Raw genomic sequence first — 119,826 nt, forward strand, 5'->3', positions numbered from 1 at the left:
GGTTTGCTCCCCACTAGAGGCCATGGGTGGGAGGAACTCAAAGACAGTGACTCCGCTTCAGTGTATGCTAGACAACTTTGACAAGTTTGTAGCTGCATCGAGTCAGGGAGATCCAGGAGATTTTAAGGACTACAGATTAAGGAATCTGTGCACAGGAGAATGGCCCACCTTTCCTTTTGGGTGGCCTGCAGAGGGGTCATGGGACCTAAAGAAGATTAGGCAGGTAGAAAAAAATTTGTGCTAACCATCATCTGGATCAATATACTTATATTGATGCCTGGGACAACGTGGTGACCCAAAATCCTGATTGGGTCCGGAAGTGTAAAAGGTGCAGTGTATGATGATAAGGAAGAAAGAAAGGAAAGTCAAGGTTAAGGTCCTTGCCCAGGAAGAAGAGCCGGCGGAAGAACATAGTTACCGGGGGCAGCGATATGCAATTCCCAATGCGCCCCCGCTAACAGTGGCTATGGGCACTAAAAGAGAGAATGTACTGAGAAGGTGTCAGGAGAAGAAGGAGGCGAAGGACGAGGTCAAGACAGAGGCAGAGAAAGAGATAGAGGATGTGGAAGAGGCAGTGGAGGCTACACCCCGTACCAGAAGAGGGAAGCAGTAGTGGCTGCAATAGCAGAAGAAGAATGGGAGGATGCGGAGGAAGAGGAATGAACCGACCAGGCTCTCGTTTTGCTGGACCCCGGGGAGCCGATGGTCACTATAGAAGTAGGGGACCAGCAAGTTGACTTTTTAGTGGACACTGGGGCAGAACGATCAGTGGTGAACAAACTTATTGGTCCTACCAGCGCAGAAGTCACCAAAGTGGTGGGGCTGTCAGGAAAAATTCAGAAATGCCCTTTTCTACAGGAACAAACATGTAACCTGACAGGCCATAATGTGAGTCATAAATTACTATATCACCCTGATTGCCCAGTGTCATTATTAGGAAGAGACATTTTGTCAAAATTAAGAGCACAAATCCAATTTTTAGACAATGGCCAAATGGAATTGACAATACCCATGAAAGAAAAATGGAGGATCGGGCTCCCAGACTTGGAAAAACCGTTCGACTTGTTCGTGTCTGAAAAGGAAGGAGTGGCTATAGGGGTGCTTACCCAGACATTAGGATCATGGCAGAGACCAGTGGCTTATCTGTCAAAACAGTTAGACACGGTAGCACAGGGAATGCCGCCCTGTCTTCGTGCAGTGACAGCAGCAGTAGATTTGATAAAAGAAGCAAGTAAATTGACCATAGGACAGCCACTGGCCGTCAAGGTACCACACCATGTAAAGGCGCTGTTAGACACCAAGGGACCGCGCTGGCTCACAAATGAGAGACTGACAAAATATGAGGGGGTGTTGTGTGATAACCCGATGGTGACCCTAGAAACTTGTGCCACCTTAAATCCGGCCACCTTGTTGCCTGCCCCAGGAGAGGAAACAGTCCACCAGTGCATTCAGGTGATGGAACAGGTATATTCCAGCCGACCTGACTTAAAGGACGTACCAATGTCCAAGGCAGACATGACCCTGTTCACAGATGGCAGTAGCTTCATGGAGAACGGTGAGAGGCGTGCAGGATATGCGGTGGTACAGGGGGGGGGGGAGATTCTGGAAGCAGAGTCGCTCCCTCCGGGAACCTCCGCTCAACGGGCTGAATTGATAGCCCTCACCAGAGCACTGCAATTGGCAAAGGGAAAACGGGTCAATGTCTACACGGACTCAAAGTACGCCTTTACTACGCTCCATGCCCATGGAGCTTTGTACAAGGAGCGGGGACTCCTTACGTCGGCTGGAAAGGGCGTTAAAAATGCAGCTGAGATTGTGGCCCTCCTGGAGGCGGTCTGGGACCCGGACAAAGTGGCTGTAATGCATTGCAAAGGACACCAAAGGGGAGAAGACCCGGTGACACAGGGTAATAGACTAGCTGATTTGGCCGCAAGAGAGGCAGCTAAGCACCCCCACAATAAGCAGCACCTGTTGGCTGTGACGGTAATAGGAGATCCCCCATTAGAAAAGTTTACATACACAAAAGAAGAGGAGAATTGGGCTTTGGGGAAAAAAAAGAGAATGGAAGGGAGAGGTCATTGTGATGCCAGATAACCGCGTTTATGTCCCTAAGGATATGGCGTGGCACATAGTCCGACATATGCACTCCAACACACACCTGGGTAAGACAGCCTTAGCTAAGCTGCTAGAACGGCAAATGTACATTGATGGACTCCATAGCCTGACAGCAGCATCAGCACACAGATGCTGGACATGCGCCAAGAATAATCCTCGAGAAGGACCCTTAAAGCCACCAGGAATTCAACACATAGGCAACGTCCCATTCGAGGCAATTTTGACTGATTTTACTGAGATGCCCCCACAAAAGGGCTACAAATATTTGCTTGTTTTTGTGGACACCTACACCGGGTGGGTAGAGGCATACCCAACCCGAACTGAAAAGGCAGTAGAAGTTTCAAGAGCACTTTTGAAGGACATAATCCCTAGATTTGGAATACCATTAGAAATAGGGTCTGACAACGGTCCAGCTTATGTACACAAGGTGATTCAAGGACTGTGTCAAATATTGGGCACAAAATGGAAATTGCATTGCACTTATAGGCCCCAGTCCTCAGCTAAAGTTGAGAGAATGAATCGGACTCTAAAGACTGCTATGTCAAAAATCTGTCAAGAGACAGGGCTGGGTTGGACTGTAATACTGCCCATGGTACTATTGAGAATAAGGTGTACCCCTCACAAAAGAACAGGTCTGACCCCCTATGAGAGACTATATGGCAGACCACCATTAAATTTGAGGTCGATACTGGACAAAGGGGGAGACCAACATGTGATTGGAGATAAACAAACCATTCAACAAGTGCAAGCCCTGGCTGGACAGATAAAACAAATTGCACAATATACTTCAGAGTTAAATCCACCCTATCCTACCACACCTTTGCATTGTTTCTCGCCAGGTGACGAGGTGCTTGTGAAAGAGTGGAAGATTGACCCACTAGGACCTAAGTGGAGAGGGCCCTATACTGTGCTGATATCAACCCCTACTGCCATTAAAGTGAAGGAAGTTAAACCTTGGATACATTACACCCGTGCCAAGCTGGCACCCCCCATGTGGGAGATAAAAAAGGCAGATCAGAGTGACCTGAGACTCAGGATCGTCCGGCAACTCCCTGAGGGGTCAACAAGGCCATGAAGCTGACCTCTTCGGGAACAACAGACCGTCGCAGGTCAAATATGACGCAGTGTGGCCCAACGAAAGCCCTATCTTGGAGGTGGTGGATAGAGATTATAATGGGGAGGAGGGAAAGATGCCCTAGAAAACCAATAGGAGTTCGAACGGTTTTTGGATATATGATGCTTATAAACATGATCACTATGATACAGGGAAATTGGCTAAAAGAGCATGCTAGATTCATGTTTGATCAGCATGGAAAAGACATAGCACCCCTAGGACCTGAGTGCTCAGACGAAGTGATTATAGACTCACAACTGTCCGAAACTGGAGGCTCAAGGATAGGAGGAGGATTAATAACAGGGCTCCTAACCCTCGGGTCCTATCCTGGAATAATGGCCCAAGAAAACAGAAAGAGTATCATGGGACTCACATGTAGATTAGAGAAAAGCATAAATGCCACAGGAAAAATAGTTAGACAATTACAATCAGAAATTGAAGAACTAAGCCAAATGGCAATGCAACACAAGCTAGCCCTAGATTATTTGTTGGCAACAAAAGGAGGATTCTGTTCTATAATAAAGGGCCAGTGCGTGGTCCAGTTTCATAATCTGAACCAAACAATTGAAGATGATTTGGAAAAATTGCAGGAGTTAATAAATCATAACGTAAAGGAAGATGGATGGCAACCTTTCTCATGGTTGACGTCTCTGCTTCCTTCAGCATCATGGCTTAGAGAAATAATACTTGTGATTATGCTATGCAGTTTTGTCTTTTTGTTGCTAATGTGCTGTTTTCCAATTTTGCTTCAAGTTTGCCAGAGATATATGCATCAGGCAGCTTCAGTAGAAAAGATAGCTCTCATTAAAGGGCATAATTGGAGAGATCCGTAATATCTAACCCTTGCTGATTTGCTCTCGCTTTTGTAAACCGCTTCGCAAAACAAAACATGTGGGAATAAGGCAGAAAGGTATGCAGAAAGGTACAGCTATAGAAAAGACAAAAAGCACTAAAGCTGCCGGGGTTTACATGTAGAAAAGAGAACGGATGGACTTCACCATATATGGGAGACAAAGACAGGCTCAAGATGAGTTTTTTGTGAAAGGGTGAAAAATCGGTCATGAGACTTGCCAACTTTGCAGAAAGGAAGTAGCCAAGGCTAAAGTTAAAACTTGCCAAGATCAGCAGATGTTTTCAGCTGTATTTTGCATGTCAGCATCTTGAGATGTTTCCAAGAAGGGGCTTGCTTATTGCGAAGCGAAACTTAAAAATATATGAGCTAATTGCTTAATATAACTATGATATTGACAGCTTTCTTAACCAATGATTTAATCTTCGGGGCGGCTCTTAAAGCCGAACCCCTTTTGATGTATAAAAGGAACACTACCTTTGATGCTGGTGGGCTTTCCCCAGAGACGCCATTGTTGTGTCGGAGAGCCACTAGCAGCTGCTAAATAAACTTTGATATTCTTGCTGAACCCAGTTGGCTGTCTTTCCTGACTCATCTGCGTCCGCAATTGAACTGAAACGGAGCATTTTGGCTGAGCCTTTGAGCAATTGCTCGGGGGAAAGAAAAAGCCTGCTTCACCCTCCCTTTTGTTTTTCCTTCCTTCCCTCTTTCCTCCCTTCTTCTCCCTCTCTCCCTTCCACTCCCTTTCTCCTTCCTTCCATCCATCCATCCATCTCTTCCTCCCTTTCTTCTCTTTTTCCTTCCTCCTTTTCTCCTGTGGGAGGTTTAGCTGGGAGAAGAGAAGGTAGAGAAGGAACATGAGAACCATGTTTCAAGATTTGAAAGGATGTCCCATTGAGGAGGAGGGGAGGAGGAGGAGGGAGGAAACTAACTTTCTGCTGCTCTAGAGACCAGGGCACAAGGGAGTAATGGTTTCGAATGGCAGGGAAAGAGATTTGACTGAAAAGGTTAGGAGAAACTTCCTGAGAATAAAAGCTGTTGGCCACCATCTCATCCTGATGAAGGCCAGCTCTTTTGAGATCCAAACATTTCCCGTCTTTCCTTCACTTTCTGCCTCCGAAAGAGAAGAGGAAGGGGAGGAAAGGGCCGGGAGGGGGCTTGGAGAGAACCCCCTCCTTCCCGGCCCACCCACCCCGCTTTGGCCTGCCATGTGGCACCCAAGAAACTTTGCCTCAGAGTGTGGCTGCCTCAGAGTGTGATGGAGGCTTTTCAGCAGAGGCTGTCTATTAGGAGTGCTTTGATTGTATCTTCTGGCATGGCTGGGGGTTGGACTAGATGGCCCTTGGGGGTTTCTTCCAGCTCTAGGATTCTATATCAGGAGTAGGCAATATGGGGTCTACTGGATACACTTTTTCTCTCCCATCCACCATCTCATCCTGATGAAGGCCAGCTCTTTTGAGATCTAAACATTTCCCGTCTTTCCTTCACTTTCTGCCTCCGAAAGAGAAGAGGAAGGGGAGGAAAGGGCCGGGAGGGGGCTTGGGGAGAACCCCCTCCTTCCCGGCCCACCCACCCCGCTTTGGCCTGCCATGTGGCACCCAAGAAACTTTGCCCATGCCTGATATACGCATATATGATCGTCTCTCAAACAATGATAAGAGAATCCATACAGGAGAAAAAACATTTATGTGCCTAGAAAAATGCTCTTATTGGATTGCAATATCCAGAATCCCTTAGCCTAGTGATTTGGAGAAAGCACATCTCAGACAGATTGATTCATCAAAGTCAAGTTTCACAAATTTAAGAAAGGTTTTGATCATAAAAACTCAATGATTTCAGTAAATATTCAATGGAGAAGTGTGTGGCCTTTTCCAGCTGAAACTATACATCCCTAGAAGGCTCATGAGATGATGCAGGAAAACATTCTCAAAAGACAGGCAATTTGGACACTAAAGGAGCCAAAACTATTAGGGAAAAAAAATCATGAATGAATGAATGAATGAGGGGAAGTCATCATTGTAAATAATTCAGCCTCTGAGCCACAATGCGGATGCAATAATTCCCAGTCTCGCATCCTACCCTCTCTGTGTTATCAGGATTGTTGTATCATCTGTTTGTTTTGTTTTTTCCCGTACCTGGCACAAGAAATTACAGATTATGTTAGGGGAAAAGTTGCCATCATAAAATGACTTGGAAAAAACACAAATGTCTGCCTTTTTTCTGTTTTGTGTGACGGAAAAAGTGTGGGATGGTTACAGTGTGATCTCTGTGGCGTAATGTTAAATAAACCACGTGTAGTTCACGTTTGAGCAGCCCACACTTGCCTTGCCAGGGAAAGAAAATATGACACACAGGTTAACAGTAAAGAACAAGTAGTTTACTCTCCTTATTTCAGAACAACATATGTACAATATGATCATTTGCATCAGCTCACTAAATGTCCTTTTATAAGAGATTTGAAATGGTTCTTTCTGTCTATGCCACAGCTTTCAACCCATCTTTCAATCTCTTTTCCTGTCCTCCTCCAATATTCCGTTTTCCATTCTTGAGTTCAGAGTAGAGCAACTGCTTTGGGAGACAGTGGTCGGGCATCCAAACAACGTGGCCGGTCCAGGGGAGTTGATGGCGGAGGACGATCACTTCAATGCTGGCGGTCTTTGCTTCTTCCAGTATGCTGACATTTGTCCGCCTGTCTTCCCAAGAGATTTGCAATATTTTTCGGAGGCAACGCTGATGGAATTGTTCCAAGAGTTGCATGTGATGTCTGTAATAGTCCACATTTCGCAGGCATACGTTTCCATATTTGAGCAGGGATCCATACCCTCATCTCCTAGCATCCTCTGAGCAAATCTTGGCAAGAAAACCTCTTGATATGTTCACTTTAAGTTGTTAGAAGTCAGAAACAGCTTGAATATACACAAAAAATTGATTGAGGAAATCCCCAGCTTGGAGTTTCTTCTCGCAGGCTGTATAATCATCTGGGATGCAGAATTTCCCATCCAGGTAAAGGAACAGGAAATCTCAGAAGCACAAAATATAGCTCCAGCAGACAAGAGCCCTTTGTTTCACCCTGGTCATTCCACAGATATATAAACCCTTTTTCCTAGTTCCATCAGACCTCACTACCTCTGAGGATGCTTGCCAAAGATGCAGGCGAAACGTCAGGAGAGAATGCCTCTAGACCATGGCCATATAGCCCGAAAAAACCTACAACTGATGCGGAGCATCTTTCCCCCCCAAGTATTTGTAGTTCGCCAAGGGCCAGACAATGGATAACTGGGTTCCTGTTTCCTCTCTGTAAATTCTCTGGCTTGTGTACTGGACCCTGGCCCCTGATCAGGGAAATGTAGTTTCCCAAAGGACACTGCTTCACAGATTGCAACGCAGAAGCCCCCCCCCCCTTTGAACTCTCTTGCTTGCCCTCTCCTATTGACTTTCTGCTCCACATCCCGGACTGTTTTCAGCCACACTTTTGGACACAGACCAGGCTAGCTTGGAGGGACAAGCAGCCTCAGCCTCACCAAGGAGACTATGATTCCAACAAGAATGAAATACTTTTAATCTCAAATATTATTGTCTTTAATAAACTTTGCTGGGTTGGGGATGGGGATTCATTTATGGAATGTATGAAGGATATGAAGCATGATGAAATATATATAATGGAAATCTATCATATGAAATGTACCCTTGGCCTTTTCCCTACCTTTTTCCCCCTGAACTTTGCCCCAGAAAAAGGAATGTGACCTGAGTTACTGTTGAGGGAATCCAATTTCCTCAGAAAAATCCATTCATATTAACATTTGCATGGGCCGGGGTTGATCCTATCTCGGGGCTCATTTTCAGAGTTCAGACAATGGGCTCAGAGATAAGTCAACCAAAACCAGGAAAAAAGGATTGATTAACTCAACCTTTGGTATTTGTGCAGCTCCTTTGTTTACAGGGGTCCCCTGTTTACAGAGTTTTGAGATCCAAATACCATCATCAGCCCCTTTTCATATTTCCTCCAGATCTCATCAACAAATCAGGAAGCCCTTTGTCCCCCCTGTCTGCCACCCCTTGACAGACACAAAGGCTCGGAAATCAGCTGGCAGGATGCCTCCCAGGCATTCCGCCCCCTCTGAGCTGTCTAGCCATGTCCCGCCTCCTGGCTGCTGATTGGACCATCTTTGGAGGCGCTAGGGAGGCTCCGATTGGCCCCCTGGAGGCAGCAGCGCCCGCTGGTTGGTTGAGAGGCGGAACATGCAGCCAAGCCTCCTCCCAGCTGTTCCAGGGCCAGCCAATCAGGGCAAAGCCAGCTGAAGGAGGGCGGGCGGGGGTTTCAAACTGTTTTTCCTTTGTTCTGACAATATAAAAATGCCTGTAACTTCTGTGAATGTATGCTTATGGTGGAATTATCCCTGTAACGCATCCTTTTCAGCTGAATCGCAGAAATAAACGCTTCGGTCTCTGATACCTCTTCAAGCCTCTGGTGAGATTAATTCTTAGTATTTTTGCATCTTTGGATTGGCGTTCGCTGGCAGCTCACCAAGGTCAAAGACCCCCTTGGCGGTCTTCTGGGGCCTCCCTCGCTGGGAAAGCCCCCCAAAAAGAGCTCGATATCACAACAACCCACAAAATATATTATTAACAGTATTTTGTTGGTCATAGGAGTTCTGTGTGCCAAGTTTGGTTCAGTATCGTTGGTGGAGTTCGGAATACTCTTTGATTGTAGGTGAACTATAAATCCAAGTAATTACAATGCCCAAATGTCAAGATCTATTTTTCCCAAACTCCACCAGTGTTCACATTTGGGGATATTGAGTATCCTCGCCAAGTTTGGTCCAGATCCATCATTGTTTGAGTCAACAGTGCTCTCTGGATACAGGTGAACTACAACTCCCAAACTCAAGGTCAATCTCATCAAACTCTTCCAGTATTTTGTTCATCATGGGAATTCTGTGTGCCAAGTTTGGTTCAGTTCCATCGTTGGAGGAGTTCAGAATGCTCTTTCATTGTAGGTGAACTATATATCCCAGCAACAACTTTCAAATGACAAAATCAGTGTCCCCCCCCCCCCCCCAACCAGTATTCAAGTTTGGGCGCATCAGGTATTTGTGCCCAATTTGGTCCAGTGAATTAAAATACATCCTACATATCAGATACTGCATGATGATTCATGTTGTTCATTCGTTCAGTCGTCTCCGACTCTTCGTGACCTCATGGACCAGCCCACGCCAGAGCTCCCTGTCGGCCGTCACCACCCCCAGCTCCTTCAAGGTCAGTCCAGTCCCTTCAAGGATGCCATCCATCCATCTTGCCCTTGGTCGGCCCCTCTTCCTTTTGCCTTCCACTTTCCCCAGCATCATTGTCTAATTGTTATGACGATTCATAACAGTAGCAAAATCACAGTTATGAAGTAGCAACAAAAATAATTTCATAGTTAGGGGTCATCACAACATGTGGAACTGTATTAAGGGATTGCAGCAATGGGAAGGTTGACAACCACTCTTCTAAACCAATTCTGGCTAGCTGTTTCCTTCCAGGTCTATTGGATCCTTGCAAAGTTGTGGAAGGGTTAAAGCAACAAAGCTTTGGCTCCTAGAAAAGCCTCCAAGGCTCTCAGACAGCTTCCTGCCCCACCTCCTTTTTTCTCTCTTCCTAAGAGCCAAAATTGGATGGTTTGTTGTTTTTTTTGGTCCACATGCAGCTCTGGTGAGTTCAAGGAGTATTTCCCCTTTTTCCTTTCTTTTTGGAAATTGATATAGCTTTTCTGTGAGGCTGAGGAATAGCCAAAAGGAGGCAGATCCCAAAAGGCAAGCTGTGTTCCTAAACTGATTGCTATTCAATCCTTTTTGCCAGGCGTAAAGTCAGCAGAATGGGTGCATCTGCATTGTGGAATTAATGCAGTTTGACATCACTTGAGCTGTCAGGGCTCAATGCTTTGGAATCTTGGGATTTGTAGATTGGGAGAGAAGGGTAAAGACCTTGCAAAACTACAACTCCTAGGAATTTGTGACAGTTAAAGTGGTGTCAAACCCCATTTATTCTGCACCCTAAGATTTTGCCCTATGCTATTATTTGTGCTGTGCACATGGATACATTTGCATACCAAAATCATGGAGGTCCAGGTTCCATGAGATAGCATAGCACAACAAAATGGTGCGGCTTATATAAAATGGCAATAATAATAACAACAACAAAAAGAAATGCATGTTTATTTTTGTGGGGTCTGTTATTGTCTTTCTTCTGCTCTGTTTTCTGTGCTTATTATTTATTTATTTATTATTTGAACTTATATGCCGCCACTCCCCTGGGGCTCAGAGCGGCTTACAAGAACAGGCTAAAATCGAACACAATTTAAAAACAATTTAAAACAATTTAAAAACAATCAGAAATCAAAGGCCCGTCGAAACAGATATGTCTTACATGCCCTGTGGAAAGCTGATAAATCCCGCAAGGCATGGACTTCAGGTGGCAGAGTATTCCAGAGTGATGGTGCCACTGCTGTGTAGGCTCTGCGTCTGGTTGCTGTTAGACGCAAGTTCATGACACTGGGAATTTCCAATAGATCTTGGTCCTCAGAATGGAGGGATCTCTGGGGTTGGTAGGGGGTGAGGCGGTCCCTCAGATACATCGGCCCCAGACCATGCAAGGCCTTAAAGGTGAGTACCATCCCTTTGAAAGTGGTCCGGTGCTCAATTGGTAACCAATGCAGCTGTAGTAAGATTGGGGTTATGTGGCATCTCATCGGAATTCCCGCAAGAAGCCAAGCAGCTGCATTTTGTACCAACTTGAGCTTCTGGATCACCGACAGAGGAAGGCCAATGTAGAGGGTGTTACAGTGGTCCAGTCTTGAGATGACCGTAGCCTGGATCACCGTAGCTAGGTCGTCCCTGGACAGGGAGGGGGCCAGCCGTCTAGCCTGCCGCAGGTGAATAAAAGCGGTTCTGCTAACGGCAGAGATCTGGGCCTCCATCGTCAGCATTTATGGCACTCAGAAACAAGAGATGTGCTGGAAGGTCTCAAGGTTGTCTTTACCCTTATAGTAAACATTGTTGGAGAATGCTACCTCACCTCTGAGGATGCTTGCCATAGATGCAGGCGAAACATCAGGAGAAATGCCTCTAGAACATGGCCATATAGCCCGAAAAAACCCACAAGAACTGAGTGATTCCAGCCATGAAAGCCTTTGACAATACATTGTTGGAGAATGCTAGGAATCAGTGAGTATGTGTGTGTCAATTGTAAAATAAGATGCATGAAGCTGATTGTTCGGGCAACGCACAATCGGGTGTTGGCTAAGCCTGGAACTTTTGGATACTGTTGCATTTTTGTTCAGGCTTGAGCTACGCAGGTGCAGAGAGATGAAGAGAGAAGCAGAGACAGAGTGATTTGCTTCTTGGCTGCTGAAAAGAAGGTCTCTCACATGGACAAAAAATACCATTTTAAATATCTCCGAAAGGACATTTAATATTTATTTATCGTGTCAGGAGCAGACCAAACAGTTGCATTGCATTTTTTAACAAACAAACAAACAAACAGACAAAATACAAAGTTTGCAAGCTTGGTAGTTGATTAAATGTCCTTTGACTAGTATCTGGCTACTTGGAGTGCCTCTGGTGTTGCCGCAAGAAGGTCCTCCATTGTGCATGTGGCAGGGCTCAGGTTGCATTGCAGCAGATGGTCAGTGGTGTGCTCTTCTCCACACTCGCATGTCATGGATTCCACTTTGTGGCCCCATTTCTGAAGGTTGGCTCTCGTGGTGCCAGAGCGCAGTTTGTTCAGTGCCTTCCAAGTTGCCCAGTCCTCTGTGTGCCCAGGGGGGAGTCTCTCATTTGGTATCAGCCATTGATTGGGGTTCTGGGTTTGAGCCTGCCACTTTTGGACTCTCGCTTGCTGAGGTGTTCCAGCGAGTGTCTCTGTAGATCTTAGAAAACTATTTCTTGATGGCTGATACCCAAACAGGGGATGAGCTGGAGATGTCACTGCCTTGGTCCTTTCACTATTGGCTGCTACTTCCTGGCGGATGTCAGGTGGTGCAATACCGGCTGGACAGTGTAGTTTCTCCAGTGGTGTAGGGCACAGACACCCCGTGATAATGCGGCATGTCTCATTAAGAGCCACATCCACTGTTTTAGCGTGTTGAGATGTGTTCCACACTGGGCATGCATACTCAGCAGCAGAGTAGCATAGCACAAGGACAGATGTCTTCACTGTGTCTGATTGTGATCCCCAGGTTGTGCCAGTCAGCTTTCGTATGATATTGTTTCTAGCGCTCAGTTTTTGCTTGATATTCAGGCAGTGCTTCTTGTAGGTCAGAGCATGGCCCAGAGTGACTCCCAGGACATTTAGTGAGTTGATGCAACTGATCATATTGTACATACGTTGTTCTGAACTAAGAAGAGCAAATTACTTGTTCTTTACTGTTTGCCTGTGTGGCATATTTTCTTTCTTTGGCAAGGCTGTGTGTGGGCTGATCAAATGTGAACTACACGTGGTTTATTTTATATTACGTCACAAACGTGTCCCTGTGTTCACTGCAAAGCCCTTTGTGTTCACAACCTTCCTAATGCCACAAACCCTTAATACAGTTCCTCATGTTGTGGTGACCCCCAACCATAAAATTAATTTTGTTGCTACTCCATAACTGTAATTTTGCTACTGCTATGAATCATCATGTAAGTATCTGATATGCAGGATGTATTTTCATTCACTGGACCAAATGTGGCACAAATACCTGGTGGGGTTGCGCGGGGGGGGGGGGGGGGGATTCATTTTGTCATTTGGGAGTAGTTGCTGGGATTTATAGTTCACCTACAATCAAAGAGCATTCTGAACCCCACCAACGATGGAACTAAACCAAACTTGGCACACAGATCTCCCATGATCAACAGAAAATACTGGAAGGGTTTGGTGGGCATTGACCTTGAGGTTTGGATTTGTAGTTCACCTACATCCAGAGAGCACTGAGGACTCAAACAAACTTGGCACGAATCCTCAATATGCCCAAATATGAACATTGGTGGGAGATTGGGGAAAATAAACCTTGACATTTTGGAGTTCTAGTTCCTGGGATTTATAATTCACCCACAATCAAAGAGCATTCTGAACTTCACCACTGATACAGTTGGGCCAAATTGCCCACACAGAGTTCCCATGACCAACAGAAAATACTATTTTTTCTGATGGTCTTTGGTGGCTCCTCTGACACCCCCTCGTGACCCCTTCCCCCAGGATCCTGACCCCCAGATTGAGAAATACTGGTATAGATTGATGTGCCTGAACTTCTCACATTTTTGGACACTTTCAGGACAAAGTAAAGATCCAGAAACGAGAAGCTGTTGCTTAGGACAAAAGCAGCACAACAAACCCTACCTACCAGCCTCATCATGGCGAAAGTAGCAAGAAAGGTCACCTCCGATATCCAGACTGATTTGGCTGAAGGCCTTCCACCATACCAAACCCCCAGAAGGATTAAACCGGACCCCGACAGACGACCGACGAAAGAATGGGAAGCCCAGTGGCAGGAGTTCTTACAGACCTTGAATCTCCCATACTCCTTATGGAGAACCCCACAGTTGAAAGACCCCGCACCGTGGGACGACACCAAAGCTTTCCTGGCCTCCTTCCAGCAAGTGGCCGAAGCCTGTCGTTGGCCAAGGGAGGACTGGGTGGCTCGGCTCCTTCCGGCGCTCAGCGGCGAAGCCAAGCAGGCGTTTAGTGGCCTAGAAGCCAAAGACCAGGAGGATTTTGGGAAAGTGACAGCTGCCATCTTGCGCAGGGAGGCCACCAAAATAGAGGCACAACGCCAGCACTTCAGGCAGTTCCGCTACCAAGAGGTGGAAGACCCGAGGAGGGTTTACGACCGGCTGCAGGAGCTCTGCCGCCAGTGGCTGAAGCCGGACCAACGCTCCAAGGAGCAGATCTTGGAGCTGCTGATCCTGGAGCAATTCCTGGCCATCCTGCCGCCAGAGATCCAGAGCTGGATTCGGGAATGTGGTCCGGAGAGTGGCATTCAGACCGCTGCCTTGGCCGAGGATTTCCTAATGAGCCAGCAAGAGGTGGAGACGTGGAAATGTCAGGTGAGTTTTTGAAAACAGAGGGGTTTGATACCTTGTTCTGTCATCAAGTTGACATCTTCTTACATTGGCCCAATTAATGGTAGACCTCCAAGCCTTCCTATCTTCAACAGCCATGCTCAGGGGCCGTGGTGGCACATGGGTTAAACCCTTGTGCTGCTGAACTGCTGACCTGAAGGTTAGCAGTTCAAATCTGAGGGATGGGGTGAGCTCCCGCAGTTAGCCCTAGCTCCTGCCAACCTAGCAGTTTGAAAACATGCAAATGTGAGTAGATAATAGGTACCGCTTCGGCGGGAAAAGGCTCTCCAAGCAGTCATGCTGACCACATGACCAGGATGTGACAACTCAGGCTCCTCAGCTTGGAACTGGAGAAGAGCACCTCCCACAAGAGCCGGAAATGAAAGGAGAAGCCTTTGCCTTTGCCTGTGTATGTGTATCTCATTGTATTGTAACAAGGTATTGAATGTTTGCTTGCATCTATTTATATACCGAAATCTGCTCTGAGTCCCTTTGGGGAGAAGGGCGGAATATAAATAAAGGGTAATATTATATTATTATTATTTTCAGTGCAGCCCAGGCTTCCTTGACTGAGTCTGGAAGTCCAAACAATTACCATTCCTCTATTGGTCTGGTCTGATTTATATTATTTCCTAAATTATATGGGATTTTTATTGCCGTAGGCTTTCACAGCTGGAATTATTGGGGTGTGGTGTGGTTTTCGGGCTGTATGGCTGTGTTCTAGCAGCATTCTCTCCTGACGTTTCGCCAGCCATAAATGCAGGTGAAAAGTCAGGATAAAATGCTGCTAGAACATAGAACACACCATGCAGCCCAGAAACTACACAACATTCCTACATTGGATTTGTTACTGCTCTTTCAGGTGCCTGTGGGATCAAATGCTGTGACGGTGAATCCACTCAATCCTGGGAAGAAACCACTGTATATGGAGGCCAAAGAGGGGAGTGATGTGGTTGCTGAATCCCAAGGTAATGGGTTTGGGATTGTGTCCAAAGATTAACTGAAGTGAAGAGTAAAGGAACTGTTAGGAATTGTGGGAGTTGAAGTCCAAAACACCTGGAGGGCCAAAGTTTGCCTTTGTCTAATCCAGGTGTTCCAGTGTGACTTCTTGCAGTTGACCATAGCATTCATGGAGTTGATTAATGCTTCTCTGTAGGAATTTCTAGGTTCGCCAGCACAACTCCCCAATCAACCTATAGCAGAAGTTGGCCATATATGAGGATTGAGTGAAAAGTAATGCCTCCACCTTCGTAACTCCTCAACAGATGGCAGTACTGATATGCGGCAGGTTCTGGCTTGTTCAGTAGACTCTCCTCTACAGTTCTATTTTGGTGGGAAGCCTTAGCATTGAACGATTGTGTTGTTAAGGTGCGAAGTATGGAATTCTGTGCAGAAGGGCAGTCAATACGACTCAAGCAACGTTCAGTCATTGAATTCTTGACAGCAGAAGGTGTCACCCCAAAGGAGATTCATCAGAGAATGCAAGCTGTTTATGGTGACTGTGTTGATGTGAGTACTGTGTGTCATTGGGCAAGTAAGTTTAAAGATGTTGAGATAGGCACATCTGAGTTGCGTGACAAACAAAGAGTTGGATGTCCTGTGACAGCAACCACCGAGTTTCACAAGCAAAAGGTTGATAGATTGATTTAGGACGATCGTCGTATCACTCAGAGAGAAATTTCAAGCATAATCAGCATTTCACAAGAATGTGTAGGTCACGTTATTGCTTTGCTTGGCTATTGGAAGATTTGTGCACGATGGGAACACAGCAGAACTTCAGAGACTGGATCTCACCACCATATGGCATCCTCCATACAGTCCAGATTTAGCATCGTCTGACTTCCATCTCTTCCCAATAATGAAAGAAGTTCTGCAGGGACATCATTATGCTTCCGATGAAGACGTTGAGAGAACTGTGAATTGCTGGAGGCGGAAACAGAGTGTCGACTTCTTCCGTGACGGCTTCAGAAAACTTGTTCATCGTTGGCAGAAATGTATCCAATTGTCTGGTGATTATGCAGAAAAGTGAATAGTGGTAGTTAAAGAGCACATTCTAAGGATTATTTCTGTGTTTGATTTATTAAAATATTCCCATCCAAACCCAAGTAATGAAGGTGGAGGCATTACTTTTCATTCAACCCTCTTATATCCTTAGCTAGTTCTGGAATAATACCTTACTCCAGATTTATAGTACTATTTATTTATTTATTTATTTATCGTGTCAGGGGCAGACTAAACAGTTGCATTGCATTTTTTAACAAACAAACAGACAGACAGACAGACAGACAGACAAAACACAAAGTTTGCAAGCTTGGTAGTTGATTTCTTTGACCAGTATCTGGCCACTTGCAGTGCCTCTGGTGTTGCTGCAAGGAGGTCCTACATTGTGCATGTAGCACCATCAGACTTTCACCTGACTTTCATCAGTGCTCCACACTTGCATGTTGCAAGTCAGTGCTCCACTTTGTGGCCCCATTTCTGAAGGTTGGCTCTGCATCTCATGGTGCCAGAGCGCAGTCTGTTCAGCACCTTCCAAGTCGCCCAGTTTTCTGTTTGCCCAGGGGGGAGTCTCTCATTTGGTATCAGCCATTGATTGAGGTTCTGGGTTTGAGCCTGCCATTTTTGGACTCTCGCTTGCTGAGGTATTCCAGCGAGTGTCTCTGTAGATCTTAGAAAACTATTTCTTGATTTAAGTTGTTGATGTGCTGGCTAATATCCAAACAGGGGATGAGCACTATGATTCCATTTCAACACAAAGCTCTTACCTAGTAATTCCCGTTCAAGCAGTGGCATCTTCATCCAGTTGATAAAACCCAGCAAGCCACAGTCGCAATACCAGGAATTATCCTTCATTCTCAAAACGCGAAGAGTGGTAGTTAAAGAGCACATTCTAAGGATTATTTCTGCATTTGATTTATTAAAATATTGCCACCCAAATCCAAGTAACGAAGGTGGAGCCGTTACTTTTCATTCAACCCTCGTAATTGTGTTAGAGGATCTAGCGATTCCTAGAGAGAACGTGTTCATGAAATCTGTGAGTGCTCAAAATTTAAAACTGCGATTGTGGAGGGCCAACTCAATTGGTAACCAACTTATCTACCCTTCCTTCTACAGATGTTGATGTAGCTGTTCCTAGTCCTTCAGCACCATTGTTGCCTTCCGAGCGACAGGATTTGCCAAATCCAGAGCCAACAGAGGTAAGCAGATTTCTTGGGTTTTTCTTCAATAGATATGACTAGCGTTGCCACACCTCATGGCACCGCTCTAGCCCTCTAGTTTTCACAGGCATTTTCCACGTGGAAGATGAAGGCACAAGTCTCTCGTTTTAGTGAGTGCTGGAGGGGTTTGGGGGGAACTGACCTTGCTTTCTGGGAATTGTAGTTCACCCACAACCAGAGAAACTAACCTCCACTGATGATGGACCTGGACCAAACTTGGCACCATCTCCTCCTTGTGCTGCAATGCTCAGAACTGGATGCAGGTTTCCAAGCAAGGTCTGACCCAGCGGTTTCTTATAGGGATCTGTGGACTTGGAGCTGGCTGTGCATTTCACTGAGGGTGAGTGGGCTTTGGTGCATCCACACCAGAGAACTCTTTACAAGGAGGTCCTGCAAGATAACTACAGGGATGGAGCGCCTCTGGGTAAGTAAACTATCCTGCATGTTCACCTTGCCTTTTGTTGTTGTTGTTTTAATTTACTGGATTTGGGTGGGTTGCAAACAGGGATGAAGTTACAGTTCGTACGATGCTTAGTCTCAATTCATTTTATATATATATATATATATATATATATATATATATATATATATAAAATGAATTGAGAGCAAAGAAAGAAGAATTAGATAAGCTAGAAATAGATGAGTTTCTAAAGAATTTGATATATTTGAAAAGGGAGTTTTTCAAATAGAGTAATAAAAATTCAAAAATGTTAGCCAGAGCCCCACAAAAGAAGAAAACGAAAAATGAGATAAATGCAGTGATAGATAAATCACATTTGTAGATCAATGAAAGACGAATTAAAGATATTTGAAGTATTTTATAAAGAACTTTATCAGGCTGGAAAATGCTCAAAGGATAAAATAAATACGTGGAAGCAAATTGGACAGTAAAAATAGAAGAAACAGACAAAGAGTTTATTTGTTTATTTATTTATTTATTTATTTCAGATATTTGTACCCCACCCTTCTCAACCTCCCGGGGGAGAGGGGGGGAGGACTCAGGGCGGATAGAAGCACCCATTAAGAAAGAGGAAATAGAGCAAGTAGTTAGGAAATTAAAAAATGGGAAAGCACCTGGACCTGATGGGCTGGGCCCAGAAGATTACAAAACATTTGAGGCAAGGAAATGCTGGAAGTAAAGGGGGATGTTGGATAAGAGCGTCGGATAAGACGGAATGTCGGATAATCGAGGGTCGTATAAGCAAGACTCTACTGTATTTAAACATGGCTACCATGTCCCTCTCAGCCATCTAACTTTTTCAACTTTGTTTCTCAATTTTCATAATTTATATATTTTTCTTGCCCTATCCCTCCCTCCTCCCCTACTTGATCTTGCTTCCTTCCCTGTTCCCTCAGAAAATCCAGCAACAACAGAGGTGAAACAGGAGAGCCTTCAAAGCAGCAGTCTGGAGATGGCTGCAGAACATGAGATATACCACGAGGAGGCATCTCTGAAGCCTGTGGTTCACAAAAGAGATGGAGGTTGGGATCTGTTTCAGGGGAGGAAGCCAGGAAGGAGATGGTATGGGTCTGCATCAACAGCAGAACAGATCTGGGGCTTTAGCAAAATCCTATCCCACAAGAGAGAGAGGCAGCATCCTTGCCCCGAATGTGGGAAAAGATTCCACTACCGATCCCAGCTTCTGAAACACCAGCTCATCCACACGGGCGTCAAACCCTACAAGTGTGCCATCTGTGGGAGAAGCTTCCAGAGGAAAGACAACCTTCACACGCACCAGAAAATTCACACAGGTGAGAGGCCGCACACTTGCTCCGAGTGTGGGAAAAGTTTCTATGATAAAGGCAAGCTGCAGAGGCATCTGAGAATCCATGCCAGGTGTGAGAAGGAATTTGCCAAGAAAGGGGACCTCCTCGCACACCAGACAACTCACACAGGCGAGCAGCTGTACAAGTGCTCTGAGTGTGGGAGGCGGTTCTGTGACCGGCTCCGACTGAGTCAGCATCAGAGGGTCCACATGGGCGAGAGACCATTCGAATGCTCCTGGTGCCGGAAGCGATTCGGTCGGAAAGGGAACCTCACCATCCACCAGAAAGTCCACACCGGGGAGAAGCCGTTCGTGTGCTCCGAGTGCGGCAAGAGCTTTGGCGAAAAGGCCAAGCTGATCCGACATGAGAGGATCCACACGGGAGAAAAGCCATTCGCGTGTTTGATGTGTGGGAAAAGTTTTAATCAGCGTGAAACCTTGATGAGGCACCTGCGAGTCCATACGGGAGAGAAACCTTACAACTGTCTGGAGTGCGGGGAACATTTTGCTCAAAAAGAGACACTGCTTAGACATCAGAGAATCCACAAGGGAGAAAACAACAATTGTGTTCCATAAAGGGGGAATAGGGGTGCATCTGCACCAAGTAGGGGCAAACCCAGGCCTGGGGGCCAGATGCAGCCCCTTGGGCGCTTTTCTCAGGCCCTCCTCTCTTTCACCATCCTATTCTTCCTTCCATCTCTCTTTCCTTCCCTCTTTCTCCTTCCACCCTTTCTTCCTGTCCTCTCTCCCTCTTTCTCTTCCCTACCTTCCATCCCTTTGTCTGTCTTTCTCTCTTTCCTCCCTCCATTTCCTCTTTCTCCCTCCTTCCATTCCCTTCCATTCCCTTCCACCCTTTTGTCCTTCCTTCCCTTCTTCCTTCCCTCCCTCCCTCCCTCCCTCCCGCCTTCCTTCCTTCCTTCCTTCCTTCCTTCCTTCCTTCCTTCCCTCCTTCCTTCCTTCCTTTCGTCCTTCCCTCCCTTTTGTTTTTTTTGCTTACCTCCCTTCCTTCCCTTCCTCTTTCTCCTTCCATCCTTCTCTTCCACCATTTCGTCCTTTTTCCTCCCTCTCATCCTCTTTCTCCTTCCTTCCCTTTTGTCTTTCCTTCCTTCTCTTTCCTTTATCCTTCCCTTCCTTCATCCCTTTCTCCTGCCCTTCCTTCCTTCCTCCTATACAGCCTTCTCTTCCTCCCTCCCTCCTGTCTCTTCTCCTTTCCTTCTCCCCTTCCACACTTTCATCCCTCCTTCCCTCACTACTTCTTTCTCCGTCCATCCTTCCCTTCCACCATTTCGTCCTTTCTTCCCTCTCGCCCACTTTCTCCTTCCTTCCTTCCTTCCTTCCTTCCTTCCTTCCTTCCTTCCTTCCCTTTTGTCTTTCCTTCCTTCTCCTTCCTTTAGCCTTCCCTCCATCCCGTCCATCCTTCTCTTCCTCCCTCCCTTCCTTCTCTTTTTCCTTCCTCATTCCCTTCCACCCTTTCATCTCTCTTTCCTTCCCTTATGTCTTTCCTTCGTTTCCTCCCTCCTCCCCCCCCTTCTTTCTCCTTCCATCCTTCCCTTCCTCCCTTCTGTCCTTCCCTTTCTTCCTTCCATCACTGGGCAGCCAGTCCTCCTAGCAAGGAGTACTAGCATGTGGCTCCCATGTTAGAAAGTTTGCCCATGCCTGATCTACACTCTAGAGTTAATGCAGTTTGACATCTCAATGGAATCTTGGGATTTGTAGTTTGGTGGGTCACCAACACTCTTTGGTAGAGAAAGCTAAAGTCTTGTATAACTAACTCCCATGATCCCATAGCTTTAAACAAAGGTGGTTAAAGTGGTGTCAAACTGCATTAATTTACTGTGTAGAGGTTTGGATAAAATGCGGTGTGGATCAAGTGTAGTTTGATGGCCATATGTAGCTCTTGGGACCCCCAAACCCCCCAGATATTTTTGAACCAATTTTCAGGTGATTTTTTCCCCCATCACTGCCTGGAAAAGACAAAAAAAGAAATTATAATTCAAGAAACTTGTTTGTTTGCCAGTTTTTTCCTGAATCAACCATCGCATAGACAAAAGATGCCTTCATATTTTGTCTGGTGTCATTGAACAGTCAATGCAATGAACCCACAGTTGTACAAATTCTCAAAAAATGCCCGTTATTTTTTAAATGGGTGTGCAGAATGAAGGCAAGAAACTTTTAAAAAGTCAAATATGCCTTGCAAAGAAAGTGCTTGAAAATGGTTGGAATTTTCTCAAACTTTTCGATGGGTAAAAGAGAGCTGACTTTGCAACAACTTTGGGGGAAAGTTTTGTTTGGTTTCAAAACCAAATGGTGCACTTGGAAGAGATTTAACGAGAAAGAGAAGGACAATGGCTTCAGATGACAATACCGAACTCTTACACTTTCGGTGATACTCACTTGTGTTTCGTAACTCTTCAGGTTGTATTGTTTTGTGGACAGTTGGCCCAGTTTGCCTCTCTTTGTCAATTGGCTGTCGTTGGTTTGTTTGTATTACAGCTACTCTAATTCTAATGCAAATGTGCAAGACTTCTGTACTCCAACGTGGTGAATGAAGAGTTTCAAATGGAATAGAAAGCTTTGCTAGATCTGTGTGTACGTTTACATTTTCAAATGCATATCCTATTTTTGCTAAGATGCTTATCACTACATTTCGCAAATGGACTATCAAGTTCAAAGTACAATACAGTAGAGTCTTGCTTATCCAACATAAACGGGCCGGCAGAATGTCAGATAAACGAAAATGTTAGATAATACAGAGTCTCCTACTGTTACCCGCTCGACGCAGTGCTAGACATCTAGTATACTAACAATAGAGACTTTCCTCCGCTTGCTTTTCCCTGCTTCTCGTCCCTGGCCTCGGCTCAAGCCAGAGAAGCCAGTTTTAAACCAGAGAAGGAAGGAATTTCCAAGCCTTGGCTCAAGCCAGAGAAACCAGTTTTAAAACCAGTTTTAAACCAGAGAAGGAAGGAATTTCCTCCACTTGCTTTTCCCTACTTCTGGTCCCTGGCCTCAGCTCAAGCCAGAGAAGTCAGTTTTAAAGCCAGAGAAGGAATTTCCTGACCTCGGCTCAAGCCAGAGAAGCCAGTTTTAAACCAGAGAAGGAAGGAATGTCCTCCACTTGCTTTTCCCTGCTTCTGGCCTCGGCTCAAGCCAGAGAAGCCAGTTTTAAACCAGAGAAGGAAGGAATTTCCAGGCCTTGGCTCAAGCCAGAGAAGCCAGTTTTAAAGCCAGTTTTAAACCAGAGAAGGAAGGAATTTCCTCCGCTTGCTTTTCCCTACTTCTGGTCCCTGGCCTCAGCTCAAGCCAGAGAAGTCAGTTTTAAACCAGAGAAGGAAGGAATTTCCTGACCTCGGCTCAAGCCAGAGAAGCCAGTTTTAAACCAGAGAAGGAAGGAATGTCCTCCACTTGCTTTTCCCTGCTTCTGGTCCCTGGCCTCGGCTCAAGCCAGAGAAGCCAGTTTTAAACCAGAGAAGGAAGGAATTTCCTGACTTCGGCTCAAGCCAGAGAAGCCAGTTTTAAACCAGAGAAGGAAGGAATTTCCTCCACTTGCTTTTCCCTGCTTCTGGTCCCTGGCCTCGGCTCAAGCCAGAGAAGCCAGTTTTAAACCAGGGAAGGAAGGAATTTCCTGCCTCAGCTCAAGCCAGAGAAGCCAGTTTCAAAGCCAGAGAAGCCAGTTTTAAACCAGAGAAAGAAGGAATTTCCTCCGCTTGCTTTTCCCTGCTTCTGGAGTAAAACAACTACTTTCAAAGTAAAGATCACCCAATGAAACAGGAAATCACACTTTCAAACCATTAACAAAAGGCTTCAGTAGTATCTGAAGTTTTGAAAAGTTTTGACATATTTTCTGTGAAAATCGGAATTGACTTTAGAATTGAACCACCAGCACCCCCTACATCCAAAACGAGTTTTGAACCATCTTTTTGATCAACCAAGCCTAAAAGGGAGGCGTCGGGTAACAGCATCAGCTAAGATGGAAGGTTGGATAAGCTTGGATAAGCAAGACTGTCTGTGGAGAATACACCCCAAAACTTATGATAGTAGAAACGGGGAAATGGATAATTGGGAACCCATATTGAAATGAATAAATTCTGCTGGAAGTTACCATAATCATTTTGGAGGACCTAGAACATTTCTAGAGGGAACCATTTTGTCTGATGCAAATTAGTGAAACCATGGAACAAGAGCACAACAACAGAGAGGAAACAAACAAGGACATCTAATCACCTCTCAACAAAAGTTTGCTCTAGACACTGTCAGGCCATTATATGCTAATCAAGGTGGTCAGTTGAAACATTCACACTTAGCTCCAGCAGACAAGAGTCCTTTGTCTCACCCTGGTCATTCCACAGATATATAAACCCTTTTTCCTAGTTCCAACAGACCTCACTACCTCTGAGGATGCTTGCCATAGATGCAGGCGAAACGTCAGGAGAGAATGCCTCTAGACCATGGCCATATAGCCCAAAAAAACCTACAACAACCCATGGAACAAGAGTTGCATTGTGCAAGGATCGTGGCTGAATTGTCTGGACGAAGCAACCTTAACAATCTGGATGCTTTGTGGTTTAGTTTCCTAGCTGTGTAAATGGGGTGAGGCAGAACTGGGTGCTGCATTGCCTATGTATGACATCCCTTATGTAGTCCTCCTTCCCTTCCTCAGCATTGCTTATTACAATTTACATATGTGTACATTAGGAAGAACATTAGGAAGAGTTGCAAGCTGGGTAGATATGGGGAATGCCATGGATGTAGCATATCTGGATTTCAGGAAGGCCTTCCTTCAACAAGGTCCTCCATGACCTTCTGGCAAACGAACTAGGGAAATGTGGACTAGGCAAAACTATGGTTCGGTGGATCTGTAATTGGTTATGCAAACGAATGCAGAAGGTGATTCTTCCCAATGCTTCCTCTTCATCCTGGAAAGAAGTGACAAGTGGAGTGCCATAAACAGGGCCCGGTCTTGTTAAACATCTTTATTAATGACTTAGATGAAGGGTTAGAAGGCAGGATCATCAAGTTTGCAGACAACACCCAATTGGGAGGGAGAGCTAATACTCCAGAAGACAGGAGCAGAATTCGAAACGATCACAGATTAGAGAGATGATTGGCCAAAACTAACAAAATGAAGTTCAGCAGTGACAAATGCAAGATACTCCACTTAGACAGAAAAAAAAATGAAATGCAAAAATATAGAATGGGGGATGATCCCTGGCTCGATAGCACTAGGTGTGAAAAAGATCTTGGGTTCCTTGTGGACAGGAAGGTGAACATGAGCCAAAAATATCATGTGGCAGCTAAAAAAGGCAATGGGATTTTGTCCTGCATCAATAGGAGTCTAGTGTCTAGATCCAGGGAAGTCATGCTCCCCATGCTCTATTCTGTCTTGTTGAGACCACACCTGGAATCACACTGTGTCCAATTCTGGGCACTGCAGTTGAAGGGAGATGTTGACAAGCTGTGTCCAGAGGAGGGTGACTGACATAATCAAGGGTCTGGAGAACAAGCCCTATGAGGAGCGGCTTAAAGAGCTGGGCATGTTTAGCCTTCAGAAACGAAGGTTGAGAGGAGACAGGATGAGGGCCATGGATAAAGATATGAGGAGAAGTCATAGGGAGAGAAAGGAGCAGAGTTGTTTTCTGTTGCCCTGGAGACTAGGATGCGGTGTAATGGCTTCAAACTACAGGAAAGAAGATTCCACCTGAACATGAGGAAGAACTTCCTGACTGTGAGAGCTGTTAGGCAGTGGAACTCTCTGCCCTGGAGTGTGGTGGAGGTTCTTTCTTTGGAGGCTTTTAAGCAGAGGCTGGATGGTCATCTGTCGGGGATGCTTTGGATGCAGTTTTCCTGTTTATTGGCTGGGGATTGGAGGCCCACAAGGTCTCTTCCAAATCAATGATTCTATTATTCCTAGACCATAAAAGCTGTTCAACAGTGGAACGCTCTGCCTCGGAGGTTCCTTCTTTAGAAGCTTTTAAGCAGAGGCTGGATGGCCATCTGTCAGGGATGCTTTGCTTGTGCTTTTCTTGCATGGATGGCCCCTGGGAGTCTCTTCTTTGACTATATGATTATGTTTCTGTTGTAGTTCAGCCATACAGATCCAAAGGTAATACAGCCCAAAATAGCCAAAAATCATAAGTATAGCATAGTCCACAAGCAAAAAGGTATACTTAGTAAAACTTGAGCAGGAATATAAAAACAAGAACATAGAAAACTTCCAGGATACTTAAATCCAAAACTAATTCTTGACTTGAAACAAGAACCAGAGACCTAGGCCTAGTTTCTCACTTGAATGCCATGTTGCCTGAACTAACTCTTAGGTAAACAACCTGCTAACAGGCATCCATGAAATAATGCCGTTTCCCACAAATTCTCTCTCCAATTTTCCCACGCAATTGGTCTGGAAACGTATAGGAAAAGATGAAGGCTGAATTCCAGATGGAGAGACTCATTTGGGAAAGCCATGCCCCTGAGTCTGGAGATCTCTCGTTCATAGAGTTGCCGTAAATCAAAGCCGACTTGATGGCGGTCAACAACAACAAAGTGCCGTTCCCATTTCACGTAGGGTCAGAAACATTCTGGGAAATCAAAAGATACCCGATGCGACTGCGGTTTTGAGTTGACACACATTTGACAGTTGTCTATCCAATCCTTTGTTGTGTGTTGGCAAGAGGAGGAAGTAAACAAAACGGAAACTAGATGGGAAGCAATGAGGAAAGGATGGAGAAAGATGAGAGAGTTAGTTATGGGGCTAAATTGGCAAGACTGCAGGAACAGGGATACATGGGAAGGAAATAGGCCCCTTCTACTTCCATATAAAATCCAGATTATCTACTTTGAACTGGATTATATGGCAGTGTAGACTTATTATTATTATTATTATTATTATTATTATTATTAATTTTATCTTGCTTTTCTCCCATGGGTGGGATTCAAAGCTGCATATAACCCAGTACAAAGAAAATAACGTGGATTGGGTTGTTGTAGGCTTTTTTGGGCTATATGGCCATGTTCTAGAGGCATTCTCTCCTGACGTTTCGCCTGCATCTATGGCAAGCATCCTCTGACCTACAAAACCCAGTTATTCCGGCCACGAAAGCCTTCGACAATATAATAATGTGGATTATCTGCTCCTGGATTATATGGCAGTGCAGAAGGGGTCAGAGTTGGGCCTGTTTTGTGGTAGTAAAGAGTACCTCTGAGCATGTGCTGAATGCCATACTGAGTAGGAGATGCAAAATAACATGCCTGTTAATCATGACTAATGTGTGGACTTTCAAAGACATGTTCGGGGTGCATCACTGTAGAATTAACACACTTTGACACCACTTTAACCTCCCTGGCTTAATGCTATGGAACCTTGGGAGTTGTAGTTTTGCAAGGTCCTTCAGCTTTACCTTACAAAGTGCTGGTGCCTTGCCAAACTACAGCTCCCAGTATTCGCATAGCATTGCGGCACAGCAGTTAATGTGGGGCCTAAACTGCATTACTTCCATTGTGGAGTGCACTCTTTTATTTTCAACCTGGAGGAATTTATTACCATGGGAGTGCATCTATTCCACACTGTATGATTAATGCAATTTAGCCCCACATTTACTGCTGTGCTGCAATGCTATGGGAATACTGGGAATTGTAGTTTGGTGAGACACCAGCACTTTGTAAGGTAAGGCTGAAGGGCCTTGCAAAACTACAACTCCCAAGGTTCCATAGCATTGAGACATGGAGGTTAAAGTGGTGTCAAAGTGCCTTAATTCTACAGTGATGCACTCTGAACATGCCTGTGGGATTTGTAGTTTGGCATGGCACCAGCGCATTCTGTCAGGTAAGGCTGAAGGACCTTGTAAGACCACAACTCCCAAGGTTCCATAGCATTGAGCTACGGAGGTTAAAGTGCTCTCAATATGTGTTAATTCTACAGTGATGCCTGCGGGACTTGTAGTTTGGCATGGCACCAGCACATTCTGTCAGATAAGGCTGAATGACCTTGTAAAACGACAACTCCCAAGGTTCCATAGCATTGAGCCATGGAGGTTAAAGCAGTGTCAAAGTGAGTTAATGCTACAGTGATGCACCTGAATATGCCTGTGGGATTTGTAGTTCCATAGCATTGAGCCATGGAGGTTAAAGTGGTCTCAAGGTGTGTTAATTCTACAGTGATGCCTGCGGGACTTGTAGTTTGGCACCAGCACATTCTGTCATAGAATCATAGAATCAAAGATTTGGAAGAGACCTCATGGGCCATCCGGTCCAACCCCATTCTGCCAAGAAGCAGGAATATTGCATTCAAATTACCCCTGACAGATGGCCATCCAGCCTCTGTTTAAAAGCTTCCAAAGAAGGAGCCTCCACCACACTCCGGGGCAGAGAGTTCCACTGCTGAACGGCTCTCACAGTCAGGAAGTTCTTCCTTATGTTCAGATGGAATCTCCTCTCTTGTAGTTGTCAGGTAAGACTGAAGGACCTTGTAAAACTACAACTCCCAAGGTTCCATAGCATTGAGCATGGAGGTTAACTGCTCTGCCCCAATGCTATGGAATACTGGGATTTGTAGTTAGGTGAGATTTGTAGTTAGGTGAGACACCCCCCCCCCCCCCAATCACTCTTTGGCAGAGAGGGCTTGTTAAACTACACCTCCCAGGACCGGTGGCTCAGCCTCCTTTGCTCCAAAGCGGTGCCTCTACTGCAGGAATGCTGAAGGACCTTGTAAAACTACAACTCCCAAGGTTCCATAGCATTGGGCATGGAGGTTAACTGCTCTGCCCCAATGCTATGGAATACTGGGATTTGTAGTTAGGTGAGATTTGTAGTTAGTTGAGACCCCCCCCCCCCCCCATCACTCTTTGGCAGAGAGAGCTTGTCAAACTACAGCTCCCAGGATCAGTGGTTCAGCCTCCTTTGCTCCAAAGCGGTGCCTCTACTGCAGGAATGCTGAAGGACCTTGTAAAACTACAACTCCCAAGGTTCCATAGCATTGGGCATGGAGGTTAACTGCTTTGCCCCAATGCTATGGAATACTGGGATTTGTAGTTAGGTGAGATTTGTAGTTAGGTGAGACCCCCCCATCACTCTTTGGCAGAGAGGGCTTATCAAACTACACATCCCAGGACCGGTGGCTCAGCCTCCTTTGCTCCAAAGCGGTGCCTCTGCTGCAGGAATGCTGGCTCAGTCTCCGCGCAAAGGCTCCTGGGAAATGTAGTCCCCGAGCCTCGCTTGGAACGCCCGCACCAAGCGCCTGGCCTGCTTTGGAAAACTACAACCCCCAGAGTTCCTTGTCGGGGGAGCTTGGAGTGGTCTTAAGTTTGCAAATACAGAAAAGCATTCCTGATTCAGAACCCCAGGACTGGGAAGGCAGCCTTGGATCAGAGATACATACATAAGATAATATGTATCTTATTTACTCCATAGAGGATTTGCTGCCTGGGAAGCCCAGAAGGGGAGGGGAGGAGGAGAAGGGGGATGGTACTTTGCACATGCTCAGAGGCCTTCCCGAATAAAACGTTGACGCCCCGGAAAGCTTGTGTTTCCCTTTCCGTCCTGGCTTGGGTTTGGGGGGGAAGGGGGCTTCTCCTCCTCGCCATTCTGGGAGGAGATTGCAGAAAGGGAGGCGCTCTGCACATGCTCAGAGGCACTGCAGCCTTGAGGATCCCTTCCTAGCAGCCAAATCCCCTGCTAGGTTCTTGGAGAGAGAAAGAGAGGCCGATCTTCATCATTTCTGTACTCTGCACATGCTCAGAGGCATATTATTAGAACAAAACCATTTTGCCTATTGGGGATCTTATCTGGTTGCTTTACCTTCTCCTCTTCTTCCAAACAGGTAGGTTTTTCCAAGTGAGGGATGAGGGAGTTGGGTGTTGGCACTCTGTACATGCTCAGAGGCACCCCCCCCCCCCAAAATTTGGGCATTTGAAGGCCTTGTTATTCTTAATTCCATTTCCAAGCAGGTTGAAGGTTGAAGGGTGGGTGATTGCACTCTGCACATGCTCAGAGGCACTCTTGGCTCCCCCAAAATATGGGAACTCTCCCAAGTCCCATTGGACTCCCAATTTGAGCCCTCCTTGGTGGAAAAGGGTGGGTGATTGCACTCTGCACATGCTCAGGGGCACTCTTTGCTTCCCCAAAATATGGGAACTCTCCAAGTCCCATTGGACTCCCAATTTGAGCCCCCCTTGGTGGAAAAGGGTGGGTGATTGCACTCTGCACATGCTCAGAGGCACTCTTGGCTTACCCCAAAATATAGGGATTCCCAAGTCCCCAAAATGTGGGAACTCTCAAGTCCCATTGAACTCCCAATTTGAGCCCTCCTTGGTGGAAAAGCGTGGGTGATTGCACTCTGCACATGCTCAGAGGCACTCTTGGCTCCCCCAAAATATAGGGATTCCCCCAAGTCCCATTGAACTCCCAATTTCAGCCCGCCTTGGTGGAAAAGGGTGGGTGATTCCACTCTGCACATGCTCAGAGGCACTCTTGGCTCCCCCAAAATATGGGAACTCTGGGGAGTTCAATGGGAAAGTCCCATTGAACTCCCAATTTGAGCCCTCCTTGAGTCTCCTCTATTTTTGTCTTCTTGTTGTTTCCCTTCTCCTTTTCCAAGCCTTGCTTCTTAAGGAAAGGCCGAACGAGTATTGGCACTCTGCACATGCTCAGAGGCACTCTTGGCTTCCCCAAAATATGGGAACTCTCCCAAGTCCCATTGAATCCTAATTTGAGCCCTCCTCTATTTTTGCCTCTTTGGGTCTTTTCTTCTTAATTTCCTTCTCCTTTTCCAAGCCTTGCTTCTTGAGGAAGGATGAACGGGTATTGGCACTCTGCACATGCTCAGAGGCACTCTTTACTTCCCCCCTCCCAAACCCAGCAGGAATTTGTGTCCATCTCTGAGGTTGAAATTCTTTAGCCCCGATTTAATTCAAATTTCAGGTCAGCCTTGATGAAGGGGTGGGTGGGTTGGTGGGTGGGTGATGGCACTCCACACATGCTCAGAGTCACTCTTGACTCCCCCCCCCCCAAACAGCAGGAAATCATGTCCATCTCTGAGGCTGAAACTCTTTAGCCCCAGTTTAATTCAAATTTCAGGTCAACCTTGATGAAGGGTTGGGTGAGTGGGTGGGTGAGTGGGTGGGTGGGTGATGGCACTCTGCACATGCTCAGAGTCACTCTTGACCTACCCCCCAAATGACAGGAAATTGTGTCCATCTCTGAGCCTGAAACTCTTTAGCCCCAATTTAATTCAAATTTCAGGTCAGCCTCGATGAAGGGGTGGGTGGGTTGGTGGGTGGGTGATGGCACTCTGCAGATGCTCAGAGTCACTCTTGACTCCCCCCCCCCCCCAAACAGCAGGAAATCATGTCCATCTCTGAGGCTGAAACTCTTTAGCCCCAATTTAATTCAAATTTCAGGTCAGCCTTGATGAAGGGGTGGGTGGGTTGGTGGGTGGGTGATGGCATTCCGCACATGCTCAGAGTCCCTCTTGACTTACCCCCCCCCCCCCCCAAACAGCAGGAAACCGTGTCCATCTCTGAGCTTGAAACTCTTTAGCCCCAATTCAAATTTCAGGTCAGCTTTGATGAAGGGGTGGGTGAGTGGGTGGCACTCTGTACATGCTCTGAGGCACTCTTTTCTTCTGAAAACAGGGAAATCAGGTCCATCTCTGAGTCTAAAGCTCTTTAAGGACCCTTCCAGACCGGCCCTATATCCCAGGAGCTGATCCAGGTTTTCTGTTTATCCCAGATTATCTGGAAGTGCGGACTCATATAATCCAGATTAAAGCAGAAAACCTGGGATCAGCTCCTGGGATATCGGGCTTGTCTGGAAGGGCCCTAACTCACATCTAACTCAAATTTCAGGTCGGACTTGAACAAGGGGTCGGTGGATGAGCAATGGCACTCTGCACATGCTTAGAGGCACCCCCTCCAAAACAGTGGAAAATCCCAATTCTGAATTGAAATACTTAACTCAAATTCATTCCGTTCTTGTTTGGTATCCTGTTCCTTCTCTATTTTTGCCTCTTTGGGATCTTTTCTGATTGCTTTCCTTCCCCCTTTCCAAGCAGATGCGGCTTGCTTGCTTCTTGGGAAAGGAATGGTAGGTGTTGGCACTCTGCACATTCTCAGAGGCAGTCTTTTCTTCCAGCAACGGGGAAATTGGGCCCAACTCTTTGTTTGACGCTTTTTATTTCCAAAAATGTAACTCAGTTTTCAGCTCATTCTTGGAAAAAAAAAAGGTCATGGCACTCTTCACATGCACAGAGGCACAAATAAAGGAAGTCCGGCCCAAAACTGAGCTGAGGCTCTTTGATCCAAGTGCCGGTCTTTCCTTTGTGTCCTCTTCCTTCCCCTTTTTGTCTTTTCCTCTCCTTTTTCAAGCAGGTAGGTCTTGATGTCAGCCATGCTGGGTGGGCGATGGCACTCTACACATGTTCAGAGGTACTCTTTGCATCCCAAAAAGAGGAGTTCAGGGGCAACATGGAAATATTCCTATTTCTTTTTTTGCAAAATAAAAAATCATAATTTTGCCCATTTATACAAGGTGTCCCATTTTATTATGCCATTATATGTAATGGGACTTGAGCATCCACAGATTTTGGTATCCACAGGGACCCGGGAACCAAACCCCAGTGGATCCCAAGCTCCCACTATAGCGAACAGTTTTTCAAAACTGAAAGGAGCCTTTTACTTATTTTAGCCAATTTTAGAAACTGTTTCTATCTCTACTTCCTTCCCAACAGGATCACCATATTTTCTAGGGAAGCTTCACAGATTGACGATGGATGGTGGAATGGAAAAGGTTGCAGAAGACCGAAAGCAGGTAGGTTGAGAGGGGAAGAGAATGGATTTGTTGAGAACGAAAGAAAAAATATTATATTTTGGAAGCCAGAATGGTATATAATGCCGCTTAAGCGGCTGAGGGAGAAAAGGAAAGGGCCTGAGGCTGTTAGGAATTGTGGGAGTTGAAGTCCAAAACATCTGGAGGGCTCAAGTTGGCCCAGGCCTGTTTTAGACACTTCATTGGCTTCTGTTGCTATACGTTTACTGACCAGACATGCGAGGCAAAGCATGGCTTCTCTTGTAAGTTGCTTATGAAATGTGTTTCCAAATGCAAGACAACCCACCCCCTTAAGCATTACTTATTTTCCTTCCCATTCCTGGTTTCCTGGTAAAGGAGTACTTGGTGGATCTTCAAATGGAAAGGGATGAAGTGGAAGATTACAAAGATGAGTCAAGTGAGCAGAGACCAAAAAAAGATAGCCAAGAACAATCACCAAGCAATTTGTTACTGGTAGGAATTACATTCTCATTTTCAAACACTTTGACCCTATTGCACTAAATTAGGGCCCCATCTCCATTGAGTATGGAGCCCCCGGGTGATGCAGTGGGTTAATCCGCTGAGCTGCTGACCTTGTTGACCAAAAGGTCTCAGGTTCAAATCCAGGGAGCGGCGTGAGCATGCGCTCTCGGCCCCAGCTTCTGCAAAACTAGCAGTTCAAAAACATGCAAATGTGAGTAGATCAATAGGTACTGTTCTAACAGGAAGGTAACGGTGGTCCATGCAGTCATGCTGGCCACATGACCTTGGAGGTGTCTATGGACAACGCTGCCTCTTTGGCTTAGAAATGGAGATGAGCACCAACCCCCAGAGTCGGACACAACTGGGCTTAATGTCAGTGGAAAACCTTTACCTTTACCTCCGCTGAGCGAATAATACAGTTTGAAACCACATTATATGATCACTGTAGTCCCATATAACGTAGTTCAAGCTACAGTATATGGCACTTTTCTGGGGCCTTGCGCCCCCAACTGCCACAAATGTGGATATTTGTTTACAGTCCTGTAAACTTGATGCAGTCCTGCTCACTTTGGCTTGTGGTCTAAAATAATGGTTTATTTAAGCATTTTTTTTCTTTTCTTTTCACTATTTCATGTTGATCGAAAAGAAAAACCAACATGCAACTATTATAAAGTGAGCATACACAATATAAAGCAGGAATGGGAAAACCTAGGCCTGTGGGCCGGATACGGCCCCTTGGGCTCTTCTGAGGCCCTCCTCTCTCTCACCATCCTATTCTTCCTTCCTTCTCGCTTTCCTTCCTCCTTCCCTCCCTTCCCTCCCTCTTTCTCCCTCTCTTCAACCCTCCCTTCCACCTTTTCGTCCTTCCTCCCCTCTTTCCTCCCTCCTCCCTTCTTTCTCCTTCCTTCCTCCCTCCCTCCCTCTTTCCTCCCTCCCTTCTTCCTCTTTCTCCTTCCTTCCTTCCTTCCTTCCCTCCTCCCTCTCTCCCTCCCTCCCCTCTCTTTTTCCTCCCTCCCTCCCTCCCTCCCTTCCTCCCTCCCTCCCTTCCTCCCTCCCTTCCTCCCTCCCTCCCTTTTGTCTTTCCTTCCTTCCCTCTTTCCTCCCTCTTTCTCTCCCTTCCTTCCTTCCTTCCTTCCTTCCTTCCTTCCTTCCTTCCTTCCTTCCCTCCCTCCTTTTTGTCTTTCCTTCCTTCCCTCTTTCCTGCTCCCTTCTCTCTCTTTCTCTCCCCTCCCCCTCTTCCTTCCTTCCTTTCTTCCTTCTTTCCTTCTCTACCTCCCTCCTTCCCTCTTTCTCCTTCCTTCCTTCCCTGCCTCCCTCCCCCTTTCCTTCCTCCCTTCTTCCTCTTTCTCCTTCCTCCCCCCCTCTTCCCCTCTTTCTCCTTCCTTCCTTCCTTCCTTCCCTCCCTCCTTCCCTCTTTCCTCCTCCCTTCTCACTCTTTCTCCTTCCTTCCCTCCTTCCTTCCCTTCCTTCCTTCCTTCCTTCCTTCCCTCCTTTTTTCCTTCTCTCCCTCCCTCTCTCTTTCCTCCCTCCCTCTCTCTTTCCTCCCACCCTTCTTCCTCTTTCTCTTTCCTTCCTTCCCTCCTTCCCTTCTTCCTCTTTCTCCTTCCTTCCTTCCTTCCTTCCTTCCTTCCTTCCCTCCTTCCTTCCTTTTTTCCTTCTCTCCCTCCCTCCCTTCTTCCTCTTTCTCCTTCCTTCCTTCCTTCCTTCCTTCTCTCCTTCCCTCTTTCCTCCTCCTCTCTCCCTCTTTCTACTCTCTTCCATCCTTCCTCCCTCTTTCCTCCTCCCCTCTCCCTCTTTCTCCTCCCTCCCTCCCTTCTTTCCTTCTCTTTTTCCTTCCTCCTTTCCTCTTGGGAGATGTTTGGCTGGGAAAAGGGAAGGTCAAGAGCCATGTTTCAAGATTTAAAAGGAGGGAGGGGGGAAACTGACTTTCTGCTGATCTGAAAACCAGGGCACACGGGAGCAATGATTTCATGTGGCAGGGAAAAAGATGTGTCTGAAAAGATTCTTGAGAATAAGAGCTATTGGAGAGTGGCATTGGTTGGCTCGGAGTGTGGCGAAGTCTCCTCTGGAGGCTTTTCTGCAGAGGCTGTCTGTCGAGAGTGCTTTGATTGTGCCTTCCTGCATGGCAGGGGTCTGGACTGGGTGGCCCTTGGGGGTTCTCTTCCAGCTCTAGGGTTCTAGATCAAGAGTAGGCAATACAGGGTCTCAGGGATGCACTTTTTCTCTCCCATCCACCATCTCATCCTGACCAAGACCAACCCTTTGAGATCCAAACGTTTCCCATCTTTCCTTCCATGACAACACAAAGAACATATAAACAAAACAAAAAAAAACACACTGATGTACAGACATACGCACTTAACATTTGTACTAAAACAAGACTAACGGCCATAAAGACGAATTTACAGACCTCTCGCTCTGTCTCCTTGTTTCTTTAGTTCTGACCAGTCCGTGCTCTTTAAGAAATATACTCACATTTCTACATTTAATGACATACTGCTAGCTCATAAATCCCACAAATAATAAAACTACCATTTCCCACTGGCGCCAGACAGCGATCTCATCTCAGAAGCCAAGCAGGGTCGAGTCTGGTAGAAAATAGAAAACCAGGTCTTGTTCGGAAGAAGGCAAGAGCGAATCACTTCTGAATATGCTTTGAGAAAGCCTTGTCTGTGAAATCCATAGGGTTACCATAAGTTGATAGGTACATTGAAGGCACATACTAATTGTTTACCACGTAGTGGCTAAAATAAAGAGCTTTTTTGGCACTGTGTTTAAAACAGAAACCCACAATGGTACAGTGGGTGAAACCGCTGAGCTGCTGAACTTGCTGACCGAAAGGTCACCAGTTCAAATCCAGGGAGCAGGGTGAGCTTCCACTGTTAGCTCCAGCTTCTGCCAACCTAGCTGTTCGTAAACATGCAAATGTGAATATTTATTTATTATTTATTTATTTACGGCATTTATATGCCACCCTTCTCACCCCAAAGGGGACTCAGAGCAGCTTACAAGATATATACATATATATATACACACACACACACAAACACACAGACATACATACATACAATATATGATTACCAAGATCTGTGGATGCTCAAGTCCCACACACTGTCTGGAGACTGTTATTTATTTATTTATTTTTAGGACATTTATATGCCACTTTTCTCACCCTGAAGGGGACTTAGAGCGGCTTACAAGATATACACACACATACATACATGCATACATACAATATATGAATACCAAAATCTGTGGATGCTCAAGTCCCACACACTGTCTGGAGACAGCTTCTGCCAACCTAGCAGTTTGAAAACATACAAATGTGAATATTATTTATTTATTTATTTATTTATTTAGGACATTTATATCCCACCCTTCTCACCCCAAAGGGGCTCAGAGCGGCTTACAAGATATATATATATATATATATATATATATATATAAAAGGAGCCCCCGGTGGCGCAGTGGGTAAAAGCACTGAGCTGCTGAGCTTGTTGATCGAAAAGTCGCAGGTTCGATTCCGGGGAGCGGCGTGAGCTTCCGCTGTCAGCCCTAGCTTCTGCCAACCTAGCAGTTCGAAAACATGCAAATGTGAGTAGATCAATAGGTACCGCTCCGGCGGGAAGGTAACGGCGCTCCATGCAGTCATGCCGGCCACATGACCTTGGAGGTGTCTATGGACAACGCTGGCTCTTTGGCTTAGAAATGGAGATGAGCACCACACCCCAGAGTCAGACATGACTGGACTTAATGTCAGGGGACTACCTTTACCTACCTTTACCTATATATATTATACACACACACATACAATATAATATATTATTAGCATAGTGCAATATCAGTATTAAATATTACTATATTGTACTATACCGTTATATTAGAATAATATTAGTAATATTACATGTAATATAAATATATGATTATAATATATTATTATTAGTATAATATTTAATTACATTATATTATAAATATTACATGTATATATATTATATTATATTATATTATATTATATTATATTATATTATGTTATATTATATTATATTATTAGCATAGCACAGGAGACAAGATGGAATTGTTCCCTGGCCCCCCTCTCTTCACTCTGGCCCAGAGTGACAGTTGTTGCTGGGGGGAGGGGTCCCCAACTAGATCAATAGATATCGCTCCGGTGGGAAGGTAACAGTGGTCCATGCAGTCATGCTGGCCACATGACCTTGGAGGTGTCTAGGGAAAACTACATGAAACGCTGTTTACCTTCCTGCCGAGGCAGTACCTATTGATCTACTCACATGTGCTTGTTTATGAACTGCTAGGTTGGCCGGAGCTGGGGCTAGCAGTGGGAGATCACCCCATCCCATGGATTCGAACCGCTGACCTTCTGGTCAGCAAGTTCAGCAGCTCAACGGCTTAACCCGCTGTGCCACTGCAGGGACTCAACAAGATATTGAGTCTCCTCATCTGCTTTGTTCATTGAGACCTTTGGAACACAGGAACCTCTGTGGTGCTCAGATTTGGAACAAAATCCAGATGCTGGTTTTTTTTCCCTTTCCTTTCCTCCTTCCTTCCCGAGGATGCAAAGGAGAACCGGATGGATGCCCTGGAAACCGAAGAAGATGGGGAGGAGGAGAGTAGCAGCGAAGAGTTAATCATCGAAGATGCCGAAGAAGAGGAATGTCCAAACAGTGATAAGGTACAGATGAAGTTTTGACAGTTTATAGGGAAGAAATTTCTTCTTCTTCCTTTTGGATTCCAGATTCAAAGGATTTCATGGCCGGAATCACTGGGTTGTTGTAGGTTTTTTTGGGCTATATGGCCATGTTCTAGAAGCATTTTCTCCTGACGTTTCGCCTGCATCTATGGCAAGCATCCTCTGAGGATGCTTGCCATAGATGCAGGCGAAACATCAGGAGAAAATGCCTCTAGAACATGGCCATATAGCCCGAAAAACCTACAACAACTCAAACTATGGCCTGTTGGTTTGTGTATCATACATTTCCCATCTTAAGCCATAAACCAAGATTAATAATAATAATAACAACATAATAATAACACTTTGTGTATATTAAACCCTTCTCCCCGGGAGGACTCCAAGCAGATTACAGTGTAAACAGATACAAGCAAACATTCAGTGCCTCATTGCAATACATTTTTGTGTATGTCAGGAGCGACTTGAGAAACTGCAAGTCACTTCTGGTGTGAGAGAATTGGCCGTCTGCAAGGATGTTGCCCAGGGGACGGTTGGAATTTTTTTTATGTTTTATCACCCTTGCGGGAGGCTTCTTTCATGTCCTCGCATGAGAAGCTGGAGCTGTCAGAGGGAGCTCATCTGCACTCTCCCCGGATTCGGCTGATAGAGGGAGCTCGAACCTGCAACCTGTCAGTCTTCAGTCCTGCCAGCACAAGGGTTTAACCCACTGCGCCACCAGGGACTCCTGCTACAATACAATGAAACACACAAGCACAAACAAAGGCAAAGGCTTCTCCTTTCATTTCCGACTTTGGAGGCAGTGCTCACCTCTGGCTCAGGGGGAGGTGCTGTTCTCCATTTCCAAGCCAAGGAGCGTGTGTTGTCACCTTCTGGTTGTGTGACTGGCAAACTTTGCTTGGAGCATCTTATGCCTTTCCCACCAAAGCAGTCCCTATTTATCTATTCACATTTCCATGTTTTCAAGCTGCTAGGTTGGCAGGAGCTAAGCCTAACAATGGGAGCTCACCCTGTCCCACAGATTCGAACTGCCAACCTTCAGGTCAGCAGTTCAATAGCACAAGGATTTAACCCATAACACCACTGCGGCCCTTGAGATAAGCAGTGACCTCCTTGATCAAATGTGTACTTAATATGGCATCGGCGGTATCTGGGAGGGCTTTTGCACAACTGAGACTTGTGCGCCAACTACGATCGTACCTCGCAAAGGCGGATCTGGCCGGAGTGGTCCATGCCTTGGTCACCTCCAGATTGGATTACTGCAATGCGCTCTACGTCGGGCTGCCCTTGAAGACGGCTCGGAAGCTCCAACTGGTCCAACGATCAGCAGCCAGGATGATAACTGGGGCCCCTTACAGAGAGAGGTCAACCCTCCTGTTTAAGGAACTCCACTGGCTGCCGTTTATATTCCGAGCCCAATTTAAGGTGCAGGTGCTTACCTACAAAGCCCTGAACGGTTTGGGACCACCCTACCTGCGTGACCGCATTTCCATCTACGAACCCACGCGTTCACTTCGGTCATCTGGAGAGGCCCTGCTCGTGATCCCACTGGCGTCGCAAGCACGCTTGGTGGGGACGCGGGACAGGGCCTTTTCCGTGGTGGCCCCCCAGCTCTGGAACACCCTCCCCAAAGACCTTAGACAGGCCCCTTCATTGGCTGTGTTCAGAAAGAACTTAAAAACCTGGCTTTTCCGATGCGCCTTCCCAGATTAGGAAATCCCCACTACCAAGTCCCATAAGCACTTTACCAGAACCAATGATTGTTGCACACCGCACATCGCACTTGCCCTGGAAGCCCTTTATACACCTCCTGTCACATCAGCACTTTTAATTCTTGTACCCACCTTTTGGCCCGGCCCAGTTTTATTGTGTTTTAGTGTATTGTGCCTGTTGTTTACTTTGCTTTATTTTGTTTTTAACTGTTTGATTTGCTTGATTGTATTGTTATGTTGTGTTGTTGAGGCCTCGGCCTGTGTAAGCCGCATCGAATCCTTTGGGAGATGCTAGCGGGGTACAAATAAAGTTTAATAATAATAATAATAATAATAATAATAATAATAAAATGTAAGTTTTAGATGTGTTTGTTAATGTCAGTTGATGGGAGGCTTGTGCTAGGGGAGGAGCCAACTGCCTCTGCAAAAAGGAATGTCAGTTTTAAAAGGATCAGTTGGTGGCTGAATGAACCAGAGGATAGTTGATCCTCATTATGTGGTTAGACATAACTCTGGAAAAAGGCCTTCCTTGACTCCACAGTCTTGAGCAATTACAGGCCAATCTCCAACCTCCCTTTTTTGGCCAAGGTGCTGGAGCGGTTGGTCGCCTCTCAGCTCCAGGGATTTCTAGATGACATTGATAGACCAGTCATAGTCTGGCTCTAGGCCTGGTCATGTTGGTCCCCTTGGTGATGACTTCCATAGGGAACTGGATAGGCGGAGTGTGACCTTGTTGGTTCTCTTGGACATCTCAGTGGCTTTGGTATACTTCTGGGACAACTCTCCGAGATGGGTCTTGGGGGCATGGCTCTGTCGTGGCTCCGGTCCTTCCTGGAGGGTCGCTCCCAGATGGTGAAGCTGGGAGAGGCCTGCTCAGTCCCCTGGCCTTTGACCTGTGGGGTCCCGCAAGGTTCCATTCTGTCCTCCATACTTTTTAACATCTACATGAAAGCGCTGGGAGAGGTCATCTGAAGTTTTGGAGTTGGGTACCATCTCTTACGGGCGCTTTAAATTCATCCTCGCTAAGTGGTACTTATTTATCTACTCACATTGCTGTTTTTGAAACTGTTAGGTAGGCAGAAGCTGGGCTAAAGGCCAGGAGCTCACCTTGATTTGAGCTTCAAAGTATCAACCTTTTGGTTGACAAGATTTAATTCCTGACTGTGAGAGCTGTTCAGCAGTGGAACTCTCTGCCCCGGAGTGTGGTGGAGGCTCCTTCTTTGGAAGCTTTTAAACAGAGGCTGGATGGCCATCTGTCAGGGGCGATAGTGCAATATTCCTGCTTCTTGGCAGGGGGTTGGACTGGATGGCCCATGAGGTCTCTTCCAACTCTTTGATTCTATGATTCTATGGTGATTAACCTTTGGGGTACTGACATACATACATACTTTAACTTTGACAGACCTTCCTTGAGTTACAAACATTTGACTTACAAATAACTCATAGTTATGAATGGAGGCGAGACAACAGAGTGAGAAATCCACCCCTCGGAAGGGAAATTCACTCTTCAAAGAGTTATTATCATGGGGGAAAGGGTCCCCACTGAAGCTTTGTCTCCAATCCTTGTTTCCACAACAAACCACGTTTTTCAAAATACAATTATCACAAGAACAAAAAGGGAGGTGAAATCTTTCAAACGGGCACAGACAGCAAAGGAAATTCCATGGTTTGTGTGTGTGTGGATAGATAGATAGATAGATAGATAGATAGATAGATAGATAGATAGATAGACAGACAGACAGACACGGATATGGATACAAATACAAATATAAATATAAATATAGATGGGAGCCCCTGGTGGCGCAGTGGGTTAAACCTCTGAGCTGTTGAGCTTGTTGACCAAAAGGTCGCAGGTTCGAATCCGGGGAGCGGGATGAGCTTCCTCTGTCAGCCCCAGCTTCTGCCAACCTAGCAGTTCAAAAACATGCAAATGTGAGTAGATTAATAGGTACTGCTCCGGCGGGAAGATAATGGCGCTCCATGCAGTCATGCCAGCCACATGACCTTGGAGGTGTCTATGGACAATGCCGGCTCTTTGGCTTAGAAATGGAGATGAGCACCACACCACAGAGACGGACACGATTGGTCTTAATGTCAGGGGGCAACCTTAACCTTTTACCTATAGGTATAGATATATGGCTAAAATTACACTTAAAAATGTATGTGTTCCGATTTACATACAAATTCAACTTGAGAACAAACCTACATCTTGTCCATATCTTGGGGACTGCCTGTATATAGGTTTTTTAAAATAAAATGAAGGGAAGAGTGAGAAGTAAACATTTATTTTCCCTTGAAGGCGTCAATTGATACAGAAGTGACAGGAGACCAGGGAAGGATGGCAGACGAAGAGGAGGGAGAAAACAGTGGAGAGGAGATCGTGGTATGTTTCCAAGCTGCGTTTGGTCTGGACCTCCTGCCAACTCAAAATAGCCAAGCAGCAGTGATGTGGCAATTTCACATCAGTCCATGCATCATGTCCAATACTTGAAAAGATGTATACCTGTCTCATTTTATATCTATTGCTTAATATTTTTAAAGAGTCAATGTAAATGTAAATGTAAATGTTTGGTGAGCATTGACCTTGAGTTTTGGAGTTGTAGTTCACTTACACCCAGAGAGCACTGTGGACTCAAACAATGTTGGATCTGGACCAAACTTGGCAAGAATACTCGATATTATTTACTATTTATTTAATTAACAGCTTTTATATTCCGCCCTTCTCATCCGGACTCAGGGCGGATCACAGTGTACACATATATGGCAAACATTCAATGCCAATTTTGACATACAAACATATACAGACATAGACAGAGGCCATTTAACTTTTTCTGGCCGCCCGGGGAGCTGTCGCTTTTATCGCCCATCTGCGACGCTGATGAAGCACTTCCGCATTCCCCGCATGCTTCCCCGCTGGAATGCTTTGCTGGAGTCTTCTTTATGGCCTCATAAATCAGTTAATTTAGCCTCCACACACTTTAAGGTGGTACCTAATTTTCCTACTTGACAGATGCAACTGTCTTTTGAGTTGCAAAGGTCGACAACAGGCTACACACAATTGGTTGGAAACCCACTCCAATCTGGGCTGGCTTCGAACTCATGACCTTTTGGTCAGAGTGATCTTAATGCAGCTGACACTCAGACAGCTGCGCCACAATGTGAACCCTGGTGGAAAATAAACCTTGACATTTGGGAGTGTGGCTGGGATTTATAGTTCACCTACAATATAAAGAGCATTCTGAATGCTACCGATGATAGAATTGGGCCATACTTCCCACACAGAACCCCCTGCCTTGAAGGGAATTGCTGGCGGGAGCCTCCCTCCAGCCTCACATGCTCTCCCTCGCTCACACATGTACACCACGCTGCCATGCGCCGAGCACACCTACTCTCCCCGCTGCTTGTGATCCCTGAAACAGGCCTTCCCTTTGTTGAGAAGCCAGTCAATCACAGTGGAGAAGGGCTTTTGGTAGAAGGAAGAGAAGGGCAGGCGGAGAGATCTTCAGCCTTCTCTGCCAAAGGGATTCCTAAGACCATCAGAAATACATGTTTTCTGATGGTCTTTGGTGACCCCTCTGAAACCCCCTGGCCATCCTGCCAGTGCTCCCAACCCCCAGGTAAAGAAACACTGATGTATTGAAACATCTTGTGGCAATGAATCCCGTTGATCCAATTCTGTGAAATTCTAGGCAATATTATACTTTCTACCTGTTCCTTCCCATGCTGCTTTGCCTTCTGGTTTTATTAGACTTTAGTTTTCTAAAAAGAACCAACAAGATTTTTCTCCTGTGCACCTCACATTTTATGTCCTTCCCTCCCTTCTCTTTCCTATAGGAAGCTGGAAGCATTGAGAGCAGGTAAGACGTAGCCTGGTTCCATGGACCCTTTATTGCATATCTGTGCAGTTGATCTTCCTTCAGCATCATGAGGTTTTTCTTCCTTCACTCCCCTAGAGTAGTGGTAGGTGTTTTTTCTTAAAACATTTCCCTCCAGGGTTGTTGTAAGTTTTTTCGGGCTATATAGCCATGTTCTAGAGGCATTCTCTCCTGACGTTTCGCCTGCATCTATGGCAAGCATCCTCAGAGGTAGTGAGGTCTGTTGGAACTAGGAAAATGGGTTTATATATCTGTGGAAAGACCAGGGTGGGACAAGTAATAATAATAATAATAATAACACTTTATTTGCACCGAGTCTCCCCAAGGGACTCGGTGCGGCTTACATGAGGCCGAGCCTGAAACACAACAATACAAGCAATAATAACAACAATACAAGCAATTAAAAAAACATAGACCATAAAATATACAACAACAACACAACAACAACACAAGAACTCTTGTCTGCTGGAGCTAGGTGTGAATGTTTCAACTTACCCCCTTGTTTTTTTAATACTGATAGCCAGATTTTGTTCATTTTCATGATTTCCTCCTTTCTGTTGCAATTGTCCACCTGCTTGTGGATTTCAGTGGCTTCTCTGTGTAGTCTGACATGGTGGTTGTTTGTGTGGTCCAGCATTTCTGTGTTCTCAAATAATATGCTGTGTCCAGGTTGGTTCATCAGGTGCTCTGCTATGGCTGACTTCTCTGGGCACACCCAACACAGAAATGCTGGACCACTCTAACAACCACCATGTCAGGCTACACAGAGAAGCCACTGAAATCCACAAACATATGGACAATTTCAACAGAAAGGAGGAAACCATGAAAATGAACAAAATCTGGCTACTAGTATTTAAAAATACTCTTAAAATTTAAACAGTAAAATAGCAGAGGGAAAACAATCAGGGACATCTAATCACCTCTCAACAAAAGATTGCCCCAGGCACTGCCAGGCCATCAAATGCTAATCAAGGTGGTCAGTTAGAATCATAGAATCAAAAAGTTGGAAGAGACCTCATGGGCCATCCAGTCCAACCCCCTGCCAAGAAGCAGGGATATTGCACTCAAATCACCCCTGACAGATGGCCATCCAGCCTCTGTTTAAAAGCTTCCAAAGAAGGAGCCTCCATCACACTCCGGGACAGCGAGTTCCATTGCTGAACGGCTCTCACAGTCAGGAAGTTCTTCCTCATGTTCAGATGGAATCTCCTCTCTTGTAGTTGTAGTTGAAACATTCACACCTAGCTCCAGCAGACAAGAGTTCTTTGTCCCACCCTGGTCTTTCCACAGATATATAAACCCATTTTCCTAGTTCCAACAGACCTCACTACCTCTGAGGATGCTTGCCATAGATGCAGGCGAAACATCAGGGGAGAATGCCTCTAGAACATGGCCATATAGCCCGAAAAAACCTACAACAACCCAGTAATTTCGGCCATGAAAGCCTTCGACAATACATTTCCCTCCAGCTTCACTTGTAAGGGGAAAGAAGGTGGACAATGAAGCAGCAATGCCACAGGCAACCATTTGTTTGTTTTAGCATCTTCCTAGGAATATGATCCAAGGAGCTGCTCCATCAGAAGGAGGGATCAGGCCTATGGTCACCCCAGTTTGGCCCATGGAGTTCCCTAGATAGCTTTCTCTTCCAAATACGACTGCTGCCCGACTAAACGACAACTCCCATGATTTCATCCAATTGAGCCAGAGCATAAAATTATATTGAATTGCATTGTAGATGCACCCTTAGTCAGTGAATCTTCCCAGTGTTTTAGTCTGAACCTTAAAAGACCGACCCAAATGTGGCCTCACTTCTTTCTTTCTTCGTTTCCCTCCCCAGGGAAGAGGAAGAATCTCCATCTCAGAGATTAGAGGAAATAAGGCAACGCTATGGAGATTTTTGCCAGAACAGCAATGCTTTCCAGGAGATGATGCTGAGACTCAAAGGTGATTCCCTTTCCGCCAGATGGGGTGGATAGAGCTGTTATATTCGCACATTATGCTAAACCGTGTTAACCGTGTTACAGTTGGAAGAGACCCCAAGGGCCATCCAGTCCAACCCCTTTCTTCCATGCAGAATCAATCAAAGCACCCCTGACAAATGGCCATTCAGTCTCTGCTTAAAAACTTCCAGAGGAGGAGACTCAAACACTTGACTTGCACCTGAACTTAGGGTTGTAGTCAAAGGGGCGGGGGGGAGTTAGGGTTCAACCCCCACCCCCAATTTTTCAGGTTAAAAAACACTGGTTTATTCATGAATTTTAACTAGTTAACCAAATCCCCATGCTAAGTCTATGAGAAGCAAAAATTGAATGAATCCTTCCAGAACTGCAAGCAATTTATTCACACTGTCATTATTGGCAGCAATAGCCAATATTTATTTATTTACTATATTTCTATACCATCCCTCTCAGCCCGCAGGCGACTCAGGGCAGTTTACAGTTGGTACCAAGACCATAAAAAACAATATCAATACAATAAAACCATCAAATAATAAAACCATAACAATATCAGTAAAAACATAAATATTAGAGCAGTGGTTCTCAACCTTCCTAATGCCACGGCCCCTTAATATAGTTCCTCATGTTGTGATGACCCTAACCATAACCCTAACATTATGAATCGCCATGTAAATAACGATTTGCAGGATGTATTTTCATCCACTGGAGCAAATCTGGCACAAATACCCGGTATGCCCAAATTTGAATACTGGTGGGGTTGGCGGGGGGATTGATTTTGTCATTTGGGAGTTGTAGTTGCTGGGATTTACAGTTAATCTGCAAAGAAAGAGCATTCTGAACCCCACCAACAATGGAATTGAACCAAAGTTGGCACACAGAACTCCCATGCTCTCTGGATGTAGGCAAACTACAACTCACAAACTCAAGGTCAATGCCCACCAAACCCTTCCAGTATTTTCTGTTGGGCACACAGAACTCCCATGACCAACAGAAAATACTGGAAGGGTTTGGTGGGCATTGACCTTGAGTTTGTGAGTTGTAGTTCGCCTACATCCAGAGAGCACAGTGGACTCAAACAATGATGGATCTGGACCAAACTTGGCATGGATACTCAATATGCCCAAATGTGTACACTGATGGGGTTTGGAGAAAATAGACTTTGACATTTGGGAGTTGTACTTGCTGGGATTTATAGTTCACCTACAATCAAGGAGTATTCTAAACCCCAACAATGAATTGGGCCAAACTTCCCACACAGAATCCCCATGACCAACAGAAAATACTGTGTTTTCTGATGGTCTTTGGAGACCCCTCTGACACCCCTTCGCGACCCCCCCCAGGGGTCCCGACCCCCAGGTTGAGAAACACTGCATTAGAGTCTCCTATTAAGAACATTGTCCAATCACATAATCCGACCATTCCATTTTCCTATGTCTGTTACATTGTGTTTGGGAATGCCTGCTCAAAGAGCCAAGTCTTGACTCTCTTTTGAAACATTAGCAGGGAGGGGCCCGATCTAATATCCTTAGGGAGGGCGTTCCATAGCCGAGGGGCCAACATTGAGAAGCCCGTGTCTCTCATCCCCGTGTGACGAAGGTGAGACCAAGAGCAGGGCCTCCCCAGACGATCTTAAAGTCCTGGAGGGTTCATAAGGGGAGATGCAAGAAGAGCTACTGATACAGTGAAAGCAGCCAAGTTGGCCCACCCATAACTGGGTGGGTCCTTGTCAAATGTCCCCACCCTGTCAATTGATGGGGACAATGGACAGGGGTGGAGCTGCAGGCTCTTTAAGGCTGTTCCATCCCCTGCTGTACTCTTTGCTTCAACGTGAGGTAGGAGGCAGGTTCCTAATGGGAAATTAGGCCTTTTCTTCCTTGCTCCCTCCTCTTTTCCAGGTAGTAGGGTTCCCATTGCTATGCCTTTGCTCCAGGGAGACACCCTACAATTTGGGAAGTTTCTGCCCTAGGCATTTATTGGCAGATATTTTCTAAAAGAGCATAAGGGCTGGGCTGTAGGTTTGGGTGGCTGCACTAAGCAGAGTTCCCTCCCGGGTTGCCTCAAGGAAGGCACATCCTGTCGCAGAGGAGGTTTGCCCTCCCTCTCCACTTTAGAATAAACTCTGAATAAGTTGTTGAGTTGAGTATAAGCCGAAGGAGGCTTTTTCAGCCTTAAAAAGGGGCTGAAAAACTTTGCTTATACTTGGGTATATACAGTATGTATTTTATCTGTGTTGTGCCCTGTCTCAAGTCATAAGGAAAGAAAGATAATAAAGAAAAATTAGTTGTAGTTGTAATAATAATAATCTATATAAATAAAAATGCAACGTTCGTTTGTGGGATTAACAGAACTCAAAAACCACTGGATGATTTGACACCAAATTTGGACACAAGACACCTAACAACCCAATGTATGTCCTTTACTCAAAAAAATGATTTTGTTATTTGGGAGTTGTAGTTGCTGGGATTTATAGTTCACCTACAATCAAAGAGCATTCTGAACCCCACCAACGATGGAATTGAACCCAACTTGGCACACAGTTCTCCCATGACCAACAGAAAATATGGGAAGGGTTTGGTGGGCAGTGTCCTTTGGTTTTGGAGTTATAGTTCACTTACATCCAGAGAGAATTGTGGACTCAAACAATGATGGATCTGGACCAAACTCTACACAAATACTCAATATGCCCAAATGTGAACACTGGTGGAGTTTTGGGGAAAAAAGAGAACATGGCCATATATAATCTGGAAAACCTACAACAAGCCAGAATCTTGACATTTGGGAGCTGTAGTTGCTGGGATTTATAGTTCACCTACAATCACAGAGCATTCTGAACCCCACCAACGATAGAATTGGGCCAAACCTCCCACACAGAACCCCCATGTGGGCCACAGCAATGCGTGCTAGTAGTAGTAGTAGTAGTAGTAGTAATAATAATAATAATAATAATAATAATAATCTTTATTTATATCCCGCCACCATCTCCCCAAAGGGACCCAGGGAGGCTAACATGAGGCCAAGCCCAAAGATACAATGCAGCAAAATAAAATAAAGAATGCAGACAACAAAAAATTACATCAGAATAAAATACGTACAGTAGCAAAATAAAATAAGCAAAGCAAATTAACACAATATAAAATCAAATAGAATGTGCAGGCCAAATGGACAAGGTAAAATGAATGGATGAAATAGCAATAGAAATATGTAATTAAGGGATGCCCAAAAAGGATAAACACTGGGGTAGGCTTTCAGTTTAGGACGGGGGAAAGTGCATCATAGGGGCAACACTATAGACGGAGCAAACAGAAATGGGATAAATGGTCACTCTCCATTAGGCATGTCTTGGAGGTCCATTTGACACCCCCCCCCCCCCAGTTGATCTGAGTGATGTCCACACCTTGCCTAGTTTGACTCTTGACTGTCACCAGCCGTGATTTTGATTTTTTAAAATTATTTTTGACTTTTGCAGCTGGCTGGCTAGGCCAGAACGAGGGCTCGTCTTTGCTGGCAGGTTCGGAGCGACTGCAGCTGAACAGGATGATGTGGGGTGGAGACGAAGTCAACTTCTGCCCCGATGAAGGCCAAGCCGGGGCATCTGTGGGCGGCTCACTGGAGAGCCGAGGTTCGATCTCCATTCCATTTGGTGGAGGCTTCTTCGACTTCAGTGAATTTGCGGTCCAGCAGAGCTTCCTCCAGGGGAAGGGTCCGGATCTCTCGAAGGCATTCGGGATGAGTCCGTCACTATTGGGAGTCCCGCCGCCAGTGGTGGAGAAGCCGTACAAATGCAACGAGTGCGGCAAGAGCTTCGGGAAGCGGTCGACCCTGAACACGCACGGGCGGACCCACACGGGGGAGAAGCCCTTCAAGTGCTCCCACTGCGACAAGCGCTTCAGCCAGAGCTCCCACCTCCAGCTCCACGAGCGGACCCACACGGGGGAGAAGCCCTACAAGTGCCTGCTGTGCGAGAAGAGCTACAACCAGCGCTCAAGCCTCATCATCCATGAGCGGAGCCACACGGGGGAGAAGCCCTACACTTGCCTGGAGTGTGGCAAGAGCTTCAGCCAGAAGGCCACCTTAGTCCTCCACGAGAAGAGCCACCGGGGAGAGAAACCCTACAAGTGCCTGGAGTGCGGCAAGGGCTTCAGCCTGAGCGCCGACCTCATCCGCCACCAGAGCATCCACACAGGGGAGAAGCCCTACACCTGCTCCGAGTGTGGGAAGAGCTTCAGCCAGAACTCCCACCTCATGGCCCACATCCGGACCCACACGGGCGAGAAGCCTCACAAGTGCATAGAGTGCGGTAAGGGCTTCAACTGGAGCTCGGAGCTCATCGCCCATGAGCGGACCCACACGGGCGAGAAGCCCTACCAGTGCCTCTACTGCGAGAAGAGCTTCAGCGTCCGGTCGAGCCTCAGCAAGCACGAGCGGACCCACACGGGCGAGAAGCCCTACATCTGCCTCCAGTGTGGCAAGGGCTTCATCCAGCGCTCCAGCTTGGTAGCCCACGAGCGGTCCCACACGGGCGAGAGGCCCTATATGTGCCTGGGCTGCGGGAAGTGTTTCCGGGAGAGCTCCCAGCTCATCGCCCACGAGCGCACCCACACCACCGAGAAGCCCTACCTCTGCCCCGAATGCGGGAGCTGCTTCAAGGCCAAGGCGGCCCTCATCCGGCACCAGCGCAGCCACCTGGGCCTGAACTCCTTTATATGTGCCGACTGCGGGAAGATCTTCTCCTCCAGTGCAGAGCATCCAGAGAAGTGCCCTGAATGTGTCAATCTGATCTTGATGTCGGACCTCTCCCGGGTCTCCGAAGAGGCCTGCCCACCAAGAGCAGAGGAAGGAGCAGCCACAGAAGAAAGCGCTCATGTGAAGATGTGAATGACCTCTTCTTTCCTTCAGCAGTCCCCACATCATGACATGAAAAATTGGTGTATAAAAGGACTACGACATGGTTGTTTTCATAAATAAAAGGAGGCTAAATTGGGCTTAAAGACCTCTTCCAAAGAGTTTCTGACTAAAGGTGCATCTACACCAGGCCTGAGCAATTTTTGGCCCTCCAGGTGTTTTGGACTTCAACTCCCACAATTCCTAACAGCCGGTAGGCTGTTAGGAATTGTGGGAGTTGGAGTCCAAAACACCTGGAGGGCCAAAAATTGCCCATGCTTGATCTACAATGTCGAATTAATACAGTTTACCTCTACCTTAACTGCAATGGTTCTGGGTGTAACTGCAATCCTGAGATTTGAAGCACTTGTTACCAGAGAAGCTTGTAAAAGTACAACTCCCATAATTCCATATCATTGAACCATGGCAGTTAAAGTGGTGTCAAGCAGCATTAATTTGACCATATTTTATTTATTCATCGTATCAGAAGCGAACCAGAGTACAGCTATCATGTATTTATCATGTATCATGTACTTGACATTATACTAAATGTCTTTAGACCAGTAGTGCCTGTGGTGTTGCTCTAAGAAGGTCCTCCATTGTGCATGTTCCAGGGCTCAAGCTGCATTGTAATAAGTGGTCTGTGGTTTGCTCTTCTCCACACTCGCATGACGCGGACTCAGCTTGGTGGCCCCATTTCTGAAGGTTGGCTCTGCATCTCGTGGTGCCAGAGCGCAGTCTGTTCAGCGCCTTCCAAGTCGCACAGTTTTCTGTGTGCCCAGGAGGAAGTCTCTTATTTGGTATCAGCCATTGGTTGAGGTTCTGGGTTTGAGCCTGCCACTTTTGGACTCTCGCTTGCTGAGGTGTTCCAGCGAGAGTCTCTGTAGATCTTAGAAAACTATTTCTTGATGCATCTCATGGTATTGGATTCAGTGATTCAGTGCCTTCTAGGTCGCCCAGCTTTCTGTGTACCCATAAGGGAGTCTCTCAGTCAGTATCAGCCATGGCCTGATATTTTATTTATTATTTATTTATTTCGAGCACCCTCTGGGGGGCGGACTCAGGGCGGCTTCCAGTCGGCAGCAATTCAATGCCGCATAATAAAATACCAACCACCAATAATTGTAATAGTTAAAAACATTAAAACAATATACTTACAATCTACTAAACTATTACCAGTCTGGTGGCCATTATCTAGCCAAATTCTGTGATTGAGTACTCCATTTAACTTATCCATAATCCATTTCCAAGCCATTGTCAACATTGTCATTTCCGCCAAATTACCCGAAGGCCTGGTCCCACATCCACATTTTTACCTTCTTTCTAAAGGTGAAGAGGGATGACGATGACCTGATTTCCCTGCAGAGTGAATTCCACAGGCCACCACCGAGAAGGCCCTGTCCCTTATCCCCGCCAAGCATGTTTCAGACAGGCAGGGCCAAGAGCAAGACATCTCCAGAGGTTATTATTATTATTATTAAACTTTATTTGTACCCCGCTAGCATCTCCCAAAGAACTCGATGCGGCTTACAAAGGCCAAGGCCTCAAGCCAACAACAGCATAACAAAACACTCAAAGCAAAATGAAAAACATAAAGCAATAACAACAGAACATTCCGGGTCTTAGCCTGCCACTTTTGGATTCTTGCTTGCTGAGGTTTATTTATCGTGTCGGTAGCAACCAGACAATTGTATTACATTTTTAACAATTTTTTAACAAACAGACAAAACAGAGTTGCAAGCTTGGTAGTTGATTAAATGTCCTTTGACCAGTATCTGGCCACTTGGAGTGCCTCTGGTGTTGCCGCAAGAAGGTCCTCCATTGTGCATGTGGCAAGGCTCAGGTTGCATTGCAGCAGTTGGTCAGTGGTTTGCTCTTCTCCATATTCACATGTCGAGGATTCCACTTTGTAGCTCCATTTCTTAAGATTGGCTCTGCATCTCGTGGTGCCAGAGCGCAGTCTGTTCAGCGCCTTCCAAGTTGCCCAGTCTTCTGTGTGCCCAGGAGGGAGTCTTTCATTTGGTATCAGCCATTGATTGAGGTTCTGGGTTTGAGCCTGCCACTTTTGGACTCTCGCTTGCTGAGGAGTTCCAGCGAGTGTCTCTGTAGATGATAGAAAACTATTTCTTGATTTAAGGCATTGGCATGCTGGCTGGTATCTGGACAGAGGATGAGTCGGAGATGTCACTGCCTTGGTCCTTTCATTGCTGGCTGCTACTTTCCGACAGATGTCAGGTGATGCAATACCAGCTAAACAGTATAATTTCTCCAGTGGTGAATGCCCAGTGTGGAATTTGACAGTGTAGATCAGACATGGGCAAACTTGGACCCTCCAGGCCCAACTCACACAATTCCTACCAGCCTCAGGCCCCTTCCTTTTCCCCCTCAGCCGCTTAAGCGGCTGAGGGGGAAAAGGAAGGGACCTGAGGCTGTTAGGAATTCTGGGAGTTGAAGTCTTAAGTTCGCTCATGCCCTGTGTAGATGCACCCCAGGCAAAGCAAAAAGTGGTACAGCACCCCTCCCCATCTGTGTTGGTTGCCAGTTTCCTTCGTTGCCTTATTTTATTCCCCATATTTCTTGCACAGATGTACTGTTCCTATATATCCTGTATTCATTTATTTAAATTGTATTCATTAAATTTTTTGGAAAGTGGAAATAGCTGTGAAAGAGTGAGGATTTTCCTTAGCCACAAGCCACTATTTTCTCCTTCGACTTCCGTGAAGCTTAGAAAAGTCCTAAAATGCCCATTTTCTACCTGGAAAAGAGGTTGTTAGAGGAAAGGGATATCTACAAAGAGTAGTGGAGATCCTCAATTGGGTCTACTACAAGTATGAGTTTTCCTCCTTTGCCTGCTAAGAGGAAAAGATGAGTAAGGTTAGGGCAGTGGTTCTCAACCTGTGGGTCCCCAGGTGTTTTGTCCTACAACTCCCAGAAATCCAAACCAATTTACCAGCTGTTAGGATTCCATCTGAACCTGAGGAAGAACTTCCTGACTGTGAGAGCCATTCAGCAGTGGAACTCTCTGCCCCGGAGTGTAGTGGAGGCTCCTTCTTTGGAAGCTTCTAAACAGAGGCTGGATGGCCATCTGTCAGGGGTGGTTTGAATGCAATGTTCCTGCTTCTTGGCAGGGGGTTGGACTGGATGGCCCATGAGGTCTCTTCCAGCTCCTTGATTCTATGATTTCTGGGAGTTGAAGGCCAAAACTGTCATGACCTTCTTTCCTGGTTTTGTGTGAATCTAGGAAATTAGGCCATGCCTTAGATCTGGCCTGTGTATATTTGAAACAAGGGTGAGGGTTGCCATGGAAATGGGAGCAATGAAGGGGAGGGTCAGCGTGAAGGAGAGGAGGCGTGAGGGAAATCAACTGTCAGTTGGAATTTTGTTGCGTTCCCAAATGCATGCTTTTGAATTAAGGCCTTCCAACTTTGTTTGTGAGGTAATCATTTCGCCAGAAAGCTACAGATCTGGACGAAAACATCTGGGGACCCACAGATTGAGAACCACTGGGTTAGGAGCTTGTTGACACCGCTGGGAGGGGATCTTTCGGCCCAGTTAGCCTTTGTTCCAGACTATAAAGTTTGGCAAAGTTTTTCCAAATGACTTAGAATCATAGAATCAAAGAGTTGGAAGAGACCTCATGGGCCATCCAGTCCAACCCCCTGCCAAGAAGCAGGAATGTTGCATTCAAATCACCCCTGACAGATGGCCATCCAGCCTCTGTTTAAAAGCTTCCAAAGAAGGAGCCTCCACCACACTCCAAGGCAGAGAGTTCCACTGCTGACTTCTGTCCCTTGAAGATGTTCAGACCAACAAACGTTAATCAGTGGTAAACACACAGAAACACATTTGAAGATACTTTCTCTGATCAGTTCTCCGAGTGACCGACCGACCATGTCTACAACTCCACTGATGCTTTCGCATATTTAGGCACATATAACTCTCATGACCAACAGAAAATACTGGAAGGGTTTGGTGGGCATTGACCTTGAGTTTGGGAGCTGTAGTTCACCTACATCCTACAGAGCATTGTGAACTCAAACAATGATGTATCTCGACCAAATTTGGCACGAATACTCAGTATGCCCAAATGTGAACACCGGTGGAGTTTTGGGAAAATAGACCTTGACATTTGGGAGTTGTAGTTGCTGGAATTTATAGTTCACCTGAAATCAAAGAGCTTTCTGAAGCCCACCAATGATGCAATTCGGCCAAACTTCTCACACAGAACCCACATGACCAGCAGAATATACTGTGTTTTTTGATGGTCTTTGGCGACCTCTCTAACACCCTCTCACGACCCCCCATCCAGGGGTCTCAACCCACCCACCCCCCAGGTCGAGGAACACTGCTTTACAGCCACATCACAAGGCATTTCATGCTCTGCTCACTAATGAGCTGAATGCTCAACTTTTGTATCCTGTTTGTTTTTGGGTGCTCTGCTATATTGTAGGGTAGTTTTCCCTAACAATGTTTACCTATCTTCTGCTGATTTCTTTCTGTGTATGTCTTGACTTTTCTTTAAAACAGTGGTTCTCAACCTGTGAGTCCCCAGGTGTTTTGACCTACAACTCTCAGAAATCCCAGCCAATTTACCATCTGTTAGGATTTCTGGGAGTTGAAGGCCAAAACACTTGGGGACCCAGGGGTTGAAGACCACTGCTTTAAAAGAATGATTTGCTTTTGAGTATCTTTCAATCTCATTGGGTTTCATCCTATTTTGGAAAGCAGAAGTTTGCCTTCCATGGTTGCCTCCTCGCCATGCAGGTTGGCTTCCTGGGATAGCTGGATTGATCTTTGACCTCTGTATCTGGAGGGGGTACATTCCAAGACCCTTTTGTGGATACCTGAAACCATGGGTCATAAGGAACCCTGTATTTTAAAATGAACTTGGGCTAGAAGCATACTATAGAACCGCACCAGAGGTCATGGAGAGACCCACAAATACCTCTTTGGGAGGATATTTTTGTAGAGTGGATAAATGAAACTGTGGATATTGAATCCATTGATAAGGGGGTTGCACTGTATATGCCGTCCCTGCCATTTCATCATGGAGTTGTTGAATAAATCTCTTATAAGAATTATATTGTCGAAGACTTTCATGACCGGAATCACTGGGTTGTTGTGGTTTTTTCGGGCTATATGGTAATGTTCTAGAGGCATTTCTCCGGGCATTTCACTTGCATCTATGGCAAGCATCCTCAGAGGTAGTGACCTCACTACCTCTGAGGATGCTTGTCATAGATGCAGGCGAAACGTCAGGAGAGAATGCCTCTAGAACATGGCCATATAGCCCGGAAAAACCACAACAACCTCTTAGAATCATAGAATCAAAGAGTTGGAAGAGACCTCATGTGCCATCCAGTCCAACCCCCTGCCAAGAAACAGGATAATTGCATCCAAAGCACCCCCAACAGATGGCCATCCAGCCTCTGTTCAAAACCTCCAAAGAAGGAGCCTCCACCACACCCCAGGGCAGAGGGTTCCACTGCTGAACGGCTCTCACAGTCAGAAAGTTCTTCCTAACATTCAGGTGGAATCTCCTTTCCTGTAGTTTGAAGCCATTGTTCCACGTCTTAGTCTCCAGGGCAGCAGGAAACAAGCTTGCTCCCTCCTTCCTATGACTTCCTCTCACATATTTATACATGACCCTCATCATGTTTCCTCTTAGTCTAGAGATATTCGTTGAAAACCTAGAGCAAAATATGTTGCGGGATTTTCCTCCCACAAATATAAAGTTTTTGAATTTTAATTAACTATATTTTTATGATACAACCAATTAGTAAATAACATTTACAACCCAGGACCAGAAATTGTGTTTCATCGCATAATCCAATCTGCCAGAGTCAAAACAACAAATGTGGAAGGACATAGGAGGCAAATAAATAAATAAATAAATAAATAAATAAATAAATGCATCTGAAATCCAGTACAATGAAACATGTGGCATTTGTGTTTCTTGACTCTCCACTCAAAGAAGGTCCAGCTACAATGACAACAATAATAGTGTTTATTTATAACGACCCTTACCCCAAAGGGTGGAACATCACACCTACACCATTAAAGAGAATAAAACCGAAGGCTAGAGATAAACATAAAATGCTCAGCATCCCATTAGCCTGCTTTTAAAACAGGCTAGTGGGATGGGGTACAAATAAAGATAACAATAACAACAACAACAACAATCCTAGGCGACAGCAGGATTGAAGAGAAACAACTGGAAAAGCTGACATGATACGAGGATTTAAAGATCGAACTGCAAAGACTCTGACATAAGCCAGTCAAGATAGTCCCAGTGGAGATCGGCACACTGGGTGCATCGCTTAAAGACCTTGGCCTGCACTTAAACACAATCAGTGCTGACAGATTACCATCTGCCAGCTGCAAAAGGCCACCATACTGGGATCTGCAGGCATTATTCCCCGATACATCACACAGTCTTAGACACTTGGGAAGTGTCCGACGTGTGATCCAATACAACAGACAGCAGAGTGATCTTGTTTGATGTGTACTAATCTTTTTGTGTTTCAAATAATAATCATCATCATCATCACAACAACTATTTTATCAAACAGAAGCACAATTCAGCTGCTTGATCAAGCAAAGGAAAACTTGAAAACTGTTTTGGAGACAAGTGAGTTCTTGCTCTAGCCCATTGGCTCTTAACCTGTGGGCCGCAGGCCACCAGTGGGCCACGATAATGAAAATCTGGTTCGTGAGCCTCCTTCCTCTTTATTTATTTATTTTATTTATTTTATTTTTTGCACTGCCTGCCACTCCTTCCCTGTTTCTGTCATATGTACTGTGTCAGAAACTAGAGCTGATGTGGTCTATCCAATGCAATTTTCTGAATCAGCACCCAAACCAAATCTAAAGTTGACCAAAAACCGATGCGTAACCCTTTTGATACTAATGTTGGAGAGTGGGCCCTGGTCAAAAAAGGTTGAGAACCACCGATCTAGTCGGAGGTCCAAAGGAAGACCACTCCACCAAATGCAGAGCCACGTTTTGGGAAAGGATTATAGCAGAGTTTTCAAACATTTCATGTTAGTGACTCACTTTTGAGACATGGATCAATTTGTGACACAGTAATTGTTTTACTTGCAAACTGGAGGTTAAACCAACCAACGCCGCATAAGAGATACGGATACATATATAAATTGCAATAACAAAATGTATGGAGACATAACATATCTCATTAATATTTTTCCAAAATATCTGACTTATTGCTTATTTTACATAGGTTTGGCTTATGTTTGCGTGACACACTAATACATTGCAACACATGGTATGAAAAACACTGCCTTATAACTTTGATAAAGCTGCCCATCAGTGGAAAAGATAGAAATCAATGCTATGGGATCCTGTGAGTTGTAGTCTGGCGAGTCACCTGCACTATTTGGCAAAGAAGGACAAAGACCTTGGAAAACTACAACTCCAATGGTTCCATAGCATGGAGCCATGGCAATCCAAGTGGTGTGAAACGGCATCAATTCTATAGTATAGATGCCTCATGTTTCCAAGGTCAGGGCATCTGCACTCACAAAGGAGTTTCCTCGGCTTTGTGCGTTCTCTGATGTTTGATCAGCATTACGCTTCGGCTGAAACTCTTTCTGCATTCATAGAATCATAGAGTTGGAAGAGATCTCGTGGGTCATCAATTCCAACCCTCTGCCAAGAAGTAGCATAATTGCATCCGAAGCACCCCCAACAGATGGCCATCCATCCTCTGTTCAAAAGCCTCCAAAGCCTTCACCACACTTTGGGATAGAGTGTTCCACTGCTGAACAGCTCTCACAATCAGAAAGTTCTTCCTAACATTCAGGTGGAATCTCCTTTCCTATAGTTTGAAACCATTGTTACGCATCCTAGTCTCCAGGGCAACAGGAAAAAAAACTTGCTCCCTTCTCTCTGTGAATTCCCCTCACAGATTTATACATGACCCTCATCATGTTTCCTCTTAGTCTTCTCTTCTGTAGGCTAAACATGCATAGCTCTTTAAGCCGCTCCTCATGGGGCTTGTTCTCCAGACCCTTTATCATTTTAGTCGCCCTCCTCTGGACAATTTCCAGCTTGTCAATATCTCTCTTGAATTGTAGTGCTCAGAATTGGATGCAGTATTCCAGGTGTGTTCTAATCAAGGCAGAAAAGAGGGGTAGCGTGGCTTCCCTGGATCTAGACAGTATACTACTATTAATGCAGGCCAAAATGCCATTGGCTTTTTTAGCTGCAGCATCACATTGATGGCTCATGAGCACTGGAATGGCTTCTCCTGTGTGGCTCCTTAGGTGAGCAGCCAGGTGGTCGCTCCTGAGAAAACTCTTTCTTGTATTTTTTCTCATCACCGTGAATCCTCTGATACAACATAAGGTGCGGACTCTGACTGAAGCACCAATACAGTCTCTCCCCCATGTGGATCCTCCAATGTAACATCAGGTGTGAGCTCTGGTTAAAGCATTTCCCGCACTCCATGCACTTGTATTTATTTATTTATTTATTTCTTGCATTTATTAACCGCCGCTCTCAGCCCTAGGGTGACTCGTGGTGGTGTACAGTACATAAAAGACACTTTACAGAGAAATCAGGACAGCAAACTAACATTACTAATACACAACATCTAAATTACACTAAAATAATCCGCTCCGTCATATCGTGGAATCATAATCAATCTCGTAGTCGTAATTCATTCCGGTTGTCATTTCCAGTAACATAGCACTCAGTTGAATGCCTGCTCGAAGAGCCATGTCTTCAGGCCCTTACGGAAGGCCATGAGGGAGGGCGCCTGTCTGATGTCAGCAGGGAGGGAGTTCCACAGCCGGGGGGCCACCACCGAGAAGGCCCTCTCTCTCGTCCCCGCCAGACGTGCCTGTGAGGCAGGCGGGATCGAGAGAAGGGCCTCCCCAGATGATCTCAAGGTCCTCGTGGGCTCATAGGCCGAGATGCGGTCCGCAAGGTATTTTGGGCCAGAACCGTTCTCTGTAAAGTGGCTTTGTAGGATAACACCAGCACCTTAAATTGGGCCCGGTAGCAAATCGGCAGCCAGTGGAGCTGGAACAACAAGGGCGTTGTATGCTCCCTGCGTCCTGCTCCTGTTAACAACATGGCTGCCGCGCGCTGGACTAGCTGAAGCTTCCGGGCCGTCTTTAAGGGTAGCCCCACGTAGAGAGCGTTGCAGTAGGGCTTCTCCCCTGTGTGGAGTCAAATGTGTGCTCTGGCTGAAGCTCTGCCCACAGTCCTGGCACTTGTAGGGCTTCTTCCTTGTGTGAATGTTGCTGTGGCTGAAGCTTTTTCCTCACTCAAAGCAGGTAAAGGGCTTTTCTCCTGTGTGCTTGACCTTGTGATCTTTCGGGGCTGAGATTTCACAGGCGTCTCCACCTTTGCTGGGAATGGATTCACTGCTCTGCTCTTCTTCAGCTGTCTCTTGCCTTTTTTGGTCATCCTGAACTGCAGACATCTCTCCCATCTTAACTCGTTCTGCCTCTGCAGACCTCTTGACTTCTTCTTCCTCTTGGTTCTCTCTGCCCGATACTCCTGCAATAGGGAGAAAGGGAAACCTGATTAAAATGTGGGGTAGCCTATACACTCATGGATAAGCTTAGATTTTTAGTCCAAAACATCCATCCAAAAACTGGTTCAACTTGTCCATGGGACATTGCGAGAACTATATTTTAGGTAAAGGCAAAGGTTTCCCCTTGACATTACGTTCAGCCGTGTCTGATTCTCAGGGGTGGTGTGCATCTCCATTTCTAAGCCAAAGAGCTGGCATTTTCCGTAGACACCTCCAAGGTCATGTGGCCAGCATGACTGCATGGATCATTGTTACCTTCCCACAGAAGTGATCTACTCGCATTTTCATGTTTTCGAACGGCTAGGTTAGCAGAAGCTGAAGCTAACAGCAGGAGCTCACCCCACTCCCTGGATTTGAACTGCTGACCTTTCGGTCAGCAAGTTCAGCAGCTCAGTGGTTTAACCCACTGTGCCACCAGGGCCTCCTTAGTATCTTAGTTCCTACTAAAAAGAAGGAATGGTCCCCTTTTCTGAAAAGAGTGGCAAAAGGCAAGAAGTTAGTCATTTGACAGAATGCAACACGTCTTGAGTAGATCAGTTCTGGTTATCAAAATGATTGAAGACACGTCATTGAAAAGCAGTAAGTGATGCTTGTAGTGCAGCCTCTAGTCATGCAGAAAACATCCCAAAACATTAATAATAATAATAATAATAATAATAATAATAATAATAATAATGGCCAGGATTGAAAAATCAGCTGATGACCCAAAATGCAGACTGTGCAAGGAAGCTGATGAAACCATTGAGCCTATCCTCAGTTGCTGCAAGAAAATCACACAGACAGACTACAGAGGCACAACTCTGTGGCCCAAAAGATTCATTGCACCTTATGTCACAAGTACCACCTGCCAGCAGTAAAGAACTGGTGGGATCATAAACCTGCAAAGGTAGTGGAAAATGAACACGCAAATATACTGTGGTACTTTCGAATACAACGTTTTGGAACACAATATGCCAGACATCACAATTGTGGAAAAGAAAAAAGTTATTGATGTCGCCATACCAGTCGTATTAAGGGAAAACAACAGGAAAAACTCAGCCGTTATCAGGACCTCAAAATTGAATTGCAAAGGTTCTAGCATAAACCAATACAGGTGGTCCCAGTGGTCATGGGCACACTGGGTGCCATGCCAAAAGATCTCAGCCAGCATTTGGAAACAATAAACATTGACAAAATCACGATCTGTCAACTGCAAAAGGCTACCTTACTTGGATTTGTGTGCATCATTCGAAAATACATCACACAATCCTAGATGCTTGGGAAATGTTCGACTTGTGATTTTATGATACGAAATCCAGCATATAGATCTCGTTTGCTGTGACATACTGTGGTTTTGTGTCAGAATAATAATAATTTAAAGATCGAACTTCAAAGATTCTGACACAAGTGGTGCAGTGCCTAAAGACCTTGGCCTGCACTTAAACACAATTGGCGCTGACAAAATTACCACCTGCCAGCTGCAGGTGGCCACCTTACTGGGATCTGCACGCATTATTCGTTGATGCATCCCACAGTCCTAAACACTTGGGAAGGGTCCGACACGTGATCCAATACAACAGCCAGCAGAGTGATCTTGTTTGTTGTGGACTCATCTTGTTGAGTTTCTAATAATAATAATAATAATAATAATAATAATAATAATAATAATAATAATATTTTTGTATCCCATCTCCATCTCCCTGAAGGGACTCAGGGTGGCTTACATGGGGACAAGCCTGATCAACAGAGTTTAAGTTGCTTTGAATGCGATTTTCCTGTATCTTGGAAGGAGGTTGGACTGGATGGCCTGTGAGGTCTCTTCCAACTCTAGGATTCTATAATTCTATGATTATTATTTGTTAATAATAATCATAGAATAATCATAGATTATTAAAAATAATCATTTTTTTGTTAATGACCATGTTAAGGTAAACTCACCTGCTCCTTGCAAAGATGGCCTTTGACATTATAATGGTTTGAAGCTTTGAAATGGTGCTCTTTGTCCAGGAAGGAGGAAAAGTTCAGGAGTGCAAATAAGAGGGAGGTTACCATTGTTCTCTTCCACTTTATGTGGGCAAGGGTTGTCTTTTTTCTTTTCTTAACAAGGAATACAAAACACAGGACTGTCCTCCATCACAAGGACTTATATTGGCCAAAGTGTATCCGTTGAATCACATCCCCACAATCATTGAAAACCCTCTGAACGTTTTCTGCATCCACTGCACATGTAAAGTGAATATAGCAGCAGTGCATCTCATGAAAACAGCTTCTAAGAAATTCATCTCTGATAAAATACTTGGCCCTCGTAACTTGACGATCCTCACCAGGCTCCGGCATTGCGTCCTCGGGTGTGGTATAGCGAGCAAAGTGTGGAAAGTAGTCTTCCAGTTTATGTTTCCCTGCCAAGACTTTCTCTGCTAGCAAATCCTGTTTGTTCAGGAAAACAATGAACGGCAAGGTCTGCAGCCCAGGACTGAAAAGCATCTTCAACCGTGGGCTCCACAAAATCTTTCGGAAAAACTGTAATTCCTCCTGAAGCTTGATAGCCTTGTCACTCCAATGCAAAGTCCGTAAGTTGTAGCTACTGCTGTCCACCATGAAGAGAACAGCTGTCAAATTATCAAAAAACTGAGTCCACTTTCGGCGACCATCAACAAATCTCTGAATATAAAGATGCAAATATACTTTGTCCACTTGCAACTTGGCTTCAGGAATCCCGAATGTCCAAAATTTGCATCGGAGAAGATCCTGGTCGGATGGCGTATATTCCTCTTGCTTGATGATGTCCAGCTTGTCTAGAAAATACTGTGCACAACCAATCAAGTGATACTCGTGCGAACGCTCAAAGCAAGCTTTCACGCCTTCGTCCTGCCAAAGTGCTTTCGTATGTTCGTAGAACTCAGGTGGGAAGTCGAAATCTGGCTGGCTGGATACATTCAAAATATAGTCAATGCGGAACTGGTTCTCTGGGTTCGCCAGCTCCACTGGAGGCTTTAGGCTCTCCATGGCTCTGACTATTGTCTCTATAGCTTCCCTAATATTGTTTTTAATGTCCTGGGTTCTCATTTTCCTCTCCTCGGCACTAAATCCATCCCCTTCCAAGATTTTCATTTGTTTGAGCACGGTGTTTTTGCCAGATTCCTCAAGGCCCATCACGAGGAGATGGTGCGTGGCCTTAAAGACTTCCTTATCCATCTTCAGTTGCTTCTCGACCTTCTTGTGGGTTTTTCTCCGCTCCTTCTCTTCCTTGCGCTCCTCCTCAGTCTTTCTGTTTCCAAAGCAGCCCATTTTGTGTGGCACAATGGAGATATAGAGAGGATGAAAGGGAAAGAGGACTGCAGCTAATGGGAGAAAGGAGCAGGAAGCCAAGCTGGAGCAAGAGGGACAGAGGCAGACAGACAGAGAGAGAGAGGAGGGAGAGATGGAGAGTGGGAAAGGGAGTGTCTCTGCCTCTCTCCTTCTTGCATGAAGCCAAGCTGGAGCAAGAGGGACAGAGGCAGAAATAGAGGGAGAGAGCAAGGAGGGAGGGAGGGAGACTGGGAGAGGGAGTGTCTCTGCCTCTCTCCTTCTCTTCCTCTTCATTTTGGCCTTTTACTAACTCACTGCCCAGAGACAAGGAGGGGCGAAAGAGAAGGGACCAAAGGAAGGAGCAGAGAGGGAGGTGATGCCGAGGTCGGCCCAGACCCCTGCTTTCCAGCTGATCTGACCAGCTGCAGGGAGTTTCGCAGTTCCTGGATGCCCAGTTGGACCAACACTGATGAAATGTGCCCCAGCAGCAGCCTCAACTAGGGACTCTTTGCAGCCTTGTGCTCTCTCCTTTCACTTCTTTCCGTAGCCCAAACATTGTGACATAATCCTAAATAAAGACTAATTAATTTGTAACCTTCACCTCTTCAGAATGATACTTTGTGTCCTCTTCCTGATTTACTAACCTAAAATGCATGAATTCACCTTTTTCCGGGCTGCCCACCTGGGATGCCTTCCAGGCGTCCCAGGGAGGCCGCAACTGCGTTTCTTTAAACCGTGGCTACTGAAACCCTTCAGGTCCCCGTATCCACGAGTTGACGAAAGTCTCCATTTTGGTGCCATATTTTTCCTAGCTCAATTTTAACACTATCTGTTATCTTCCTTTTTGCATTTCGAGCTCCTGCGCTCTAGGAATAACCTTTTTATTTTTGAGAATATATTTTAAAAGGAAAACAGCTGATTGTCAAACTGAGCCTTTTGCTGCTGCACTGCTCCCATTGTCGCTCCTTCCTCGTCCTTCTGGAATCCCAGGACCCAAGGACTTGATGTGGTCATCCCATGAGGCCATCGGGGAGTGGATCTGCCACCTGGTTCCAGACCTTAGAGGGAATTGTAGTTCTCCAAGGACCAAAGGACAAGCTTCAGCCCCAGTAATGCTGAGGTCCATATCTTGGCTCAGTGGAATCGGCCAGCCTCTCTTTCTGATTTTTGAACCTTTTTGCCACACATCAAGGACTCTTTTTCCCCCTTCATGGACATACTTTTGCCTATGGACCATCCTAAAATGAACTATGAACTTATATTGAGCCATGATCAAGGCTCCTATCAATTTCTCTATGAGACACTGGAGGGAGGGATAAGTGGGTATGATTTCTATAACATGATTTCTATATTTCTATATTTCTCCCTGTGTATCTGACCTTTTCCTGACCCTTTTTTGCCCCATTCCCCTTTTGGAAAAATGTATAAAAATATAAGAAAGCTACCCTGACCCTGAAAGGGAAGGAATTAACAGTTGAAAGAACCCTTATCGAAAGACACTCTTTGCATGGACTATAACAAAGGATCATGACCTCTGGCATCGGAGGTTTTGGCCACCAGAGGAAATGGCTGCTTGGCAATTTTGATTATATCTCAACTAGGACAAAGGAAGGCCTTCGGAAAGCCATTTCACATCATGATCTGTCACCCATTCAGTCTCTCTCACTAAGACATCCACCTAAGTTTCCCCCATTGTCCCCATGTCACAGCCTGGATATCGCCTGATATCAATGTTTATTGCAGCCACTCAGAACAATAGAAGGCTAGCTCGTAGACCTTTAGGACTCGCTGGCCCCTTGGACATTTCCTGAATTTCCATAATCCACTCAAGAATGCATTGTATTCCCTTGTCCTGCCTCCCTCTCTCCTGATTCGCTGAAGTGCCGAGGCGGCCGAAGCCCTGTGATTGGCCCAGGCGTACAGCAGAAGCCTTGTGATTGGCCCAGGTGCTCGAGAGGCGGCTGAGCCTCCTCTCAGCTGTTGAAGCAACAGCCAATCACCTTCAAGCTGGGCAGAGGGCGGGGAGCAGGAGATTCAAACCAGACAACTCTGTTTTTCTATAAAAAATGCTTTTATTTGTACTCATGCATGCTTAGCTTGGCGAAATATTGCTGCTCTGCATCATTTTCAGCTGAATCGCAATAAAATCATCTCGGTGGCACTTCCTTCAACCTTGGTGAGATTCTTTTTGGGAACCTAGGGAAAAAATCATTTTAAATTGGGCTTCTCTTTGCTCACCATTGTATCAATCCCTCTTTGGTGGGGCCGCAGGGTCTCTCCTTCAGGGTCAGACCCTTGAAATTCCCTACTGACTTCAGAGGGAGTGATGACTTTGGAGCTGCAGCTCAAGCTGAGCTACTGATTCGATTTAAAAACAAGCCAAATTAACTTTGCAAGCCTTATTGTATGAAAGTGTGTCCCAGAGAGTGTAGAATTCTGTTTGTATCTTCTAACGATGTCTTACAGCAGCCTAAAAAGTCATCAGCAATATATAGTGCCCGAATACAGATGAATGATATAGTTTCATTCCATTCTGCGTTGGTCTGACCTTACCCGGAATAGTCCTGTGTCCAGTTCCGGGCATCACCATTCAAGAGGGATTGGACAAGCTGGAAGGCACCCAGAGAAGGTGGGTGGCCTTGCAACTCCAGGGGTTTCTGGTAGACACTGATTATATGAACCTGGCACAGTCTGGCTTTCGGCTGTAACATGGCACTGAAACAGCCTTGCATGGGGATGGATTTAGTGCCGAAGAGAGGAAAATGAGAATGCAGGACATCAAAAACAATATTATGGAAGCTATAGAGACAATAGTCAGAGCCATGGGGCGCCTGGAGCCTCCAGTAGAGCTGGCGAACCCAGAGAACCAGTTCCGAATTGACTATATTTTGAATGTATCCAGCCAGCCAGATTTCGACTTCCCAACCGAGTTCTACGAACATACGAAAGCACTTTGGCAGGACGAAGGCGTGAAAGCTTGCTTTGAGCGTTCACATGAGTATTGCTTGATTGGTTGTGCACAGTATTTTCTAGACAAGCTCGACATCATCAAGCAAGAAGAATATACGCCATCGGACCAGGATCTTCTCCGATGCAAATTTCGGCCATTTGGGATCCCTGAAGCCAAGTTTCAAGTGGACAAAGTATATTTGCATCTGTTTATTTTTGATGGGGGACGGGATCGCCGAAGGTGGGTATATCATTTTGATAATTTGACGGCTATTCTCTTCATGGTCGACAGCAGTAGCTACAACTTACGGACTATTCCGTGGATGGATGAGACTGTGCTGTCGCACGCTGGGCCTGTACATTAGACTGTACACAGGACATAAATTCTCTGTGCCCAACGGGACGCCGGGGCTGCCTCAGAATAAAGGCCCTTAGATTCCCCCAAACAGAGTCTTTAGAATGCTTAAAGTAAGTCCAACAAAGTTCTTTTATTAAGGAACAAACAGGAACAAACAGGTACTTTAACGGTTTTCTTAACAGTCTATAGGCTCTTTCAAATCTTGTCCGCTAGGAACAGGCACTGTCTTCTTAACTGTAACTAACTGATGGGGAAATCCTAGCTTCTAATCTGGGCAGTCTGTACTTGCCTCTGTTGACGTGGAGCCCCTGCACCCGGTACCAACTGCGTCTGGCTTCCGCGAGTGACCCTTGCCTCAACAGAGCTTTGTAGACCTCCAGGGAAAAAGAAGGAGTTCAGGTTGCTGTGATGGCCGGCTGGAGTCCCTCAGCCAAGCTGTGGCTGTATGTCTCCTGGCCAAGCCGTAGGGCTGTATAACCCCGGCCAAGCTGTAAAAGATGAAGCTTTTCTACAGGAGCCACTTCGTTCTATGTCCTGTGCGAAAGGCTTCTCTGTGAGAACTAACTCAAAATGGCTTTGTTCCCTCCAAAACTCAAAAGAGGGCGGGATCAGGGAACCTAACTATAACTGGCAGGTGGCTTACCCTATAAATGCAAATTATAACAGGAAACCCCCTGCTGCAAAATCCCAAGCATGGGATTGCACACAAACATTTAAACACAGCAAATAAATCTGGAGCTCCTGGAACAGCTGTTCCAGAACAGAGACTAACAAGCTTAAGGAGGAATTACAGATGTTCCGTTTTGTCTTGTGCAACAGAGTGAAGATGTTTTTCAGTCCGTGGCTACAGACCATGACATTCATTGTTTTCCTGAACAAACAGGATTTGCTAGCAGAGAAAGTCTTGGCAGGGAAATATAAACTGGGAGACTACTGCCCAGACTTTGTTCACTATACCACACCCGAGGACGCAATGCCGGAGCCTGGTGAGGATCACAGAGTTACGAGAGCCAAGTATTTTATCAGAGATGAATTTCTTGTATTTCTTAGAATGTGTTTTCATGACATGCACAACTACTATAGTCACTTTACATGTGCAGTGGATGCAGAAAATGTTCAGAAGGTTTTCAATGATTGTGGGGATGTGATTCAACGGATACACTTCGTCCAGTATAAGTCATTGTGATAGAGAACATTTCTCTGTTTTGGATGCCTTATTAACACCGTGTTTCTTAATATCGTATCGTACGTCGAAATCTTACAAAATAGATCTGACATATGATGCAGAACCGATTTTTTTGCACAGCCCTAATATGTATATGGAACGACACAAATAGTTTTCTGGACTGTAGTCCTCACAATCTACCCTTCTTTCTCTTCCTTCCCCCTCCCTCTTTTCCTTCTCCCTTTCTTTCTCTCACTTCTTTTTCTTTATTGCCTTCCTTTGTCCCATCTTATACATTCACATTCTATATTATCTTCTGTATGTGTTTTATTTTGTTTATTATATTTGTTGGGCTTGGGCTCATGTTAGCCGCCCCGAGTCCCTGTGAGGAGATGGTAGAGGGGTATAAATAAAGTTTAATAGTAATAATAATATATTGTTTTTATTGTTGTTCCATCTTAATATGTGTATTTTAGAGGGGCATTAGACAGAGAAGGATAATCCATCTTACAGAGGGGAATGGGATTGAAGGAGGAAAACCATTTCCCCCTGTTTTCTTGTTATTCCCCCACTATGTTGGTGTGGTGGAAACAACTCTCCTTTATTAAATAGAATGCGAGGAGGGGGAAATAACCAGAGAAAACAGGGGAAATTGTTTCCCTCCTTCAACACGTCCCACATCTTGAGTCCTCACAGGGAGAAAGGAGGGGTATAAATAAAGAGGATAGATGTCTAGCACCCACTTTTGGCCTCTGCCCAGATAATGGAACAGTACCAAAAACCCTGCAAATGCCCGAAAAGAAAGAAAAAAGATGATAGACTCACACCACATTCTTTTTATTAACTCTCTATGTATAGAGGGGCAAAAGGCAAGAGCTTGGTCCTATGACAAAACAAAACATGAGTTGAGTATATGTATTTCATACATTTGTACCCCGTCTTTCTCACCCCTGAGGCGGGAATAATAATAATAATAATAATAATAATAATAATAATAATAATAATGAAACAATAGATCACATCCTCAGCTGCTGCAAAAGGATTGCGCAGGCAGACTACAAGCAGAGGCATAACACCGTTGCTCAGATGATTCATTGGAAGTTGTGCCACAAATACCATCTGCCTGTGAGAAAGAACTGGTGGGATCACAAAACGGAAAAAGTTACAGAGAATGAATACGTCAAACTACTCTGGGACTTCCAAATTCAGACAGACAGAGTTTTGGAGCACAATACTCCTGACCTCACAATCGTGTTAAAAAGCAAAGTATGGATCGTTGATGTTGCAATCCCAGGTGACAGCAGGATTGAAGAGAAACAACTGGAAAAGCTGACATGATATGAGGATTTAAAGATCGAACTGCAAAGACTCTGGCACAAGCCAGTCAAGGTGGTCCCAGTGCTGATCGGCACAACAGGCACTCATTCAGTGTCATCCACATTCATAAAAATACATTTAAATCAATTCATTAAAACATTACATTAATAAGGCATTTGTTTAAAAGCAGGCAGGTTTAAAATCCAAGTCTGGGTCAGTCCATTGTCATTCATATCACTTGAGTGTTATTCTCAATTGCTGCCTCTATCATTCAAACGCTTGGTCCCTTAACCAGGTTTTGAGTTTCTTTCTAAAGGACAGGAGGGAGGTAGCCAATCTGATGTCACTGGGGCGAGAGTTCCACAGGTGAGGGGCCACCACTGAGAAGGCTCTGTCTCTCGTTCCCACAGGTTGCATTTCATAGAATCATAGAATCAAAGAGTTGGAAGAGACCTCATGGGCCATCCAGTCCAACCCCCTGCCAAGAAGCAGGAATATTGCATTCAAATCACCCCTGACAGATGGCCATCTGTTTAAAAGCTTCCAAAGTAGGAGCCTCCAACACACTCCGGGGCAGAGAGTTCCACTGCTGAACGGCTCTCACAGTCAGGAAGTTCTTCCTCATGTTCAGATGAAATCTCCTTTCTTGTAGTTTGAAGCCATTGTTTCGCGTCCTAGTCTCCAGGGAAGCAGAAAACAAGCTTGCTCCCTCCTCCCTGTGGCTTCCTCTCACATATTTATACATGGCTATCATATCTCCTCTCAGCCTTCTCTTCTTCAGGCTAAACATGCCCAGCTCCTTAAGCCGCTCCTCATAGGGCTTGTTCTCCAGACCCTTGATCATTTTAGTCGCCTTCCTCTGGACACATTCCAGCTTGTCAACATCTCTCTTGAATTGTGGTGCCCAGAATTGGACACAATATTCCAGGTGTGGTCTAACCAGAGCAGAATAGAGGGGTAGCATTACTTCCTTAGATCTAGACACTATGCTCCTATTAATAATGACTTTACGACTAAAATTAAATAAAAAACACAGCCTGTTACAACAGACATAAGACAAAAGATCAAAGTATTGTCGAAGGCTTTCATGGCTGGAATGAGTAGGTTCTTGTGGGTTTTTTCGGGCTATAGAGCCATGTTCTAGAGGCATTTCTCCTGATGTTTTGCCTGCATCTATGGCAAGCATCCTCACTACCTCTGAGGATGCTTGCCATAGATGCAGGCGAAACGTCAGGAGAAATGCCTCTAGAACATGGCTCTATAGCCCAAAAAAACCCACAAGAACCTATCCAAAAGATCAAACATTAAACCGAAACAACAATTTCCCACTTCCTTGGGGCAAATGGATTGATCATTGCTCAAGATATCTATTGAGCTGTTGGGGCTTTAAAGGTTAAGACCAGCATTTTGAATTGTGCTCGGTAGTAGACCAGCAGCCAGTGGAGCTAATGTAACAGGGGGCTACTAGTCGTACATCCTGCACTTTATCCCATGCTCTCTCTCCATTGCTGCAGCTGGCACTTATTTTATTCCAATGTTTACAGACCGGCCACGTGTCAGTACTTTACCACCACGGTTAGAGGATTGCAGCTTGATTGAGTCCGAGTTGATGTTTTTATATGTGTATATGTTTGATTTTTCTGTATTTTATGTGTTCACTTTTATGTTTGTTTTCACGCACTTTGTGCCATCTGTAAGCTGCCCCAAGTCCCTTTGGGGAGATGGTTTGTTTGGGTTTGTGTGTGTGTGTGTGTTAGGAGTGACTTGAGAAACTGGAAGTCACTTCTGGTGTGAGAGAACTGGCCGTCTGCATGGGCGTGGCCCAAGGGACGCCCAGATGTTTTGATGTTTTATCATCTTTGTGGAAGGTTTCTCTCATGTCCCCACATGGGGAGCTAGAGCTGACAGAGGGAGCTCATCTGTGCTCTCCTCAGATTTGAACCTCCGACCTGTCGATCTTCAGTCCTGCCAACACAAGGGTTTAACCCATTGTGCCACTGACGGTGCCAGGGAAATGGTGGTGGGATATAAGAATAAAGTTGTTGGGTTGTTGTGAGCTTTCCGGGCTGTATGGCCATGTTCCAAAAGCATTCTCTCCTGATGTTTCAGCTCACAACATCCGAGGATGCCTGCCTTAGATGCAGGTGAAGTGTCAGGAGAGAATGCTCCTGGAACATGGCCATACACCCCAGAAAACGCACAACAACCCATATGGAAGCCTTCGACAATACAAAGTTGTTGTTGTTGTTGTTGTTGTTGTTGTTGAACAGCAGTGAGGAGATAGCCTTGGGAAGCAATCAAATAGGAGTTGGCTGGCCATCAACGGGGTTGTTTTCTGCATGGCAGGAGGCTGCACTACAGACATCCTTTCCTGCTTTTCAATGGCCTGTCTTTTCAATCATTGTGATTTATATCCAGAAGGCGTTATACCAACTCCTGAGTTTCAAGCTCAGCGTTACCACCAACTCCTGAGCTTCAAGCAGCTATGCTGAGTCCAGGACCCCCAGACTGCAGACCTGTGTCCTCAGGGGGAGTGTAACCCTGTTGGACACAGGTTACCACCCTATACCCTGATTGGCCTCATGACTGGCCAGGAGGATGTCTGTCTTGTCTGGATTAAGCTTCAGTTTGTTACCCTTCAACCATTCCATCACAGCAGCCAGGCTCTGCTCAGCTCTTACTGTCAGTAAGACACCTCCCCAATTTAGTAATGAATATTGAAACTTTTTTTTGTATATACCCAACATTATTTGTTCGAACGTATCTCCCTCTACGTTCCGCCTGTTGCAACTCAGAGTAAGCTTCACCTTGCTTCCAAACACCACCACACAAAAGCTGTAGTTTTATAGTTTATTGAGGAAAAAATACAAGTCAAAGAATAAGCGTTACAAAGTTCCAAAGATTTGGGTAAAATGCAGAATACAGTTCCAAAGATCTTGAGGTAAAAACAAGGTACAAGCAAAGACAATTGCCCCAAGAATCACAATGCACGAAATCCCAAGTGTGCTGCTTGCCAGCTAAGGTTACTCCATGAAGCTTTCAGGCTAATAAGCTACGTTGAACTGACGCTTTCCCTTAGTTTGCAAGAAGCCTAAATACCTTTCTAACATGAAAACATTATGCTCTCACCAACATGAAAGCATTGCGATGACCTTGGCCCGAGCTGGATTCTTGTCTGCCAGCCAGGCGAGAACTTCGCCTGACCTGAAAATCAAGACGAGCCTGCCGGGTCAGGTCACTATCAAGGCTTTCTGCACTTTCAGTATCAGCATGGGAAGGAGGCAAAAGCCTCCCCACCTGTTCGTTATCTCATTCGTTAAAATTCTTTTCTTCTGAGAACCGCCGTGTTCTTGACCCTCCACTGTCTGTGGAAGCCTCAGAAAAAGACCTAGAAGCAGGCCCAGAGATCCGAGGCACAGAAAAAGAGCCAGGAATCTGAATCCCATCATCCTCATCATCAGGGAACATCTCAGCCACAACACTGCCTCGCAGTTTAAGATCCACCGGGGAGGCCCTGCTCTCGGTCCCACCAGCCTCGCAAACGAGTCTGGTGGGTACGAGGGACAGGGCCTTCTTGGTGGTGACCCCCCTGGCTTGTGGAACTCGCTCCCCAGTGTCCTCCCTCCTTTCCTTTAGGAAATAACTGAAATTGTGGTTGTGGAACCAGGCCTTTGGCTAGCAGGCATAACAGCACTTGGAACACTGAACTGGACCAGATGATTATTATAATAAGGAAACAGCTATATGATTGTATAACTAATGTTATGTTTTTAATTTATTGTATATTTATGGTTTTTATATTGTTGTTCATTGAGATATTGTGGCATCGAATTGTTGCCAGTGTTAGCCTCTCTGAGTCCCCCCTTGGGGGTTGAGAAGGGCAGGGTAAAAATGTTGTATATAATATAATTAATTATCTGAGTGTTGTGGATGGGCAGCAATCCCCCTGCGTTCATTCCTTCTTTCTTTCATTCTTTCTTTTCCTTCCCTCCCCTTTCCTTCCTTCCTTCCCTTCTTTTTCTTTCTTCCTCTCCCCTCCCTCCTTCTTCCATTTCCTTTCCCCCTTATTTTTCTCTTTCTTTCTTTCTTTCTTTCTTTCTTTCTTTCTTTCTTTCCTTTCCTTTTCTTTCCTTCCCCTCCCCTTTCTCCTTTCTCCAGCTCTGAGAGGGTCTCCATATCAACATGGCTCTCTTTGTGTCTCTTTCCTCCCTCCCTCCCTCCAATACATACACAGATTACCTTTCTTCTTTGATGGCATCACAGAGGTCCTGTCCTTCACAAAGCTGGGTGAACAAACACTGACAGACAGACTTTGACTTTTATAGATAAAGATATAGCTATAGATACATAGATAAATATATATATCAGACAGGATCAGCAGTAAGAACAGTGTGGTTAACTCTTCCTGCATTCACAAGCCATAGTGCAGTTCATTTTGCAACATCCCTGCTCCTCTTCAGACCTCCAAGATACAACACCTTTCCGAAGTTCCAACATTGGTTTTGAGCTGCGTCCATTTCTTGTAAAAATTGTCAGTGTTTCCACTCAAAAGTCACCTTCAGAGGCAAATGACCAAACTCAAGCACCTGCCAGTAATTGTAGTTGTATTATGACCTTATTTCCTGGTTTTGTGTGAAGCCAGGAAATTAGGCCATGCCTTAGACTTGTCCTGTGTTTATTTGAAATCTGGGAGAGAGTTGCCATTGAAACGGGAGAATGCAAGGGAGGGACCAGGGTGAGGCGTGGGGGGAAATAAACTGTCAGTTGGAACTTTGTTGCTTTCCCAAATGCATGCTTTTGAATTAAAGCCTTCCAACTTTGTTTGTGAGGTAATTTCTTCATCAGAAACCTACAGATCTGGACAGTTTGGCAGTGGAATAGTCTGCTGCCTGGGAGCCGGTGGAGTCTCCTCCCTCCTTTGGGGACATATAAGCAGAGTCTAGATAGCCGTCTGTCAGAAGGGCTTGGATGGTGTCTTCACGCCTGGCAGAATGGGGATGGATTGGGTGGCCCTCAGGGTCGCTTCCAATTCTAGGATTCCCATTTGAACAAACCTTGCCTGTTCTTCCAACTTGGTCTGTGAGTTGACACCGTGTTTATTCTGATGCATTTAATAGATACAAAGTGGAAATCACAGAGAATATGATTTATACAAACAACTACATAACATTGTTTCTTCCATTTCCTTTGTTGGTTTTTTAAAAATATGTAACTTTTACTCCCAAATCATCTCAGGAGCTCCACCTTCAGGGCATTATTATTATTATTATTATTATTATTATTATTATTATTACTGACACAAAACACAGTATGTCACAGCAAATGAGACCTGTATGCTGGATTTCGTATCCCAAAATCACAAGCTGAACACTTCCCAAGTGTCTAGGACTGTGTGATGTATTTTCGAATGATGTGTGCAGATACAAGTAAGCTGGCCTTTTGCAGTTGACAGATCGTGATTTGATCAATGTTTATTGATCAAATGCCGGCGGAGATCTTTTGGCACAGCACCCAGTGTGCCCATTACCACTGGGACCACCTGTACTGGTTTATGCCAGAGCCTTTGCAATTCAATTTTGAGGTCCTGATCACGGCTCAGTTTTTCCTGTTGTTTTTCCTCAATGCAACTGTCACCCGGTATGGAGACATCAATAATCCAAACTTTTTTCTTTTCCACAATCTTAGCACTATGGAGAAGAAAACCAAAATGAAGTCTATACTGGCTCGGTCATCGTCCAGGATAAAAAGGACAGTGGTGGATGCTGCTGATTCTGGACATCCATTGACAAGTGGGCTACAGAATCAAAATACAAATGCACAATCACAGAAGCGGCAGAAATATTAAATTCCAGAAAACTGCACTATTATTATTATTATTATTATTATTATTATTATTATCTGGTTTCTTTGTTAATGGTACTGGCAGTGTTACGTGGGGTTGCCTCTGAAGACTGCCCGGAAGCTGCAGCAAGTACAACGCGCGGCAGCCAGATTACTAACGGGTGCTGGGTACAGGGAGCACACCACTCCGCTGTTACTCGAACTCCACTGGCTGCCGATTAGCTTCCGAGCACAATTCAAAGTGCTGGTGTTAACCTATAAAGCCCTAAACAACTCAGGCCCTGTTTACCTCTCCAAACGTATTCTCCCCTAAGAACCATCAAGACCACTAAGATCGTCTGGAGGGGCCCTGCTCTCAGTCCCACCGCCTGCACAAGCACGGCTGGTGGGAACGAGGGACAGGGCCTTCTCGATGGTGGCCCCTCGACTTTGGAACTCCCTGCCATTAGAGATCAGAACTGCCCCCTCCCTCATGACGTTCTGGAAACTAAGAAAGACCTGGTTGTGGAACGCGGCATTTGACAACTGATTTAATTCTTTGCCCACATGAAAGGAGGATGATGAATGGGATTGTGATGGTGTCGGACGATTTGGCTCTTTTAACTGTGATGATAATGTTTTAATGTGTATGGTGCTGATATTTTAATCGTGTTATGAAATGGCATTGTATTGTTATTGTATATTCTTTGTATGTTAACACATGTTGTGAACCGGTCCAAATTCCTCTTTGAAGGTGAGAGGGTCGGTATATAAATCCTCAAAATAAATAAATAATTATATGTGTTGTCAAAGCTCTCGACCCCACCGCTATCACAAGTGAGGTTGGTGGGGACGAGGAGCAGGGCCTTCTCGGTGGTGGCCCCTCACCTGTGGAACTCACTCCTGGGGGAAATTAGGGCATCAACATCCCTCCTCTCCTTTGGGAGGAAAGTAAAGACGGTCAACTAGAAGGACAATCAAACGACTAGGACTGACAGGACTGACAATGTGGAATTGGAATTTGGACTATGAGATAGCAAACGCTGACCGGCTATGAGGAGTAATTAGGTTTGTATTGTTTTATTGGTTTTATTGGTTTTAGGGTTGTAATGCAGGAAGTGTTGTTTAACTGTTCAACTGTTTAATTGATGTTATTTTGTTGTACTACTATTAAGTGATGCTGGCATCGAATTGTGCCTTTGTAAGCCGCCCTGAGTCCCCTTCGGGGTGAGAAGGGCGGGGTAGAAGAAACCCAAATAAATAAATAAATAAATAAATAAATAAATAAAGGCTTTCATGGCCACAATCCCTGGTTTGTTGTGAGTTTTCCGAGCTGTATGCTGTCACAAGACCTCACCACCTCTGAGGATGCCTGCCATAGATGCAGGCGAAACGTCAGGAGAGGATGCTTCTGAAACATGGCCATACAGCCTGGAAAACACACAACAACTCAGTGTTAAGATAAACTCACCTGCTCCTTGTAGAAATGGCCTCTGACATTACAATGTTTTGAAGCTTTGAAATGCTGCTCTTTGCCCGGGAAGGAGGAAAAATTCAGGAGTGCAGATAAGAGAGAGATGGCCATTGTTCTCTTTATGTGGGCAGGCTTTTCCTTTTCTTTTCTTAATAAGGCGTCCAAAACAGAGAAATGTCCTGCATCACAACGACTTATACTGCCTGAAGTGTAGACGTTGGATCACGTCCCCACAATCATTGAAAGCCTTCTGAACGTTTTCTGCATCCACTGCACATGTAAAGTGAGTATAGTAGCTGTGCTTGTCAAAATAACACATTCTAAGGAATTCATCTCTGATAAAATACTTTGCTTTTGTAACTCGACAATCCTCACCAGGCTCCGGCATTGCATCCTCGGGTATGGTATAGTGAGCAAAGTCGGGAAAGTAGTCTTCCAGTTTATATTTCCCTGCCAAGATTTTCTCTGCTAGCAAATCCTGTTTGTTCAGGAAAACAATGAAAGTCATGGTCTGTAGCCGTGGATTGAAAAGCATCCTCAACTGTCTGTTGTACAAGACAGACTGGAATACCTGCAATTGCTCCTGAAGCTTGATAACCTTGTCATTCCAATACAAAGTCTGTAAGTTGTAGCTACTGCTGTCCACCATGAAGAGAACAGCTGTCAAATTATCAAAAAAATGCACCCAATTTGGGCGACTATCAATATATCTCTGAATGTAAAGATGCAAATATACTTTGTCCAATTGAAACTTGGTATCAACGATCCCAGATGTCTGAAATTTGCATCGGAGAAGATCCTGGTCGGACGGCGTATATTCCTCTTGTTTGACAATGTCCAGCTTGTCTAGAAAATACTGTGCACAACCAATCAAGTGATACTCGTGCGAACGCTCAAAGCAAGCTTTCACGCCTTCGTCCTGCCAAAGCGCTTTTGTATGTTCGTAGAACTCGGGTGGGAAGTCAAAATCTGGCTGGTTGGATACATTCAAAATATAGTCAATGTGGAACTGGTTCTCTGGGTTCGCCAGCTCCACTGGAGGTTCCAGGCGCCCCATGGCTCTGACTATTGTCTCTATAGCTTCCCTAACATTGTTTTTAATGTCCTGGGTTCTCATTTTCCTCTCCTCGGCACTAAATCCGTCCCCATGCAAGATTTTCATTTGTTTGAGCACGGTGTTTTTGCCAGATTCCCCATGGCCAATCAAGACGAGCTGGTGAGTGGCCTTAAAGACTTCCTTATCCATCTTCAGTTGCTTCTCGACCTTCTTGTGGGTTTTTCTCCGCTCCTTCTCTTCCTTGCGCTCCTCCTCAGTCTTTCTGTTCCCGAAGCAGCCCATTTTGTGTGGCAGAATGGAGATATTGAGAGGATGAAAGGGAAAGAGGACTGCAGCTAATGGGAGAAAGGAGCAGGAAGCCAAGCTGGAGCAAGAGGGACAGAGGCAGACAGAGAGAGAGAGAGAGAGAGAGAGAGAGATGGAGAGTGGGAAAGGGAGTGTCTCTGTCTCTCTCCTTCTCTTCCTCTTCATTCTATCCTTTTACTGACTCACTGCCCAGAGACAAGGAGGGGGGAAAGAGGGGGGACCAAAGGAAGGAGCAGACAGGGAGGGAGGGAGATAAGGATGACTTTGCAGCTACAGCTCAAGCTGAGTCACTGATTTGATTTCAAAACAAGCCAAATTGAGTTTGCAAGCCTTATTCAATGAAAGTGTGTTCCTGTGAGCCCCCCTTGATGGAGGCTTGCGCGTTCCAATGAACCTGCAGGCACAACGACTGGAGTCACGCACTCCCAGGAGTGGCCGCGGGGGAGGTTCCAGACCAAGCGCAGTCTGAATACCCAAAGACCTCACCGCCGAAGCAGGCGGAGGATACCATGGTACATGTTACAATGGCTGTGAAGGCAGAAGAAGGCTGCAACAGACTGAGAAGCCACAGTTGTCGTGTTAACTATACCACCAGTGAAACCTCACTCTGCGAAGACTGTGTGTTGATCAGCTGTGCACCAACCTCTACATATTAAAATAATAACTCATGCACAGGTGTCTTCCAAGAAAAATAAAAACAAAGCAACAAAGAAGAAGAAGGAGAAGGAGAAGGAGAAGGAGAAGGAGAAGAAGTTTATTTTTCTACCCTGCCTCCATTCTCCTAAAGGGACTCGGGGCGGCTTACATAGAGCCGGGATCACAGCAAAATATAATTAAAAACAAAACAATAACCAGTTAAAATAGCATAAAACCGCATAAGTAATAATAAACAAGCATCAAAAGCAACAACAGACTAATTTTGGAGGAGGGGGGAAGAGGCAACTATGCAAACTGGTTAAAGCAGGGGTCCCCAAACTTTTTGAACAGAGGGCCGGGTCACAGTCCCGCAAACGGTTGGAGGGCCAGATTATATTTTGAAAAAAAAATGAATGAATTCCTATGCACTCTGCGCATATATTATTTGCAGTGCAACCCCCCCCCCCAAATAAAAAAACAAAAACCCACACTTCTATATAAATAAAAATGTAATGTTCGTTTGTGGGATTAACAGAACTCAAAAACCACTGGACGAATTGACACCAAATTTGGACACAAGATACCTAACAACCCAATGTATGTCCTTCACTCAAAAAATTGATTTTGTCATTTGGGAGTTGTAGTTGCTGGGATTTATAGTTCACCTACAATCAAAGAGCATTCTGAACCCCACCAACGATGGAATTGAACCAAACTTGGCACACATTTCTCCCATGACCAAATGAAAATACTGGAAGGGTTTGGTGGGCAGTGTCATTTGGTTTTGGAGTTGTAGTTCACCTGCCTCCATAAATCACTGTGGACTCAATGATAGATCTGGACCAAACTTGGCACCGATATTCCATATGCCCAAATGTGAACACTGGTGGAGTTTGGGGGAAACAGAATGCAGAGATTGCTGTGAACTCATACAATGATGGATCTGGACCAAACTTGCCACTGATAATAATAATTATTAAGCAAAATACTGTTTGCTTACACTTGAAAACTAGGGCCGGCCATGCCTATGGAGAACAGGCTCCTTGGCTTGGAAATGGAACAGGAGAACCTCTCAACAGGTACTGCTCTGGTGGAAAGATAACGGCGCTCCATGCAGTCATGCTGGCCACATGATCTTGGAGGTGTCTATGGACAATGCTGGCTCTTTGGCTTAGAAAAAGAGATCAGCACCACCCACCAGAATCAAACACGACTAGACTTAACATCAGGGGAAACGTTTACCTCAGTTGTTAACAGTTATAAAACCCACTTGCCTAGTTTCCAACAGACCTCACAACCTCTGAGGATGCCTGCCATAGATGTGGGTGAAACATCAGGAGAGAATGCTTCTGGAACAGGGCCATACAGCCCAGAAAACTCACAGCAACCCAGTTAATTTGTGGTTTGGGGAGGCACCATCCCTCTTGGGAAGAGCAGACTTTCCAATACTAAACTCAGACCCTGGAAAACTCAAACCCCCGGGATCCCATAGCATTGAGGCTGGCACTTAAGATGGGAAAACTGGTATAGCCTTGCATAGCTTCTTGTCTTGGCAGGGGTGAGTATCTATCACCTTTTTGTGCTTGAGACAAACACTTAAGTAATCAGATGCCTTCCATCTGTCAGCCTCCTCCTCCTCTTCACACTTGACAAAAATAATGTGGTTATTTTTCGTTATTTTTCTTTTACTTCTTTTGCCTTCTGCTTGATATTCTCGCAGACCTATGCCTTAGGACAGTGGTTCTCAACCTCCCTAATGCCGCGACCCCTTAATACAGTTCTCTTATGTTGTGGTGACTCCCCCAACCATAACATTTTTGTTGCTACTTCACAACTGTATTTATTTATTTATTTATTTATTTATTTCTTGTATTTATTGACCGCCCCTCTCAGCCCGAGGGCGACTCGGGGCGGTGAACAGCAACAAAGAGAGACAGTGTACAGTAAATCACGACAATACAAACCAGACAGTTACAACATAACACATACCTATACTAAAAATCCGCTTCGTCAAGTCCTGGGGTCATAGCCGAAATTCATAATCCTAGTTCATTCCAGTGTCATTCCAAGATACACTCAATTGAAGGCCTGCTCGAAGAGCCATGTTTTCAGGCCCCTACGAAAGGCCATCAAGGAGGGCGCCTGTCTAACTTCAGCAGGGAGGGTGTTCCACAGCCGGGGGGCCACCACCGAGAAGGCCCGCTCCCTCGTCCCCGCCAGACGTACTTGTGAGGCCGGCGGGACCGAGAGAAGGGCCTCCCCGGATGATCTCAAGGCCCTCGTGGGCTCGTAGGCCGAGATGTGGTCTGCAAGGTATTTTGGGCCGGAACCGTTTAGGGCTTTGTAGGATAACACCAGCACCTTAAATTGGGCCCGGTAGCGAATCGGCAGCCAGTGGAGCTGGGACAGCAGGGGCGTTGTATGCTCTCTGCGTCCAGCTCCCGTTAACAACATGGCTGCCGCGCGTTGGACTAGCTGAAGCTTCCGGGCCGTCTTCAAGGGCAGCCCCACGTAGAGAGCGTTGCAGTAGTCGAGACGGGATGTGACCAAAGCATGTATCACCGTGGCCAAGTCAGACTTCCCAAGATACGGGCGCAGCTGGCGCACGAGCCTAAGCTGTGCAAATGCTCCCCTGGTCACCGCTGAAACCTGGGGCTCCAGGCTCAGCGATGAGTCCAGGGTCACACCCAAGCTGCGAACCTGCGCCTTCAAGGGGAGTGCGACCCCGTCCAGCACAGGCTGTAACCCTATACCCTGTTCGGCCTTGCGACTGACCAGGAGTACCTCTGTCTTGTCTGGATTTAATTTCAGTTTGTTCGCCCTCATCCAGACGTCACAGCGGCCAGGCACCGGTTCAGGACTTCGACAGCCTCCTTAGTAGCAGGTGGGAAGGAGTGACAGAGTTGGACGTCATCTGCGTACAGGTGACACCGCACCCCGAAACTCCGGATGATCTCACCCAGCGGCTTCATGTAGATGTTAAACAGCAAGGGGGACAAGATGGAACCCTGAGGAACGCCACAGGTCAACGGCTGTGGCGTTGAGCAGGAGTCCCCCAGTAACACCTTCTGAGTACGACCCTCCAGAAATGACCGGAGCCACTGCAAAGCAGTACCCCCAAGACCCATCTCTGCAAGGCGCCCCAGAAGAATACCGTGGTCGACGGTATCGAAGGCCGCTGAGAGGTCCAGGAGCACCAACAGGGACACACTCCCCCTGTCTAGCTCCCGGCGCAGATCATCCACTAAGGCGACCAAGACCGTCTCGGTACCATGTCCCGGTCTGAAACCAGACTGTGCCGGATCCAGATAATCCGTGTCTCTCAAGAATACCTGGAGTTGTGAGGCCACCACGCTTTCCATGACTTTGCCCAAGAAGGGAAGATTGGAAACAGGCCGAAAGTTGTCCAATTTAGTGGGGTCAAGTGATGGTTTCTTCAACAGCGGCTTTATAACAGCCTGTTTTAGGCTCGCTGGAATCTTGCCTTCCCGAAGGGAGGCATTAACCACCACCGTTACCCACTCGGCCAATCCCCCTCTGGCCTCCTTCAGAAGCCAGGATGGGCAGGGGTCTAGGATGGACGTGGTGGGTCTCATTCCTCCAAGTATCTTGTCCACATCCTCGGGTTTCACAAACTGAAAAGAATCCAACAAAATCGGACAAGCAGGTGCTTGTGTCACATCCACAGAGACTGCATCTAATGTGGCGTCCAGCCCAGAGCGGATCAAAGCGACTTTGTCTGCAAAGAACCGAGCAAATGCTTCACAGTGCGCTGCCGAATTGTCAGGGCTCCCACCTGAGATAGGGGGAGTTAAAAGACCTCTGACAACCCGGAACAACTCCGCCGGACGGTTTTTTGCAGACGCAATAGTGGCCGCAAAGAAAGTTTTCTTTGCGGCTTTTATTGCCGCGGCATATGCCCTTAAAAAGGACACAAACCGTGTTCGGTTTGACTCGCTTGGGTCCGAGCGCCACACGCTCTCTAGAACCCTCTTCCTTCGCTTCATCGCTGCCAGCTCCTCAGTAAACCAAGGGGCTGGTTTAGCTCGGTTACTTGAGAGGGGTCAATAGCCCTGGTCATCTCCCCATTCCAGAGAGCGACCAAGGCCTCGACATGATCACCTACCGCGGTGGCGGGAAACTCCCCAAGAGCCGTCAGGAATCCATTCGGATCCATTAGCCTCCTGGGGCGGACCATCTTAATGGGTCCTCCACCCTTGCGGAGGTTAGGGGGCGCAGTGAGCCTAAATCTAATCAGGAAATGGTCGGTCCACGGCAACGGAGAGATGGACAACTCCTCCACACCGCCACCCTGCTCCCATCCCTGGCAGAAAACCAAGTCCAATGTGTGTCCAGCACAGTGGGTGGGGCCAGTTATTTGTTGGGACAGCCCCATGGTTGCCATGGCGGACATGAAGTCCTGAGCCACACCTGTGAGGGTTGCCTCGGCGTGGATGTTGAAGTCCCCCAGCACAAGAAGCCGTTGGGACTCCACCGCCAGGCTCGAGACCACCCCCGCTAGCTCAGGTAGGGAGACTGTAGTGCAGCGAGGTGGACGGTACACTAACAGAATCCCTATTCTGTCCCGGTCACCCACCCTCAGGTGGACAGATTCAAAATTTGTGGTCTGCGGGATGGGGCTCCTGGTTAGATGGATGGTATCTCTATAGACCACTGCGACCCCGCCTCCCCGTCCTCCGGCTCTTGGTTGGTGTTGCATGGAGAAACCTGGAGGACAAAGCTGGGAGAGATTTACGCCCCCCGCTTCATCCAACCAGGTCTCCGTGATGCACGCCAGATCTGCCCGCTCCTCCAGGATTAAATCCTGAATCCAAGTTGTTTTTCCGTTGACAGACCTGGCGTTCAACAACACCACCTTCAAGCCAGAGGGCCCGCTCACCTGGTTACACCAAGTTACCTTAGGAGACCTATTGGGAATAGTTAATTTGGAAAAGCGGTCCGAATTAGGCCGAATTCGGGGTCTCCTTCTCCCGCATCTCCTCCTTCCCACCACGACCTCTATGGGGGCCCCTCGGCTAGTGGAACACCTCCCCCCCTCCATGCCGCAGTTATGAGCCATAAGATTCTTTCCTCCTACGTTTGTTGTTAGATTTATTGGTTCTTGCCAGCATCCCCCCTCCCCCTCCTCCCCCCTCCCCACCACACCTTCAATCACCGGCTCCGGGCCACCTCCTCTTCTGCCCCCTCCGCTACACCAGAACAACAGAAACAGTACACAAAGGGGGGCAGGGGACCACATGGGTAGCAGCAATATAGATGGTAGTCGATATTCCGACTGCTTCAACAGACCAGTTCTTAAAGTGCTTAGATTCCAGGGGCAGTCCGTCGGTGAGCGTAAATGAACGTAAATTACTTAGCAGCAACACACATTCAAAGGCACATTAATAAAGTGCTAGGTCTAAAGTGCTCTACTTAGCGATATAAAGTGCGGCACAGAGGGACAGGGAAGGGGTGAAAGTGCTGGTGCAATCTAGCAGCAGATGGCAGGCGCCTAAGTGCTCTAATTTGTTCTTATCACAATAATGACAGATGGCAACAATGAGTACCAGGAAAGTGCTGGTTGATATTCTACGACTGCCCCTTATGGGCGATAGTGGTAGTTAGCTAAATATTGCTATGACCCCGGTGAGACTCTAGACGGTTGGTAACCCAGCGGATAGGCTTCCGGAGATGGACACTCGGTCATGGGACTGCACAGTTAGTTAGTTACCTATTACACACTCTGTACTAGCACAGAGAGGGCTGGCATAGAGGTCTACACACGGGTCTATACAAGGCCAGCGCAAGGTCTACACAGGATCTACACAACGGTCTGCACAGAGATCTACACAGAGAGGCCAACACACTATACGGTCTACACAAAGGAGGTCCACACAGTATGAGGTCTACACAGAAAGGCCAGCGCCAACACAGAGAGGCCAACACAGACTGACTGTCCAGGGGTCTGCACAGCGTCAGTCAAACCGCCCTCCGCAGACTTTTTGCTCTGTCCAGATGGGAAGATGGGAGGCCGTTCAGGTGGTCCGGCGGTGGTGTGGCCTATACGGCTCCCAGCAATGGCTGGGTGGCAACAGACTCGTCTGAGCTGCAGTTCCACAGCGGCCCAGCGACGATGGCAGCCGCGGCCTGGTAGAAATGGCGGGGGCGGCCTGGTGGTAGCAATGGCGGCCTAGCCCGGCCCTCACAGTGGCAACGTACCCGTCTTGGCGGCGCGGCGGACAATGGTGGATGATGGTAGTGGCCGCGGCAATGGAGGCCCGGTGGAGGCCCGATGGAACGACGGCTGCAACAGCAGCGGCCTTACAGAGGCCCCCGTCGAGGCAGCAGAAGTCTCGTCCCGCAGTCCAGCGGCGGCCGCGGCCAGGTGGCTCAGCCGCAGCCTGGCCCCCGCAGTGGGGCGTCAGCAGCTTCCCAGCCTGGCGGCCTAATGGTGGCCGCGGCCTGGTGGCTCGGCCGTAGCCTGGCCTCCCGCAGTGGGCGTCAGCAGCTTCCCAGCCTGGCGGTGGCCATGGGCGGCGGTGCCTCAACAGGGCAAGAGTACCTGAAGGTGGAGGGGCTCCGCAGCGATGCCTTGGCCTCCCCGGCCTCCTCGCGGCGTCTGCCCTCAGCGCCCGGCCTCCCCGCGGCGGCAATGGCGGCCAGGCAGAGGGAGCGGTGATGGATTGGTCTCCTCGGTCTCCTTGGCCCCACTCGGCCCTACTCGGCCTCCTCGGCCCCACTCGGCCTCACTCGGCGGCGGCGGCGGCGGCGGCCCGGCGGCGGCGGCCCAGCTTAGCAGCAGCGGATCCGTCCGGCGGCGGCCCCAACAAAGGGCGACGATGGCGGAGGCCCGGCGGCCGCAGCGGCCGCGGAGATGGTTTGGCCAGCCAGGCCAGCCAGCCAAGCCAGGTGGAAGAGCGGCATGGAATGGAGCAGCGCCCAGCCAGCAGCCAGCAGCCAGTCGGCGGTGCGGTAGGACGGCCGCGATGGAATGGCGGCGGGTGTTTCTTCTCCTTCTCCTTCTCCGCCTTTCCTCCGCTTCCTCTAGGCCTTCCCGGCTCTTTCCCGGCTCTACACCCCCCTATCGAGAGCCTGAGGATTGGGGGTCCTCTCTCTCCTTAATTTGGGGTGGCAGGCGGGGGGGGGGGGGGAGGCTCAGGATTCCACCAGATTGGAAATTGGTTGAGGAGCGCAGCGTTTTTTGCTGCCAGCCGCCATACCGGAACCGGAAGCTCACTGTTGTTGCTGTTATGAAACATCATGCTGCTGTTATGAAACATCATGTAAGTATCTGATATGCAGGATGTATTTTCATTCACTGGACCAAATTTGGCACAAATGCGTGATACGCCCAAATTTGAATTCTACTGGGGTTGAAGGGGAGATTGATGCTGTCATTTGGGAGTTCTAGTTGTTGAGATTTATAGTTCACACACAGTCAAAGAGCATTCTGAACTCCACCAATGACTGAATTGCACCAGTCTTGGCACACAAAACTCCTATGATCAACAGTAAATACTGGAAGGGCTTGATAGGCATTGACCTTGAGTTTGGGAGTTGTAGTTCACCTACATCCAGAGAGCACTATGGACTCAAACAATGATGGATCTGGACCAAACTTGGCATTAATACTCAACATGCCCAAATGTGAACACTGGTGGAGTTTGGGTGAAAATAGACCTTGACATTTGGGAGTTGTAGTTCACCTACAATCAAAGCATATTCTGAACTCCATCAATGAGAAAATTGGGCTAAACTTCATACACAGAACCCCCATGACCAATAGAAAATACTGTGTTTTCTGGTGGTCTTTGGCGACCCCTCTGGTATCCCCTGGCGACCCGCCCTAGGGGTCCTGACCCCCAGGTTGAGAAACCCTGCCTTAGGATATAAGTCAATTGACTTTCCTAGGTTTTTTTTTTTTTTTTGTCGTGTCAGGAGCGACTTGACAAGTCGCTTCTGGTGTGAGAGAATTGGCCGTCTACAAGGACGTTGCCCAGGGGACGCCTGGATGAGTTGATATTTCTATCATCCTTGTGGGAGACTTCTCTCATGTCTCCGCATGAGGAGCTGGAGCTGATAGAGGGAGCTCATCCGCCTCTCCCCGGATTCGAACCTGTGACCTGTCGGTCTTCAGTCCTGCCGGCACAGGAGTTTAACCCACTGCGCCACCGGGGGCTCTACTTTCCTAGGTAAAGATATAGTTTTCCTTGACATTAAGTCTAGTTATGTCTGACTCTAGGGAGTGGTGCTCATCTCCATTTCTAAGCTGAAGAGCCGGCGTGGTCCGTAGACACATCTAAGTCATGTGGCCAGCATGACGGCATGGAGTGCTGTAACATTCTCGCAGAAGCGATACCAATTGATACCTACAATTCCTAGGATCCCATAGCATTGAGCTCTGGCACTTAAGATGAGGAAGAGAATTGCAGTACTTTGAATTCCTGCCAACCCTCCAGGAAGAGTGTAAATTGCCCCTCAAATGATTTGCTTCCCAATGCTTGCTTTTCATTGCCATCACATCCACTTGGACTTAAGCCATCCCTAGGAATGGGAGACCTCCAGGGATGCAAAGCAAGGGTTAAGATGAGAGAGTCTGCAGGACTTTTGCAAGCAAGAAAAGAGAAGAGAGAGAAGGCGGGGGGGGGGGGTTCTCAAATGGATGAAGTCACTTCCCCTCCTTTTCTAAAAAGGTGAATAAGGTATGTCTGGTTATGTTCATTCTCTTTTGTCCTCTGGTGCAGCTCTGGCTGGATCTTGCTGCTGCCAAGTCCTTTTGCCAGGAAAACAAAAGAGTGGCATAGAGAAGAGAGGCAGGATTTCCTGGGAGAATTTAAACTGGGGCAGGAGAAGGGGTCCTGGGAGAAGGGGGGCATCTGCATTGTAGAATGAATGCAGTTTGACTGCTGCGGCTCAATGATAGGGAAACACAGGGGTTGTTGTTCTACCACAGGGTTCCTCAACCTTCCCAATGCCGCAACCCCTTAATACAGTTCCTCATGTTGTGATGACCCCCAACCATAACATTATTTTAATTGCTACTTCATAACTGCACTTTTGCTACTGTTATGAATTGTAATGTAAATATCTGATGTGCAGGATGTATTTTCATTCACTGGACCAAATTGGGCACAAATGCCTCCTACAGACAAATTTGGGGGGGTTGATTTTGTCATTTGAGAGTTGTAGTTGCTGGGATTTATAGTTCACCTACCATCAAAGAGCATTCTGAACTTCACCAATGATGCAATTGAACCAACCTTGGCACACAGAACTCCCATGACCGACAGAAAATACTGGAAGGGTTTGGTGGGCATTGACCTTGAGTTTTTGAGTTGTAGTTCACCTACATCTAGAGAGCACTGTGGACTCAAACAATGATGGATCTGGACCAAACTTGGAACGAATACTCAATAGGTCCAAATATGAACACTGGTGGAGTTTGGGGAAAATAGACCTTGACATTTGGGAGTTGTAGTTGCTGGGATGTATAGTTCATTTACAAAGAGCATTCTGAACCTTACCAACAATGGAATTGGACCAAACTGAGCACACATAACTCCCATGACCAACAGAAAATACTGGAAGGGTTTGATGGGCATTGACCTTGAGTTTTGGACTTGTAGTTCACCTACATCCAGAGAGCACTGTGGACTCAAACAATGATAGATCTGGACCAAACTTGGCACGACTACTCAATATGTCCAAATGTGAACACTGGTGGAGTTTGGGTGAAAATAGAGCTTGACATTTGGGAATTGTAGTTTCTGTGTGATGTATTGGCGAATAATGCGTGCAGATCCCAGTAAGGTTGCCTTCTGCAGTTGGCAGATGGTAATTTTGTCAGCGCCAATTGTGTTTAAGTGCAGGCCAAGGTCTTTAGACTCTGCACCCAGTGTGCCGATCACCACTGGGACCACCTTGACTGGCTTGTGCCAGAGTCTTTACAGTTCAATCTTTAAATCCTCATATCGTGGCAGCTTTTTCAGTTGTTTCTCTTCAATCCTGCTGTCACCTGGGATTGTAACATCAACAATCCATACTTTGTTTTTTAACACAATTGTGAGGTCAGGAGTATGCTCCAAAACACTGTCTGTCTGAATCCGGAAGTCCCAGAGTAGCTTGACGTGTTCATTCTCTGTAACTTTTCCCAACATGTGATCCCACCAGTTCTTTGTCACAGGCAGATGGTATTTGTGGCACAAGTTCCAATGAATCATCTGAGCAATGGTGTTATGCCTCTGCTTGTAGTCTGTCTGCGCTATCTTCTTACAGCAGCTGAGGATGTGATCTATTGTTTCATCTGCTTTCTTGCAGAGTCTACACTTGGGATCTGTTGTTGACTTTTCAATCTGGCTTTGATGGTATTGGTTCTAATGGCTTTTTCTTGGCGTGCCAGAATTAGGCCCTCTGTCTCCTTTTTCAGAGTTCCATTTGTGAGCCACAGCCATATTTTTTCTTTGTCTATTTGGCTCTCAATTTTTTCCAGGAACTGTCCATGGAGAGCCTTCTTTCGCCAGTTTTTGCTTCTGCTCTGGATAGTGTTTTTGCAGTATCCACTCTTTGTCTTTTGCACTTGAAGCAGTTTACAACTATAGACTTCCCTCAATGTTGGTTCTTGGCTGCCTTTCACATAATCTGCCAGTGCATGCTTCTCTTCTTCTACCATTTGTTTCACTTGCAGAAGCCCTCTGCCTCTTGATTTTCTGGGCAGGTAAAGTCTGTCGACATCACTGCGCAGGTGTAATGCATAGTGGATTGTCATCAGTTTTCTTGTTTTTCTGTCCAGATCATCCAGCTCTGCTTGTATCCAGTTCACAATTCCAGCAGTGTATCTAATGATGGGGATGGCCCAGGTGTTGGTAGCCTTGATCATATTTTCGCCATTTCATTTGCTCTTCAAAATCTTTCTGACTCTTTGGATATATTCTTTGCTGACCACATTTTTCACATGCCCATGCTTGATATTGATATTGTTTGTTGTTGTTGTTGTTTTGTTGTTGTCCCTGGTGGAGGAATGTCCTGTACAGTAAGAGTTCTGTCCTTAATCCAACAGGTGATGGCGGGCCATTTTCTGAGGAGAAGAACCGAGACGCCTATAAAATGCTCAGAGTGTGGCCAGAGCTTCAATCAGTGGCCCCTCCTTGTGGCTCATGAAAAAACCCACAAGGAAGAGAAGAAGCACTTTGCTTGCAAGGAGTGTGGTCAGAGTTTCATCAAGAAAGCAAGGTTCGTGGCTCACCAGAAGAAACACGCAACACAGAAGGGCCATCAGAGCAAAAATTGTGGGAAGAGGTTCAGTCAGAGGTCCGTCCTTACGGCCCATGAAAAAACCCACAAGGAAGAGAAGAAGCCCTTCGCTTCTGCCAAGCGGGGTAAGACTTCCAAGAAGAAAGCCGGATCTCTGAAGCATCAGTGCAACGAATGTGGCCAGCGCTTCCCCTTCAAGTGCAATCTTGTTCGACACAACAGACAGCACACTGGTGAGAAGCCGTACAAATGCCCCGACTGTAGAAAGCGCTTCCGGACCTCGTCGGCCTTCAATGTTCACCGCCGGATCCACACGGAAGAGAAACCATACTCCTGCTTGACCTGTGGGGCGGCTTTCACTCAGCAAGCCAGCCTTATCGCGCATGAGAGACTCCACACCGGTGAGAAGCCATACAAATGCCCTGACTGTAGAAAGCGCTTCCGGACCTCGTCGGCTTGCAGCGTTCACCGCCGGAGCCACGCGGAAGTGAAACCATACCCCTGTTCGACCTGCGAGAAGGCTTTCTGTCAGCGCTCCAGCCTTATCGTACACGAGAGACTCCACACAGGTGAGAAGCCATATAAGTGTAAGGATTGTCGTAAGAGCTTCGCGGAAAAATCAGCCCTCAAGAAGCATCAAAGGATCCACACGGGAGAGAAGCCATATATCTGTCCCGAGTGTGGGAAGACTTTTTCCCTGAGTTCAGGCCTGGTACAGCATGCAAAGGTCCACACTGGGGAGAAGCCTTATGAATGTGCTTTCTGCCAGAAACGTTTCCGGGACAAATCAGGCCTCGTCTCACACGAGAGAATCCACACTAAGGAGACACCCTTTCAATGCCAGATCTGTCTCAAAAGCTTCAGCCATCGCTCCAACCTAAACAAGCATGAAAGAAATCACTATTAAGATGAAGATGTTCAACCTCAGCTAAGGTGGAAAGGGCATGGCTTGGAAATTGAATGTCCTTGTGCACGAGAACGAGAAAACAAATTGTTCTGTCCTCCAACAGTGAAAGGAAGTATCCCTATTATCGCTTCTGAATAGTTCCATAGTAGTTAGACTACATTCATCAATAGCTGGAAGATAACTGTATACACTGTTGTAGTTCCTTTGGAAGTTGTGTTGATCATCTGAAGGCTAATATGACCAATCATCTTGTTATAACCTTATACTGTGAAATGTTTTCATGGCTGGAATCACTGGGTTGCTCTGAGTTTTTCGAACTGTATGGCCATGTTCCAGTAGCATTCTCTCCTGACATTTTGCCTATATCTGTGGCCAACATCTTCAGAGGTCTGTTGGAAGGGAGGCAAATGGAGTCTATTTAGGTTGCTGGGAGTTTTTCGGTCTGTATGGCCATGTTCCAGTAGCATACTCTCCTGACATTTCGCCTGCATCTGTGGCCAACATGTTCAGAGGTCAATGATAAAATCATTTCCCTCCCCAACCCTGCAGTATTCAAATGTGGGCGAAATGGGTGTTTGTGCCAAATTTGGTCCAGTGAATGAAAATCCATCCTGCATATCAGATATTTACATTACGATTCATAACCGTAGCAACATTACAATTAAGAAGTAGCAACAAAAATAATGTTATGGTTGGGGGTCACCGCAACATGAGGGACTGTATTAAGGGGTCACAACATTAGTAAGGTTGAAAACCACTGCTATTATCGCTTCTGAATAGTTCCATGGTAGTTAGACTACGTTCATCAATAGCTGGAAGAAAACTGTATACGCTGTTGTAGTTCCTTTGGAAGTTGTGTTGATCATATGAAGGCTAATAAGTTGTGTTGATCATATGAAGGCTAATATGACTAAGCGTCTTGTTATAATATTTATGCCCACCTCCCTCTATTCTTATTGCTCAATTTTGAATTTCCTTTTTTTTAAAAAAATTGTGTTAGGGAATTGCACCTAACCCCCAGTGGCGCAATGGGTTAAACCCTTGTGCTGGCAGGACTGAAGACCAACAGGTCGTAGGTTCAAATCTGGGGAGAGCGCGGGTGAGCTCCCTCTGTCAGCTCCAGCTCCCCATGCGGGGACATGAGAGAAGCCTCCCACAAGGATAGTAAAACATCAAAACATCCGGGCGTCCTCTGGGCAACGTCCTTGCAGACAGCCAATTCTCTCACACCAGAAGCAACTTGCAGTTTCTCAAGTCACTCCTGACACGGGGAAAAAATCTAACCCTTCATGTCTGAAGAGCCCCCGGTGGCACAGCAGGTTAAACTGCTGAGCTACTGAACTTGCTGACAATAAATATTGCCACAATAAAGAATGTAGCTTTTAGCAAAGAAGGGGTGGTGCTCTGCTGGCAGGGAGTCCTCCTTCTTTGGCACAATGAAGCAGTTAATAGTCCTTGTAGGTCCATGGAGTCCCTTGTGGCGCAGTGGGTTAAACTGCTGAGCTGCTAAACTTGCTGACCAGAAGGTCGGTGGTTCGAATCACGTGAGTGGGGTGAGCTCCTTCTGTTAGCCCCAGCTTCTGCAAACCTAGCAGTTTGAAAACAATTGTGAGTAGATCAATAGGTACTGCTTGAGCAGGAAGGTAACGGCATTCCATGCAGTCATGCCGGCCATATGACCTAGGAGGTATCTACAGACAACACCAGCTCTTCGGCTTAGAAATGGAGATGAGCACCACCTTTCAGAGTCTGACACGACTGGACTCAATGTCAAGGGGAAACCTTTACCTTTACTTCATGTCTGAATGCAAATAATTCAGGTGATACAGGAAAGGAGATTCCATCTGAACATGAGGAAGAACTTCCTGACTGTGAGAGCTGTTCAGCAGTGGAACTCTCTGCCCCGGAGTGTGGTGGAGGTACCTTCTTTGGAGGCTTTTAAACAGAGGCCGGATGGCCATCTGTCAGAGGTGCTTTGAATGTGATTTTCCTGCTTCTTGACAGAATCGGGTTGGACTGGATGGTCCACGAGGTCTCTTCTGATTTTTGTTTTGCCTTTTGTCGTAATTTTTGTTTTGCCTTTTGCTTCATATTCTTGGAGACTTATGCCTTAGGATGCTGTTTAAGGAATTTACCTAATAGTCATTCTGTGTCAATTATGTACCCCACCCTGTTTCCCTGAAAAATAAGACAATGTCATATATTAATTTTTGCTCCCAAAGGTGCGCTAGGTCTTATTTTCAGGGGATGTCTTGTTTTTATTTATTTATTTATTTCCAACATTTCTACCCCGTCCTTCTCAACCCCTGACGGGGGACTCAGGACAGCTTCCAACAACAGCAATTCGATGCCGACGACATACAAGATACAAAAGACATTACAACAACATTATTCAAGAAATAAAATATTAGAATAAAATACATTAAAACATTATTATTCATCAAGTAGCCAGATCTGGATCTGATTTAGCAACCGACGACTCAGTCCAAAGCCTGTCCATGTCAAAGTTCAAACATTGTGAATACTGCCAAACCTACTGTCCGAATGCCTGGTCCCAAAACCCTGTTTTGAGCTTCTTTCTAAAAGAGAGGAGGGATGAAGCCGACCTAATTTCGCTAGGGAGAGCATTCCACAGCTGGGGGGAGGGGGCACCACCAAGAAGGCCCTGTTCCTTGTCCCCACCGAACACGCTTGCAAAGAGGGCAGTACTGAGAGTAGGTGTACTTCACTGTCTAACTTTCACAGACATACACAGAAATAGGAAATACTATGGCCTGAATGATTCTGACTTCATGATTTAGGGGGTTGGACTGTATGGCCCACAAGGTCTCTTCCAACTCTATGATTCTAAGAACTTCCTAACTGTGAGAGCTGTTCAGCAGTGGAACTCTCTGCTCCATAGTGTGGTAGAAGCTCCTTCTTTGGTGCCTTTTAAGCAGAGGCTGGAAGGACGTTTGTCAGGGGTGCTTTGAATACAACATTCCTGCTTCTTGGCAGGGGCTTGGACTGGATGGCCCATGAGGTCTCTTCCAACTCATGATGGTCTATGTAGGGCCTCTTCAGATGATCTTAGGACGCGGAACAATGGCTTCAAACTACAAGAGAGGAGATTCCATCTGAACACGAGGAAGAACTTCCTGACTGTGAGAGCCGTTCAGCAGTGGAACTCTCTGCCCTGGAGTGTGGTGGAGGCTCCTTCTTTGGAAGCTTTTAAACAGAGGCTGGATGGCCATCTGTCAGGGGTGATTTGAATGCAACATTCCTGCTTCTTGGCAGGGGGTTGGACTGGATGGCCCATGAGGTCTCTTCCAACTCATTATGGTCTATGTAGGGCCTCTTCAGACGATCTTAAATTCTGAGACGGGACGTAGAGGGAGATATGTTTGGACAGGTAAGCTGGGCTGGAACTGTATAGGACTTTATAGGCCAAGACTAACACTTTGAATTGTGCTCGGAAGTGGACCAGCAGCCAATTTTTCCATGAAGAAAAATTCATATTTATTGTTGAACAAAAAAATGAACATTTGTTATATTCTGTACAATAGTTGTCTAGTTGTCATCACAAACCAGAAAAGCAGACAGAATCAAAGTGACACACTGGTTGCCTGACTCACACACAGTTTCACAAATACTGTAAAATACCTGGCTCCCACACACTGTCTAGAGACCGTAAGATCTCCCATAGCAGTTCCTGGACCACTTGTACAGCAGGGATGATATTGAGGCTTCTGGCCACCAGGGAGAGCTCAAAAACTTTGCTAAGTCTTACTTTCGGGGGGTGGGGGAGACCTTATATTTAGCAATTCAGCAAAACCTCTACTAGGTCTTAATTTCAGGGGATGTCTTATTTACGGGGAAATGGTGTTGTTCATTTGTTCAGTCGTTTCCTACTCTTCATGACTTCATGGACCAGTCCATGCCAGAGCTCCCTGTCGGTCATCACCACCCCCAACACCTTCAAGGTCAATCTAGTCACTTTGAGGACATCCAACTCCAAATTGGGAAACAAATCATACAGGAATACCTGGCCGCTCTAAATGAGTTCAAGTCCCCAGGGCCAGATCAACTACACCCAAGAGTATTGAAGGAACTAGCGGAAGTCATTTCGGAACCATTGGCAACCATCTTTGAGAGTTCTTGGAGAACAGGAGAAGTTCCAGCAGATTGGAGGAGGGCCAATGTGGTCCCAATCTTCAAGAAGGGAAAAAAAGGACGACCCAAACAACTACGGTCAGATCAGCCTCACGTTGATACCAGGCAAGATTCTGGAAAAGATTGTTAAGGAAGTGGTCTGCAAACACTTAGAAACAAATGTGGTCATCGCTAATAGTCAACATGGATTTATCAAAAACAAGTCATGCCAGACTAATCTGATCTCTTTTTTCGATAGAGTTACAAGCTGGGTAGATGCGGGGAATGCCGTGGATGTAGCGTACCTGGATTTCAGTAAGGCCTTCGACAAGGTCCCCCATGACCTTCTGGCAAGGAAACTAGTCCAATGTGGGCTAGGCAAAACTACGGTGAGGTGGATCTGTAATTGGTTAAATGGACGAACCCAGAGGGTGCTCACCAATGCTTCCTCTTCATCCTGGAAAGAAGTGACAAGCGGAGTGCAATTAAACTGGCAAACCAATTAATGACTTAGATGAAGGGCTAGAAGGCAGGATCATCAAGTTTGCAGACGACACCAAATTGGGAGGGATAGCCAATACTCCAGAGGACAGGAGCAGGATTCAAAACTATCTTGACAGATTAGAGAGATGGGCCAAAACTAACAAAATGAAGTTCAACAGTGACAAATGCAAGATACTCCACTTTGGCAGGAAAAACAAAATGCAAAGATACAGAATGGGGGACGCCTGGCTCGAGAGCAGTATGTGTGAAAAAGATCTTGGAGTCCTCGTGGACAACAAGTTAAACATGAGCAAACAATGTGATGTGGCGGCAAAAAAAGCCAATGGGATTTTGTCCTGCATCAATAGGAGCATAGTGTCTAGATCTAGGGAAGTAATGCTACCCCTCTATTCCGCTTTGGTTAGACCACACCTGGAATATTGTGTCCAATTCTGGGCACCACAATTCAAGAGAGATATTGACAAGCTGGAATGTGTCCAGAGGAGGGCGACTCAAATGATAAAAGGTCTGGAGAACAAGCCCTACAAGGAGCGGCTAAAGGAGCTGGGCATGTTTAGCCTGAAGAAGAGAAGGCTGAGAGGGGATATGATAGCCATGTATAAATATGTGAGGGGAAGCCACAGGGAGGAGGGAGCGAGCTTGTTTTCTGCTTCCTAGGAGACTAGGACGCAATGGAACAATGGCTTCAAACTACAAGAGAGGAGATTCCATCTGAACATGAGGAAGAACTTCCTGACTGTGAGAGCCATTCAGCAGTGGAACTCTCTGCCCCGGAGTGTGGTGGAGGCTCCTTCTTTGGAAGCTTTTAAACAGAGGCTGGATGGCCATCTGTCGGGGTGATTTGAATGCAATATTCCTGCTTCTTGGCAGGGGGTTGGACTGGATGGCCCAAGAGGTCTCTTCCAACTCTTTGATTCTATGATTCTATGATCCATCCATCTTGCACTTGGTCGGCACCTCTTCCTTTTTCCTTCCATTTCCCCCAGCATCAGTGTCTTCTCTAGACTTTCATTTCTTCTCATGATGTGGCCAAAGTACTTCATCTTGGCCTCTACTATTCTTCCATCCAATGAGCAGTCAGACTTTATTTTTTGAAGTATGGACTGGTTGGATCTTCTCGCTGTCCAAGGCACTCTCAGAACTTTCCTCCAACACCACAGTTCAAAAGCATCTATCTTTGCTCAGCCTTCTCAATGGTTCAGGGTACAAGCAACCTTTTCATTAATATATTGTACTTTTTCTTTGTAAACTGGGTATTCGAATCAGTTAATTCAAGGACCTAAGGAGTTCTCCATGGCTGAAGTTGCTTTAGTTCACACTTCATTGATATAACAACAGCAGCAGCAACTTTATTATTGTATCCTGACACCATCTCCCCGAAGGGATTTGGGGTAGTTTACAGAAGGCACAAAGTGCCTAGCAAGCAAAACATAAAATAAACACAATATAAAATACTATTGAATAAAACATATAAGCATGTGTTTTGAATGCAATTTTCCTGCTTCATGGCAGGGGGTTGGACTAGATGGACCACAACGTCTCTTCCAACTCAATGATTCTATGTAAATATTTATATCTGTCCGGTTCTATAGGTTTCTGGTGAAGAAATTACCTCACAAACAAAGTTGGAAGGCTTTAATTCAATAGCATGCATTAGGGAACGCAACAAAATTACAACTGACAGTTTATTTCCCTCACACCCCACTCTGGCCCCTCCCCTTCATTGCTCCCATTTCCATGGCAACCCTCTCCCAGATTTCAAATATACATAGGATATATTTGAAATCTAAGGCATGGTCTAATTTCCTGGCTTCACACAAAACCAGGAAATAAGGTCATGACAATATCCAAACCAAAATCAACAGGCGGAATGCAGAAAATCCAATGACATTATGCAAAGGACCTTGCAGTATCATCAAGGCTGGGTGAGTTAGTGCTACATGATCCCATTTTACACTTATCTAGGACAGAGTTTTTCAGACTTTTTCTGTCACTGGGGGAGGGGGGGAATATCTCCCAACTTTACCCACCAGGTTTCAAAATGTCAAGGTCTATTTTCCCCAAACGGCATCAGTGTTCACATTTGGGCATATTGAGTATTCGTGCCAAGTTTGGTCCAGATCTATCGTTTGAGTACACAGTGCTCACTGGATGTAGGTGAACTACAAGTCCAAAACTCAAGGTCAATGCCCACCAGACCCTTCCAGTATTTTCTGTTGGTCATGGGAGTTCGGTGTGCCAAGTCTGGTTCGATTCCATCGTTGGTGGAGTTCAAAATGTATGGCGAGAGCACTAGGGAAGGCCAAAACTAACAAAATGAAGTTCAACAGCGACAAATGCAAGGCACTCCACTTAGGCAGAAAAAACGAAATGCAAAGATACAGAATGGGGGACGATGAGAGCAGTATGTGTGAAAAAGATCTTGGAGTCCTTGTGGATAACAAGTTAAACATGAGCCAACAATTTGATGTGGTGGCAAAAAAAGCCAATGGGATTTTGGCCTGCATCAATAGGAGCATAGTGTCTAGATCTAGGGAAGTCATGCTACCCCTGTATTCTGCTTCGGTTAGACCACACCTGGAATATTGTGTCCAATTCTGGGCACCACAATTCAAGAGAGATATTGACAAGCTGGAATGTGTCCAGAGGAGGGCGACTAAAATGATCAAGGGTCTGGAGAACAAGCCCTATGAGGAGTGGCTTAAGGAGCTGGGCATGTTTAGCCTGAAGAAGAGAAGGATGAGAGGAGATATGATAAGCATGTATAAATATGTGAGAGGAAGCCACAGGGAGGAGGGAGCAAGCTTGTTTACTGCTTCAATTGAGAATAGGACAAGGAACAATAGCTTCAAACTACAAGAGAGGAGATTCCATCTGAACATGAGGAAGAACTTCCTGACTGTGTGAGCCGTTCAGCAGTGGAACTCTCTGCCCCGGAGCGTGGTGGAGGCTCCTTCTTTGGAAGCTTTAAAACAGAGGCTGGATGGCCATCTGTCAGGGGTGATTTGAATGCAATATTCCTGCTTCTTGGCAGGGGGTTGGACTGGATGGCCCATGAGGTCTCTTCCAACTCTTTGATTCTATGATTCTATGACTTCAGAATGCTCTTTGACAGTAGGTGATCTATAAATCCCAGCAACTACAACTCCCAAAATGTCGTGGTCTATTTTCCCCAAAGGCCACTAGTGTTCACATTTGGGCATATTGAGTATTCATGCCAAGTTTGGTCCAGATCTATCGTTTGAGTCCTCAGTGCTCTCTGGATGTAGGTGAAGTACAACTCCAAAACTCAAGGTCAATGCCCATCAGACCCTTCAAGTATTTTCTGTTGGTCATGGGAGTTCTGTGTGCCAAGTCTGGTTCAATTCCATCATTGGTGGAGTTCAAAATGTATGGTGAGAACACTAGGGAAGGAGACAGCAGGGTTTAACAAGATGAGGGCTCCCCCAAATCTGGTGTAGCCAAGCATAGCTTCTTGCTTTGGCAGGGGTGAGTATCTATCACCTTTTTTGTGCTTGAGACAAACACTTAAGTGGTCAGATGCCTTCCATCTGCCAGCATCCCCCTCCTCTTCACACTTGCCAAAAATAATGTGGTTATTTTTCATTATTTTTCTTTTATTTCTTTTGCCTTCTGCTTGATATTCTTGGAGACCTATGCCTTAGGATGCAAGTCAATTGACTTTCTTAGGTAAAGATAAAGTTTTCCCCTGACATTAAGTCTAGTCATGTCCGACTGTACGGAGTGGTGCTCATTTCCATTTCTAAGCCGAAGAGCCGGCGTTGTCTGTAGACACATCCTAGGTCATGTGGCCAGCATGACTGCATGGAGTGCTGTTACCTTCTCGCAAAACTGGTACCTATTGATACCTACAATTCCCAGGATCCCATAGCATTGAGCCCTGGCATTTAAGAAGAGGAAGAGAATTGCTACTTTGTAATCCTGCCAACACTTCAGGCGGAGTGTAAATTGTAAATTGTCTTTGCTTCCCAATGCTTGCTTTTCATTCCCATCACATCAGATTGGACTCTCACATCAATGGGAGTCCTCCAGGGATGCATTGCAAGGGTTAAGATGAGAGAGTCTGCAGGAAGGACCTCTGCAAGCAAGAGAAGAAAAGAGAGAGAAGGCGGGTGTTTTGACAAATGGATGAAGTCATTTCCCATCCTTTTCTAAAAGGTGAATAAGGTATGTCTGGCTATATTTGTTCCCTTTTATCTCTGGTGCAGCTCTGGCTGGATCTTGCTGGTGACAAGTCCTGGTGCCAGAAAAAACAAAAAGGTGGCATGGAGAAGAGAGGCAAGATTTCCTGGAAGAATTAAAACTGGAGTAGGAAATGGGCCTTGAGAGAAGGGGGGCATCTACATTGTGGAATTAGTGCAGTTTGATGCCACTTTAACTACTACGACGCAGTGATATGGAAACATTGGGGGTTGTGGTTCTAAAAGGTCTCAAGCATTCCCTGTTGTAAGACTGCTGAGCCTCAACGTACTACAAATCCAGGAGTCCATGGCATTAAGACATAGCAGTGAAAGTGGCGTCAAACTCCATTCATTCTGTAGTGTAGAATGATGCACCCAAGTACAAAGCTCAGTCCAGAAAAGTCGCATTTGGATGAGTTTTTGGAGAGAATGGTTGTCCTGGGAAGGAATCCTTCCAGTGTCCCTCCGAACAAAAGAAAAAGAAAGGGATGGAGAAGGAAGGGAGGAAGGAATTGTCGAAAGCTTTCATGGCCAGAATCACTGGGTTGTTCTAAGTTTTTCGGGCTGCATGGCCATGTTCCAGAAGCATTCTCTCCCGACGTTTCGCCTGCATCTATGGCAGGCACCCTCATAGGTTGTGAGGTCTTTTGGAAACTAGGAAAATGGAAACTTGTGGAGATCACCTTTTGAAAACCACGAATCAAGAAAACATGACCTTGTTAGACGTCAACTCTTTGAACAAGTGATATTTACAAGTACGCATGTAATGACACACAAATAACTCAGCTGTTAAACTGAAGAACCATGTCTTTAAACTGCCAAAAATAAAGACAGGCCACTACAAAAATATATTGGGTAGCAGAGGATGGTTGTTTCTTTGAAACAGAATTTGCAGTTGTAGTAGTAATTACAGTTGCCAAAAAGATATACAGCCCCTTAAAACCTCTTAGTCAAAATATGTACTCAAGAGATTAAAAAAAACAAAGTAGTCTTCTTTGAAAAATTACAACTCAAATGTGGGATAACCAACTGCATTAAAATCACTACTGATTGAAAGGTCATGAGTTCGAAGCCAGCCCGGGACGGAGTAAACTCCTGACCATTTGTTTAGCTTGCTGTCGACCTATGCAGCCCGAAAGACAGTTGCATCTGTCAAGTTGGAAATTTAGGTACCGCTTTATGCAGGGAGGCTAATTTAACTGATTTACGACAGCATAAAACCTTCCAGCAGCGTGCAGAAGAATAAGGAAGTACACCATCAAAGGACTCAGTGTCACAAATGGACGGTGAAGCGGCAGCTCCCCCTGTGGCCAGAATCGAGCATAACCTCATGAAGCCGGAAAAGCTGGAATGTTAAATTGCCTCTGTGTCTGTCTATATATGTTGTATGTCTAATTGGCATTGGATGTTTGCAATGAGTCCCCTCTGGGGTAAGAAGGGCAGAATATAAATACTGTAAATAAATAAATAAATAATACTAATAAACAACTTGTATATATTCAGCATACTAGTCCATAGTCCAATGTCTTTAAGTATAGCTGTACGCACTGAAGTCCATAAGTCATACATCTCTACTAAAGTCCAAAAAGCCACATGCATTCACCACCACTGAGGTCTGATGAAAAACTGTATACAAAATGGGAGTCCTGTGTCCGAAGCCCCTCCCACAAAGAGGTACAGTTAAACTGGCAAACCAGTTAGTGACTTAGATGAAGGGCTAGAAGGCATGATCATCAAGTTTGCAGATGACACCAAATTGGGAGGCATAGCCAATACTCCAGAGGACAGGAGCAGGATTCAAAACGATCTTGACAGATTAGAGAGTTGGGCCAAAACTAACAAAATGAAGTTCAACAGGGACAAATGCAAGATACTCCACTTTGGCAGGAAAAATGAAATGCAAAGATACAGAATGGGGGACAATGCCTGGCTCGAGAGCAGAACATGTGAAAAAGATCTTGGAGTCCTCGTGGACAACAAGTTAAGCATGAGCCAACAATGTGATGTGGCGGCAAAAAAAGCCAATGGGATTTTGGCCTGCATCAATAGGAGCATAGTGTCTAGATCTAGGGAAGTCATGCTACCCCTCTATTCTGCTTTGGTTTAGATAACACCTGGAATATTGTGTCCAATTTTGGGCACCGCAATTCAAGAGAGATATTGACAAGCTGGAATGTGTCCAGAGGAGGGCGACTCAAATGATCAAGGGTCTGGAGAACAAGCCCTATGAGGAGCAGCTTAAGGAGCTGGGCATGTTTAGCCTGAAGAAGAGAAGGTTGAGACGAGATATGACAGCCATGTATAAATATGTGAGAGGAAGCCACAGGGAGGAGGGAGCAAGCTTGTTTTCTGCTTCCTTGGAGACTAGGATGCAATGGAACAATGGCTTCAAACTACAAGAGAGGAGATTCCATCTGAACATGAGGAAGAACTTCCTGACTGTGAGAGCTGTTCAGCAGTGGAACTCTCTGTCCCAGAGCGTGGTGGAGGCTCCTTCTTTGGAAGCTTTTAAACAGAGGCTGGATGGCCCTCTGTCAGGGGTGATTTGAATGCAATATTCCTGCTTCTTGGCAGGGGGTTGGACTGGATGGCCCATGAGGTCTCTTCCAACTCTTTGATTCTATGATTCTATGTACAGTACAATTATACACATTTACAAACAGTTAGTGAAGGCTTGGAAGGTTGCTATTTCCAACAGAAAATAGTGGCAGCGGCAGTTATATTTATTTATTTACATCATTTTTATCCCGCGCTTTTCAGCCAGTAGGCAACTCAGAGCAGCATAGAAATTGGCCATTTATTTATTTATTTCAAATATTTGTACCCCTCCCTTCTCAACCCCCGCAGCGGGACTCAGGGCGGCAGATAGCCGGCAACAATTTGACCATCACTTCTTTTATGAAGAAGTGAATACTGTAGTTTGAGAGAAACGAATGTTGAAACATTGTTCTGCAAGCAATTGATCTCCTGTAACCATTAAGTATATACAATAACAATAATACAAATAAAAAGAAGATACTGTTTCATCATAAACAAAGCCTCTCTCTCTCTCAATCTCTCAGTTAGAGATCTCAGTCAGTCTCTGTAATATTTCGTTTTAAATGGTGGCAGCGGGAAGTGGTAGGGAGATTGAATAAAAAGTCCCTCTGTCCTGCCTGAAGATGTGTTTGTTTTATCTGTTCTGCCTGCTATTTCGTTACACCCTCACTGCGGGAGAACATGCAGATCAAGAATAGGGCTCCACAGTCACCTACGGACCCATCAGTACACTGATCTTGGAAGACTATCCTACTCAGACAACGAGTGAGTAAGTAAGTAAGTAAAGTAAGTTGTTCTATCCTCTATGACGAAGAGAAGAGCCGTCAGGACTTCCTCCTTCCTTTTGGTCACCCAGCATTTTCCGATCTTCTTTATTTATGGTGTCGTAAAACACCTTCCCTGCTTGTAGCGGTACCTAATTTCTCTAATCACAGCTAAAGCTGTTTTTGAATTGCTTAGGTAAACAATTTATTTATTTGTCGTGCCAGGGCAACCAGTCAATTATATTACATTTCTAACAGAACAAAGCAAACAAACAGACAAAATACAAAATTTGTGAGTTTGGTAGTTGATTAAATGTCCTTTGACCAGTATCTGGTCACTTGGAGTGCTTCTGGTGTTGCTGCAAGAAGGTCCTCCATTGTGCATGTGGCAGGGCTCAGGCTGCATTGCAGCAGGTGGTCAGTGGTTTGCTCCTCTCCACACTCGCATGTTGAGGATTCCACTTTGTGGCCCCATTTCTGAAGGTTGGCTCTGCATCTCGTGGTGCCAGAGCATAGTCTGTTCAGCGCCTTCCAAGTTGCCCAGTCTTCTGTGTGCCCAGGGGGGAGTCTCTCATTTGGTATCAACCATTGGTTGAGGTTCTGGGTTTGAGCCTGCCACTTGTGGACTCTCGCTTGCTGAGGTGTTCCAGCGAGTGTCTCTGTAGATCTTAGAAAGCTATTTCTAGATTTAAGTCGTTGACGTGCTGGCTGATACCCAAACGGGATGAGCTGGAGATGTCTCTGCCTTGGTCCTTTCACTATTGGCTGCTACTTCCCGGCAGATGTCAGGTGGTGCAATACCGGCTAAGCAGTGTAATTTCTCCAGTGGTGTAGGGCACAGGTACCCCGTGATAATACGGCATGTCTCATTAAGAGCCACATCCACTGTTTTAGTGTGGTGAGATGTTTTCCACACTGGACACACGTACTCAGCAGCAGAGTAGCACAGTGCAAGGTCAGATGTCTTCACTGTATCTGGTTGTGACCCCCAGGTTGTGCCATTCAGCTTTCGTATGATATTGTTTCTAGCACCCACTTTTTGCTTGAAGTTCAGGCAGTGCTTCTTGTAGGTAAGAGCACGGTCCAGAGTGACTCCCAGGTATTTGGGTGCGTTGCAATGCTCCAGTGGGATTCCTTCCCAGGTGATCTTCAGAGCTCGGAATGCTTCTCTGTTCTTGAGATGAAAGGCACATGTCTGTGTTTTAGATGGGTTGGGGATCAGCTGGTTTTCCCTGTAATAGGCAGTAAGAGCACCTAGAGCAGTGGTTCTCAACCTGGGGTCCCCAGATGTTTTTAGCCTTCAACTCCCAGAAATCCTAAAGGCTGGTAAACTGCCTGGGATATCTGGGAGTTGTAGGCCAAAAACATTTGGGGACCCCAGGTTGAGAACCACTGACCTAGAGCTTCAGAAAGCTTCTGTTCTACCATCTCAAAGCTCCCTGCTTGAGCAGTGATAGGTAAACAATGAGCTAGGCTGATAGTCAGCAGCTCACCCTGACCCAGGGCTTCGAACTTGAAACCTTTTGGTTGATAGATCTTATAAGTGCTGATGATTTACCAGCTGTGCTAAACCTCCAGCCCAAATGTACTCCAAACCTTTCTTGTCCTGTACAATAAGAGTTCTGTCCTTAATTCAACAGGTGATGGCAGGCCATTTTCTGAGGAGAAGAACCGACCAGTCTATTAAATGCGCAGAGTGCGGCCAGAGCTTCAGTCAGCGGTCCCTTTTTGAGGCCCATGAAAAGACCCACAAGGAAGAGAAGAAGCCCTTTACTTGCACGGAGTGTGGTCAAGGTTTAATCACGAGAGCGGGGTTCCTGTCTCACCAGAAGAAACACACAAGACAAAAGAGTCATCGGTGCAAAAAATGTGGGAAGACGTTCAAACTGCAATCCGTCCTTGTGGCCCATGAAAAAACCCATACGGAAGAGAAGACGCCCTTAGCTTCTGCCAGACGCGGTCGGAGTTCCAACAAGAAAGCTGCAATTCTGCCCCATCTGTGCAAAAAATGTGGCCAGCGTTTCCCGTACAGGTCCAATCTTGTTCTGCACAACAGAGGCCACACTGGAGAGAAGCCGTACAAATGCACTCACTGTAAAAAGTGCTTCCGGACCACGTCAGCTTTCAATATTCACTGCCGGATCCACACGGAAGAGAAACCATACTCCTGCTCAACCTGTGGGAGGGCTTTCCATCAGCGCTTCAACGTTATTGTTCATGAGAGAGTCCACACAGGTAAGAAGCCCCATAAGTGCAAGGATTGTGTTAAGAGGTTTGCGGATCAATCAGCCCTCAAGAAGCACCGAAGGACCCACACGGGAGAGAAGCCATATGTCTGTCCCGAGTGCGGGAAAACTTTTGCTCTGAATTCAGGCCTGGTACAGCATGCAAAGGTCCACACTGGGGAGAAGCCCTTCAAATGTGCTTTCTGCCGGAAACGTTTCCAGGGCAAATCAGGAGTCGTTTCACACGAGAGAACCCACACCAAGTAGACGCCCTTTCAATGCATGATCTGTTTGAAAAGCTTCAGCCATCGCTCCGACTTAAACAAGCATGAAAGAAACCACTTCTGACCCGAAGACGTTCAACCTCAGCTAAGGTGGAGAGGGCATAGTTTGGACACTGAATGTCCTTGTGCATGAGAATGAAGTTAATGAAAGAGAAAACAAACCGTTCTGTTCTCCCAACAGCGAGAGGAACTATCCCTATTATCGCTTCTGAATAGTTCCATAGTAGTTAGACTACATTCATAAATAGCTGGAAGATAACTGTATACATTGTTGTAGTTCCTTTGGAAGTTGTGTTGATCATACGAAGGCTAATATGACCAAGCGTAGTGTTATAACCTTATGTTGTCAAAGGTTTTCATGGCCGGAATCACTGGGTTGCTCTGAGTTTTTTGAACTGTATGACCATGCTCCAGTAGCATTTTCCCCTGATGTTTTGCCTGCACCTGTGGCTGACATCTTTAGAGGTCTGTTGGAAGGGAGGCAAATTGAGTGTATATAGATTGCTGTGAGTTTTTCGAACTGTTTGGCCATGTTCCAGTAGCATTCTCTCCTGACATTTCACCTGCATCTGTGGCCAACATCTTTAGAGGTCTATTGGAAGAGAGGCAAATGAAGTATATATAGGTTGCTGTGAGTTTTTCAGGCTGTATGGCCATGTTCCAGTAGCATTTTCTCCTGACATTTCACCTCCATCTGTGGCTGACATCTTCAGAGGTCTGTTGGAAGGGACGCAAATGGAGTGTATATAGATTGCTGTGAGTTTTTCAAGCTGTTTGGACATGTTCTAGTAGCATTCTCTCCTGACATTTCGCCTCCATCTGTGACCAACATCTTCAGTGGTCTGTTGAAAGGGAGGCAAATGGAGGGTATATAGGTTGCTATGAGTTTGTCGAGCTGTATGGCCATGTTCCAATAGCATTCGCTCCTGACATTTTGCCTGCATCTGTGGCAGACATCCTCAGAGGTCTGTGGGAAGGGAGGCAAATGGTCGTTCTGAGTTTTAAATTGTTGTTTTATATGTTATTCGTTTTACTTTTTGCATTGTACTGTGTGTTGATTTTATGCATTCTATTAGCGAATTTGTGTCATATGTAAGCCGCCCCGAGTCTGTTCAGGGAGATGGAGGCGGGGTACAAAAATAAAGTTGTTGTTGTTATTGTTGTTGTTGTTGTTATATAGGTTGCTGTGAATTTTCCGGACTGTATGGCCATGTTCCAGAAGCATTCATAGAATCATAGAGTTTTAGAGTTGGAAGAGACCTCATGGGTCATCCAGTCCAACTCCCTACCAAGAAGCAGGAAAATCACATTCAAACCACCCCCGACAGATTCTCTCCTGATGTTTCACCCAATGTGGCAGGCATCCTCTACTTGCATCCCTTCCAACAGACGACTGACAATGGCGGACACAGATGCAGGCAAAACGTCAGGAGAGAATGCTACTGGAACATGGCCATACAACAGACATCTGACAATGGTGGCCACAGATGCAGGCAAAACATCAGGAGAGAATGCTACTGGAACATGGCCATACAACAGACATCTGACAATGGCAGCCACAGATGCAGGCAAAATGTCAGGAGAGAATGCTACTGGAACATGGCCATACAACCCAAAAAAACCACAGCAACCCTGTTATAAAATTTATACCATCTTCCCTCCCTTTATTCTTATTATTCTGTTAGATATTTTTGTGCTTGAAACGAACACTTGAGTGGTCAGGTGCCTTCCATCTGTCAGCCTCCCCTTGCTTTTCACACTTGCCAAAAATAATGCCTTTTTAGTTATATTTTTCCTTTTACTTCTTTTGCCTTCTGCTTGAAGAGAATGTATTGTCTAAAAGAAGACGTTTCATATATTCATTCCCGTTGCAATATTTTATCTTACATCCTGTGCCTTTGGATGTAAGCTGAGGAGCTTTCCTAAAAGTCACTCTGTATCAACGATGTACTTTTTCCTTTATATATTGTACTTTTGCTTTATTTCTCATTCCTCTAACTTTAATAAAGACTTTCTGAATTGGATATTGGAGTCAATTACTTCAAGTGCCCAAGAAGTTCTCCATGGCTTAATCTATGACAGGCATCCTCAGAGGTTGTAAGGTCTGTTGGAAACTAGGTAAGTGAAGGATATGTATCTGTGGAATGTCCAAGGTGGGAGAAAGAACTCTTGTCTGCTTGAGGAAGGTGTGAATGTTGCAACTGGCCACCTTGATTAGCTTTGAATATTTATTGATTTATTTACTATATTTGTATACCGCTCTTCTCAGCCCTTGGGAGACTCAGAGCGGTTAACAATAGCAAAATTCAATGCACAAAAACATCATAAAACAGTTAGAAATAATTAAAACAGTAGCATACAGTTAACATAAATCAATAAAACATCTCATACGCGTCTCATAATTAAGATCGAAATCCAGTCTCATCATCCAATTGTTCCATATTCCTATATTCGTTACACAGCCTATTCAAATGCCTGCTCGAACAACCAGGTCTTCACTTTCCTCTGAAATGTCAACAGGGAGGGTGCCGATGTAATATCTGTAGGAAGGGCGTTTCATAGCCGAGGGGCCACCACTGAGAAGGCCCTGTCTCTAGTCCCCACCAAACGTACTTGTGACACAGGCGGGACCGAGAGCAGGGCATCCCCAGACAATCTTAACACCCTAGCTGGTTCATAGGAGGAGATGCGTTCGGACAGGTAAGTTGGGCCAGAACCGTCTAGGGCTTAGTAAATAGCCTTGCAGCTTCAAAGCCTGGCTGCTTCCTGCCTGGGGAATCCTTTGTTCAGCAGTGTTAGCTGGCCCTGATTGTTTTGTCTGGAATTCCTGTTTCCTGGGTGTTGTTTTTTATTTACTGTTCTATTTTAGAGCTTTTAAAATACTGGTAGCCAAATATTCCAGACAGGAAATAGCCCTGGCTTTGAGCACTCTAGCTGGAGGTCAGCTGTGACCAGCAATGCTGAATTTGAAGAGCACGAATGGAGGGCGAAAGAGAGAAAAGTGCCAAGAGGAATGTGCGTCAAGCCAACCCCGTCCAGGACCGCCTTCCACCTGGAAACCAATGCCCTCACTCCAGGAGAACATGCGGGTTAAGACCTTGCCCGCTTCTCCAACACCTTTATTATCAAGCCTTAACTAACCTACAATCTGGAAAAACTTCCTCTTATCAACCAATTTGTGTTTGTTTATAGTTGCTTCCAGGAAGGGTGTGGATTGAGCCTCCTGCCATCCCAGAATGAACCTTCACAGTAAGTAAAATTTCTCATTCTCTGTATGGTAAGGAGGAGTAATCCACTACAACTGGGATTGACCCAAGCCCTTCTTCTGGGTGGAAAATCACTTTAACACTACACATAGCAGCAAATTGAAACACTGTATCTATAAATGGCTTCCAACGTTGATCTGGTTGACTTATATTGGTCCAATGTATATTGTCTCACAAACACTGAAGCCTCAATCGGTCCTGCAGCATTGCAAACATCATGTTTGGACACGTAAAAAACAACAACCAACCATTGATTATGCATATGATTGTGTCAAACACATGTCGCTTGCAATTAATTCTCATTGCTATAATATTTCAATATTTATGCAGAAATATATCTTCCAAGAACTAGTCTAGAGACCTACTGCCAAGAGGTTCTAGGATTGCATAATATAAACGAACCACCGGTGGCTGAGAGGGAGCCAATCTATTAACCAAGCACTCTCCAACCGCTGCTAAGAGGCCCTTCCGCCATTTTTAACTGCCATTCCATAAGCCACTGAGAGGGAGAGAGCCTGTCTCCCAACCAGGAAATCTCCAACAGCTGCTGAGGAGCCTTCCCGTCATCTTTAACTGTCATTCCACTAGTCACTGAGTGGGAGAGAGCCTGTCTCCCAACCAGGAACTCTCCAACAGATGCTGTGGAGCCTTTCCGCCATCTTTAACTGCCATTCCACCAGTGATTGAGTGGGAGAGAGCCTGTCTCCCAACCAGGAACTCTCCAACAGCTGCTGAGAAGCCTTCCCGCGATCTTTAACTGCCATTCTACCAGTCACTGAGTGGGAGAGAGCCTGTCCCCCAACCAGGAAATCTCCGACAGCTGCTGAGGAGCCTTTCCGCCATCTTTAACTGTCATTCCACCAGTCACTGAGTTCGAGGGAGCCTGTCTCCCAACCAGGAAATCTCCAACAGCTGCTGTGGAGCCTTCCCGCCATCTTTAACTGCCATTCCACCAGTCATTGAGTGGGAGAGAGCCTGTCTCCCAACCAGGAACTCTCCAACAGCTGCTGTGGAGCCTTCCCGCCATCTTTAACTGCCATTCCACCAGCCACTGAGTGGGAGAGAGCCTGTCTCCCAACCAGGAAATCTCCAACAGCTGCTGTGGAGCCTTCCCGCCATCTTTAACTGCCATTCCACCAGTCACTGAGTGGGAGAGAGCCTGTCACCCAACCAGGAACTCTCCAACAGCTGCTGTGGAGCCTTCCCGCCATCTTTAACTGCCATTCCACAAGTCACTGAGTGGGAGAGAGCCTGTCTCCCAACCAGGAAATCTCCAACAGCTGCTGAGGAGCCTTTTCGCCATCTTTAACTGCCATTCCACAAGTCACTGAGTGGGAGAGAGCCTGTCTTCCAACCAGGAAATCTCCAACAGCTGCTGTGGAGCCCTCCCGCCATCTTTAACTGTCATTCCACCAGTCACTGAGTGGGAGAGAGCCTGTCTCCCAACCAGGAACTCTCCAACAGCTGCTGAGGAGCCTTCCCGCCATCTTTAACTGCCATTCCACCAGTCACTGAGTTGGAGGGAGCCTGTCTCCCAACCAGGAACTCTCCAACAGCTGCTGTGGAGCCTTCCCGCCACCTTTAACTGTCATTCCACCAGTCACTGAGTGGGAGAGAGCCTGTCTCCCAACCAGGAAATCTCCAACAGCTGCTGTGGAGCCTTCCCGCCATCTTTAACTGTCATTCGACCAGTCACTGAGTGGGAGAGAGCCTGTCTTCCAACCAGGAAATCTCCAACAGCTGCTGTGGAGCCTTCCCGCCATCTTTAACTGCCATTCCACCAGTCACTGAGTGGGAGAGAGCCTGTCTTCCAACCAGGAACTCTCCAACAGCTGCTGAGGAGCCTTCCCGTCATCTTTAACTGTCATTCCACTAGTCACTGAGTGGGAGAGAGCCTGTCTCCCAACCAGGAACTCTCCAACAGATGCTGTGGAGCCTTTCCGCCATCTTTAACTGCCATTCCACCAGTGATTGAGTGGGAGAGAGCCTGTCTCCCAACCAGGAACTCTCCAACAGCTGCTGAGAAGCCTTCCCGCGATCTTTAACTGCCATTCTACCAGTCACTGAGTGGGAGAGAGCCTGTCCCCCAACGAGGAAATCTCCGACAGCTGCTGAGGAGCCTTTCCGCCATCTTTAACTGTCATTCCACCAGTCACTGAGTTCGAGGGAGCCTGTCTCCCAACCAGGAAATCTCCAACAGCTGCTGTGGAGCCTTCCCGCCATCTTTAACTGCCATTCCACCAGTCATTGAGTGGGAGAGAGCCTGTCTCCCAACCAGGAACTCTCCAACAGCTGCTGTGGAGCCTTCCCGCCATCTTTAACTGCCATTCCACCAGCCACTGAGTGGGAGAGAGCCTGTCTCCCAACCAGGAAATCTCCAACAGCTGCTGTGGAGCCTTCCCGCCATCTTTAACTGCCATTCCACCAGTCACTGAGTGGGAGAGAGCCTGTCACCCAACCAGGAACTCTCCAACAGCTGCTGTGGAGCCTTCCCGCCATCTTTAACTGCCATTCCACAAGTCACTGAGTGGGAGAGAGCCTGTCTCCCAACCAGGAAATCTCCAACAGCTGCTGAGGAGCCTTTTCGCCATCTTTAACTGCCATTCCACAAGTCACTGAGTGGGAGAGAGCCTGTCTTCCAACCAGGAAATCTCCAACAGCTGCTGTGGAGCCCTCCCGCCATCTTTAACTGTCATTCCACCAGTCACTGAGTGGGAGAGAGCCTGTCTCCCAACCAGGAACTCTCCAACAGCTGCTGAGGAGCCTTCCCGCCATCTTTAACTGCCATTCCACCAGTCACTGAGTTGGAGGGAGCCTGTCTCCCAACCAGGAACTCTCCAACAGCTGCTGTGGAGCCTTCCCGCCACCTTTAACTGTCATTCCACCAGTCACTGAGTGGGAGAGAGCCTGTCTCCCAACCAGGAAATCTCCAACAGCTGCTGTGGAGCCTTCCCGCCATCTTTAACTGTCATTCGACCAGTCACTGAGTGGGAGAGAGCCTGTCTTCCAACCAGGAAATCTCCAACAGCTGCTGTGGAGCCTTCCCGCCATCTTTAACTGCCATTCCACCAGTCACTGAGTGGGAGAGAGCCTGTCTTCCAACCAGGAACTCTCCAACAGCTGCTGTGGAGCCTTCCCGCCATGTTTAACTGTCATTCCACCAGTCACTGAGTGGGAGAGAGCCTGTCTCCCAACCAGGAACTCTCCAACAGCTGTTGTGGAGCCTTTCCGCCATCTTTAACTGCCATTCCAGCAGTCACTGAGTTGGAGGGAGCCTGTTTCCCAACCAGGAACTCTCCAACAGCTGCTGCGGAGCCTTCCCGCCATCTTTAACTGCCATTCCACCAGTCACTTAGTGGGAGAGAGCCCGTCTCCCAACCAGGAACTCTCCAACAGCTGCTGTGGAGCCTTCCCGCCATCTTTAACTGCCATTCCACCAGTCACTGAGTGGGAGAGAGCCTGTCTCCCAACCAGGAACTCTCCAACAGCTGCTGAGGAGCCTTTTCGCGATCTTTAACTGCCATTCCACCAGTCACTGAGTGGAAGAGAGCCTGTCTCCCAACCAGGAACTCTCCAACAGCTGCTGTGGAGCCTTCCCGCCATCTTTAACTGTCATTCCACCAGTCACTGAGTGGGAGAGAGCCTGTCTCCCAACCAGGAACTCTCCAACAGCTGTTGTGGAGCCTTTCCGCCATGTTTAACTGTCATTCCACCAGTCACTGAGTGGGAGAGAGCCTGTTTCCCAACCAGGAACTCTCCAACAGCTGCTGTGGAGCCTTCCCGCCATCTTTAACTGCCATTCCACCAGTCACTTAGTGGGAGAGAGCCCGTCTCCCAACCAGGAACTCTCCAACAGCTGCTGTGGAGCCTTCCCGCCATCTTTAACTGCCATTCCACCAGTCACTGAGTGGGAGAGAGCCTGTCTCCCAACCAGGAACTCTCCAACAGCTGCTGAGGAGCCTTTTCGCGATCTTTAACTGCCATTCCACCAGTCACTGAGTGGAAGAGAGCCTGTCTCCCAACCAGGAACTCTCCAACAGCTGCTGAGGAGCCTTTTCGCGATCTTTAACTGCCATTCCACCAGTCACTGAGTGGGAGAGAGCCTGTCTCCCAACCAGGAACTCTCCAACAGCTGCTGTGGAGCCTTCCCGCCATGTTTAACTGTCATTCCACCAGTCACTGAGTGGGAGAGAGCCTGTCTCCCAACCAGGAACTCTCCAACAGCTGTTGTGGAGCCTTTCCGCCATCTTTAACTGCCATTCCAGCAGTCACTGAGTGGGAGAGAGCCTGTCTCCCAACCAGGAAATCTCCAACAGCTGCTGCGGAGCCTTCCCGCCATCTTTAACTGCCATTCCACCAGTCACTTAGTGGGAGAGAGCCCGTCTCCCAACCAGGAACTCTCCAACAGCTGCTGTGGAGCCTTCCCGCCATCTTTAACTGCCATTCCACCAGTCACTGAGTGGGAGAGAGCCTGTCTCCCAACCAGGAACTCTCCAACAGCTGCTGAGGAGCCTTTTCGCGATCTTTAACTGCCATTCCACCAGTCACTGAGTGGAAGAGAGCCTGTCTCCCAACCAGGAACTCTCCAACAGCTGCTGTGGAGCCTTCCCGCCATCTTTAACTGTCATTCCACCAGTCACTGAGTGGGAGAGAGCCTGTCTCCCAACCAGGAACTCTCCAACAGCTGTTGTGGAGCCTTTCCGCCATGTTTAACTGTCATTCCACCAGTCACTGAGTGGGAGAGAGCCTGTTTCCCAACCAGGAACTCTCCAACAGCTGCTGCGGAGCCTTCCCGCCATCTTTAACTGCCATTCCACCAGTCACTTAGTGGGAGAGAGCCCGTCTCCCAACCAGGAACTCTCCAACAGCTGCTGTGGAGCCTTCCCGCCATCTTTAACTGCCATTCCACCAGTCACTGAGTGGGAGAGAGCCTGTCTCCCAACCAGGAACTCTCCAACAGCTGCTGAGGAGCCTTTTCGCGATCTTTAACTGCCATTCCACCAGTCACTGAGTGGAAGAGAGCCTGTCTCCCAACCAGGAACTCTCCAACAGCTGCTGAGGAGCCTTTTCGCGATCTTTAACTGCCATTCCACCAGTCACTGAGTGGAAGAGAGCCTGTCTCCCAACCAGGAACTCTCCAACAGCTGTTGTGGAGCCTTTCCGCCATGTTTAACTGTCATTCCACCAGTCACTGAGTGGGAGAGAGCCTGTTTCCCAACCAGGAACTCTCCAACAGCTGCTGCGGAGCCTTCCCGCCATCTTTAACTGCCATTCCACCAGTCACTTAGTGGGAGAGAGCCCGTCTCCCAACCAGGAACTCTCCAACAGCTGCTGTGGAGCCTTCCCGCCATCTTTAACTGCCATTCCACCAGTCACTGAGTGGGAGAGAGCCTGTCTCCCAACCAGGAACTCTCCAACAGCTGCTGAGGAGCCTTTTCGCGATCTTTAACTGCCATTCCACCAGTCACTGAGTGGAAGAGAGCCTGTCTCCCAACCAGGAACTCTCCAACAGCTGCTGTGGAGCCTTCCCGCCATCTTTAACTGTCATTCCACCAGTCACTGAGTGGGAGAGAGCCTGTCTCCCAACCAGGAACTCTCCAACAGCTGCTGTGGAGCCTTTCCGCCATCTTTAACTGCCATTCCACCAGTCACTGAGTTGGAGAGAGCCTGTCTCCCAACCAGGAAATCTCCAACAGCTGCTGTGGAGCCTTCCCGCCATCTTTAACTGCCATTCCACCAGTCACTGAGTGGGAGAGAGCCTGTCTTCCAACCAGGAAATCTCCAAGAGCTGCTGTGGAGCCTTCCCGCCATCTTTAACTGTCATTCCACCAGTCACTGAGTGGGAGAGAGCCTGTCTCCCAACCAGGAACTCTCCAACAGCTGCTGAGGAGCCTTCCCGCCATGTTTAACTGTCATTCCACCAGTCACTGAGTTGGAGGGAGCCTGTCTCCCAACCAGGAACTCTCCAACAGCTGCTGTGGAGCCTTCCCGCCATCTTTAACTGCCATTCCACCAGTCACTGAGTGGGAGAGAGCCTGTCTCCCAACCAGGAACTCTCCAACAGCTGCTGTGGAGCCTTCCCGCCACCTTTAACTGTCATTCCACCAGTCACTGAGTGGGAGAGAGCCTGTCTCCCAACCAGGAAATCTCCAACAGCTGCTGTGGAGCCTTCCCGCCATCTTTAACTGTCAGTCGACCAGTCACTGAGTGGGAAAGAGCCTGTCTCCCAACCAGGAATTCTCCAACAGCTGCTGTGGAGCCTTCCCGCCATCTTTAACTGCCATTCCACCAGTCACTGAGTTGGAGGGAGTCTGTCTCCCAACCAGGAACTCTCCAACAGCTGCTGAGGAGCCTTTTCGCCATCTTTAACTGCCATTCCACCAGTCACTGAGTTGGAGGGAGCCTGTCTCCCAACCAGGAAATCTCCAACAGCTGCTGTGGAGCCTTCCCGCCATCTTTAACTGCCATTCCACCAGTCACTGAGTGGGAGAGAGCCTGTCTCCCAACCAGGAACTCTCCAACAGCTGCTGAGGAGCCTTTCCGCAATCTTTAACTGCCATTCCACCAGTCACTGAGTTGGAGGGAGCCTGTCTCCCAACCAGGAAATCTCCAACAGCTGCTGTGGAGCCTTCCCGCCATCTTTAACTGTCATTCCACCAGTCACTGAGTGGGAGAGAGCATGTCTCCCAACCAGGAACTCTCCAACAGCTGCTGTGGAGACTTTCCGCCATCTTTAACTGCCATTCCACCAGTCACTGAGTTGGAGAGAGCCTGTCTCCCAACCAGGAAATCTCCAACAGCTGCTGTGGAGCCTTCCCGCCATCTTTAACTGCCATTCCACCAGTCACTGAGTGGGAGAGAGCCTGTCTCCCAACCAGGAACTCTCCAACAGCTGCTGTGGAGCCTTCCCGCCATCTTTAACTGCCATTCCACCAGTCACTGAGTGGGAGAGAGCCTGTCTCCCAACCAGGAAATCTCCAACAGCTGCTGTGGAACCTTCCCCCCATCTTTAACTGCCATTCCACCAGTCACTGAGTGGGAGAGAGCCTGTCTCCCAACCAGGAACTCTCCAACAGCTGCTGAGAAGCCTTTCCGCCATCTTTAACTGTCATTCCACCAGTCACTGAGTTCGAGGGAGCCTGTCTCCCAACCAGGAAATCTCCAAGAGCTGCTGTGTAGCCTTCCCGCCATCTTTAACTGTCATTCCACCAGTCACTGACTTGGAGGGAGCCTGTCTCCCAACCAGGAACTCTCCAACAGCTGCTGTGGAGCCTTCCCGCCATCTTTAACTGTCATTCCAGCAGTCACTGAGTGGGAGAGAGCCTGTCTCCCAACCAGGAAATCTCCAACAGCTGCTGTGGAGCCTTCCCGCCATCTTTAACTGTCATTCGACCAGTCACTGAGTGGGAGAGAGCCTGTCTTCCAACCAGGAAATCTCCAACAGCTGCTGTGGAGCCTTCCCGCCATCTTTCACTGTCATTCCAGCAGTCACTGAGTAGGAGAGAGCCTGTCTCCCAACCAGGAAATCTTCAAGAGCTGCTGTGTAGCCTTCCCGCCATCTTTAACTGTAATTCCACCAGTCACTGACTTGGAGGGAGCCTGTCTCCCAACCAGGAACTCTCCGACAGCTGCTGTGGAGCCTTCCCGCCATCTTTAACTGTCATTCCAGCAGTCACTGAGTGGGAGAGAGCCTGTCTCCCAACCAGGAAATCTCCAACAGCTGCTGTGGAGCCTTCCCGCCATGTTTAACTGTCATTCCACCAGTCACTGAGTGGGAGAGAGCCTGTCTTCCAACCAGGAAATCTCCAACAGCTGCTGTGTAGCCTTCCCGCCATCTTTAACTGTCATTCCACCAGTCACTGACTTGGAGGGAGCCTGTCTCCCAACCAGGAACTCTCCAACAGCTGCTGTGAAGCCTTCCCGCCATCTTTAACTGTCATTCCAGTAGTCACTGAGTGGGAGAGAGCCTGTCTCCCAACCAGGAAATCTCCAACAGCTGCTGTGGAGCCTTCCCGCCATCTTTAACTGTCATTCGACCAGTCACTGAGTGGGAGAGAGCCTGTCTTCCAACCAGGAAATCTCCAACAGCTGCTGTGGAGCCTTCCCGCCATCTTTAACTGCCATTCCACCAGTCACTGAGTGGGAGAGAGCCTGTCTTCCAACCAGGAACTCTCCAACAGCTGCTGTGGAGCCTTCCCGCCATCTTTAACTGTCATTCCACCAGTCACTGAGTGGGAGAGAGCCTGTCTCCCAACCAGGAAATCTCCAACAGCTGTTGTGGAGCCTTTCCGCCATCTTTAACTGCCATTCCAGCAGTCACTGAGTTGGAGGGAGCCTGTCTCCCAACCAGGAAATCTCCAACAGCTGCTGTGGAGCCTTCCCGGCAACTTTAACTGCCATTCCACCAGTCACTTAGTGGGAGAGAGCCCGTCTCCCAACCAGGAACTCTCCAACAGCTGCTGTGGAGCCTTCCCGCCATCTTTAACTGCCATTCCACCAGTCACTGAGTGGGAGAGAGCCTGTCTCCCAACCAGGAACTCTCCAACAGCTGCTGAGGAGCCTTTTCGCCATCTTTAACTGCCATTCCACCAGTCACTGAGTGGAAGAGAGCCTGTCTCCCAACCAGGAACTCTCCAACAGCTGCTGTGGAGCCTTCCCGCCATCTTTAACTGTCATTCCACCAGTCACTGAGTGGGAGAGAGCCTGTCTCCCAACCAGGAACTCTCCAACAGCTGCTGTGGAGCCTTTCCGCCATCTTTAACTGCCATTCCACCAGTCACTGAGTTGGAGAGAGCCTGTCTCCCAACCAGGAAATCTCCAACAGCTGCTGTGGAGCCTTCCCGCCATCTTTAACTGCCATTCCACCAGTCACTGAGTGGGAGAGAGACTGTCCCCCAACCAGGAACTCTCCAACAGCTGCTGTGGAGCCTTCCCGCCATCTTTAACTGCCATTCCACCAGTCACTGAGTGGGAGAGAGCCTGTCTCCCAACCAGGAAATCTCCAACAGCTGCTGTGGAACCTTCCCCCCATCTTTAACTGCCATTCCACAAGTCACTGAGTGGGAGAGAGCCTGTCTTCCAACCAGGAAATCTCCAACAGCTGCTGTGGAGCCTTCCCGCCATCTTTAACTGTCATTCCACCAATCACTGAGTGGGAGAGAGCCTGTCTCCCAACCAGGAACTCTCCAACAGCTGCTGAGGAGCCTTCCCGCCATCTTTAACTGCCATTCCACCAGTCACTGAGTTGGAGGGAGCCTGTCTCCCAACCAGGAACTCTCCAACAGCTGCTGTGGAGCCTTCCCGCCATCTTTAACTGCCATTCCACCAGTCACTGAGTGGGAGAGAGCCTGTCTCCCAACCAGGAACTCTCCAACAGATGCTGTGGAGCCTTCCCGCCACCTTTAACTGTCATTCCACCAGTCACTGAGTGGGAGAGAGCCTGTCTCCCAACCAGGAAATCTCCAACAGCTGCTGTGGAGCCTTCCCGCCATGTTTAACTGTCATTCGACCAGTCACTGAGTGGGAGAGAGCCTGTCTTCCAACCAGGAAATCTCCAACAGCTGCTGTGGAGCCTTCCCGCCATCTTTAACTGCCATTCCACCAGTCACTGAGTGGGAGAGAGCCTGTCTTCCAACCAGGAACTCTCCAACAGCTGCTGTGGAGCCTTCCCGCCATCTTTAACTGTCATTCCACCAGTCACTGAGTTGGAGAGAGCCTGTCTCCCAACCAGGAAATCTCCAACAGCTGCTGTGGAGCCTTCCCGCCATCTTTAACTGCCATTCCACCAGTCACTGAGTGGGAGAGAGCCTGTCCCCCAACCAGGAACTCTCCAACAGCTGCTGTGGAGCCTTCCCGCCATCTTTAACTGCCATTCCACCAGTCACTGAGTGGGAGAGAGCCTGTCTCCCAACCAGGAAATCTCCAACAGCTGCTGTGGAACCTTCCCCCCATCTTTAACTGCCATTCCACAAGTCACTGAGTGGGAGAGAGCCTGTCTTCCAACCAGGAAATCTCCAACAGCTGCTGTGGAGCCTTCCCGCCATCTTTAACTGTCATTCCACCAATCACTGAGTGGGAGAGAGCCTGTCTCCCAACCAGGAACTCTCCAACAGCTGCTGAGGAGCCTTCCCGCCATCTTTAACTGCCATTCCACCAGTCACTGAGTTGGAGGGAGCCTGCCTCCCAACCAGGAACTCTCCAACAGCTGCTGTGGAGCGTTCCCGCCATCTTTAACTGCCATTCCACCAGTCACTGAGTGGGAGAGAGCCTGTCTCCCAACCAGGAACTCTCCAACAGATGCTGTGGAGCCTTCCCGCCACCTTTAACTGTCATTCCACCAGTCACTGAGTGGGAGAGAGCCTGTCTCCCAACCAGGAAATCTCCAACAGCTGCTGTGGAGCCTTCCCGCCATCTTTAACTGTCATTCGACCAGTCACTGAGTGGGAGAGAGCCTGTCTTCCAACCAGGAAATCTCCAACAGCTGCTGTGGAGCCTTCCCGCCATCTTTAACTGCCATTCCACCAGTCACTGAGTGGGAGAGAGCCTGTCTTCCAACCAGGAACTCTCCAACAGCTGCTGTGGAGCCTTCCCGCCATGTTTAACTGTCATTCCACCAGTCACTGAGTGGGAGAGAGCCTGTCTCCCAACCAGGAACTCTCCAACAGCTGTTGTGGAGCCTTTCCGCCATCTTTAACTGCCATTCCAGCAGTCACTGAGTTGGAGGGAGCCTGTCTCCCAACCAGGAAATCTCCAACAGCTGCTGTGGAGCCTTCCCGGCAACTTTAACTGCCATTCCACCAGTCACTGAGTGGGAGAGAGCCCGTCTCCCAACCAGGAACTCTCCAACAGCTGCTGTGGAGCCTTCCCGCCATCTTTAACTGCCATTCCACCAGTCACTGAGTGGGAGAGAGCCTGTCTCCCAACCAGGAACTCTCCAACAGCTGCTGAGGAGCCTTTTCGCCATCTTTAACTGCCATTCCACCAGTCACTGAGTGGAAGAGAGCCTGTCTCCCAACCAGGAACTCTCCAACAGCTGCTGTGGAGCCTTCCTGCCATCTTTAACTGTCATTCCACCAGTCACTGAGTGGGAGAGAGCCTGTCTCCCAACCAGGAACTCTCCAACAGCTGCTGTGGAGCCTTTCCGCCATCTTTAACTGCCATTCCACCAGTCACTGAGTTGGAGAGAGCCTGTCTCCCAACCAGGAAATCTCCAACAGCTGCTGTGGAGCCTTCCCGCCATCTTTAACTGCCATTCCACCAGTCACTGAGTGGGAGAGAGACTGTCCCCCAACCAGGAACTCTCCAACAGCTGCTGTGGAGCCTTCCCGCCATCTTTAACTGCCATTCCACCAGTCACTGAGTGGGAGAGAGCCTGTCTCCCAACCAGGAAATCTCCAACAGCTGCTGTGGAACCTTCCCCCCATCTTTAACTGCCATTCCACAAGTCACTGAGTGGGAGAGAGCCTGTCTCCCAACCAGGAACTCTCCAACAGCTGTTGTGGAGCCTTTCCGCCATCTTTAACTGCCATTCCAGCAGTCACTGAGTTGGAGGGAGCCTGTTTCCCAACCAGGAACTCTCCAACAGCTGCTGCGGAGCCTTCCCGCCATCTTTAACTGCCATTCCACCAGTCACTTAGTGGGAGAGAGCCCGTCTCCCAACCAGGAACTCTCCAACAGCTGCTGTGGAGCCTTCCCGCCATCTTTAACTGCCATTCCACCAGTCACTGAGTGGGAGAGAGCCTGTCTCCCAACCAGGAACTCTCCAACAGCTGCTGAGGAGCCTTTTCGCCATCTTTAACTGCCATTCCACCAGTCACTGAGTGGAAGAGAGCCTGTCTCCCAACCAGGAACTCTCCAACAGCTGCTGTGGAGCCTTCCCGCCATCTTTAACTGTCATTCCACCAGTCACTGAGTGGGAGAGAGCCTGTCTCCCAACCAGGAACTCTCCAACAGCTGCTGTGGAGCCTTTCCGCCATCTTTAACTGCCATTCCACCAGTCACTGAGTTGGAGAGAGCCTGTCTCCCAACCAGGAAATCTCCAACAGCTGCTGTGGAGCCTTCCCGCCATCTTTAACTGCCATTCCACCAGTCACTGAGTGGGAGAGAGCCTGTCCCCCAACCAGGAACTCTCCAACAGCTGCTGTGGAGCCTTTCCGCCATCTTTAACTGTCATTCCACCAGTCACTGAGTGGGAGAGAGCCTGTCTCCCAACCAGGAAATCTCCAACAGCTGCTGTGGAACCTTCCCCCCATCTTTAACTGCCATTCCACCAGTCACTGAGTGGGAGAGAGCCTGTC

At 46.8% G+C, this 119,826-nt stretch overlaps 6 protein-coding genes across 8 annotated transcripts; 3 read left to right on the plus strand and 3 right to left on the minus strand.

Moving 5' to 3' along the window:
- Positions 1–9,675: 9,675 nt before the first annotated feature.
- LOC132765882 (zinc finger protein 300-like) lies at positions 9,676–52,201 on the plus strand. Its single transcript, XM_060760146.2, has 11 exons — positions 9,676–9,770; positions 13,369–14,140; positions 15,018–15,123; positions 17,270–17,352; positions 17,674–17,797; positions 31,855–31,934; positions 36,985–37,104; positions 41,131–41,214; positions 42,666–42,688; positions 44,544–44,650; positions 48,131–52,201. Exons 2-11 carry the CDS (start codon positions 13,448–13,450, stop codon positions 49,537–49,539), a joined length of 2,829 nt encoding a protein of 942 aa, XP_060616129.2. The 5' UTR covers positions 9,676–9,770; positions 13,369–13,447; the 3' UTR covers positions 49,540–52,201.
- Positions 52,202–58,508: 6,307 nt separating this feature from the next.
- On the minus strand, positions 58,509–62,884 carry LOC132765931 (guanine nucleotide-binding protein G(s) subunit alpha-like). The gene is made up of 2 exons (XM_060760234.2): positions 61,028–62,884; positions 58,509–59,073 (listed from the first exon to the last, which is right to left on the minus strand). Exon 1 carries the CDS (start codon positions 62,669–62,671, stop codon positions 61,223–61,225), a length of 1,449 nt encoding a protein of 482 aa, XP_060616217.2. The 5' UTR covers positions 62,672–62,884; the 3' UTR covers positions 58,509–59,073; positions 61,028–61,222.
- A 1,020-nt stretch (positions 62,885–63,904) lies between these two features.
- LOC132765932 (guanine nucleotide-binding protein G(s) subunit alpha-like) lies at positions 63,905–67,660 on the plus strand. The gene is made up of 3 exons (XM_067464737.1): positions 63,905–63,953; positions 65,102–65,661; positions 66,451–67,660. The coding sequence occupies exons 1-3, from the start codon at positions 63,905–63,907 to the stop codon at positions 66,868–66,870; spliced, it is 1,029 nt and encodes a 342-aa protein (XP_067320838.1). The 3' UTR covers positions 66,871–67,660.
- Positions 67,661–72,303: 4,643 nt separating this feature from the next.
- LOC132765934 (guanine nucleotide-binding protein G(s) subunit alpha-like) lies at positions 72,304–76,939 on the minus strand. Of its 2 annotated transcripts, none has more exons than XM_067465430.1 (2): positions 75,458–76,939; positions 72,304–73,267 (listed from the first exon to the last, which is right to left on the minus strand). In XM_067465430.1, exon 1 carries the CDS (start codon positions 76,797–76,799, stop codon positions 75,645–75,647), a length of 1,155 nt encoding a protein of 384 aa, XP_067321531.1. In that variant the 5' UTR covers positions 76,800–76,939; the 3' UTR covers positions 72,304–73,267; positions 75,458–75,644. The 2 variants fall into 2 exon arrangements, with proteins under 2 accessions (XP_067321531.1, XP_067321530.1); XM_067465429.1 differs by having other exon boundaries at positions 72,304–73,960.
- Positions 76,940–79,401: 2,462 nt separating this feature from the next.
- Positions 79,402–81,503, minus strand: LOC137096160 (uncharacterized). Its single transcript, XM_067464738.1, has 2 exons — positions 80,336–81,503; positions 79,402–80,000 (listed from the first exon to the last, which is right to left on the minus strand). Exons 1-2 carry the CDS (start codon positions 81,464–81,466, stop codon positions 79,536–79,538), a joined length of 1,596 nt encoding a protein of 531 aa, XP_067320839.1. The 5' UTR covers positions 81,467–81,503; the 3' UTR covers positions 79,402–79,535.
- A 4,600-nt stretch (positions 81,504–86,103) lies between these two features.
- On the plus strand, positions 86,104–106,288 carry LOC132765937 (zinc finger protein 345-like). 2 transcript variants are annotated; one of them, XR_010909388.1, is made up of 3 exons: positions 86,106–86,161; positions 98,273–98,439; positions 103,396–106,288. XR_010909388.1 is itself a non-coding variant. In XM_060760241.2 (2 exons), exon 2 carries the CDS (start codon positions 88,519–88,521, stop codon positions 89,614–89,616), a length of 1,098 nt encoding a protein of 365 aa, XP_060616224.2. In that variant the 5' UTR covers positions 86,104–86,161; positions 88,516–88,518; the 3' UTR covers positions 89,617–91,837. The 2 variants fall into 2 exon arrangements, 1 of the variants encoding a protein (XP_060616224.2); XM_060760241.2 differs by lacking the exons at positions 98,273–98,439; positions 103,396–106,288 and adding an exon at positions 88,516–91,837 and having other exon boundaries at positions 86,104–86,161.
- The last annotated feature ends 13,538 nt before the right edge of the window (positions 106,289–119,826 follow it).

This window comes from Anolis sagrei, chromosome 2, assembly GCF_037176765.1.
Source record: "Anolis sagrei isolate rAnoSag1 chromosome 2, rAnoSag1.mat, whole genome shotgun sequence".
NCBI lineage: Eukaryota > Metazoa > Chordata > Lepidosauria > Squamata > Dactyloidae > Anolis > Anolis sagrei.

Excerpts from the sequence above, each read along its gene's own strand:
- LOC132765882 (XM_060760146.2), top strand. The coding sequence starts at position 13,448 with ATGGCGAAAGTAGCAAGAAAGGTCACCTCCGATATCCAGACTGATTTG. Across the intron at positions 14,141-15,017 it reads TGGAGACGTGGAAATGTCAG|GTGCCTGTGGGATCAAATGC; the intron begins GTGAGTTTTTGA and ends CTGCTCTTTCAG. Across the intron at positions 44,651-48,130 it reads GATGATGCTGAGACTCAAAG|CTGGCTGGCTAGGCCAGAAC; the intron begins GTGATTCCCTTT and ends TGACTTTTGCAG.
- LOC132765931 (XM_060760234.2), bottom strand. The coding sequence starts at position 62,671 with ATGAAGAGGAAGAGAAGGAGAGAGGCAGAGACACTCCCTCTCCCAGTC.
- LOC132765932 (XM_067464737.1), top strand. The coding sequence starts at position 63,905 with ATGACCTCTGGCATCGGAGGTTTTGGCCACCAGAGGAAATGGCTGCTT. Across the intron at positions 63,954-65,101 it reads CCAGAGGAAATGGCTGCTTG|CCTTGCATGGGGATGGATTT; the intron begins GCAATTTTGATT and ends GCACTGAAACAG. Across the intron at positions 65,662-66,450 it reads TTCCGTGGATGGATGAGACT|ACTAACAAGCTTAAGGAGGA; the intron begins GTGCTGTCGCAC and ends TCCAGAACAGAG.
- LOC132765934 (XM_067465430.1), bottom strand. The coding sequence starts at position 76,799 with ATGGGCTGCTTCGGGAACAGAAAGACTGAGGAGGAGCGCAAGGAAGAG.
- LOC137096160 (XM_067464738.1), bottom strand. The coding sequence starts at position 81,466 with ATGAAGCGAAGGAAGAGGGTTCTAGAGAGCGTGTGGCGCTCGGACCCA. Across the intron at positions 80,001-80,335 it reads ACTCCTTCCCACCTGCTACT|TCCCGTCTCGACTACTGCAA; the intron begins AAGGAGGCTGTC and ends GCTTTGGTCACA.
- LOC132765937 (XM_060760241.2), top strand. The coding sequence starts at position 88,519 with ATGGCGGGCCATTTTCTGAGGAGAAGAACCGAGACGCCTATAAAATGC.